At 45.8% G+C, this 142426-nt stretch overlaps 3 protein-coding genes and 2 long non-coding RNA genes across 18 annotated transcripts; 2 read left to right on the forward strand and 3 right to left on the reverse strand.

The window, feature by feature from the left end:
* Positions 1 to 201: 201 nt before the first annotated feature.
* On the reverse strand, positions 202 to 37405 carry SEC31B (SEC31 homolog B, COPII coat complex component). 12 transcript variants are annotated; one of them, XM_043597257.1, is made up of 27 exons: positions 36950 to 37380; positions 34240 to 34326; positions 33764 to 33887; positions 26532 to 26727; positions 26223 to 26318; positions 25709 to 25717; positions 25146 to 25289; positions 24686 to 24828; positions 23524 to 23623; positions 23258 to 23419; positions 22549 to 22638; positions 14978 to 15208; positions 12980 to 13054; positions 12622 to 12717; positions 12162 to 12261; positions 11455 to 11633; positions 11066 to 11192; positions 10303 to 10448; positions 9428 to 9601; positions 8764 to 8925; positions 4070 to 4238; positions 3283 to 3597; positions 2964 to 3022; positions 2519 to 2665; positions 2107 to 2226; positions 1580 to 1651; positions 202 to 1356 (listed from the first exon to the last, which is right to left on the reverse strand). In XM_043597257.1, the coding sequence occupies exons 2-27, from the start codon at positions 34316 to 34318 to the stop codon at positions 1177 to 1179; spliced, it is 3495 nt and encodes a 1164-aa protein (XP_043453192.1). In that variant the 5' UTR covers positions 34319 to 34326; positions 36950 to 37380; the 3' UTR covers positions 202 to 1176. The 12 variants fall into 12 exon arrangements, with proteins under 12 accessions (XP_043453192.1, XP_043453189.1, XP_043453198.1 ...); XM_043597254.1 differs by having other exon boundaries at positions 22549 to 22683; XM_043597263.1 differs by lacking the exons at positions 33764 to 33887; positions 36950 to 37380 and adding exons at positions 26863 to 26906; positions 27364 to 27514 and having other exon boundaries at positions 22549 to 22683.
* Positions 37406 to 40112: 2707 nt separating this feature from the next.
* NDUFB8 (NADH:ubiquinone oxidoreductase subunit B8) lies at positions 40113 to 45298 on the reverse strand. 2 transcript variants are annotated; one of them, XM_043597271.1, is made up of 5 exons: positions 45259 to 45298; positions 44783 to 44909; positions 43142 to 43241; positions 42551 to 42706; positions 40113 to 40295 (listed from the first exon to the last, which is right to left on the reverse strand). In XM_043597271.1, the coding sequence occupies exons 1-5, from the start codon at positions 45281 to 45283 to the stop codon at positions 40203 to 40205; spliced, it is 501 nt and encodes a 166-aa protein (XP_043453206.1). In that variant the 5' UTR covers positions 45284 to 45298; the 3' UTR covers positions 40113 to 40202. The 2 variants fall into 2 exon arrangements, with proteins under 2 accessions (XP_043453206.1, XP_043453205.1); XM_043597270.1 differs by having other exon boundaries at positions 45168 to 45283.
* Positions 45299 to 45371: 73 nt separating this feature from the next.
* On the forward strand, positions 45372 to 65042 carry HIF1AN (hypoxia inducible factor 1 subunit alpha inhibitor). Of its 2 annotated transcripts, XM_043597267.1 has the most exons (9): positions 45373 to 45598; positions 49938 to 50170; positions 50453 to 50703; positions 54173 to 54321; positions 56750 to 56895; positions 57724 to 57830; positions 58251 to 58314; positions 58548 to 58658; positions 59467 to 65042. In XM_043597267.1, the coding sequence occupies exons 2-9, from the start codon at positions 49994 to 49996 to the stop codon at positions 59509 to 59511; spliced, it is 1050 nt and encodes a 349-aa protein (XP_043453202.1). In that variant the 5' UTR covers positions 45373 to 45598; positions 49938 to 49993; the 3' UTR covers positions 59512 to 65042. The 2 variants fall into 2 exon arrangements, with proteins under 2 accessions (XP_043453204.1, XP_043453202.1); XM_043597269.1 differs by lacking the exons at positions 58251 to 58314; positions 58548 to 58658; positions 59467 to 65042 and adding an exon at positions 57944 to 58225 and having other exon boundaries at positions 45372 to 45598.
* A 12833-nt stretch (positions 65043 to 77875) lies between these two features.
* LOC122493143 lies at positions 77876 to 87201 on the reverse strand. The gene is made up of 2 exons (XR_006299831.1): positions 87168 to 87201; positions 77876 to 77903 (listed from the first exon to the last, which is right to left on the reverse strand). It is a non-coding gene; the product is annotated as an uncharacterized LOC122493143 (long non-coding RNA).
* Positions 87202 to 109125: 21924 nt separating this feature from the next.
* LOC122493144 lies at positions 109126 to 126672 on the forward strand. The gene is made up of 2 exons (XR_006299832.1): positions 109126 to 118879; positions 126385 to 126672. It is a non-coding gene; the product is annotated as an uncharacterized LOC122493144 (long non-coding RNA).
* Positions 126673 to 142426: the final 15754 nt, after the last annotated feature.

The raw sequence follows: 142426 nt of genomic DNA on the forward strand, positions 1-142426 counted from the left end.
CACACACGGCCACAAATGCTGCGAGGAGAAAGTCTTGCAACCTAATTCAGTGCCACCCTCCTTTCTTCAACTCTCTTGACTCCCCATCTGTCCCCAAGCCCTTCTCCTGTCTTTCTGGGGTGCGGGAAGCAAGAACAAAGAGGCTAGGAAGAGAGGTAAGGGCAAAACAGGACCCAGAGGAGACAATCATTGGGAGATGACTGAGGAAACCAAATCGAAGCGGCTTTATTGCCCATTGAGTACAACAGTGCTTCAAATGCAAAGTCCAACCATGAAGAGTGCAGCCAGAGGAGGCAGCCCTGAGACGTGTGGGGGCTGAGGAGGAGAAGGGCCTCCAGCCCTTGAGGAACAGTGCCAGAAAAGTCTTGTTAATGTGGCTCCTATTCAAGAAGTGGGCTCATAATCACACAATGGAAGGACCTTGGGCCAGGGCTCAGACAGGTCAAGTCAGGACCATTCCCTGCAGGCAGAGGTCTCTCTGCTCCTATTTCATAGCCTAAGACAGCTCCCAGCAAAAGACAATGCACCCCTTCTCCTTTCCACCTGACCTAGCCCACCCTTATGATGCTGGCAGAAGAGAAGGTCCTTGTAAAAAGCACCTAATAAGTTCCTTCTCTGGGTTCTGCTCAGCACCCATGCCTCACATTCATGATTTGTTCAGAAGGTGAACAACAGTCAACTCTACCCCAGCCTCTGGGGCTCAGAGGAAAATGGACCCGGAAATAGGAACTCAGAGGCAAGGAGAAGGTAAGGCCAGGCTCTTAACTCACAGAAGGGGAGAAAGAAAAGCCCCACAAGATGGGTACAGCAGAGGTAGACTTGGAGGTAATAATCCTGTTCACCCCCTCAGAAGCCACTTAAACAGAATATCTCTGGGGTTCTTAAAGAGGCCCTGCCCCAGGTCTTGTCAGAGTACAGAGTCAGGGAAGGTGAAGAACCAGCTATATGCTCTGTCTCTCACGCTGCGAGAGCCTTGGGTGGATTCTACAAGGCCAGGCATAAAAGGGTGAAAAGCACCCTGCTAACTTTAGAGGCAAGCCCACAGCATCATATACCTGGCAGCAAGGGAAGAGGGTAGGGAAAAACAAACAGAATCTCTTCCGAAATTCCCCCTTTTCCACAGGGAGGAGGTAAGTAACAGCAGAAGTAGCCTCCTGGCAAGAGAGGCTGCCTGGTTTACGTGTGCAGCTTATGAGCAATGGTGAGGACGGCCTTCAGGACAGGCATGAAGCTGGAGACCTCGCTGAAGCTGCTGCAGCCCACCACCTGGGCATGCACTGCAAGGCCCTGCTCAAAGCTTCCTGCGTCCACACATCGGGCAACCTCATGGAGCCCAGCCAGGACATGAGGCGAGAGCTGTGGAGGGATCGACCCTTAGGTCAGGGAGCCCAACCCAGCCCCTACCCTGGCAGGACGGAAGGGTAAGAGAGGATTAAGTTCTGGAGCCCAGTCCGGGCAAGATGTATGTATTGTGTGGGGGAACCCAGGTCGGTGAGACCTATGGGAGAGGACACTGGGCTCCCTTTGGCCATGGGTGATGGAGGGCAGGGGGCAGAGGTGCACCACGAAGCGTACTTACTGTCCCCTGGCAGAGCTTCTCATATAGACATTCTAGACGTTGGGCTGCCTCATCCAGCTTCCGTTTTGTCTTCTGCAGGGAGGGAAATGGATTCTGACTCCAGCCCCTAAGACTAACACTACACAGGACTATAAAGAATCACAGTATATTAGAGCTGGAATGGCTTAATGCTACTGCTTTCATTTCACAGGAGAGGAAATGAAGGCCCAAAGATGGTAAGTGATTTGCTCAAGTGGACACGGTTGGTGAATGAATGGCAGGTCTCCTACTCCTAGCTTTCACCTACCCTCCAGTGCCCCGGGCTGCCTTTCCAAGAATTAAGCCTCAATGCCTCTGGGCCCTGCTACCGAGAAGCTGGACTCAGGCCAGACGAGCCCCATGTCCCCGCATGGATATCAAATAAGTACAAGACACAGGGGCCCAGGGACCATGAGAAAAAAGTCACACAAGGAACTGATGAACAGCTCAGAAATCCTGGGACTAGCTAGTGGTGTGAGGAGAACATCGTGGGGAAGGCTCAGACTTACTAAATCAGTGGCAGACAGGGAGCAGCGTCGTAGAAGCTTGTCAAAGCTAATCTTCAAGGACCGATGCTCTGGGGGCAGCTCCTTCCTTTCCACCTTCTCAGGTGGCCGCTGCTGAAGCTGCTGAGGAAGGAGCAGGGAGACAGGATAGATGGGCAAGATTTCCTTTTCACAGCTGCCCTACAGACTAGTCCTCAGTGACTCAGTGTCACACTTCTCCCGCTGCAGCAGAACAGAGTCGGGGAGAAGGACACCCCCTCTTCTCTGCGGCAAGGACATTTGGTACCTGCCTGCGCCAGTTCCCCAGCGCAGAATCTGCCTCCCTCTTGAGGAAAGAGGCCCATCTTCCATGTTCCCTGCTTTTCTATACCCAAGAAGAGTTGGAAAGCAGAGGGGAACATGCTGCTCCTGTCACCTGCAGGCTGAGTTCTCCTGGTGCTCCTGGGGGAGCATGGCCCACACCAGGGACAGAAGGCTGGGAGGAAAGGACCCCTCGTGGCTCAGAGGTGAGGCTCATAACTGGAGTGGTAATCGGTGCTGGGGGCATAAATGTCTCTGGCAACTAGAGACAGAGAAAGAAAGGCATATGAGTCTAAGCTGAGAGACTTCCTAGGCCCTGGTTTGAGAGACTGACTGGACTTGTGAGTGAGCAAGGGAACAGAATAGTGAGTAGGGAACCAGGAAATAGGGAGACTGGTATCTGTACGCAAGAAGGAAAGAGGAGACAGGTGAGGGGAGAATAATGAGTGGGGAAAGAGACAGGACAGAGTGTGTGACAAAGAAGGGGACTGGGCTGAATTCAACAAGAATGTAGGTCATTGGTGAATGTATGAGGGATAAGTGGCAAGAGATGCATTGACCTTTTTCCTCTGAAGGTTTGTCCTGGGCACTGGGGCATTTTTCAAGGAATCTTGAGGTCCTGCATAGCACAAAGATAGAGGTATTTAGGGGCATGGTCAGGAACGTTGTTAATTTTTAGCCTAAAGGCCAGAAAAATTATTTCAGTTGGAGACTACCACACATCCCTCTGCAGACCAGCCGTACTCTCAGCTGACATTCTCCAACCCAATGGCCCCCAGTTTACTGGCCTGAGGAAAGACTCCTAATAAGGTGGTAGTGGCGAGGGGAGGAGAAGGAGGCAATGATCCAGAAAAGGGAAGCCGTGGAAGGAAGACTGACCTGGGGGAACAGTCGAGAGGCCAGTGGTTGGGAGGGCATTAGAGCATGGAGCACCAGGCCCTCCTGGAGGGTGTGTCACAGGGAAGCTGACAGGAGGGGCTGGGGACTGGAAGCTCATAGGGCTGAGACCTGGGAGTCTCACAGGAAGCAGAGGGAGCTGTTGAGCAGTCTCAGCCAGGGAGGCAGAGCCAGGCTGTATGGTGTCTGGGGGTGCCATGGGTGGAGGTGGACCAGGAGGAGGCCATGTTCCAGGGAATCCCGTGGGGTTAGGAACTTGTGCCTTTTGCTCTCTTAACAGTGGTGGCTCAAATAAAGCTGAAAAGGAACAGAAACAGGTCATTTGCCACCAAACTTCAATTTGGGAGAGATTCAGATCATATCAGGGAAGAATAAGGCAGCAATAAAATGAACAAACAAACCTAATAATGATAATAATAAAACATTAGTATGTGTGTATGGAGAACTGTCATTTACAAAGTACTTTTAACTATTCCTCAATTGATCCTAAACATAATTCTGTAGGGTTAAAATGACCAACATAACATCTACTATCATTTTTCAGAAGAAATAGAGTGGCTAAGTCTGTTGCCCATAGATACAAAGCCAGTAAGCAATAGTACTGGGGATTCAGACTTCAAATTCCAAGCTCCTCTCACTATGTATTAGGCATTATGCCCCCAAAATCCATGCTGGCCATGCCAACTGTCTTCCTTTGTGCTCTCCCCAGACAAACCTTTACTCACTCACTCACTCACTCACTCACTCACTCACTCACTCACTTACTCACCAGGCCTTACCCCAGGGCCCAAGGGCAAAGGCTGGGCTGCCTGGGGCCCAGGTGACCCATAGTCACTTATATTATGCATTCTGGAGCTTTGATAAGGGCTAGAATGGGAAGGTGTCAAGGGTGTCACTAGAGGTGTGAAAATCCTTGGCCTTAGAGATGGAGTTGGAACCTGTGAAGAGAAAAAGGGTCATCGCTTGGAAAGGAAAAAAAAGGTAAATAATTGAAAATAGAAAAACAATAGAGAATGTGAAACAAAAAGCTGGCTTTTAAAATGAAAATCAACAGAACTGGTAAGTCTATATAAAAAGTGACAAAGATGGGGGAGGCGCCTGGTGGCTCAGTGGGTTAAGTGTCCGACTTCGGCTCAGGTCATGATCTCACAGTCCGTGAGTTTTAGCCCCACATCAGGCTCTGTGCTGACAGCTCAGAGCTTGGAGCCTGCTTCAGATCCTGTGTCTCCCTCTCTCTCTGCCCCTCCCCTGCTCATGTTCTGTCTCTCTCTGTCTCAAAACTAAATAAAAACATTAAAAAAAAGTGACAAAGATGAAGAAATAAGACAATTTCATCAAGCTCAGGGATGACACAGGGAATAATACAACAGTCCCTACAGCTGCTAAAAAGATAATAGAGGAATACAAATAACAAAGTTACAAGTAACTTTATGTTAATAAATTTGACAACTTAGAAGAAATGAACCAATTCCTCAAGAACCACACTCAGCCAAAATTAAATATATTACTTGAATAGTCCTAAAACAATTAAAGGAATTTAATTTGTCATTGAAAAGCCCTCCCCCCAAATAAATCCTTAGGCCTAGATAATTTTACTGGAGAATTTTACCAAACATTCAAAGAATTAACACAAAGTTTATACAGTCTCTTCCAGAAAATAGAAGAAGGAACATTTCCTAACTCATTTTATGAGGTATTACCCTGAAACCAATGCCAGACAAAGACAGCACAAAATAAAACCATAGACCAATATTTCTCATGAACTTAGGCACAAAAATCCTCAGCAAAATTTGTACAAATTGAATCTAACAATGAACTATTTTATTTTATTTTATTTTATTTTATTTTATTTTATTTTATTTTATTTTAAAGAAAGTAACAGCGTGCAAGCAGGGGAGAAGGGCAGAGGGAGGGAGGGAGGGAGGGAGGGAGAGGAAGAGGAAGAGGAAGAGAGAGAGAGAGAGAGAGAGAGAGAGAGAGAGAATATCCCAAGTAGGCTCCACACTCAGCACAGAGCCCAATGCAAGGCTCAATCCCACAACCCTGGGACTATGACCCGAGCAGAAATTAATAGTTGGATGCTCAACCAACTGAGCCATCCAGGCACCCCAAACAATGAATATAAAAAACAGTAACATACCACAACCAAATGGAATTTATTCCAGATGATATAAGGCTGGTTCAGTATATTTAAATCCACCATAATCCACCATAACAACAGGCTAACAAAGGAAAATTGTTTAAAATGATAACAGGAAAATATCTGACAAAATTCAACAATCATTCATGACTCAGCACACTAGGAATAGAAGGAAACTTGCACAGACTCATAAAGAGCATCTACAAAAAAACCTACAGCTAACATCATACTTAATGGTGAAAGACTGAATATTTTCCCTTTAAGGTTGGAAAAAATCAAGGATGTTCACTCTTGCTTTTCTAAGTTTAGTACTACAATAAGGCGAGAAAAAGAAATTAAAGCATACAGAATAGAAAAAAATCTATCTCTATCTGCAGACAACATGACTGTCTACATAGAAAATCTCAAGGGATACACAAAAAACTCCTAAAACTAAGAAATGAGCTCGGGAAACTCACTTCTGAACATTGAAACGTCACAAGATACAAGATTAACACAAAAATATCAACTATATTTCTCTATACCCACAATGAACAAAGGGCAATCAAAATTAAAAATACAATTACCATTTGATTTCAAATTGCTCAAGAGAAATGAAATACTTAGGTTTTAAATGAACAAAACATGTCAGGATCTGTATGATGAAAATGATAAAATGCTGATGGAGATAGCATTAGAGAGATATACCACGTTCACAGGTGAGAAGATTCAACACAGTAAAGATACCAATTCTCCCTACCTTAATCTAGAATTCCTGTCAACATTTCAGCAAGTTTCTTTGTAGACATAGACAAGCTTATTCTAAAACTTAGGTGGAAAGGGTAAGGTCCTAGAATACCCAAAGTAATTTTGAAAAAGAGAAACAAAGTGGGAGGAATTACTCTTCCTCATGCCAAGACTTATACAGAGATAGTATTCAAGACAGAGGAGCACTGTCAGAGGGAAAGACACACAGATCAATAGAACAGAATTGAGATCTGAGAAGGAAACCCATATAAATATGCCCAGTTAATTATTTTTAAGTCTATTTATTTTAAGTCTCCCAGCGTAAGCAAGGGAGGGACAGAGAGAGGGAGAGAGAGAAAATCCCAAGTAGGCTTCACACTGCCAGCATGGAGCCCGATGTGGGGCTCAAACTCACGAACCCATGAGATCATGACCTGAACTGAAACCAAGAGTTGGACGCTTAACCAACTGAGCCCACCCAGGCACTCGCCAGTTAATTTTTGGCAAAGGAGCAAAGTCAATTCAATGGAGTAGAGACAGCCTTCTCAATAAATGATTATGGATATCCATTGGCAAAAAAAAAAAAAAAAAAAAGAAGCTTGACTATACTTCATGCCACATGCAAAAATTAATTCCAAATGGAACATGGACTTAAATGTAAAACATAAAACTAAAACTTTTAGAAAGAACACAGGAAAACTTTAGAGGACCGTGGACTGGCAAAGAGTTCTCAGACTTGACACAAAGGTCATGATCCATAGAAGGAAAACTATAAACTGGACCTTATAAAATTAAAAATTTTTGCTCTGTGAAGGACCCTGTTTAAAAAATGAAAAGACAAATTCTTACATAGTTACACACACACACACACACACACACACACACGAGTACATATAAAATCGGTGAAATCTGAATCTATGGATTGTATTAATATAAGTTTCTTAGTTTTGATATTGTGCTATAGTCATGTGTGACTAGCATGACGTGGGGTGGGGATGTGCTACATGAAACTTCCCAGTACATTTCTTTGCAACTTCCTGTGAATCTACAATTATTTCAAAATAGAAAGGAAAGTGGAAGAGGGGGAGAGACAGAGAAAGAGAGACAGAGTAGGAGAAGGAAGAGGACAGAGGGGAAAGAAGGGGGAAGGAAGAAAGAAAATTAGGGTGAGAATTGAAGGTGGGACAGGATGAATCATCAGAGCTTCTGCCTAATACCTCTATTTGCAATCTTGCTGGATTTTGTTCCCCAGCCCTTCCAGTAGGCTGCTGGTATAAGTTAACAGCACCCAAACCATCTGGGCACAGTGGCCAGGAACCTGGGAGTTAGTTCCCCAACTTCACGGACTCCTCTAAACCATCACTAATTTCTGCCAATTCTACCTATTAAATATTTTAAAGCTAACCTCACTCTCCAGCTTTAGATCATTTCATTTCCTCATCATTTCTTGCTATTGCCTCCTAGATGCCTCCTTTCTAAACTCATGGCTAGTCATTGCCCTGCATAAGACCATTCAATAGCTCCTGACTGCTATCAATTTCAGGGTCAGGTCTAAGATCTTTAGCACAGAATTCCATGCCCTTCCTGATTTATCACCTACCTGTTACTCAAACTTCACCTAACCTCACTCCTCTGCCACAAACAACTATTTTGCAGTTTCATTAAAATATTAGTAATTCCTCAAGTGGGCTTTGCTTACTCTCCCTCCAATGCTTTCATACATGCTGTTCCCACTGCTTGAAATAGCCTTCACCAGGGCACCTGGGGTGGCTCAGTAGGTTAAGCGTCTGACTCTTGATTTCATGTCAGGTCACAATCTCACCATTTGTGACATCGACCCCCAGGTCAAGCTCTGTCCTGACAGCACAGAGCCTTCTTGGGATTCTCTCTCTCCCTCTGTCTCTGTCTCTCTCCTGCTTGTATGCTCGCTCTCGCTCTCTCTCTCAAAATGAAGGGAAAAAAAACTTAAAAAAAAAGAGTTTTCACTGACCCCTTCCTTTGCCTAAATAACTTAAAAAATTCTTTTTTAATCTTTATTTATTTTTGAGAGAGAGAGAGAGACAGAGTGTGAATGGGGGAGGAACAGAGAGAGGGAGACACAGAATCCAAAGTGGGCTCTGTCAGCACAGAGCCCAACACAGGGTTGGAACTCACAAACTGTGAGATGATGACCTGAGCTGAAGTCAGATGCTTAACTGGCTGAGCCACCCAGGCGCCCCGCCTTGCCTAAATAACTTTTAATCTTCAAGATTCAGATCAAACATCATACTCATTCTGAAACATTCCCTAAACTTCCCCTGCTCCCCCCAAAAGTTGCTTTCTTCTGTGGGATCCCATGGCACCTTATCATACTGCAATTATGACATTTATGATTAGGAGCTAATTAGGGGCATGAATCATAGTTTGGCCACCTTTCTGTTCTAAGAGCCTAATAGTTGTTCAATAAGCAGTTATTAGAAAAATAACTCGATCTATGCTTTAGTTGGGAATTTTCATCATTTTTGTTCCCTAATATATTCTAACTGCCTAGAACCATGCCTGATACTTGGTAGACATTTGATAAATATTTTTGAATGAATGAACAAACCAGGTCTTACCTGGTGAGAAAACTGGAATCCCAATCTGTAAGATGATGTCTCTTTAGAGTGGGGGGTAGCCCCCACAACAACCCGGGGGAAGGGAAAAGGAGGACATTGTTGGCCCATGACACCAGACCCCTGGGCATGAAAAAGCCGATCTCTCAGCTGCTGAATTGGTGGCTATAAAAGTTATGACAATGAAGAACTGTGTTAATTAAAATTAAAACAAGCAAATGTCCTCTCTTACAAGCCTGGCCCCACGTAGCATTCAAACTTCAGTTTATTTCTACACTTCAGCCACCTTAGATAATTCAAAGGTTCCCAATCCCTGCCAAGCCTCCTTCCTTTCTGTTCCTTCTGCCTAGAATGCTGTACATCTGCTGGTAAGCTACTTCTCTTTGAAGGTCCAGCTCAACTGTTTTAACCACTGGAAAGCCTTCCTTCATTACTCTGGGCAAAACCAGCCCCTTTCCTGGAGTTCCACAGCACTTAGTATAAGCTTCTGTTGTGACACTGTAAGTTACTGACAACTGATTTCCCCCAAGGAACTGTGAGCTTCCTGAGGGACTAGGTATTATCTATCCCAGAACGTCCATGTTTTGCATAGTGCCTGGAACGTGGAAGTGCTCAGCCAGTGGTAGATGACTGAAATGGCTTGCCCTCTCTACATGGCCCCACTCACCTGAGTACAGTCCCTGGGTAGGTAGCTCATGGCAGTGGCCAGGCTGCCCTGGGCTGCCAGGAGGTTGGCATACTGAGTGACCCTGTAGGTTGTGGCAGGGCCTGAGCTCACCCCATCAGGACCCCGCAGTAGCTCCAAGCTCCTATTCAGGACCATCACCTTCTCCATCAGGTCCTATAGGAACAAAGACAAGACAGGCCTCTTCAAAGCGCATCCTGCTCTCTAAGCCTAAGCAGTTCACCCAGGGACTTCCCATTATGGGTATGAGGGTACTTGGCCATAGCCAGCTACAGATAGTAGGTGACGCTACATCTAGTTAGAGAAGGGCCATTGGTGTTAGCACTAACTTCAACTGGGCCTATCTGGGTCTTAGACTCTTGTACATCTCTGCCTCTTTGTTTGCTCTCTTTACTCTTTACTCTGCTAGTACATCATCAATTTCAGGCTCTGGTATACTACTGTTTCATCTGTGACTTTGTCTTCCTATGAATCTGTGACTCCCACCTTCTCTGGTTACCTGCAAGGTGTCTGGTATAATTTAAATCCACAGAACTTTTCAGAGCAGCTAAGAGAAGGCCCAGGCTCACAATTACTCAGATAGAGAATAAACTCATATTAACCAAACCTGAAGTGGGAAAAAATTAGGAAGGTTAATACCTAAGCAGCTATTTATTGCTCAGTCTCCCCTGACTGAGAAGGGAGGAGGGAGGTGCTGGCTCATCCCTGGGAGAAGGGCCCTTTTCTCCTCCCTAATATCCCTGATTCCAGCCTGGGGTACATAGAAGACTCGCCTCTGATGTCCCTACACATCCCTACCACTAGCCTCTCCCAAGATCCTGGTATGGAGTGACCAGTGCCCTGTAGAGAAGGAGTACCTGTAGAGCCAGGGGGGATGAAGCCTGGTGGCATTTTGCCCAACACTCCACCAGCTGCTCCACATTCCCTGAGCACACATAACAGAGTCTGGCTTCAGAGGTCAGTGCTCTGCCACCCTCCTGTTCCATGCGCATACCCAGCATGTCTGCAGAGAGATGGAATTTTTTTTTTAATTTTTTTTTTTAACGTTTATTTTTGAGACAGGGAGAGGCAGCATGAATGGGGGAGGGTCAGAGAGAGAGGGAGACATAGAATCTGTAACAGGCTCCAGGCTCTGAGTGTCAGCACACAGCCTGACACGGGGCTCGAACTCACGGACCACGAGATCATGACCTGAGCCGAAGTCAGATGCTTAACTGACTGAGCCACCCAGGCGCCCCAAGATGGAAATTTCTTTAATGGCACAGCTTCCCTGTGCTTCTCCTCATTCTCCTGTTTGGAAATGGGTGGAGGACCATGAGCTGTGGGACAAGTGACCACAGTGGCTTTGGACAATACTGAGGCCAACCTTGCTCCACAATAAAGGGCAGAACTCTTGCATCACGATGTGATGAGAAAAAGTAAAACAGAACAACTAATGATCCATACTGCAAGTAGGAAGATGCACTGTAGTCCTTGCCTCCTGGCTGAACCAGACCTTGGCCTTGACAACATGGCCTAGCCTCCCAGAGCTCAGGCTGCTCCTCTGCCTTCTCCCTCAGTGTGTCCATTAACTCCATGTTGGAGTGACACCACTCCATCCCGAAGCCTAGGGCTACCTACCACAGAGCTCAGGGAATTTCTCTGGCCCTGAGTATGTCAGTAGCAAGGCCAGTGCCTCTCTCCAGTTCTGCAGGCTACAGGTACACACCATATCCTTCCAATTCTTCCGTACAACACAGGCTAGAAGCTGTAGTGGGCAGAGAGCGAAGGAGGCCATCAGCCATCCATCTAGCACAGGCAGCAGGAGTCACACACAGGGACATGCTAAGAAAAGCCACTCGCAAGCAGGTTTCCTCTTAGACCACTGACTAGGGGTTGGGGGTGAGGTAGGGTGGTTGCAGTTGGAAGAGAGGGATCCCAGCAGATCTTCTGAACGCCAAGGTGTGGGCATCCACCTGACAAAGTCCAAGTAATCCCCTCCCCTCCCCTCCTTCACAGTGGGCAGTTACCGAGGAGATTCTGCTTTTCTTCTTGGCCCAGTAGCACTCCTGTGTTTGCTTTAGCAGATCTGCACCCCCAGCCTGGGCCAGGATGATGGCATCAGCAAAGCGCTCTTCCTTTAGACACAGCTCCACAGCAGGGCCCAGTTCTCCAAGCAGGAGAGCCTGGCTCAGGAGTCCATCAGTGTCTGCAGGCAGAGGCATCCCCTCCATGTGAGTCTGCCCTCAGACCCTAGCTTCCTGTCCCCTGCAGGGCCCACAGTGCACCCCTTCCACCTCTGTATCACTCAGCCTCCCTTGCCCCAAACAAAACTCCCAAGTTTCATTCCTCAACAATAAAATGCAGTGGGCTGTCCTAGAGTGCCAGGTCTGGTGGTAGGTAACTCTAAGGATAGGGCTCAAGAGGAAGGAGGGCTTCATGTGGCAGCATCAGAGGTACAGTGTGCGCTCACTCGGCAAGGACAGGGTACAGTCTTTTAAGCAAGGAAACAGAAGGATAGAAAGAAATATCTTGCTAAAAGGCCTTCCAGAGGAAAGGTGCAGCCATGAAAATCCAGAGAGAGCTCTAACCAGTAACAGAACTTCCCAGCTTTTGTGTGGTGGGAAGGAGGCAGGAGATAGGAGGCAGGGGACAAGAAGAAAATATTCTCAAGTCCCAGAACTCTGAGCCCACCTACTCCCACACAGAGGGTTTCTCTCCCTCAGGATCGGGGTACCTTCTGTGATGGGGATCTCCCATGGAGTCATACTCTGAGGGACCAGCTCATCAAAGAAGGTTGAGGAGGCAGAAGCTTCCTCTGTGATGTGTTTTGAGGCCTGTACAAGGAAGGACAGAGGTGGGTACTTAGGAAATGAATCCCAAAACAGACGGAGAGATGCCTTAGTGACTCTCTCTGGAAGCTCTACTATTTGGCCCTTAATGGGTAAAGCTAAAAGAATAATCAGGTAAGGTTTGGGAAGGGCTCTAATCCATGGTTAAAACATAGCTTCTCTCCCAGCGCAAAAGCTTATGCACTCTGTATCTCACTGCGGTTCTAAAAAAAATGAGGAGTCTGAAGACTTCTACAGAAGCTGAGCATTTCATGAGAGCAAAGCAAAGGGCCAGGAAGAGGCAGATGCTCTACAGGCAAGTCTCCCGTGCTACCCTAGGTCTGGCTGCCTGGGCTCCTACCACACCTGGCTGCAGAAGACCTGCTGTCTGTTACTGTGATCATCTCCCTCGGACTGAGGGCTCTCACCCAGCCCCAAGTCACTCTTCAGCCACGTGGCCACCTGCAGGGAGAGACCTATGAGCGCCCTCTTCCCGGCACAAGATCAGACATGCATTATGCTTTCTTCCCACCTCCACACCCTACTGCCTGGACTCTCTAAGATCCTGGGGCTTTTCACCTGGGGAAAAGCCGACCTCCAGGAGGTAATATTTTTGTATATGCATTAACGAAGCCCACAAAGAGGTCACTCAAGACAGTTTCCATTGACAGCATTTTCTTCTTCTCTGCCTCAAGTACATGCTTCTGATGTGTGAGCAGCTTACCTTCTTCTGAAGTTCATCTTTACTGTATCCTAATAGTTTTAGAAATTTCACTCTGGAGTCTTGTTCTAAGGTCACCTAAGGAACCACAGAATACACAAGTCTCCATTACACCAATGTGAATGACCCTCTCCTGCCTAAGCCAGCGTACCCTCTAATACAGTTCTTCGTCCTACCAGAGGTGCCCTACTAAGGCTGGCACCATCTCTCCTCTTTTTCTCCCCAGATTTGATCCCGCTGGGCTGGTGGCATGGTGTTAACAAAACCCTCTTCCATTTCTGCATGAGAATGAGACCTTCAGTTGACTTACTAGATCTGTTGGCCTGGTTACCTGATAAGAGTAAAACGTCAGCTATGTTTCTAGGCAACATTGCTTGTGACTGATAAATTGGACTGGAACTATAAACTATAAATAATATCTGTGGACACTATGCTCTAGTCTGCCCTGATTGCAAGGGCTCTTGTAACTGAATAGATGTCTTGCAGGGACTCTAGAAACTACATTTTTGGTGTGGGTACAAGAGACATTGGCTCTTGTGGGAGTTAGGCTTCTAAGGCAGAGCCACCTCCACAACTGCCTAATTTTTTATCTAATCTCCTTACACTTGAGCTGTCTTCTGGGGAGGTGAAGAGGAGAGCTCTGAACTGCTGCATGGCCTGCCACAAGGGCTCCCACAGAAGACAGCCACAACCTGCTGCCCGGCTGACAAGCTGTGGGTCCTGTCCCACAGCTCTCTGAGACTGATGCCAAGAGAACCCAGAGAGCCTTGTGCGTGTCTAAACATCCAATTGAAAACACAGTTCCTAGTGGAAGCTGCATAGACACAGTAAAAGCCAGATACTGAGGGCCAAGCCTTCCTGAAGCCCTACCCTAACCTGGGTTAGATGGCTGGGCCCCTCATTTCCCCTACACAGAACTGTGAATTCTGACTAATATCTTCCTCACAGTGTCTCAGGGCTCCCTCTTTCTCCCACGCTTGTCCTTTAGAAATGTCCAGCCACATTCGGTTTCAGGGCCATCATCACAGACAGCTCTTGGATAGCTTTTCAAGCAGACTCCCCTCTGTCCTTGGGCACTGCTGCCTCCTTTGTTTGGAAGAGTAAAGGTTCAACTACTGATGGTGCCTTCTATTCTCTTTCTCACTCCACCATTCATTCCTGGAGCTGTTGCCTGCATTCTGCTTACAACAAAAGCAGCATTTCTTACTCTTTTCTCCCCACATCTTTTTCTAGCTTCACTCTATAGATGATCTTTCTCAAATCCTGTCTCCTTCCCAGATACCTGGTGTCTACCATCACAAAGTTCTTCTGTGTCTGAAGCACAGACCCAAGCCTTGCTCAGAACCCCGGGCTGGGGTCTGTCCTGTTTTTTGTAATCTTTGCTACGGCCCCAAAGCTTTGAATAATCCTCTCACTGCCTGCCTAGTCGGTTACTTCTTTTTCTTGTTTTACCTCTCTCCTCTCATCTGCTCACTTCCTTTCATAGGTAGAGCACTCCTGGTGTCATAAGCAGCTTGAAATTTCATTAGCACTGGAACTCGATCCATGCTCCAGAGTAAATTGGGACTTGATCCCTGAGTCTCACCACAACTTGCCTTGGGTTAACGGAAATAAACTCAAAGCCTTCTCATGATGTGTTCCCCACTTCCAGCCAATCCTCTTCCCTTCCTTTTCCTTCTCTTCTTCTCTCTTCCCATCACCTTATCTGCCCTTTGGCATGGCATGAAAGCCTTCACCTTGGCCCTGGTAAAGTCTCCAGGACATCAGCAATAGTAGCAAAAAAGGCAAATGTTTTTGTACCCTTTGGCTTCCTTGGCTGCAAAGGATCGCTGAGCCACTGGCAAAAGGTGAAGATTTCGTGTCCAGAGGGTGGGTGTGGCGTTAGGAAAAAGGCTGAGAGGTCAGAGCCTTTGTAATCTAGGTCCCAGTGTGATTGTGCATCTCCTGGAATTTCCCACTTTAGGGAAACACTTTGGAGCAGCCAGCCTTTGGGCTTCCTACCTTCAGGAACTGCCAGAGCATCTTTTCACTTTGTAGTGACGTTAGTTCGATCTTGTTCTGACAATAATTCAGGAGATTTCCTGACCCCAGGGACTCCTGCAGCTCAGCTGACCGCCTCAGGAATTCAGATTCTGTGGTGACTTGACTGACGAAGACTAGGCGGAGGCAAGGCTGTGGCACCTGATGGGCAGGGGTGCTGGGGAGGCCAAAGGTAACCAGCTTTCCCCCAAACTGGTGAGGAAAAACAAGAATGGTAAAAATTAACACCAAGTCTACATCACAGAGAAGGCTATCTATTGGTCAACCCTAGGATAGAAAATCAGTAATAATGCGGGGAGCACCATTCTCCCAGTCACCTGCACTAAACACCTTGGCTTCATCACGGTCTTTATACCCACCACAGCCAAGCAACAGCAGTCTTACCTCTTGCTCAATGTCTCCCATGCAGGTCCCCTCCATCCCACTCCCAGTGCTAGCACATCTAGATGACTGGAATTGGTTGCTAGCCTCTGGGTTTTTCCTCCTCAACCCAAGCCTTAGACTACTGGCCTGTACCTACTGCTACTTAGGGGCTTGTTACGGTTTCACAAGGCCTCAGACGAGGGCTTAAGTACCTCTGCCCATAGCATACAAAATCCTCCAAGATCAGGGCCAGACACTCTAGCCTCTCTCTCCCTCCTCATTTATGTGATCGCTCCACATCCCCAAAGGGCCCAGTTTATTCCTGCTTCTGAGCCTTCACCCACCAAAACACCCCCAACTGAGAATCCTTCTCACCAAATTAGGTACCCTACATAAAGCACCTGTCACAAAGCAGAGCTCAGTGAAGTTCCTTTACTCCAGCGGTTCTCCACCTTGGCTGCATATTAAAACCACTTGAGGAGCTATCCAGAGTCATCATCAGGTTGTACTCCCAACAATAAAATCTGAATCCCAGGGGGTGGGACGAGGCATCAGTATATTTTCAAGCTCTTCAGGTTGCAGACATGGTTGACAACTACTGCTTACTCCCCAACCCTTCACTATTTTCCTAAGACCCCTGCCTTAATGGACTTTCCCGGCCAAAATTCTCCACTTGACTCTCCTACAGCACAAACCTATACTATAGATTAGTGCTACACAGAACAATTTTAACTTTTGACTTGTTAATACTTGATAGTTTTACAAAGTGCTTGTATATATGCTTATTTGAGGTTCATGTCAATGCACTAACATGTAGCTGAGCAGGTATTACTATCCCTGTTGTACAAATGAGAATACTGAAGTCTTGAGTTAAGTGACTTGCCCAAGGTTACCCAGCTAATAAGTGACCGAGCTATGATAAGAATGCAGGCCTCTCCAGAATCATGAAAGCAGCAAGGGAAAAAAAATCCCTAACCTACAAGGGAAGACAGATCAGGTTTGCAGCAGACCGATCCACAGAAACTTGGCAGGCCAGAAAGGAGTGGCAGGATATATTCAATGTGCTGAATCAGAAAAATATGCAGCCAAGAATTCTTTATCCAGCAAGGCTGTCATTCAAAATAGAAGGAGAGATAAAAAGTTTCCCAGACAAACAAAAATTAAAGGAATTTGTGACCACTAAACCAGTCCTGCAAGAAATTTTAAGGGGGACTCTGTGTGTGTGTATGTGTGTATATATATATATATATATATATATATACACTCACTCTAAACGTCAATGGACTCAATGCTCCAATCAAAAGACACAGGGTAACAGAATGGATAAGAAAAAAGATCCATCTATATGCTGTTTACAAGAGACCCACTTTAGACCTAAAGACACCTTCAGATTGAAAATAAGGGGATGGAGAACCACCTATCATGCTAATGGTCAACAAAAGAAAGCCAGAGTAGCCATACTTATATCAGACAATCTAGACTTTAAAATAAAGATTGTATCAAGAGATGCAGAAGGGCATTATATCATACTCAAGGGGTCTATCCACCGAGAAGAGCTAACAATTGTAAACATTTATGTGCCAAATGTGGCAGCTCCCAAATATATAAATCAATTAATCACAAACATAAAGAAACTCATTGATAGTAATACCATAATAGTAGGAGACTTCAACACCCCACTGACAGCAATGGACAGATCATCTAATCAAAAAATCAACAAGGAAACAATGGCTTTGAATGACACACTGGACCAGATGGACTTAACAGATACATTCAGAACATTTCATCCTAAAGCAGCAGAATATACATTCTTCTCCAGTGCACATGGAACGTTCTCCAGAACAGACTATATACTGGGACACAAATCAGCCCTAAGTAAGTACAAAAAGATCGAGATCATACCGTGTATATTTTCAGACCAAAACACTATGAAACTCGAAATCAACCACAAGAAAAAATTTGGAAAGGTAACAAATACTTGGAGACTGAAGAACATCCTACTAAAGAATGAATGGGCTAACCAAGAAGTTAAAGAGGAAATTAAAAGTATATGGAAGCCAATGAAAATGATAACACTAACAACCCCAAACCTCTGGGACTCAGCAAAGGTGGTCATAAGAGGAAAGTATATAGCAATCCAGGCCTTCTTAAAGAGGGAAGAAAGATCTCAGATATACAACCTAACATTACACCTTAAGGAGCAGGAAAAAGAACAGCAAACGAAACCCAAAACCAGCAGAAGACAGGAAATAATAAAGATTAGAGCAGAAATTAATGCTAGAAACCAAAAAAAAAGTAGAACAGATTAATGAAACCAGAAGCTGGTTCTTTGAAAGCATTAACAAAATTGATAAACCACTAGCCAGTTTGATCAAAAAGAAAAAGGAAAGGAGCCAAATAAATAAAACCAAGAATGAAAGAAAAGAGATCACAACCAACACAGCAGAAATAAAAACAATAATAAGAGAATATTATGAGCAATTATATGCCAATAAAATGGGCAATCTGGAAGAAATGGACAAATTCCTAGAAACATATACACTACCAAAAGTGAAACAAGATGAAATAGAAAATTTGAACAGACCCATAACCAGTAAGGAAATCAAATTAGTAATCAAAAATCTCCCAAAAAACAAGCATCCAGGGCCAGATGGCTTTCCAGGGGAATTCTATCAAACATTTAAGGAAGAGTTAACACCTATTCTCTTGAAGGTGTTCCAAAAAATAGAAATGGAAGGAACACTTCCAAACTCTTCCTATGAAGTCAGAATTACCTTGATTCCAAAACCAGACAGAGACCCCACTAAAAAGAACTATAGACCAATTTCCCTGATGAACATGGATGCAAAAATCCTCAAAAAGATATTAGCCAACTGGATCCAACAATACATTAAAAAAAATTATTCACCACAACCAAGTGGGATTTATACATGGGATACAGGGCTGGTTCAATATCCGCAAAACAATCAACGTGATTCATCACATCAATAAAAGAAAGGACAAGAACCATATGATCCTCTCAATAGATGCAGAGAAAGCATTTGACAAAATACAGCATCCTTTCTTGATAAAAACCCTCAAGAAAGTAGGGATAGAAGAAGCATACCTCAAGATCATAAAAGCCATATATGAATGACCCAACACTAGTATCAACCTCAATGGGGGAAAAACTTTCCCCCTAAGGTCAGAAACAAGACAGAGATGTCCACTCTTGCCACTGTTATTCAACATAGTATTGGAAGTCTTAGCCTCTGCAATCAGACAACACAAAGAAATAAAAGGCATCCAAATCGGCCAGGAGGAGGTCAAACTTTCACTCTTCGCAGATGACATGATACTCTATATGGAACACCCAAAAGATTCCACCAAAAAAACTGCTAGAATTGATTCATGAAATCAGCAAAGTTGCAGGATATAAAATCAATGCATAGAAATCGGTTGTATTCCTATACACCAAAAATGAAGCGACAGAAAGAGAAATCAAGGGATCAATCCCATTTACAGTTGCACAAAAAACCATAAAATACCTAGGAATAAATCTAAGCAAAGAGGTGAAAAATCTATACACTGAAAACTATAGAAAGCTTATGAAAGAAATTGAAGAAGACACAAAGAAATGGAAAAAGATTCCATGCTCCTGGGTAGGAAGAACAAATATTGTTGAAATGTCGATACTACCCAAAACAATCTACATATTCAATGCAATCCTTATCAAAATAACACCAGCATTCTTCACAGAGCTAGAACAAACAACCCTAAAATTTGTATGGAACCAGAAAAGACCCCGAATAGCCAAAGTGATCGTGAAAAAGAAAACAAAAGCAGGAGGCATCACAATCCCAGACTTCAAGCTATACTACAAAGCTGTAATCATCAAGACAGTACGGTACTGGCACAAGAACAGACACTCAGATCAATGGAACAGAATAGAGAACCTAGAAATGGACCCACAAACGTATGGCCAACTAATCTTTGACAAAGCAGGAAAGAATATCCAATGGAATAAAGACAGTCTCTTCAGCAAGTGGTGCTGGGAAACCTGGACAACAACATGAAGAAAAATGAACCTGGACCATTTTCTTACACCATACACAAAGATAAACTCAAAATGGATGAAAGACCTAAATGTAAGACAGGAAGCCATCAAAATCCTCGAGGGGAAAGCAGGCAAAAACCTCTTTGACCTTGGCCACAGCAACTTGTTACTTAACATGTCTCCAGAGGCAAGGGAAACAAAAGCAAAAATGAACTACTGGGACCTCATCAAAATAAAAAGCTTCTGCACAGCAAAGGAAATAATCAGCAAAACTAAAAGGCAACTGACAGAATGGGAGAAGATATTTGCAAATGACATATCAGATAAAGGGTTAGTATCCAAAATCTACAAAGAACTTATCAAACTCAACACCCAAAAAACAATCCAGTGAAGAAATGGGTGAAAGACACGAATAGACACTTCTCCAAAGAAGACATCCAAATAGCCATCCGACACATGAAAAAATGCTCCACATCATTCATCATCAGGGAAATACAAATCAAAACCACAGTGAGATACCACCTCACACCTGTCAGAATGGCTAACATTAACAACTCAGGCAATGACAGATGTTGGTGAGGATGCGGAGAAGGAGGATCTCTTTTGCATTGTTGATGGGAATGCAAGCTGGTGCAGCCACTCTGGAAAACAGTATGGAGGTTCCTCAAAAAACTAAAAACAGAACTACCCTACGACCCAGCAACTGCACTATCCAAGGGATTTATCCAAGGGATACAGGTGTGCTGTTTCGAAGGGACACATGCACCCTCATGTTTACAGCAGCACTATCAACAATAGCCAAAGTATGGAAAGAGCCCAAATGTCCACTGATGGATGAATGGATAAAGAAGATGTGGTGTGTATACACACACACACACACACACACACACACACACACACACAATGGAGTATTACTTGGCAATCAAAAAGAATGAAATCTTGCCATTTGCAACTACGTAGATGGACCTGGAGGGTATTATGCTAACTGAAATCAGTCAGTCAGAGAAAGACAAAAATCATATGACTTCACTCATATGAAGACTTTAAGAGACAAAACAGATGAACACAAGGGAAGGGAAGCAAAAATAATATAAAAACAGGGAGGGCGACAAAACAGAAGAGACTCATAAATACGGAGAACAAACTGAGGGTTACTGGAGGGGTTGTGGGAGGGGGGATGGGCTAAATGGGTAAGGGGCATTAAGGAATCTACTCCTGAAATCATTGTTGCACTATATGCTAACTAATTTGGGTGTAAATTTTAAAAAATAAAAAATAAAACAAGTTAAAAAAAAAAAAAGAATGCAGACCTCTCCAGACAGACCCAGAAATACAGAGAACAAGCCAGTGGCTGCCAAAGGGGAGGGTTAGGTGAGAGGCCAGGCAAATGGTTGAAGGGGAGTGGGAGGTACCTGTTTCTAGTTATGCAATGAATAAGTCATGGTACAGTATATGAAATACAACCAATGGTACTATAATAGCACTGTATGGTGACCCATGGTAGCTACACTTGTGAACGTAGCGGAACGTATAAATCTGCTGAATCGCTATGTTGTACTCCTGAAACTAATGTCACATTGTGTGTCAGCTATACTTCAATTAAAAAAGGCAGAGGGGTGCCTGGGTGGCTCAGGTTGTTAAGGGTCTGATTCTTGATCTCAGCTCAGGTCATGATCTCACAGTTCATGAGTTCAAGCCCCACATTAGGTTCTGAACTGATGGCACAGAGCCTGCTTGGGATTCTCTCTCTCCCCCTATCTCTGTCCCTTCCCTACTCTCTCTCTCTCTGTCTCTCTCAAAATAAATAAATAAAAACTTAAAAAAAAAAGGTTTTAAATAAGTATTGGGGCTAATTCAGAGAAAATGAAACTCCTAGGCATTGTTGGAAATATTAAATTGTGCAGCTGCTGTGGAAAATGGTATGGTGAGTCCTCAACAATTAAACACAGAATTATCTCCTGAAATCAATAAACAAAACAAACGAAGAAATGTAGGTCTTTCAACATCAGAATTCTTCACCTCCCTGCCTCTTGAGTGTGTTGGCCTTGCCTCCACAATAAAACTGGTGGCTCTGCACAGAAGAATCACTTCTTCGATACATCTGTTTTTAAATGACACCTAATATTTAAATCATTAGGTTAACCTAGTGCTTTAGGGCCCTGCCTCTCCTCAGGCCAGCAGCAAGGGAATCACCTGGGAACTTAATGGAAACCAGAATCTTGGGTCCTACCCTAGACTAAAGGAACCAGAATCTGAATTTTAGTAAGATCTCCAGGTGATCTGTATGTGTATTAAAGTTTGAGAAGCACTTGCTTTAGGGATAAAAATGAACAAAATGTGGTCCCTATCCTCCAGGAGTCCATTACTTAGTAGGGTCTCCACCCGAGTATGTAAATAACCTTAGTCCAAGTAAAGTGTATCATTATAGGAGGATAAATCCTCAAAGTGAAGTCTGACAAGGGTTTAAAGATGGACATCATGGAGGGGGTGGTATTTAAGCAAAAGAACATGAAAAGGTACGGTAGGATTCAATGGCTCAGGAGAGAAGTTGAAGGGCAGGGTACAGGCAAAAGCAGCAAAGCTGAGGAGTTATTTGTGGAACAGAAAGGAGTCATATATAACTGGAGCACATGAAACACATAAGAATAAGGGGGAATAAAAACTGGAAAGGTAAGTGCGGCCCTTTGTACATTTGGCCTTGAGTCCATAAGACAATGGGGGCCAAAGGTTTTGAGCAGAGGAGGGACAGGATGGAATCTACATTTTTTTCTTTCCTGCTTTGTATTCTAACCCTTACATGTCTGGACTCACTACCAGTCCAAACACATAAGAGTTAGAGAAAGATCAGGTGGAATCTCAAGCAGTTCTCCATAACCGAGCAGTCTAAAACGCTCAATTCCCTTTAGACAGGACCAGCACAGTACGCTAGGCGAAGGGGTAGAAAGGAAAGCTACAGTAACTCTGCCTGAGCATGAAGGTGGGACCTGATCTGAGACACAAGCAGTAGGAATGAATCTCCTACAGAACACAGCTCCGTGCTGGGCACGCAACAGGCTTCACAAACACATACACACATACAACCATGCACTACCCGCCCCCCCCCCCCACACACACACATACACACTACACTTACAGCAAATGAAACACCTGCTGGCCTTCTCATCCATTTGGGGGGTTTTTGTAGAGGAGGTATCAATGATGCTTGGGCCACTTGCTCTGGCACCTGCAATGGTGGGAGAGGCTGGCCTTTGCTGAAGGAAGAAGAGATCTGAGGGCAAAAGGACACCAACTTGAAGTGGTGCTGCATCTACAAGTTTGGGGGAAATCCGTGAAACATCCAATCTGGCCCACAAAGGCTAGACTCCCATTTTCTAGGGAACTGGTAGTGAGAGTAAAACTCCCATGCAGTAGGCTCTTGGAAAGCCTACTGTATCCAAGGTCTACAGTGGAGTGTAGACACAGAACAGATCTATAGGAGAAAGGGAGATGAGGCACTTCCAAAATAACGATTCCACCATAGAGGTCCAGTGTTCCTGAAATACCACAGAGAACATCCAAGAGCAAGCGTCAAGGTGAAGGCCTCTTTTGTATTGTGGCAGAAATTGACATCCTCCCAGGAAGATGGGCACTAGAGCAAAGGTGCAGCCCTCTTTTGTATTGTGGCAGAAATTGACATCCTCCCAGGAAGATGGGCACTAGAGCAAAGGTGCAGCCCTCCCAACCCAGGCCCCTGGCTTCCCAGTCTCCAATAGTCCCCACTTCTTCCCAGGCCATTCGTCCTTCTCTCTCCCCCAACATAGAGACAGCATTCCCTCCAGCATTCTCCACCAAGCCCTTCAAACCTTGTCAGCCTGTCTGATCTGCTGGACTTCCCGGCTCCTACCCATCACGGAGTACAAACTGATCCAGCCGTCGAAGGAGGCAGCAGAGAACACTGGAGGATCCCGAGGGCACCACTGCACATCAAAGCACCAGCTACTCTGTGTGGGTAGCTTATATACTACCTGTGAAGGAACCCAACCATTAGGGAAACCTTGACTTAGGTAAAACAATGCAGAACACACAGCTCATCTCCTCTCCCTGCATGCCCACAGAAAGGCCGGCCTACCTCACCACTCCCCAGGTTCCAGCACAAGATCTGGTTGTCCTTGGCACTACTGAGCAGCAGCTCAGGGTCAGCCTGGCTCCACGACACTGACAAGATCCCCCTAAAAAGGAAAGGAAAGAGGAACTAACATTTGTTGAATGCCCACTAGGAGTAGAGTGTCATACATATCTTGGATATATCTCATCCCTATAAAATGAGTGGCCTGATTTCATTTTACAAATGAGGAAAAGGAGGCTTTGAAAAATTAAGGAACCTTCAGCAGCCATACAGCCAGGACACGTCAAACCCCAGAGCCTGGGCACTATGCACTGTATCATTCTGCCTCTCACAGTTCCCTGCAGGATGGCCCGCTTCTCTTCCCTGACTGTAGAGTAGGGACTGTGAATCAGCATGAGTCACTCAAGCACCCATCCCTATGTGTGCTTTTTAGCCCATGTGAGGAGTGAGGATCTAACTCTTAAAAGTCCCCAAGAAGGCATAAAAGCAACATAGACCTTTAGTAAGAAAGAACAGTGTGGGGTTGTTTTCTCTGCTAGGGGCCTAAGAGTTACAGCTTCAGGGGCAGGCCTGTTTGGAGGATAAACAGGAGCCAAGGTTTTCTTACTGAAAAGTCTTAGGGGTGCCTGGGTGGCTTAGTCAGGTAAGCGTCTGACTCTCGGTTTTGGCTCAGGTCATAATCTTGTGGTTTGTGAGATCAAGCCCCATGTCAGGCTCTGTGCTGACAGTGTGGAGCTTTCTTGGGATTCTCTGTCTCCCTCTCTCTCTACCCTTCTCTCTCTCAAAATAAAGAAACTAAAAAAAAAAAAAAAAAAAAAAAAAGGAGAAGTCTTGGAGGAGATAACCTCACCACCTAAAGAGAGATTAACATTATCCTGGACTCTCCCAGGAAGACTAAACATTGGCTCCAAATATTTGTCATGACCCCATCCACACTCCAATTTCTGGAAGTTAAATGGAATCTCAGGTTCTTCTCCATAACCTTACCATCTCAAGAAACTTCTCTTTGTTGGGGCTAGAGCTAGGATTGGGAAACTGTTCACTGGGAATGGCTTTAAAGGCAGGGAGGATGTTTGGTAACTAAAGTGAGGCATTCACTGCCTCCTACCCAGGTCAGTTATGCCATACCGTCTGCCAAAAAAGTAGACAGAGTTTGAGATATTACCTGCTGTGGCTCTCCAGCACCTTCAGGGGAGAGGAGGCAAAGCGCAAATCCCACAGCTGAATCACTGGAAGATGATCATCTTCTGAGCAGAGCACCAATTGGGTGGCTATCTCTGGGTGCCAGGCCAAGCCTGAGCTGTGCATCTGTGAACAAAGCAGACCCCAAAGGGTGATGTAACCTGACTCTTCTGATTATGAACCTTTTCCGCCCAGTTGGAATAGGGCAGGTTTTGTGTCTCTTCTGTGTGATGACCATGAGTAAGTAATGAATATTAGAAGCCTCCAGATCAGCTCTGTTTAGCTTCCCTAAGCATTCACTCTCAACAGGAAATCTGATAAGAGGCTAAGTCTGCAAGTGTAGCAGCTGAAAGCAGAACCCTGGCCTGGGGAAGAACAGCTCCAAAGCCCAGGCATGAGGGAGAAGCCAGAGCCCAACCCTGCATTCTGCCTCCAGAACTCACCCTGTTGCTATGATCGCTGACTTTGATGATAGGTTCATTCTTTCTGAGATCCCACACAACTGCCTTGCCGCTGGGGTGAGCAGAAGCCAGAATGTGTTGAACCTGCCGGTTCCAAGCGAGTGCTTTGATGTCTTCTGGAGGCTGCTGTGGCAGGATGGGGGGAAGGGTGGAGGACAACTTGTCATCCCCTGGACCAAGAGACATTTGCTGTTCCACTGCTCCCAACCACCCACAGAAAGCCCAAGAGCAGACATGAGCTTCCCAAACCCAGATAGTATCAGGGAGCTGGGGGTTAAATTTTCTAGAGAGGATCCTTTGGGGGTACTGGTGTAGAAATTGAGAGAAGGGCAGGAACACTTGGATTTTACTCCTATCCCAAGTTGCTCCTGAGAGAATAAAGTCAAGATTTAAAACAGGCCTCTTATCTACGACAGAGAGAGGGGGAGAGGAGGAGGAAGAAAGGGAAACACAGACACATAAGACCCTCAGAGAAAATGAGGCAGAAAGAAAAGCCATTGCTATTTTTAGGGCACAGGGTACTATCAAATTTATACTTAACTTACCTCACGATACTGTAAGCATAAAACAGAGAAGAGCCAGGAAGCAAAAAGACAGACCCAGTTATAGACTGACAGGTAGGTACACTCAGAGACAGATATGCCCAGGACCCCAACTGCATGGAGAACTAGATACAGAGGCAAAGCTGACCCACCTCACAAAAAGGACAAGAGTGTATCTGGGTGTCCTACTCTTAGCCCCACTTCCTGAGCTTAGGGTCCTACTCTACCCTGCCTGAGCTCTACTATGATAAATCGTACTCACACTTCTTTTCTCAGTGCCTCCCACTGCCCTTCTTCATCTTCCTTCCAGAAACCCTAGGACAGTTAATGACCACAAACCACCCCACCACACGCACACCCTCCCCTCCATTGCTGCTAATGGCTGGCTGGTAAAATGTGTTCGTTTGCGGAGCTTTATTGCCCTCCAGTGGTAAAGTCCAAAACCTCCTGTACTCTGGCTGCCTCCAGGATTCAAGACTCTCCCTGGGAAAATCAGCTGCCCTAGGAGCCTCCTTACCTGTGACTTGGATCCTGGGGTCATTGGCACATTTAGGTTATTCAAATCCCAAATGAAGATTTCAGAATCACTGGCCCCTGTGGCCAGGAGGTGGCCCTGTATGAAGAACAGGTCTTTGGAGAAACACCACCCCAGGAAGAAGTGAGAGCAGGAAAGGGGGAAAGAGGCCCACATGTGGGGTTTCCAAAGCCTCTCCCCTAACAGCCTGGGAAGGGCTCAGAGTTACAGACTGGAGGCCACAAGTGAATGTTTCCATACAGAATTGTTACTCCATGGCTTGGCCATGTCTGACCAACTGAAATGCAGTACCTGGAAAGGATTAAAGTCAAGGGCTCTGACAGCCCCCGTGTGCTTCTGCCTCTGGGCAATCACAGGCTCCTTCCCTGAAGACAGGATGTGGGTCACATTGTATAGAGTAAGCATGCCATTGTTCCCTCCGCCTGCAATAACCCCGGAGGCTTCCAGAAGCCCATTGCCAAAGCTCCCCCAGATCAGCTTGTAAAACCTACAAAGAGGAGAAACTGGCATCAGCACCATCTCAGAACCATGTTAATAGGCAGAGAGCAGGCATCTCTGTCAGCCTCTGCCATTATGCAGGCATCCCCACCCCAAGACAGGCCTGCCTTTCTCCCTCACTTACCAGACACACAACAGAGGTGTCCTCACTTTGGTCCTGCCCTTTCTCTGAAAAATATTCCATCTTTGTTACACTAGAAGTGAGGAGGCCAGGCTTTTTTTTCCCCCCTAAATTAACATTATTAGGGTTATATAGGGCCAGTGATACATATTTCAAATAAATTACTTCACTTAATCCTCACAACTCAAATAACAGTAACAACTAACACTTATTAAACAGTTCCTACGTATGAAGCATTGTTTTAAGTGCTTCACATGTATTCACTGATTTAATATTCAATAACTCTATAAGGTATTATTACTAACTCCATTTTCAATTGAGGAAACTGAGACACAGAAAATATATGAATTTCTGTATATACAGTTAGTAGTTTTATCCCTATTTGACACCTAGGAAGTGGTGGAATCAAGGTATAAAGTCTGGCCCATTTATTTTAGAGTCTGATCCCTTAACCATCATAAAAGACTGTATTCTGTTTAGAGGAAGATCCAAACTCTTCTGTACCTGACTAGAAGCAGGTTCCCTACACCAACAACTGTTGTCCTCTCTTCCCTCTCAAGCTCTAAGTGAGAAGGGACCCAAGGATCACTCCACCTTGTGTCTCTCCCATGTGACTAGCCCACTGGATGTGCTCTATGGCTGTAGCCAGCCAGCCCTAGAAACACAGAAGCAAAAAGAATAAACACATCTCTTGGGAAACACTTCTGGCTTTCTGGCCTGCATCTTACACAAAAGGAAAAGATGAATCCTGGGCCCCTGCAGAGTTAGGTCCTCTACAAAGCCCCTAGGGAAGCCATGTGAAATCCCCAAAGCCTTAAAGGTAGTCTTGTCCTCCATTTCACAGCTGCTAGCCAAGGGTATTTCCACAGCCCTTCGGGGAAGCCAGATTTCACATTGAATGATGTCATAAGATCCCTAACTGGAATGAAATGTTCCCACACCCTGGGAAACATCAGCCAAGAAACTGAGTGGGGTGACCAGGCAGGAACCTGTTTGACCAGTCATTAGGCAGCACCAACCTGTTAGAAGTGAAGAGTTGAACACCATTTGAGACCAGGTTAGAGCAGAGCTGACACAAACAGTGGCTCTAAAGGTACTGTCCAAAAGGCCATGTGTTCTAACATTGCACTGATCTCAATAGGGCAGAAGAACGTGTGCCACATTGGTTCAAGAGGCTGCCATGTCACCCTGGGGCTAGAGGTCAGTGTGGGCTGAGGGCAAGTCAACAAAATAACTAAAGAAACCCATAATAAGTCTCACAGGAACCAGAGGAGAATATGGCCAGTGAAAAACTCACATGGGGGTGCTAAATGTCACAGGAACGTCAGTATGATCACAGCACCTGGCATACAGACCAAAGACAAAGGCACCTGAGACCTCAAGGGGGAGTCACCAAAGAGTTAGAGAACAAGCCTAGTTAGTTTAGAGTGACCAAAATGCAGAACACAGAGTGTGACAAAATGATTTTCTTTCTGTAAGCATGTAGAAAGTACAGTCCTATGGTTAACCATTTCACTAGTGAGAGTGAGCCTAGAGCCCAAATAGGACATGAAAGAGAATATCTAGGAGAGTGAGAACGGCTAGGACAAGTTAAGCAAGGACCAGGACATGATCATTCAACGGACTCAAGGAATGTCAATCATCTCTGCTCTTCAAATGGTCAGGGAACAGTGTGTGTGTGTGTGTGTGTGTGTGTGTGCGCGTGTGTGTGTGTGTGTACGCACACATGTGCACGCAGAAAAAGAGTGCACGGAATGCAGGCAAATGCAACAAAATATTAACTACTGATAAATCTAGGTAAAAGTATATAATTGTTCATTGTACTATTCTACAACTTTCTATGTTTGAATAGTTTAAAAGTTAAAAAACAAGATGAAGGCCTTTGGCTTGAAAATAGGATTTCCAGAGATTAGAAGAGATTTAAAGAGATGGTATAGGAAGAGTTTGCATGGGATGATGGGAACTTTCAAAACATGAGAATACAGGTGCAATTCTCTGCTGAAGAGGTTCCCATGGAGATGGTGATAAGGGGCAGTATACAGCATCAAAGAAATACAGATTCTTGGGGCACCTGGGTGGCTCAGGGGGTTGACTGTCCGACTCTTGATTTTGGCTCAGGTCATGATCTGAAGGTCATGGGATCGAGCCCTGCATCGGGCTCCGCACTGAACAGGAAGCATGCTTAAGACTGTCTCCCCCTCTGCCCCTCTCCCTCACTTGCACTCTTTCTTTCTCTCTAAAATAAAAAAAGAAAAAGAAAAAAACAGATTCTTTACTTTCCTACTTAGACCTTGCAAAGCAGAATTTCCAGAGACAGGCCCTCAGAATCTACATTTTTAAAAAAATTTTTTAACATTTACTTATTATTGACAGACAGAGAGAGACAGAGCATGAGCATAGGAGGGGCACAGAGAGGGGAGACACAGAATCTGAAGCAGGCTCCAGGCTCTGAGCTGTCTGCACAGAGCCCAACACGGGGCTCAAACTCACAAACCGCGAGATCATGACCTGAGCAGAAATCAGACGCTTAACCTACTGAGCCACCCAGGCACCCCCAGAATCTACATTTTTAACAAGAGCCCCCAGGTGATTGTAACAAGCAAACAGGGTTGAGAACCCCTGTGTTGGATACATCAGATTGATACCAGCCTAGACCAGTAGGGGAAGACACTGAAATTCATAAAGAGAACCAGCCCTACGACCAGCTCATGGCTATGCTCCTGGCGGAGAGAAAAAGACAAGGTTAAAGAGAATAAATTGAGGCCTGAGAGATCAAAAGGCCCTCCTAGCTAAGCTCAGCTGAGGCCAAGCTTTAGCTAATTTATAACTAGGAATATGTGTTGTGTAAATTCTTTCTTCCATAATTTATGTACTTCTTTGTTTGGGATTTTGCTTTTATTTGCTTAGTAAGGTTCCTTTTTTTTTTTATTTTTTTTTATTTTTTTTTTCAACGTTTTATTTTATTTTTGGGACAGAGAGAGACAGAGCATGAACGGGGGAGGGGCAGAGAGAGAGGGAGACACAGAATCGGAAACAGGCTCCAGGCTCCGAGCCATCAGCCCAGAGCCTGACGCGGGGCTCGAACTCACGGACCGCGAGATTGTGACCTGGCTGAAGTCGGACGCTTAACCGACTGCGCCACCCAGGCGCCCCAGTAAGGTTCCTTTTTAAAAATAACCACCTCAGAGGGGGTCTGGGTGACTCAGTCAGTTAGGCAACTGACTCCTGATTTTGGCTCAGGTCATGATCTCACAGTTTGTGAGTTTAAGCCCCACACTGGGCTCTGCCCTGACAGTGCAGAGCCTGCCTGGGATTCTCTCTCTGCCCCTCCTCTGATCGCTTGCTATCAAAATAAATAAAATAAACATTAAAAAAATTCCAACCTCATGTTACTGAACTAAAGTGAAAACAAGCCAAACTAGCTGAGGGAATCCAAGCTTTCTTAAAAGTCAGAGCAGTGAAGGGACACCTAGGTGGCTCAGTTAGTTAAGTGTCTGACTTCGGCTCCAGTTATGATCTCACAGTTGGTGAGTTTGAGCCCCACATCGGGCTCTGTGCTGACAGCTCAGAGCCTGGAGCCTGCTTTGGATTCTGTGTCTCCCTCTCTCTCTGCCCCCCCCTCCCCTGCTCATGCTCTGTCTTTCTCAACACACACACACACACACACACACACACATTAAAAAAAAAGGTAGAGCAGTGAGGGCAGTGCTCAAGTTGGAGAATGAAGACAGTGAAGTGAAGCAGTGGCTGTCTGAGAGAACTTCTTTTCTGAAGCCTAATATGCACCAGCTAATACGTGCCCATGTATCCCAAATTTACAGCAGAGAAAAACAGGGCCAGAGAAGTTAAACAATGTGCCCAAGAGGATATTAGATGGCAGCGTTGGGATCTGAACCCAGGCCTATCCAACAACAAAGCCCACGTTCTCTCCACTCTGTGATCTTGATGTAATCTCTAAGGAAGGCAAACCTTAGAAATGGGAAAACTAAGAAAAGTACACAAAGTGATCTTTTTCTGCTTGGTGTTGTTCCTTACACAGGCACCCAAAGAGAGGCCGCAGGGTTCCCCAAGTGGCCAGAACTACTATAAAGGTGCTGGAAGATAGATCACCTACTGTCTTCACATTACTAGAGAATAGGTCATACAGAGGTACAGAGACCACAAAAAGATCTAGACCCTCAGTGCAGACAGAGGGTGGAGTACTGCACATCGCACACTGGTCTCTGACCTCATTCAGCCACAGCAGCTAAGTCCTCTTTCATTAAGACAATTCATAAATAACGTATTATTCTCCCCAAAACCTTTATTCTTGAGTGAGATTCATCTAACAAACCAAACATCACTTGCTTCAACGCACGTGCTAATCCATATTGATTCTGATGCATCCACTGGCTTTAATCCATTCCCTCTCTTCAGTCTATTTACAGCTTGAGGTGGTCCCTTATCCACCCCCACACCAGTGTTTCAGAGGACTTCTCTTTCAGTCAGGTATTTCTAAATACATAATATTTTCTGATGCCTCATGAATTGATACAAGGGGATCTTCAGGATTCAAATGTGGTTGAGGCATGCGTCTGGTGAAAAGGGCAGGCAAAGGATGAGGGAAGATTTTGAAAAGTATGTGTTAGGTAATAATGGGGAGACCCAAGGAAGCTTTCTTTAAAAAAAAAAAAAGGAAAAAGAAAAGAGATTATGATACAAAAAAGGAAGAGAAGGAAACACTGAACATAATACCTGAATTTAGAGCTCAGTAGGTTCTTAGTCTTCTTGTACAACCTCTTCTTTATGTGTAAGTGAGGAAACCTACGACCTCCATTTGCACAAAGTCACCTATCTCTAGCCAAGGGTGCAACCCAATACAACTGTGCTTTCCACTAAACCACGCAAAAGATGGCACAGAAAAGAAAGAGGAAAGTATAAAGCAAAGAACAGGCAGCCCTCTCTCTACCTCGATCATCTTGGCCAATAGTTTGAGATGTGGATTTCTGAGTAAGTGACTGAACCCAGGCTGGAACAGAAAGAAGTGGGTGCCTTAGGCCCTTGGGTGTCTAAGATGATTTCTTCAACAACACCCTATAGATCTATGTCAAAGATAGTTCCTTAGGTCTTTGGAAATGCAACTCACTCTTTGCACACAATTATAGAGGTAGAAAAGAAAATAGAGATGACACACTATCAATAGTGTTAGCTGCACTATTTATTTTGGGTATAGCTCCCAATCTCTGCAGGATCAAACAGGGTATGAAGTGAAGTTTACAATTCCTGATTTGAGTACCAACATTTCAAAAAGGGTCCCTTCAGCCTAGTTGGCTGCAAAACAAACCGATCGTCACCTTTGAAAAGCTCTCAGGGCACTAACATTAACTGAAGAATAACTTTAACTAACTGAAATGGTGGATATGAGTGCTCAGTTTGGTAATCCAGACATTTCTAGCATCGCTCATTCATTTAACAGATAATCCTTAAGCATCAAATGCCAGGTGATGTTTTAGGAGTTAGAGATACAGCAGTGAATGAAACAGACAAAAATCTCTGCCCACAGGGATCTTAGGATTCAATTTCAAGGTTTCTTAAGCAACTATATTGTTTCTTTCTTAGGAACTATTAGCCCTAAGGAGCCACTACTGTGCTAAAGCTGTTGCTTGGCTGACTGAGGATAGGAGCTCTTACCCATTGCCCCTCTTCTTAAGTCCAGGAGCATAAATGTTATTGAATTAGCTCCCCTCTTTCAGGAGCCCTTTCTGAAATGCTTGCTTAGAGGCTAAGAATATCTCATCATTATTGGTAAACCCTCTAGTGGCTGCTCTTCAAAGGGAAAGATACGGGAAATACAAAGATATAAAAAAAACTGTAAAATAAAGGATACTGTCAGAAAGTGATATAGGGGCTCAAGAAAGGGAGAACAATAACTAACCTTTCATTATTAGGCTAACCCATGTAAAGAAAAAAGAGGGTACTTCTATCTAAATATCTTAATTTATCTCTCAGATGGACCAAAACATTCATAAGAGAATGCAAAGTTGCATTTTGACCAGTAATCTCTAAAGAGGGATGGACAAGATAATTCTCTGTAGGAAAAAGACTTATATTTTTAATCTATAAAATTATGGAAATGGCACTTTTTAATAGTAGAGTAACGCATGTATATTATTTATATTGCCTCTATAACTTGAGTATAGTGAATATTCACATTTTCCCCAGTGGTATGGAGACCACTGCTTCAGACTGTAAGCCACATCTTTACAAAACCTATAAAAGAGAAGTTGAATAATCGAAAGAAGGTAGATTTTGGAATCAGACCTATGTGTAAATCCTAGCTTCCCAGAGTTTCGGTTCCCTCCTATGCAAAATGGGAATAATGGTATTTATTGCTCAGGCTCATTTTGAGGAATGAATAAGATATACAGAGTCCCTATCATAGTGCCTGACCTGTATACATGTGCTCTGTGAATGCCGGTACTCAGGCCTGTAAGCCTGCCAGAGCCATGAAATCCAGGAGTACCCAATCAGTGCCTAACCACAATGAGGAGAGGCTCATTCATTCTCCTCCCATTGGCAGAAAAGGAGATATTGTGTAAGGTTATCTTCACAAGAGCCAAGGGAGGAAGAAGCCAACATCTCTGGGCTCAGAGAGAGATCAGGCACGTATGGGTGATCCAGGCTTGGGTGAGGAGTCTCTAACACACGACTCTGCCCGGTGCCGCTGCTGACCAAAAAAGTGAGAGTGGGTGTTTTTAAAATCCTTTGGTAAAATAAACCCAGAGTTAACTTCTCCCCAACTTGGTGAAGGTCCTTCACCTAATAGATATCCTTATGAGCCTTGAGAAGCACACCTTGCTCCCAGAATTCCTCAGTCTACATCAGGAGCTGCCCTGCACACACATCAACAATTCAGACATGGTACCTGCTGGAGGCAGAAAGGACTCCCTTGCGTTTCAAGTCCAAGGAGGGGTCCCTGAAATCAACCTCAAAGATTTCCAAGGTGCCATTTGTGCTAAAGGAGGCATCTAACTGCTGGGCAGATGTTCCTAGGCACAAGAAAAGTTAGGAAGAGGCGGCACATAAGCAAAAATACATGGATGGATTTGGGGTATAAATGGTTAGGGAGAGGCAGCGGAACAGGAGAGGACTGGGTATATCCTTTTTCAAGTGGTAACTCCAAAGAAAGCAAGAAAACAGGAGGTGCTCAAGCTTGAACCATAATTCAAGGCTGCCCCTAGGTACCCCAAACACCTAATGTCCCCTTGCTTATCCTGCAAGCGAACCCCACCTTTTCATGACTCTAAAGCTTTCTCTGAAGCTCAATAAAGAATTCTGAATATTAAGTTTCCCCTTGACCTATGTACTTCCAGTGGATCCTAGTCCACAGTATCATCATACCTGTGGCGAGATACACAGGGCACTGGCTGGCTGGGCTCCACACTTGGACAGCAGGCCGTTCAAGCTCCTTTAGCTTCATGGTCCGTCCTGTAGGTGGCAGAAAACTGACATAACCCTCAGCTTACTAAAAATAGAAATCAGCAAGCTTAAGGGCCAGATCTAGGAAGCACCTGTGGACACGAGTTCTTGTTTCTCTCTCCCCACCATGGAATGGGGGCATTTCAGGGCAATACAGGGTGACACACGCATGACCATCTGTAGATCTGCAAGGACAGTTCACTTACCCAATTACTAAAATCTAATGCTTTAACCCCAAAAAGATATTTAAACACACTGGTTGCCACAGGCCCAATGGTGATGATAACCATCAAATTGGATAACCTCTCAGTGACCTCATCCATTCCCTTGGCTTTTCATCCGTATGCTGATGACCCCTAAATTCATACCACCAACACAAATTTCTCAACTCTGAGCGCCAAGTTCTTATATGTAACTGCTCATCAAACATTTCTATTTGGGGGGCGCCTGGGTGGCGCAGTCGGTTAAGCGTCCGACTTCAGCCAGGTCACGATCTCACGGTCCGTGAGTTCGAGCCCCGCGTCAGGCTCTGGGCTGATGGCTCGGAGCCTGGAGCCTGTTTCCGATTCTGTGTGTCTCCCTCTCTCTCTGCGCCTCCCCCGTTCATGCTCTGTCTCTCCCTGTCCCCAAAATAAATAGAAACGTTGGGAAAAAAAATTAAAAAAAAATTTCTATTTGGATATAGCAAAGATAACCTAAGTCAGTCTGTCGAAAACAGAATTCTCCATTCTACCACCTCCTTCCCCTAAATCTGTTCCTTCTCCATTTTTCTTCATCTCAGTATATGGTATCACTATCCCCCCAACTGCTCAACCTAGGAACCTGAAAGTCACCCTCAATTCCTTCTTGTCCCTTATTCCCTTCGAATTCATCATTAAGGCTTCCTGATTTCACCCCCAAAATGTCTCTTAACCTGTTTACTTTTCTCTAGCTCCACCACCACCATTCTATCTGAAGACACCATCATCTCTCACCTGCATTACTGCGATAGTCTTCCAAATGGTTATCTTTATTCTACCATCACCCAATTAACTCTTTACCTAGCAGCAGAAGTGAACTTTTAAAATAAAAAAAATATATAGAATTTTGGCATTCCATGCTTCAAATCTTCCAATGACTTCTATTGCACTCAAAACAAAATTGCACTCAAACCCCTTATGACCCCGCTTAAAGGCTCATCCCTCCACTTCAACCTCGTCTCTTGCTACTTTCCCCCTCTATTCATTACGCTGCAGCCACATTTTTTTTTCCCTTTCTTTCATCTCCTGGCTTTTTATTACCTCAGAGCTTTTGTAAACTCTGTTTCCGCTACTTTAAATGTTCTCCCTTTCATTCTCTGCATGACTGGCTCCTTTTCACATCTTTCTGGGCTAAGTGTCTCACCCCGTCAGGGAGGTGAGCCACCCAACCAAAATCAGTCTCAATTTTTTTTCTCCTTGGTGACTTATTATGTGTTTATTTACATTTATATTGTTGGTCTCAACCACCAATAAGTAAACTCCAGGAGAGCTTGTACTGTGTCTGCTTTGTTCACCATGTTATAACTAACTAGTGCCAGAACAATGTCTGGCATAGAGTAAAGTGCTTGATAATACGTTTAATGAACGTAGACATCCATGTTAATTCTGTGGCTTCCAATACAATTCTAACACATATTCAAAGTGCCATCCCTACAGGCTTGCAAAGTGGCAGAAAAGTTTTTGGTTTTGTTTTGTATTGTTTTTAACGTAACACTGAACTTGAGGGAAGAAACTTGGGACCCATTGTAAACTGCTTAAGGAAACCACCGTCAGGTTAGTCGCAACCTACTAAAATAGTAGGTAGTATTCCTCAACCTCTAATGTACTTTCCAGCCTGAAGAGAGTTTAAAGCTGCCAATTCAGCCAAGATTCTCAGCCAAGACCCTCTTTAGAGGGGGCCTCTAAAGGCTTGAGGCAACACCAGGTAACTTCGGACTCGCTGCGCACCATATTATACAGTCACCACTGCCACCTGCTGGTCAAAGCCGTTGTCCCGTTTGTGGGGAAAGCCCTTGACAGAAGTAGGAGCTGCGTTCAGCCCTGCGCATTTGACGGGCAAATCTCACTTCTCATAACGGTTCTGTGCAACAGGTACTATTATTATATAGATTTCACCGGGAAGAAAACTGGCTGGGGCTGAGATATGAACCCCACTGAGCCTCCATAGCTCAGTGCTTTTAACCATGATATTAGTTCAAACTCAACTCCAGATGAGGTGTTAAATCCCCGACGGCCTAGAAACTGGGAAGATGGGCTGTTAATCTACATTCAACCAAGAGCCGAACAGACTCCCGCGGTGATGGAGGGCGCCAGCGACCCTCCGCAGCCGAGGCCCTGCGGGGGTGGTGAGCACAGCTTCCCTCCAGGCTAGGCTAAGCCGGGGTCCGGGGAGCACGGGAGAAGGTGCGAGGGCAGCGCTGAAGGGAGACAGACCCTCGTGGGGCTGCAGCACCCCGGCGGGGCCGGGAGAGCGGAGCCGGGTCCAATCCGAGGGCGAGCGCGGTGGCGCCCGAGAGGCGCGGACCGGGGTCTCCGCGGGGGACGAGGTCCCTCCGGCGCTCTCCCTACGGTGGAGCGGCGCCCCGGGCCCCAGAGAGGCGGGGAAAACCCACCTGCTTGGAGAGCCCGGGTCACGGCAGCGCGGCGCAGCCACAGCAGGTCTCCTGCGAGGGCCTGTGGGCTCAGCTGGGCGCTGCGGACGGCGGCTGCCGAGGGCCAAAAGTAGTCCTGGAGGCCGAGCACTGCCGCCCGCACGCGCCGCGAAGCGCCGGCGGAGCAGCGGAGAGGATGGAATAGGATTCTGGCCCTGCAGGCTCCCTCACCTTCGCCGATTGCGCGGTTCTGCCGCAGAGGGTCAGATCCTGCGACCGCTAAGTTCTGGCCTATTCAGTTAGAGCCAGGCTCGGGGAACAGCCCCTGAAAAGGGAAGATACTAATTCATTATTTGTTATGATGGTGAAGACCTGGTACTAACTGGTTCCAGAAGCTCTCAGTGGAATCCTAATTGAAAAGGTAAATAGCAATCAAGGCCATAAACAGCGGTGACGCACTACAGCCCACCAACAACTGATGCCGAAAAGCTGTTGGCTGAACGAATTAAGGGCTATAGGCATGCAGAGGCCTAGGTACTGCAGACCAGGGGCTTCCTGGAGTATTTCAGGGACGCAAGACGGGTGTCATACCTTGCAGCGGCAAGATAGGTGGTGTCTCAGAAAGGAGGAAGGGCCCAACTGGCTAGTAGGCACGCTGGCATTTCCCACACCATGAATGAAAGAGGCGGGAAACAGATTGGGAATACCGATTCAACTCTGCAGGTAATTGGGGGTTAGTTAAAATTATGGGTAGGGATGCAATAAGATGAATAGTGTGTGTGTGTGTGTGTGTTTAATGTTTATTATGTGATTAAGAGACAGCAAGCAGGGGAGGGGCAGAGACAGAGGGAGACACAGAATCCGAAGCAGGCTCCAGGCTCTGAGCTGCCAGCCCAGAGCCGAGGCGGGACTCAAATCCACAGACCGCGAGATCATGGCCTGAGCTGAAGTCCCCGCCTAACGGACTGAGCCACCCAGGTGCCCCTGAAAATTGTATTTTAAGACAAGCAATATGGATCCCTTTAGAGAGAGACCAGAGCTGAAGGCAGGGACTCAAATTAGAAGACTAATAGAACAGTCCAGGTACCAGGTGATGAAAGCCTGGATTAACATAGTAGCAATGATTGTAAAGGAAAACTGGACAGGCTCTTGTGAGTGATGAAGAGCTGAAGAGGGAGGTGAAAAAATCAGATGGATTTTTTATGTTGACTGAGGGAATTATGGCATTTCCAAATAAAAATATTCTACCAGCAGTTGAAGATCTTAGACCTAAGTTACTTGATTCAAAACTTTGGCTTAATGCAGAAACTCCACTGTATTTTTGCCTCCAAAGATGGTGAGTCAGTTCCATTATCTTACAATGGAGCCTCAAGTCACTGTGATACAAGTCTAGATTTCCTTTTTGTGGGGATTAGAGGGTTTTGAAGTCCAGATGTTAGACAATTTAGGGTATTGTCTGTGCCTGCCCACTCTTTGTGCGTACTAAGTATTTCTTGAACATGTTAGGCACCTCAACAGTGGATGAAACCCGAGGGCAAGTAAATAGGGTGGAAAACTGAACCTTAGACAACACCTCAAACTAGGGAATGAGGCAAAAGCGTCACTGATGGGGACACTCCGAAAAATTTTAACCAAAAGCAGGTCACAGCTGCAAGCAGGTCAGAATTAAAAAAAAAAAAAAAAAAATGGTGCACTCTTTTCTCTCAACTTAGCTCTTAATTCTTTTCACTTTGTTTTGTAACTCCCAGTCTTAGCTTCTATACTTGAAGCCAACTATTTTTGTCCTGTTCAATTTTATAGCCCCAGGGCCTATCAATGTCTGATATATATATTAGACACACAGACATTTGTTACATATATTACCAAAGGCAACAGAGGACAGAGAATGAAGACAGATAAAAAGCCAGTGGAAACCCTCAAGTAGTGGCATTTTATTATAAGTACCCATCCTCTGGTCTCATAAAAGTCTCTTTAGGGGTGCCTGGGTGGCTCCATCAGTTAAGCATCCAACTTCGGCTCAGGTCATGATCTTGAAGTTCGGGAGTTCAAACCCCGTGTTGGGCTCTGCACAGACAGCTCAGAGCCTGGCGCCTGCTTTGAATACAGTCTCCCTCTCTCTGCTCCTCCCCTGCTTCTGCTCTCTCTCAAAAATAAACATTTAAAAAAAACTATTAAAAACAAATCCCTCTTTCACTTCCTGGACAACCACTAAAGGTCTGGTAATTTGGATGGACTTGCTTTCATAGGTCATATTGAAAGTGTTGTTTTTTTTTTTTTTCCCCTATGGGACAGGTTTTCAGGCAGTGTAATTTTAAGAAAATGTCTCCAAAGGGACAAAAAGAAAATGAGTTGTTTCACTTAACAGATGCATCGAGATAGACCCTCAAAAACCAGAGCAAAAGCCATGCATAGGTTCAGAATAACTCACTGAACTACCCTCTAATTCATAAATGTAGGATTCAGAAGTTGCTTTGGAACAAGGAATACTTGTGTGTACTCTTACAACAGAAATGACATTAGAGACAGTCACAGCCTCAGGTGAGTTCAAAAACACCTATTTATCCTATAACATACTTGAAACATGTTAAAGTGTACTTTTTAGGGGCGCCTGGGTGGCTCAGTCTTGGTTTTGACTCAGGTCATGATCTCATGGCTTCGTGGGTTTGAGCCCCACATCGGGCTCTGTGCTAGCAGCACAGAGCCTGCTTGGGATTCTCTCTCTCCCTCTCTAGCTGCCCTTCCCCCACTCATGCTGTCTCCATCTCTCTCAAAATAAATAAATAGGCTTAAAAAAAAATTTTTTTAAGTGCACTTTTTCCAAAAAAAACAAAAACAAAAACAAAAACAAAACAAAAACCCTAACCGTTATAAAAAGGTTTCTTATGGAAAATATATCTTGTTCCAACTTGGGAAGTCAGGAACATATCTTCCTTTTTCTTCAACCCTGTAAATGGGCAAAGAAGCTACCCTTACCACCTACTGCACAACTGAAACCCTCAAATACCTTCACAGCCCCAGCAAAATTAACAAAGTACCATTTTCTTGTGCTTAACTCCCCCTACCCTCCCATCTTTCTAATCTCAGAGTGGGTAGGGGGTGGGAACAGATAGCAGGCAGAAAAAAAGGAAAGGAAAAGGATGAGGTCCTCACGGCAGTGGCTATTCCTGGGGAAATGAGGCACAGATACCACAGCACTTCGTTTTATTAGGGATTTCATTAAGGTTAAATCTCTAGAAATGAGGAAGTCAGGGGACACAAAGCCGATGAAGCCATCTCAGATCTCATAATGAACCACCGGCTCAGGCTCTTTGGTGGGATCGCCGCCTCTTTCCAGGTACAGATTATTATAAGGATACTGCTTTGGCCCCTGAGGAAAAAACACAGGTCAGCAAGATAGCATACATCCAGCCAATACCTGGCTACACCCCACTCTGAGTTAACAATCACACATGGTAAATGGGTATGAGGTGGCCTCTGGTCGGACCCAGCTGGGCTAGAACAGCAGGAACACTGCTCCTCTTCCCTACTCAGCCCAAGGCAGACAGAAAGCCTAGATTGTAAAAGAGGTGGTGCCTACACTGTGTGTGTGTGTGTGTGTGTGTGTGAGAGAGAGAGAGAGAGAGAGAGAGAGTAAGAGTGTGTCGGGGGGGAGAGAGGGAGAGAGAGAAAAGGAAGGAGGGAGGAAGGGAGAGCGCTTTCTAAATGAGACGATGCATCCATCCATCCCACTCTCTCCTGGGGTCGAGACAGACTCAATCTCCTTTAAGTCACTCAGCCTCTAATGGTTCCACCACTAAAGTGGCCTAGCAAATGAGGCGTGCAGGAGCAGCGGTGGGGGAAAGCACAGAGGAGACACGGCTGGGACGTGCTTTAGGGGCTGCTGGCTTTACCAACAAACAGCTGTCAGGGAACACAGCTCAAGGGGAGGAGAAAAGGGTGATGTGCTTACAGAACTGAAAAATGGAAGAGCCACACTGTGTTTCTTGCTCTCCTGAAGAGAAGTTAGTGCTCACACTAGCCCTACGTGCACTCTCCAGCCTGGAGCCCCTGGGGCTTGGTAGGAAGGCTCGTGTCAGTGCACACAGACACGCCAGCTACCATCAGGACATCGATGATCTCTGCAGAGGTAGCACCGAGCAGCCAACTGCAAACACGACAGTCTTCCTGCTTTCAGTTCCTTCCCGGACAATCTACCCTGTAGACTACTCCCAGATCAATCATCCTAAACTCCTAGCCTTCATTAGATTATGTCATTTTTCTGTTCAAAAACCCAACACAGTTCGGTGCTGACTAGAGGAAGTCCACGTCATCACTGGGTCCCCAACCCCTAGCCCAATCTGTACATGGAACATAGTAGGGTCTTAATAAATATTTGTTGAATTAATGTCTTACTATGCCACTAGTCTTACTATTAATGCCATTGATGTCTTACTATGCCACGTAGCCCAAATCCCTAGCCATGCAATAAAAGCATCCCAACCTAACTGATCAGCTCGCCTCACAATATTTTTTTTAACATGGCAATTTCCATACCTAATTTCTGAAATCATCAGAATAACCTGGGAACTTGTTAAATATTGATTTTAGAACCCCACCATGGAGCTACTGAATTAGGCTCTCCAGGAATCTGAATTTTTAGCAGCTCTCTAAGTAACCAATACAGCTGGTTATTCTAGGAATATTTTATATGCCTATTCCATTCCAGCTAACTCACTCTCCTCTTCATTCTATTTTGTCCTGCCCCAAATGTTCTCTCCAACTTCTCCCCACCATCCAAAGTCTATACATATTTTTAGTATTTAGCACCATCCTTCTTTTTAACAGCATCTCACACGTCTTAACACACACATTCACTATTTACATATATACACTAAAACTGCCAAATTCCTCTATCTCTGTTCAAATGTTGCTCACCATTTGCTTATCCAAATTAAACTCCCATAAAGCTAGACAGCATATTTTCTGTGTCCTTTACACTCTCCAAAATAAAATGGTCCATGCTTGTAGTAAATATTTAATTGCTTCCAGTACCCTAAGGGAGTTGCCCTTCACGCCTCCAGCAGAAGATAGGTTTCAGCTCTAGATTCCTTGACTCTACCTTGAAAGATCACTTGCTACAACATAATTAGTGAGTAGAGCCCCCAAATGGCAACTCTAGAAGACTAGTTGAGAGGCGCCTGGGTGGCTCAGTCAATTGAGTGTCTGACTCTTGGTTTTGGCTCAGGTCATGATCTCATGGTTTGTGAGATCGAGCCCTGCGTCCGTCGGGCAGCACAGAGCCTGCTTGGGATTCCCTCCCTCCTCTCTCTCTATCCCTCCCTCAATATAAATAAAGAAATTTATTCGTTGCTCTCTCAAAATAAACATTTATAGAAGACGAGTTGACTTCCACATTCTCATTCCTCACCTAGTCCTAAACCGTTTCTTCTCTCTTAGGCTGATCCAAGATGTGTGCAGGGAGCAGTGCTCTGACTCTGGTGCCAGGCCAATGAGTCAGGCCCTCCACAGGCCTTACCAGGAAGACAGGCTTGGTCTTGGCTGGATCCCTACTCTACAGACTTCACTCCCTCAGGAAACAGGGCTAAGCAAATGTGCCTACGGGGACACTTCTCAGATACTCACCACAGGCTGGTAGGTGGGGTAAGTCTCCCCAACCCAAAACATGAACAGCATGAAGGCCACGAAGCCGAAGAGGTGCTTACACATGAGATTCCAGGAAACAGGTGTAGGGGATGTGTCCACACGGTTCCTGATATACATGTCAAGGTCCCAGTGCATCTGAGGCAGAAAAGCAGATAAATACCACATACTGCTCTTCCTGCAAATGGCAGGCAGTCTGCAAAAGGGTGATCAGAGCCTGATATAAAGTTCAATAAAAGCATTCTATTGCCTCAGGACAATACTCTGAGAATCAAGTGTGAGCTACTCTAGCATATAGGACTAAGTGCTGGCTTAGCTCTAGGTTCTGCTGACTAAAGACAGCTCAATCATGGAAGTTCACAATTTTAAAAGTACATAGTTCTGATTATTTCCAGAAGTCCCGTTCCATGTACCACACATGGAACCTCAGATCTCAGATCACTGGACCTTGCTTCCTTGGGCAGAAAGCCTTAATGTTATTTAGACAGCAAAGTGCCATTTAGACTAAAGAAAGAATCCTCAGGAAGATTTAGGGAGAAGGAAGGAAGGTCAAATGGGATATGGATTTCTCACCGGCTCACCCCAGTTCAACCTCAGGTCTTGGTGGTCCCAGTCATACCATGGATCCCTCTCCTGCTGTGAGCGGTCAGGGAGCTTTGGGTAGTCCCCATATCTGGAGAGACAGAAAAACTTCTGGAAGGGGCTCTGAGCAGCCTCACTCAGAAAACTCAAAGTCCCCTCATGTTAGAGATAAGAACCCAAGTGACAGAAAAAATTGCTTCACCTAAGGACAGAGGAAACCACTTTCAAATCAGTATCTCAATTTATAGTCACTAAGCACAAAACTAACCACAAAAGTCCAAAGTGTAAGTAAAACTTCATGTCAAACTGTGGTTTTTATTTTACCTTTTTAAAGTTTATTTATTTGAGAGTGCACAAGGGAAGGAGAGGCAGAGAGAGAGAGAGAGAGAGAGAGAGAGAGGGAGGGAGGGAGGGAGAGAGGGAGAGAGATAGAGAGAATATCCCAAGCCAAATTCCCCCTCCTCCCCCATCCCAGTGTGGGCTTGAACCCACAAACCGTGAGATCATGATCTGAGCAGAAACCAAGAGTCAGACTCAACGACTGAGCCACCCAGACACCCCTATGTCAAACTCTGCAACATTATAACATATATGCTTGTCCCCCTCTTTCAAAAACAACAAAAAGTCATGCAATGTTATAATGTCAGAGCTGGAAGGGAATTTAGCAATCAATCACTCTGATTCCCTCATTAGACAGAAAATAAAACTGTAGTTTAGTCTGAACCCAAGGTCACCCAGCTAATTGGAATACAAACAAAAGGGGTTCAGATTAGAAAAGCTTTCTCTTCATGGCAACTGTGCTCCCAACCACCAAGTTAGCATACATCTCCATGTCTCAAACACCTCATGGGATTTCCTGCTAAGCTGGGTTTTCCCCCAACAAATCCAGTTTCAGCTTATACAGACTGCTACCAATGCTACTCTTGTCTGCAACAAAATAAGAGGCATAGGAAATGATGACAACTAGTCATGTGTCACAGAAAATGATTGGAAAACAAGAAGAAGAATAGGAGCTGCTAAAACCACTAGTGAAAGAGCGATGCTAGGAAAGAAAATGAGGGTGATGGTAATCGCTCCAGATAATTAACCATGGGGATGTTATTTAAAGGGGGGGGGGGTGGATTGGCGTAGGGGAGTTGGCTGCTTAATCCGCTTGACAGTGACTACAATTTCCACAGCCCTAATAGCAAAGGTATTTTTTACAAGAAAGATATACACACGAATATAGAGTACTCCATCTACAAATACGGCTCTCAAGACAGGAGTCCAGCTCCAGCCTGATCACGTGTCTGCATGACAGCACCTGAGCCCAGCAGATGCTCAATCTAAATGAAACCTTGCGCTCTGGATGAAGCCAAGGAAAGTTCCTGCTATTCAGGGGTCCTCAAGGGAGCTATTAAAATCCCGGCTTCCTCATTTGAGGAAACAGCCTGAGCCAAGGAGAAAATTGAAGTCCTCTAGGCTGCAGCTGCTCACCCATCACCTCCCACCTCCCTCCACCGAGAAAAGCACCCACACCACTGATTCTGAGGGATCACGAGAAGGTTCAGGGAAAATGGTCAGAGTGGAGCCACGCAACGGAGCTGGCCATCTCCCATCACTACCCGGCTGCCAGCAGACTCTGCATCTCACCCCATGCCATCATCAGGGTACGGTTGGTAGTCTTCTACTCGCATATTATACTTCTTGGCGGCGGCGGCCCGTTCTTCTGGGGTCTTGGGATAGGGCCCCGGGAGCATGTCCTTGGTAACGTGCGAAGCTGGAGAGCAGAAAGGGGCGGGTCAGAAAAGACCTGGTCCCTCCTGCCGCCCCGAAGGCTTCAAGCTGCGGAGGCTGCGGCGGCCCGGGCTTCAAAGGACCAGGTGAGACTTGACCCCTTTCTCTGTGGATATACCTCCGCCCCCTTGTCGGACACGGCCACTGCAGTATCCGCGATACCCACCACCCCCCCAACCCTCGACACACCAAACCTCAGGCATCCCCTTCCCACATTGCGGACTCGCCCGTTTTGGCGAACCTGTCCGTGCACCCAACGGCACCACGGTCCGGGCTGCCCTTTGCAGCCATCGAACTCCCAGGACCCGCGCCCTGGCCGCCGCCATCTTCACCTTCCTCCAGTTTCACTCTGCACATGCGCAAAGGCTTTGTCACGGCGGCTGAGCCGGGTCAAACGCGACGAGGGAAGCCTGCAGTGAAGGAAAGTCTTAAGGGTTCAACAAGGGCGGGGCTTAAACTGCGTTGGGAAGCCACAGGGAAGATGACCGAATGGATAGAGACAGAAAGCTAGAAGGAGAGAAAATGAATTAAGTCACTACTTTGATATTTCATATTATCGTGTCCCTTTCTCCGTCAGGGGACTCAGACGCTTACAAGGGTAATGGGGACTCAACCCGAGCATCTCCTGTGGACAGCTAACCTACCCGTCCCGCCCCCCCAGGAGTAGTACACGTAAGATGAGTCCGCCTTAATTTCTTCTCTGCTTGCCCTTTTCCTCTCCTTCACTGACACGTTCTCCTTTCATCCCCAAAAGTGATTATTCCTCAAATTCAGCCCTTGGTCTTCCTTGTTCTTGTTCTGTTCTGCAAATTGTTCGATCTTCACGTACAGGCGTGGTGCAACACACAAATCGGCCCCAAATTCGCTCCTCAGTTTTACTTCGTGTTTACACTTGAATGTCCCAGTCACCTCAATCCAACAAATGTAAAACGAATCCTAGCACCAGAAACAGCTCTTCCCAGACTGGCTAAAACCTCAGATCGGCTAGGACTTGTATTAAATAGATTTCAAGCAGGACGGACCACAGTTGCAAACACTCGCTTAACAGAAGAATGGGGGATATTATCATGTTTGCATGTGAATATGTTTTCACTCTCACATAAGTGGGATTTGCATAATTTACGCAATATAAATGTGCACATATCTCCAGCAACTTCTGGTATGATCACTGTTTTGGGGCAGAATCCATTATTATAGACATTCTCAAATATATATTACAGCAATAAAAATTATATGAACTATTTGACATATAAAATTGGGGGAGGACTACTTCATAGCAACTTGCCCTCTTGTAAATGAGCATCTCTAGTTGATGTTCAAAATAATTGTACAATTCCTGCATTCATTCAAAGCAAGCCCTGATCTAATTGGGTCCAGAAACAGAGCTGTTCTGATTTATTTACTTATTTTTATCATGATATAATTCACATAACATAAAAGTCATCCCTTTGAAGTGTACAATAGGGGCGCCTGGCTGGCTCAGTCGGTTAAGCGTCTGACTTTGGCTCAGGTCATGATCTCACGACATCCTGCGTCGGGCTCTGTGCTGACAGCTCAGAGCCTGGAGCCTGCTTTGGATTTTGTGTCTCCCTCTCTCTCTGCCCCTCCCCTGCTCACACTCTGTCTCTCAATAATAAATGAATGAATGTTAAAAAAAATTTTTTAAAGTGTAACAATAAAGTGATTTTTGGTATATTTACAAAGTTGAGCAATCATCAGCACTAATTCTAAATCATTTTCACTACCCCCAAGAGAAACCCTGTCCCTGATAGTGTATTCCCCCACCCTCTGGCAACACTAATCTGCTGTCTGTCTGGATGGATTTGCCTATTCTGTACATTTCATATAAATGGTATCATGCAATATGTAACCTTTTGTGTCTGACTTACTTCACATAGCGTAATGTTTTCAAGGTTTGTCCATGTTGTAGCATGTGTCAGTTCTCCATTCCTTTTTATGGCCAAATAACATATGGATACACAACCTTTTGTTTATACAGTGGTCAGTTGATAAACATGGGGGTTATTTTCACTTTGAGATTATTGTGAATTATGCTGCTGTGAACATTCCTGTACAAGTTTTTGTGTGGATGTATGTTTTCAATTCTCTTTGCTATATACCTAGCAGTAGAATGGCTGGATTAAAAAAAAAAAAAAAAAAAGAATTTCTGGATCATAGGATAACTCTATGTTTAGCTTTCTGCAGAACTGCAAAATTCTTTTTCAAAGAAGCTGTACCACTTTACATTCCCACTAGCAGCATGTAAGGGTTCCAATTTTTCCACATTCTCACCAACATTTGTTACTGTCTTTTTTATTATAGCCATTCTAGTGGCCAGGAATGGTATTTCATTGTGGTTTTTGATTTGCATTCCCCTGATGACTACAGATATTGAGCACCTTTTCATGTGCTTATTGGCCATAGTATATCTTTGGAGAAGTGTCTTTTCAAGTCTTTCATCCATTTCTTAATTGGGTTGACTTTTTATTGCTAAGTTGTAAGAATTCTCTACGAATTCTAGAGACAAGTCGCTTATCAGCTATATGATTTGTAAATATTTTCTCCCATTCTATGCATTGTCTTTCCACTTTCTTGATGGTGTCCTTTCAGACCTTTTTTTTTTTTTTTTTATCCTGGAAGGTGTTGGAATTTGTCAAAAGCTTTCTCTGTCTATTGAGATGATCATGTGATTTTTTTTCTTCTATTAATACGGTTAATTTTCAGATGTTGAACCAACATTGCATCCCTGGAATAAATCCTACTTGGTCATGGTATTTAATCCTTTTTGATATAATGCTGGATTTGGCTTCCTAGTGTTTTGTGGGGGATTTTTGCATCTATATTCATAAGGGATATTGGTCTATAGTTCTTTCTTCTTGTGATATCTTTGCCTCATTTAGGTATCAGGATAATACTTTCCTCATAGTTGGGGAGTGTTCCCCTATTTTTTGGAAGAGTTTGTGAAAGAGTAGTGTTAATACTTTTTAAAATGTTTGGTAGGATTTATCAATGAATCCATTTAGTCCTGGGCTTTTCTTTGTGGAATGTTTTTTATTCCTATTTTAATCTCTTTACTTGTTGTAAGTCTATTCAGATTTTCTATTTCTTCTTAAATCAGTTATGATAGTATGTGCCTTTCTATGAATTTGTCTATTTCACGTAGGTTATCTAATTTTTTGGCATACAATTGTATATAGTATTCCCTTGCACTCCTTTTAATTTTTGTGAAGTCAGTAGTAATGACCCTTCTTTCATTCTTGATTTTAGTAATTTGAATCTTCTTATTCTAATTTATTTTTAATTCCCAAGTTTACATATTCAATATACTCTTGTTAAAATACAAATATGCAGATAAAACTAGGGTCTTGGTTGGCACCCACAACTCCAAACCCTCCACAGAGGTAACCCCATTATCAGTTTGGTGTAGCATAGTTACTATGCAGCATAATTACATAGTTAAGCTAGTGTATTAGTTTTTTATTGCTGCATAACAAATTACCATAAACTTAGTAGCAGCCCTAAACAACACCAATTAATTATGTCACATTTTCTATGAGTCAGAAGTCCAGACACAGTTTAGCTGGGTCTCAGCTCAGGGTCTCACCAAGTTGAACTTAAGGTATTTGTGGGGGCTGTTGTCCTCATCTGAAGCTCTGTGTTTTTTTCCAAGCTCAGTAGTTGTTGGCAGAATTCAGTTCCTTACAGTTGCAGGACTAAGGTCCCTGCCGTCTTGCTGGCTGTCAACCAGGAGACTTTTTCAGCTTCTAGAGCCTACCTGCCATTCTCTGCCACAAGGAGTTTACTCCTTCAAATCCAACAGGAGAGAACTTCTTTGGCTTCAAATCTTTCCAGCTTCTGTCACTGCCCTCTAGACCCAGATTGGAAGAGTTAGAGTTATTGAGTCAGGCCCACCCAGGGTCAATCTCCCTTTTGATGAACTCACAGTGAACTGATTAGGAACCTTAATTACATTTTTGCTATATAACATAACCTCATTGAAGGAATGATACCCTACCATATTCATAAGATCTGCTCTTATAAAACTTATAGGGCACGTACACGATGGGATAGAAATCTTTGGATCCATCTTAGAATTTGGCCTCCCAGAATTGGCGGTAAAAACTGTCTAAATAAGCAATAGAAGTCATCGAGAAGGCCTTTTATAACCAATACAAATTGTTGGAAAATGTGAGACGCTCATGGTTGGCCATTAGTAATAATCTTGGTTCCGTGGCAGAAACATCTTTCAATGGGGCACCTGGGTGGCTCAGCTAGTTAAGCGTTCAACTCGATTTTAGCTCAGGTCATGATATCACTATTGTGAGACTGAGCCCCACGTCAGGCTCCACATTGTAAGTGCAGAACCTGCTTGGGATTCTCTCTCTACCTCTCTCTCTGCCTCTCCCCTGTTCTCTCTTTTTCTCTCTTAAAAATAAATAAATGGGCGCCTGGGTGGCTCAGTCAGTTAAGCGTCCAACTCTTGGTTTTGGCTCAGGTCATGATCTCATGGTTCATGAGTTCGAGCCCTGCATGAGGCTCTTTGCTGTCAGCACAGAGCCCGCTTCAGATCCTCTGTTCCCCTTCCTCTCTGCCCCTCCCCTGCTTGGGCTGTCTCTCAACTTGCCATATATCTTTTGTTTAGGCCTTCAGAGCAAACTTTGCCCAACATCTATCAATCTGCCTTTCCCTTCTGACTTCCTTAGGTCAAGGGTTGGCTTCTCTCTCCATCCATGACTGTAAAGTTTAAAGCCCCATTAAATTGGCCTCCTTCTCTGCTTCTTGTGTAGACTTGGGCACACTGAAGCAGAAATAATATTTTGTGGATTGAGTAACCAGGTGATCACCCCTATTCAGTAGGTCTAACCTCTGGGCCCCAAGTCTTCAGGGGCGGAGCTTAGTGTGTAGAGCTGTAGGTCACCATTAGGAGGAGCTCTCCCCAGGCCCCGGTTCCGCTTCCTTTGTGTCTCCGAACCGCTCTCTCTCGAAGTCATCTCTATGGTTTCCGTTGTAGTTTATCCGGAATAGGCGGAGCTTCCGGTTCCGGTGGGGCTGTCTGTAGCGAAGGAGATGGCGGCGACAGCAGCGGAGGCCGTGGCCTCGGGCTCTGGAGAACCCCGGGAAGAAGCTGAAGCCCCCGGCCCAGCCTGGGATGAGTCCCAACTGCGCAATTATAGCTTCCCGACCCGGCCCATCCCGCGTCTGAGTCAGAGCGACCCCCGGGCGGAGGAACTAATCGAGAATGAGGTAGGGGGCGGGGCCCCGCCCGAAGGGGGAGGGGGAAGGGACCAGGTTGAGAAGAGAGGTCAAAGGTGAATGGTGATGGATGTGGGGGACTGGCTGGGCTGTCGCCTAGGACCTAAGGGAAGGTGGAGAGGGAGGCGAGGAGACATGGGCCTTAAGGGGTTCGCGCTTGTTCACAGTAGAAATTATTTTGAAGTGGGAAAGTTTTTGGAGTCATGAGACAACAATGCACCAAATTCTTGGGATGACTTCATTTGTTCTTTTTCACTTGGTTTTTCCACTTAGGAGCCTGTGGTGCTGACAGACACAAATCTTGTGTATCCTGCTCTGAAATGGGACCTTGAATATCTGCAGGAGAACATTGGCAACGGAGACTTCTCTGTGTACAGTGCCAGCACCCACAAGTTTTTGTACTACGATGAGAAGAAGATGGCTAATTTCCAGAACTTTAAGCCCAAGTCCAACAGGGAGGAAATGAAATTTCATGAGTTTGTTGAGAAACTGCAGGATATACAGCAGCAAGGAGGGGAAGAGAGGTAAGTTCCCAGATCATGATTTCCCACTGAATCTGGGGCATCCATTTTCCTTTCTTGTAGCTGCTTGAGCATATAGAGGAGTTGGACGAGTTCTCTAGCTTGAGAGATGAGAGAATTTATTAGATTTGAATTGGAACTCTGAAGTTCTTCGTCGTCTTTACAAGTGGGAGAGTTGCCTGGAAGGGTCAGATAGGTGAACAAAGCGAGTGAAATTGTTTAGATGAAAACTACAGTGAAGTTGAATGCATATGCCCTGTTCATAGTGAGAAGTCATTACTTGACTCTTGTTTCTATTTGGGAGTGCAGTTTCAGGGTTTGCCAGATACTCTGATTTTTCAAGAAAAGCCAGAAATCAAGATTTTTACGTAAATGTTTGTGTTTTGTTGTTGTTTTTTTTTGACTTTTAAATGTGAGCAACTAATTCACATTTTTGTTTTTTGTATATGTTTTTATGTTAAATTTTTTTTATTAAGTTTATTTTTGGAGAGAGAGAAAGAGCATGTGTGCACACATGCTGGGGATGGCCAGAGAGAGAGTGAGAGAATCCCAAGCAGGCTCCGTGCTGTCAGTGCAGAGCCCAGCACGGGGCTCAAATGCAGGAACCGTGAGATCATGACCTGAGCCAAAACCAAGAGTCAGGTGCTTATAACTGACTGAGCCACCTAGGTGCCCCTAATTCAAATTATTAAAAATGCTGCAGCGGGGGGAGGGGGGTTGGGACAAGCAAAAACAACTCAATTGGATTTAGCCCTGAGATTGCCAGTTTGTATTCTGTGTCCTAAAATATTGGGCTGGCTGGGGACTGTTGAAACTGGAACGTTTTATAGATTTTCATGATTCTGGGGTGAAGGATATCAGGATCCACTAGATTAGGGAAGATCAGATTCAATGGGGGAGGGGTTGATACAGATTTTCATATTGTACTAGAGATAGCAAACACAAGACACAGAAGTGACTCTTTCTCCTCTTATTCTAATATGCGAAACGAAGACAGTCTCTGAGGTAGGTCCCAGACAGAATTCAGTTCCATGCTATAACATTTTTTCTAGGAATTGTTGTCACTGAGTATGTCATGGTGAATGATCATCTCTGTCGCCCACTTGGTATCCAGCTCTGGGTTTCTTTTTAGTCTCCTGCCTCAATTCTTTTCCTGACTCTTTGTTAGCAGCATATGGCTGAGTGAATGGATTCAAAATATCTTTTTTTTTTTTTTTTTTTTTTTTTTGGCTTCCTGATACTTTGCAGTTATCTTAATGATAGAACTTTAACCAAAAAGAGTTTCCAAGATCTCAACCATGATTGATCTGTTCTTTATGTCTTACAAAGGCTGCTGTACCTGAATCATCTTGTACATTAGTTTCTTCAGATTTAACATAGTGTGTACATGTGCGTGCATACATCCACACATACCCCAACGTTTGGAGAGAGGGCGTTTAAGTGGTGCTGGAGTGTAATTCCACTAAATGAACATTTGTACTGGAAGGAGCTTGAAATTAGACACATGTGCACACATGCTGGGGAGGGGCAGAGAGAGAGTGAGAATCCCAAGCAGGCTCCTTGCTCTCAGTGCAGAGCCCAGCGCGGGGCTCATACGGAGGAACCGTGAGATCGTGACCTGAGCCGAAACCAAGAGTCAGGTGCTTATAACCGACTGAGCCACCTAGGTGCCCCTAATTCAAATTTTTAAAATTAGACACTTTAAGTTTCTTACTTCCCTTAGGGGGAGCAGTTTGCCTAAGTATAAGCTATGAGTGTAGTCTGTACTTTATGGGTGATTCAAGGAAAATTTCTTTCTTTGTGCAAGTTCTGCCATACCAGCTGACTTTATCACCAATCAACTCCATTGTGTAATTGTACGGGTTGTTAAGGTTCTAGGAATTCTGAGATTCCTCTTTGAGCTCTTTTGACCATTTACTGTTCAGCTATAATAGGAATTGCTTGGATTCACATTTGGTGAGTGTTCTGCCTCTTTCAAAGTTACTTGGCAAAATTTCTATATGCATATATATTTTATAATCTCTGGAGAGAGTCTGAAGGTTACATTCGAGTCTTGAGGGTTCCTTGTCCCCCAAAAGATCGCTAGTGTTTACAACTTGTCAAGATTTCTAGTTAATATTGTCTTAAACACCCTGGTTCTAGGCACTGAGAAACCTTTGAGCCTTTTTTTTTTTTTTAAGTTTTTTTTAAGTTAATTTATTTATTTTGAGAGACAGAGACAAAGAGTGGCGGGGAGAGGGGCAGTGAGAGAGGAGGAGTGAGAATCCTAAGCAGCACAGAGCCCGACATGTAGCTCATGTCCTGAGCCAAAACCGAGTTGGACGCTTAATCCACTGAGCCACCCAGGCACCCAATGTGCCTTTTGAAGTAATGGTCTCAGGACTAGGATGGGGCTTTTGCATTTTGTCTTCATGTTTGCCCCTTTATTAATATTTCTTGTGGGGCTTGATCAAGTGTGTCTGGGTTTTCATATCCCTTAAGTAACTTCTGATCTTCCACAGTGTATTAGGAGCCCTGGGTCTGCAGAAAACCTGATGAGGCCTTCAGCTATAGAAGGCTACTACAGAGAGGTGGCTCAGTTAGTTAAGATAAACTAGGGTTCAAGCCAGAGTCAATGACTTGAAACAGCAAAGGTTTATTTAGCTTTATAACAACAATAGTCATGCTGCATTTCCATCCACACTTCATGTCGAGGTTCTGCTCTTACGTCTTCTTTTTTCAGTTTGGGACCCAGATTGCCCCAGCAGCTACTATCTGAAACCTTGTAGTTGTTTAGCAGAGAGAAAGGGATGTGGTGGTAGTGTATGCTCGTTCTTCAGATTACAGTATGGAAGCAACACAAGTCATTTTTGCGGACATTTAGTTGGTCAGAGTAAGTTAAATAAGCAAGCTTGGCTTCAAGAGGGGTACAGAAGAATTAACTCTCCCACGGGGAGGGAACTAGCTCTTGGTGAACAGTAATACGATTTACCATAATGGCCATCCAGGGCCAAAGAGGATGTCTCAGGCCCAGAGAGTCTGTGGAACAAGGCTGATTAATCATTCTAGACTCTGTGAGTAGGCTTTGAGGAATCTATGCAATTCTGTGTGTATGTGCATTTTTATGGAAACCTTCCTTAGATTCTTAGATTTATGCTGTGACCCACCAAGGGTTGAGAATCACTTCTTAAGGGCTCCTGGCTGGCTCAGTTGGTAGAGCACGCAACTCTTGTGAATTCAAGCCTCACATTGGGCATAGAGCTTACTTTAAAAAAAAGAATCACTTCTTTGAAATAGAAGTTTGGTGTTGAACAGAGCTCAGAGAAGGATAGGCAAGGATTCAGTTTTCAGAGAATCTGTCTTGGTTAAGATTTGCATGACTGCAGCTGTTCTGTGGGAGGTGCAGGTGTGGATTTGGATTTCCAGGTGTGGAGAAGCCATGCCAAGGGACTGTGTACGTGCACTAATGGGATCTTCTTCTCGGGGAACATAGGTTGTATCTGCAGCAAACGCTCAATGACACCGTGGGCAGGAAGATTGTCATGGACTTCTTGGGTTTTAACTGGAACTGGATTAATAAACAACAGGGAAAGCGTGGCTGGGGACAGCTGACATCCAACCTGCTGCTCATTGGCATGGAAGGTAAGAAATCTTTCAGAAAGCAGCATAGCTTAGAGTCGTACAAACCTGATTTCAAGGCCTGTCTTCACCAGTCATTTCCTTTATGACTTTGAACGAGTCACTTAACTTTCTTAAACTTCAGTCTTCTTACCTGTAAAAGGAACATGATAATATTTTATAAATAACTCTAAAGATTCAATGAGATGATGTATGTTAAGCAAGTAAGCTTGTTTCATGCACTGGAAAAAGAAAATGAGTTCTTTTCCCTTCCTCAGTTGCTTCACGAGTGTGTACATTCAGATATTAGGGATCTTCCTGAAAAGGTTGCTGTTCTCTATTTGATCTGTCTATATTCAGAAGATTTTTATCCCAGTAGAAGAGGCAAGCTTATTTTTTCAATATAAATTGAACCTTATCTTTTGAATGTTAATATATTTATGGAACTAAATTCAAACGTATAAACAGGTGTGTAATGATAAATTTCTATTCCACTCCTGTTTCCCAGCCTCTTGTGTTGCTCCCTGGAGACATCTGCATGTTATTAGTTGCTTGTGTATCCTGCTAGCTGATTTTATGCATACACAAGCAAATATGTGAATACGTTCTTTTATTTTCTTACTCATTTGAATAAAAGGAGAAGCCTTTGAACTCCAGTCAGAAGAAGGAGAGCTGCTTACTGGCTGGGGTCGTTGTCTCATTCTTATTTTTATTTCTGGCACTAGCTGAAGGCCAGGCCCATAGTAGGTATTTAGTAAATGGTGAATAATTTGTATTGAACAAGGAAGTAATTATTTGTTGTCCTTCACCACTGGGCTCTGAAGTCTCTTCTCCTCCTTTGATTGTCCTTTCTTCAGTTTTGGATTCTTTGCTGCCAGTATTAATAAAGATTTCTAGCATTGCAGCTTATGGATTGTATCCTTAACCTGCCCCTTTGAAAGCAACTCTTGACTGACCTGGCAGGAGCCAGTTGTAGTTTACTTAACTAGGAGTTTTGCTGCTGCCTTCTTGTCCTTTGGTAGAGTCCACAGAAGCGGATCCCTCAGGTAGAGATGAGAGAACAAATCTTTGACGATGCACATGAACTCTCAGCATGTCAGAGGGCGACTGTCTTGGCCCACCCAGGCTGACCTGGGGAGTGTTTTCTAACCTTCATGCTCTGCAGAGGACCCCTCAGCTCCCAAGGATTGTGCAAAGAATAAACAACAGATGAGGTCCCAGTTGCAAAAGAGTAGATGGAGCATATATACACTAAGGCAGAAGTAATTCAAGGTGGCATTTTATTTTATTTTATTTTATTATTTTTTATTTTTATTTTTTGAGAGAGAGAGAGAGAGAGAGAGAGAGCGAGCGCACAAGTGAAGGAGGAACAGAGAGAGAGGGAGACACAGAATCTGAAACAGGCTCCAGGCTCTGAGCTGTCAGCGCAGATTCCGATGTGGGGCTCAAACCCAAAAAATGTGAGATAGTGACCTGAGCTGAAGTTGGACACTCAACCAACTGAGCCACCCAGTGCCACAAGTTGGCATTTAAAATTATTAGCCTTAGGGGCGCCTGGGTGGCTCAGTCGGTTGAGCGTCTGACTTCGGCTCAGGTCATGATCTCACAGTTTGTGGGTTCGAACCCCGCAGCAGGCTCTGTGCTGACTGCTTGCTCAGAGCCTGGAGCCTGTTTCAGATTCTGTGTCTCCTCTCTGTTTCTCCTCTCCGTCCCTCCCCTGCTCACACTTTGTCTCACTCTGTTTCTCCAAAGTAAGTATAAAAAATAAAATAAAATAAAATAAAGTTATTAGCCTTGTAACAATTACACAACACTCTTCAGGAATCCGATATACTCTCCCGATTCCTTTATGAGAATTAACCGCCCCACTGTTGCTCTAAGAAGTGTTGCATCCCGTAGGTGTGTTGAAGTGGGAGCAAAGATTGAGAATCTTTGAGATCCAGAAGAGCTACTCCAGGCAAATACATACTCATACAACTTGGAATGACCGGTTAATCCCATCAAAGAAGTTATGTGTGTGTTGTTGATGCCAGTCATTTCGGTTGTTTCTAACTCTTGAATTAGAATTCGGTTGTTTGCTACTCTTGAATTCTTACCATAGTCAAGAAAGGTACTAGTATGCACAGTATATTACTTTGCCAGACTTGTGAGTATTATCTTGATGCGCTGCTGCTTCTAGTAAGGACAGAAGCATCATTTATGAAAGTTTGCTTTGCTCCAATTTATGGTGAACTCTTAGCCAGTGATGGTTTCTAAACAACTTACTACCCACTGAAAGTGCAACACCTAATTTGCTGAGAGTTGTAATTGCAGTCTCCCTGATTCTGCTTGAAATTTTGATTGGGAACCCTTAGCTGAGAGGGCAGACTGGGTTTCTCCAGCATTGGGCCTTGTGTTTCAGCCTATGCAGTAGAGCCAATGCTTTGAATAAGACCTGTCTTTCCTCCCACAGGAAATGTGACACCTGCTCACTATGATGAGCAGCAGAACTTCTTTGCCCAGATAAAAGGCTACAAGCGATGCATTTTATTCCCTCCGGATCAGTTTGAATGCCTGTACCCATATCCTGTTCATCACCCATGTGACAGACAGAGCCAGGTGAGCTTGTGTGGTCTGAGGAGGGTATAGGACTCCTTTGGGATACAAGGTTGGCATGTTTTTCCCCTTCCCCATGGATAAACTCAGGATAATTTTACAGTATAGTTCACATCATCCAGGCCCCTGTGGTGATCCCAAATGTATATAAGGATAAACAGTCCTGTTGCAATTCTGGAGGGCAAACTCCATCACTGATGCTGTGGACTCTGGTTACCCTGTTTGAATGTGTATGTCTCCACTGGGTTTAATAATTGTTTTCTGTTGTCGTGGATGCTTGTTCTTTTTGATAAGGAGAAGGGTGAATAGAATTGAGATATATCACTTACTGTCTTTCCTGCATCTAAAAGAAGTATATGGTTGATTTTATGGCCAACCAGAGAGGTCCTCTCCTTTCTTGAGAAAACTGCCTAGCCACTTAATGTAGGAGTTTTTGCTGGCTAGAACGTGTGTGTGGGAGAAAGTTTCAGAAAGTCTGGTTGAAGGATGCATCCTTAATTCCTCATATTGGCAGGCCATGAGTAGGTTTTCTGACTTGCAAACTGTGGTGATTGGCTTCTGATCTCAGGAGCACTGAGGCCCAGGATTCTTTATCACTTAATCTTTGAGCATGGCCTGTCATAACATTGTTTTTTGAGAGAGAGAGAGAGAATGTGTTTAATGTTTGTATGATATCTTCCGTCAGGTATGAATTCTAAACACATCTTTTTTCTTAAAGCCATCTTTTTTTTTTTTTTTTTTTTTGACTACCAAACTAGTACATCATAGTTAATAATAAAGATTCGGTGATTGACTGATTTTTTTTTTTTTTCTTTCTCTTGAACCTCTCAGGTGGACTTTGACAATCCTGACTACGAGAGGTTCCCCAATTTCCAGAACGTGGTTGGTTATGAAACAGTGGTTGGCCCTGGTGATGTTCTTTACATCCCAATGTACTGGTGAGGAGGGGGCTAGGACTGGGGGCTTCTTGGGAGCTTTCTTTCCCATTCCCTGGAAAACTGTATCTTGTCCCTTCTGAGTTGTGGCAGGATTGGTCTTCTTTGATCTACAGGAAGGTTGGCATATCCAGATGTGAGCGTACTGAACATGGAGGAAATGACAACCCTCCCTGTCTCTAGGACAAGATGACAATTCCTCAGGTCAAAAGAGATCCCAGAGGCTTGAGGCTGGAGAAACTGTTCTTGGCTCTTTTGTATTTGGAGACTGAACACCACTGCCTCTGGTCCCGGGTGTGTTTCACAGAATAAGTGTAACGATAACGTCCTTGTTATTTGCCCTAGCTGGAATTTACCACTTTTTTCCATTCCTCTCTCTAAAGAATATTGGTGGCAAACAGGAGCATGTTTATTTTCTTGCAGGTGGCATCACATAGAGTCATTACTAAATGGGGGGATTACCATCACTGTGAACTTCTGGTATAAGGTGAATATGGGTTTTTTCCCCCTAGATGGGATTGGGGTGAGGTAGGTGTAATAAATGATTTGGGGGCAGGGTGGGGAGGTTCGCTATCTCTGCAAGTGACTCCCAGGTCTTTGGGGAGATGAAGAGGGATGGGATTGAACTGGGCTTCTTAAAAGGGAAGAAGCTTCTAGAACGGTGGGTTACACTGAAGCCTGCTGCTAAAGGCATTTCCTGAGCTGCTGCTTCCTTTGCAGGGGGCCCCCACCCCTAAGAGAATTGAATATCCTCTCAAAGCCCATCAGAAAGTGGCCATAATGAGAAACATTGAGAAGATGCTTGGAGAGGCCTTGGGGAACCCACAAGAGGTATGTGGCTGCCCCAAGGTGGCACTCCTGTGGCCCAGTGGGCAGAGTGACCAAGAAAAGTCAGGATTGGTGTCACGTTCTCCATAGCTCCTCTGTTTCAGTGTCTGGTGTCCTTTCTCTCCATAGAGGTTATGGGTGTGTTCAGAAAATCTTTGTTTTCTGGTGAGAGCTGGGCTTGACTGGTGGATCAATTATAATCTGTTCCATGCTAGTGGTAATGTTCCCCGTGGGGCTTGTGTGCCAGCTGGGGACCCCTGAGGGGATTCTTCTGGAACGGAAAGCGAGCAGTAAAGCATCTCCTCACATTCTCCCAGCTGTGCCAAGGCTGCTCTAGGTAATGTTGAGACCTGCTTCCCACACAGGTGTGCCAGTGGCCCATTGGGTACCCAGGGGAGGTATTTGTAATGCTCTTGCCTTCTTCCTGTGGATAGCCTCAGCATGCAGAGGACCTGTGGGATTGGGAGGTGGCACCAGCCCCAATTGCAGGTGACCGTTTCAGGATACAGAGGCATTTAACCTTCTTAAATCATATTTAAGAAACATGCAGGCACTCTTGGGTGGCTCCTCTGACCTGTTAGTTTGGTGCTGCTTATAAGGTATTGTGAGAGGGAAAGTATTACAAGATGGACCCAGAGGAGGGGACCATGTCCTGGAATATTTTCCAGGAAGAGAGTAGGTTAGAGGGTTTTAAAGATTGAAAGCCTTGTCCCTGCCCTTGGCTGGACATCGAATGCCTCCAGACACACCACGTCTGGTTCCAGGGCCAGGGGACAGGCAGTTCTGACTGGCTCCTCATGTCTCTTCACAGGTGGGGCCCTTGTTGAACACAATGATCAAGGGTCGATACAACTAGCCTGCCAGGAGTCGAGGCCTCCTGCCAGGTGACTGCTAGCCCGTCCACACCGCTTCATTGATGAGGACAGGAGACTCCAGGCGCTAGTATTGCACGCTGCACTTAATGGACTGGACTCTTGCCATGGCCCTGGAGGCAGGTGTTTGGGGCAAGGCAGGGTGGTTGGCACTCCACTCCCATTTGGAGGGACTTCTTGCCCTTGCCTCTGTGCCCCAGCATCTTCCCTCTCTGCCCCCTAAGGTCCTGCATTCAGTGTGTGGAGTCCCAGCTTCTGGTTGTCATCACATCTGTGTGTGTCAGTCTGTCACCCTCAGGATGTGTGTGCGTGTGTGTGCATGCACACGCATGTATGTATCTGTTTCTTGCTTTCTCCTGGGTCAGGATGGCGCTGCTGGCTCTCAGCCCTGTCTCCTGCAACCTCAGTGCCTCAGCCTGAGAGAGAGGAGATGGTCTTGGACGCCCACCACACCTGGGCTGCAGGGCCAGAGCTCTCCTGACCATCGGGTCAGTCTGCCTCCTTCCAGTTTTCGCAGAGTCAGGCTCTAGGCTGGGTGGGAATGGCCACCGGGACTCTTCGTGGGGAAAGTGAGAGGGAGGTTTGCCTCTATGAGCCTAGGTAGGCTTCCTGTGAGAGAATTAGACAAGGTTCTGACTCGGACCTTTAAGCTCAAGCCATACATAGAAAACAGCCTTGGGATATGAGAACCAAGGATTATGTATAAGTTCCAAATTGCAGACACATACAGCTTCTCTCTTTCAGCACCAGCTCTTGGCTCCCTGTGCTGAGTACCAAGGGAGTCCTCCTGTAGTGGCTTCTCTAGGTTCTAGGGGTATAAGCCTCTGTGGATGTGTGTGTGGTGTGTGTGTGCATGCGTGTGTGTGTCCACACTGGCCTGCCTCTCTGCTTACCAGGTTTCTCCACTGCTTAACCTTGTCCAGTGGGACAGACAGTGTGAGCCCCAGGGAAGTACCGCCTGACCTAGCCTAAAGCTTTTACACTTAGTTTTAGCCATTGGACACTCTTCGGGTCTCATTGCAAACTGCCTGAGGCTGACTGGCTAGAGCGTCCAGGCCCTGTGACCCTCATTCCCCAGGCCACATCCTCTTCTGCAGTCCTTCCTGGCTGAGTAGATGAAATGGGGTCAAGCTTAGGCAGCTAACTTGCCACTGTCATCCACCTCAGGGCAAGGACAAAAATGTAGCCTTGCCTCTTAAAGCCAGCGCCTCTGCCAGACCCCACTGTAATGTTCCACAAACACTCTTGAAAGTCAGGGCAACCGATGGAGCACAGAAGTGGAATTTTTTTTTTTTTCCTGTTCATTGTTACTTGTGGGAACCCGTGTCAGGGCCGCAGCTTATAGCTGGGCACTGCACCACTTGAAGGGCCATCAGTCACATGACTCAGTGGAACTGGGGCCCCTGCAATTGGGCAGTGTGGTGGCCCTGTGTCTTCTCACCTCCAGTCCCATCTCCATGCCCCTTCTTCCTGGAAGGAAAGAGGAGCTGGAGTTGGAAAACTGATTTTATCCACCCCCCCCCCCCCTTTTTTTTTTTTTTGGCCAAAGGTTTACTTTCAGTGTCTGAGCTGTGGCTCTAAGTCCTGAAGCTCAGTTTACAGTTACAGCGCACTGATGGACTGAGAGGGTGTGTGTATGTGTGTGTGCATCTGTGTATGTATTTTGGGGAGGGGCGTCTATTTGTAGTGCCCCATTCTGGGGTTCTCTGATGCAGTGTGGGTGTGCAAACACGGTACCTTCTCAAGTGTAGTTCTTTCAAATATAGCCAATGCTGGAAAATATGATTGCAGTGATCTCCATCCCTCTATCTCTTTTGGGAAAGAGGAGCGCAGCAAAGAAAATAAGGCAGACAGATGATAAACTTGACCACAGTCAAACTTTGAAAGATTATTTTCATTCTCCTTAGCAGGTCTGCTGCATTCCTGGCTCAGCCCTCAAAGATGAGGGTGACGTACGGCAGGAGGCATGTGCCACTCAGCTGGTCCTTGCTGGGTGCTGTGCTGACACAGGTCTGACCTAAGGCTACCAAGGGGGAGGATCCTTTATAGGATTGGTCCTGATCCATGGATAATATAATAGTGACCCTGATAGTTAGACACCTGCCTAGTGCTCTTATCTTGTTCCTCACTATCCTGCAAGGTGGGTATTCTCATTTCACAGCTAAAGAGATGGGTTCAGAGCAGTTTCAGTGATTAATGGCAGTAAGGATTTAAACCTAGTGCTATTTGGCTGCAAACCCCCTGCTCCCTTTCCACCAAATTGTTGGTTCTCCTACCTTTCCTCCTCCTCTACACTACAAGCCATCCTCGGATCTCACCCCGCTGTGCAGTGCCCAAGAGGATGCATGAGATACAGCTCAGGGTAAAAGCTCTTCTGGGCTCCAGCTAAAGACCTCTTGGGAAAACTACTGGGAAGCCCTGTTCTGAGTGCAGAGTGCTGGGAGGAGCTGTGGGGAAATGGAATTCTAGACCCTAGTGCATTATTTGTGTGTCCTTGAATGGGCCCCATAATTTCTCCCAGCACACGTCTGCACCTATGAGATTGAAGATTCAGTTCTAGATAATAACTAAGAACATTGATTCATGTTCTGCTGCTTCCCTTTCCCCCAAGGAAGAGATCTAGGCTCCTTCCCTCACTTACCTAGATTAGGGCTGTTCGGGCTCAAATTCTACTTGCAGCTGAGGAAACTTACTGGCTCTGTTGCTTACTCCTGTGCTGGCCAGCAGTGTAGAGGCAGACACCAAGGGAAGGTAGGCCTTTGGGCCTGAATGGAGGTCAGCCATATTGCAGGCTCCCATTTTTATACCAGCAGGTACACAGGAAACTACTCTTTTGTGAAGTCAAATATTTGTTGGGGGGTTGGAGTTCGGGGGAGGGAGGGGGGGCTGTTCTGGGCATCAGTTGAGCAGATGCCCAGGATGCCTGGGGGAGACCAGCTTCCCGTACAAATCAGAGCTCTAAATTACAAGGTTTTTACCAACGCGAACAGTTGGGGGAAGTCGTCTGCTCTCATTTGCGTAATGGTTTCTGTCACTGGTGATTAGACACAGGATGAAGGAAAAGAAATTTGACAATTAGGAATGAGCGATCATTAATCTGAATCTGTTAGGAGACAGAGAGGGGAAGGATCCTTATCGGTGGGCCAGCCCAGTGTGGGGAGGCCCTCCCTCTGCCCCCACCAGAGACTCTTGGGCCACATACCCTTTCCTTGTTTCCACAAGCCGACTGAGCTGATATTTCTTGACAGGCTAGGTGGGCCCAGTCCCCAGCCTGAGGTGGATACAGGAATGGACACGTATAGGCACGAGCCATCAGAGAGAGAGAGATGGGTGTCAATTGCAAGTGACAGGGCAAAGGATAATGACAGAATAGTTGTGACATGCTTGCTGTTTGTGGAAAAATTTTTTAATTCAACACCCCAGATACCCTTCTTGTGACAAGTATTTGTTATATTCTAACACTACAGGGTGTGGAGAAAACCTAGTTTTTATCCTGTAGGAGCTTCTACTTAGTTGGAGGGGAAACCACATGAAACAACTAGCGGTTATGAAGCCATGAATCGTGCGCCCTGTGAGGACAAGATGAGAGATTGTTGAGAGATGAGGAAGATCAGTAGAGAGCAAACCTCTGGGCTCCCCAAGGAGTAATGTTGATTCTTCCCAGTCAGTTCAGCCGTAGTAGTTGCATGGAGGGCACTGAGGCCCCACCCAGATACGTGAACAGGTAATGAGATCACCTCCAGTGGGCTGAGTTGTAAGGTGTGGAGATTCCCAACCTGGATCTTCCCAGGTCTCTGTGGTACCTGTGTTCATTCTTCCTCTGTCTTCAAACTTCAGGGACTGTATTAATTTGCACTAGTTGGTATTTGTTCCTCAGTTTTGTGACTTGTATGTGGTGGGTTCCTTAGATTAGAAGCTCCCTCATAGATTGGGGAAAAGGGTGGTTCCTTGTCTCCTGTCAGAATGTGAACTTCACAGACAGGACTGTTTCTCTTCCTCGATAAGTTCCCTACCTCTGTGGCTTCTACCCTTCCAGATCGGATGCAGAGTTTAGTAGGGCTGCAGGGAATGGCCCTCAGTGACTAGTTTTACGCAAATAGGATGGATGCCGGGGTGCACTGAGAAGTGGCTCATGGGGTTCCAGGGGCCCTGGCCTTTCAAGCCTGTTCTTGTCCTTCCCTGGGACCTTCGGTGCTCATTCTCCAGTCCCTGCTGACTTCTCTGGTGTCCTCTCAAGCTTCCTGCATTGAAGAGATGTTCCAGTTTCCCTTTTCAGGGCTCCTCCAGTTTCTCCTACTCAGCCTCCCTCTGTCCAGTCTCCACCAAGAGCCTTTTTCCTGAACGGGCGTTGCCCTCTCTTCAAAAGCCACGTCCATGGCTGCAAGTGTTGGGATAGAGTTTCTCTAGGATCCCTCTCCCTGGGATCAGCCCTGAGCATGTTTGAGTCATCTTCTCTTCTGACCTGCAGTTAGTCTGTTTGTTCTGTGCCTACACTGCCCACGTAGCATTCCTTTGTTTGCTCTGTATAGCCTGTTTAGCTTTTCTAACTCTGGTGGCTCTTCTGCTAGTCTTCAGCCGTCTGTTTAATCCTCACAGGTCTTGGGGTCCTTAGTGGAGACTGAGCACTTTTGGTGCGTTTTTAGGGGACGAGGCCGTAGACACTAGCAACTGTGAGGCCTGAGGATCTATGGCCAGTGGTGCCTCCAAAGATGGGTGAGGGGAGGGTACCCAGAGTCTTGGATAACGGAGAATCATGAGGAGGGATTGGGTGGGAGAATCCCCAGGAGTGGGGCCAGGCCTGGCAAGCCAGGGTGGAAGAAGCAGAGTTTTGTGTTTCCATCTGAATGCATCTGTGTGCCTTACGGTCCAGCAAGCAGTTCAGGGATTGTGGTCATCTTGTGGATGTCTCCTGGTCTGTGGTGTCTTTGGCGATGCTCTGAGTCACCAAGTTTGGCTGATCTCCGCATTTCAGCGCTTGCTGGGACGGAAATAGCATGTTGAGTAATTTTGTGTCTGGAGCGAAGGTCTTAGATGAGACAAGCCACGGAAGCTGGGATAGCAGGTGAGGGACCAGTGGTCAGCTTACCCAGATTGTCTTTCCACTCCTCCAAGTGTTTAGGCACAAAAACTGATTAAAGAAGTGAAAAAAACTAGGCCTTGCCTTCTTTCCCACCCGAAGTCTGGGTTTTAGGTAGTATTTTGGGAAGGGGCATGTGTCTTTACCTTCCAATAGAAGCAACCTAGCATAGTGTTTTAAAGCATGGATTTTGGAGTCAGATGTGTTTGGTTCTGGTTCAGATTTCTAGCTTTGCCACTTATCAGCCAGGTTTGACCTTGTTGATTGACTTTACCTCTCTGAGCCTCAGTTTCCTCAATTACAATAATATGTGTGGGGGGCGAGGGGAAGTGTTGAAAATATCTACCTCAGGGTTGTTGGATTAACTGAAACGATGTTTGTAAAGCTTTAGCACGTACCTGGCAAGCACTTAATAAATGGCTGTGGTGGTGGTGGTTACGTTTATTATGTGACTTATTCAGAAACTTTATTTCAGTGATTTGTGAGCAGATTTCCAGTGATTTTTTTTTTCCTCTCTCAAGAAAACCATAGGAAAGAACAAGGAACATGCCCTGGAGACACCCACATCGAGTCGCAGGCAGACAGAAGGGCTTTGGTACCCAAACCTGTCCTAGAAGGAGGGAAACAGGGAAATGCCTGATGCCTTCTGTCTAGACAGCCAGACTTTACCACTCTCAACACCAGCCCAAGGCCAGGGTGAGAAGTCATCAGGTATGAGCTCTCCTTACGCTATGTGAGGAGTGAGGGCATCTGAAAGAGTTTCCATCACCCCTGTAGAAGCTCTTGCCAGTTTCCTACTGTGAGACACCAAGGCAGTCAAGTCTGACCTCCTTGGTTCAGTTTTATTTCATGCCCTGCACTGTATTTAAATTATATGTGTATTAAGATAGCTCTGGGGTAGAGTGGCTTTTAGAAGAGAATCCAGAAAAATATCAGACTAGAATCTTAACAGCTACCATTTGTGGAGTGCCCTGGAGCATTTCTGTTCCAGACCCGGTGCTAGTTTGTGCCTGTGTGCTCTCAGTTCAGTGGGGGCACCAACCAGGCAGTTAACATTACAGATGTGCAAAGGAGAAGCTAGGTGTTCACAGCAGGCTTCCTGCAGGAAGTAACATAGGCTAAGCCGATATCTAGAAGTTAACCAGAGGTTGGGGAGTAGCAAAAGGCATACCTTTCTTCTCTGGCTTCTCTCCCAGTTCCCAAACAAACCCTCTGCTCCTCCATGTTTAAGGGTTCTGTTAATAACACCTAGAAAGGAGCCAGGTGATGGACCCTAAAAGAAGAAACCCTTTGGTTAGCCACAGAAATCTTTGGAAATTATTTTGGTGGCTGGTCCAAGTTTGTCCTGGAGTACAGATGGATTGGACTTGCTCCCTTGTAACCTTTCCACTGTCCTCTTTCTCAGAAATCTGTCTGCATTCTGGCCTCTGGAGCCACTCTGCCACGCTACTTGGAAGAGATGCTGGATACTCAGAAGTCAGCCCGAGGTATATTCTGGCTGCCTGGAATTCTCAGCTTCTTCCACACTGACATCCTCCTGATTTCTTAGGTTTTGTCTCCCACTATGAGCCGCTCCCTTCCTCCCCACTATGAGCTGAGCCTCTCTGTAGTGCCCCCTCTGTAGCCACACACAACCTCTTGCCTCTAACCTTGGTCCCCAGCCCCATGGGTGAAGAAGACCCCTCTCTAGCTTGTGCCAAGTCATTCCTGGACTATAGGCCATTCTGTAGTCGCTTTGCATTCACCTCTTCACTTCTAGATTTCTTTGGCTCCGGGCCCTGAAAGCCTTCTCTTTGGTCCTTAAGGGCAGCTCTACTCCTTAACCCAAAATGTAAGCTATATCTGGGCTAGGTTTTTATTACCTCTCCAATATAAAGTGTATAATGCAACATAGGGTAGTGATTGAGAATGAGGGCTCTGCATACCTGACTTTGAATCCTAGATCTGTCATTCTATATGACCTTGGGCAAAATGACAGACTGCTTGTAATTCCTTTATATATATGGGGATAACTACTACGTTGTCAAGGCTGTATGAAATACGGTTTGTAAAGAAAGGCTTAGCAGAGTGACTATTTGATAGCAAGCCTCAGCCCTTCTGTCTTTCAAAGGCTTCACCTCTTCCTCATCTAGCTTTCCAACAGGTCCTGCTTCCAGTCTCAGGGTAAGTCTAGTTGTCAACTCATGAGCAGAGCAGAGATACGAACTTTCCTGCTTATGTTATGAGTCCCTGCCCCTTCTCGGTGACCTGATTCACAGGACCCTATCACACCACCATCACTGGGAAATGGTCTTCCAGAATCTCTCTTCTATAATATTAAAACAATGGCAGTGACAGTAGAAAACGTCAGAACTGCTGCCAAGGGGTAAGAGGCACTGAAGGTGTGTGCAAGCTGGAGGCATAACAGGCAGGGACTTTGAGGCAAGGAGATTGGTGCAGAGGCCACCATACTAGTTGAAAGGCAGCAGGACCATGGACTTTAAGGTTCCCTCTAAGTTTTCAAATAGCTTTTGACAGTGGTGTTTGAGCAACATCCTACCCACTTTATAGTCAGGGTGGTCCTTGATCTCACAAGGGTTTGTGTGATGTCTTAATAAGAATAGAGGCATTAGATGTGCCTCCCGGGTTTGAAATCCCTATTTGCTGCTTCCCGCTTCCATCCTTAGCTGAGTTGAGGGTTCTTGGTCTTGGCTGCTTCACCTGTGAGGGCTGGGAAATAGCACGTGGCTTGCAGTATTGTTGCACGAGTACGTGGGAATGTTGTAAAAATACCCAGTTCAGTGTGGGCACTTAGGAAGTGGTTTATTATGAAGACCCGAGTGTCTTTGAACAGTGTTCAGTTAGTATTTGGAGAGAAGGAAACTGCTGGCAGCAGGGCCTTTTGGATCCTACTGACTCAGGATACCACGCCTGAAGCAGAATCTCACAGGAGATGGCTTGGTGGAAGAGCAAATGGAGAAGATCATAAAGCTTTGGAAGAGCCTGAATGTCTGTGAGAGGAAGGGCTGGGGACAAAGGTGGTTTTGCCAGGATGGGGTCTTGGGGAACAGAAGCAGAGACCTAAGCTCTAGTTTACCACCTAATTCCCAGAAGGAGAGAGGAAATGGGACAGGAGAGTATCTGTGGAGGACACTGGCTGAGTGAAAAGAAAACAAGATTCAAGGGCAGTGAACCTACATGTAGATGTACTTTTCACAGGCTGGTTGACTTTGGGCACGTTTGTGTCTATGCTTCAGTCTTCATATTTAAAATTGGCTAATACTGCTACTACCTTGCTTACAGTATAGATGGGACAGTTTACATGAAAATGCCGTCTAAACAGAGTACTATGTGTTTGTTGTTGGGTGGTTGTTAGGGTGAGGGTCTAGGAGAACGTTTCCAGAATGGATGAGTTACAGAATTCCAACAGTTCACAGATTAGAGCCTCCCACGTTTTCAGGAGGAAGTAGTAAAGCAGCGTTTCCCACCAGTACACTGTTCTTTCATCCTGCCAATATTTGACTAGGAAGGATTTTGATTAAAGAAGAAAAAGCAGTGTGGTGAGAAAGGGCAGTTTTGGAGTTGGCATGGACTCAGTTTGAATCTTGGTTTTACCATTCCCAGCATTGAGATGGTCAGATAACGTACCATCTCTGAGTTTTGGTTTCTTAACAGGCCTCTTCATGTTGGGAATGAATGGGCTGCCTCACTGCCTAGTGCCTATCTAGTAAGTGCCCAGTAAATGTTTGTTCCCTTTCTTTCACTTCTTTTCCCCTTAGACAAGAAAGCTTCAGTTTACCCAGCATAAAAGGGTCTCAGTTATCCATACCTTAATAGGAACAAGTAATACCAGATTTCTAGGGTGAGGTCAGTTGCCCTTTAAGGCAAGAAAAAGGCAAGGGAAGAATTGTGGAGAAGGGGGCACAATCCCACAGTGTTGGGGGTGCAGTACAGGGACTGTCGTTATTGAGTTGGTACAGGGGTGGGTGAACAAAGGGTGACGTTGAGAGATGAGAATTTCAAGAAAGAAGGTGGGTGCTGGGGCGCTTGGTTGGCTCAGTCGGTTAAGTGTCTGACTTCCGCTCAGGTCATGATCTTGCAGTTTGTGAGTTCGATCCCCGCATCACGCTCTGTGCTGATAGCTGGGAGCCTGGAGCCTTCTTCGGATTCTGTGTCTCCCTCTCTTTCTGCCCCTCCCTGCTCACACTCTATCTCTCCCTCAAAATAAATATTAAAACATATTAAAAAAAAAAAAAAAAAGGTGGGTGCTGACTGCTAGAGGGAAAGCCATTCGAGCAGAGGCTGTATGGAGTGGAGGACAGAGTGAACTAAGGGTGAGAAGACCAGAGTTCTGCCAGGAGAACCTTAGGAATAGTGACTAAAAGTCAAAGTTATGAAGATGTCTTGCCTTCAACCAGCTATCATTTTAATACCTGTAAGAGTTGTGGTCCTCTCAGAAAGGAAGAATATAAAAAGAAAGCAGTTATCCTCAAGATGGAAAGACATGTTGTTGTTTTTTAAGTAATCTTTATGACCAACGTGGGGCTTGAACTCACAACCCTGAGATCAAGAGTCACATGCTCTACTGAGTGAACCAGCCAGCTGCCTCAAGATGGAAAGACTTCTAGATGTTTTTAGAGCCAAGGATATGCATTACCCCAACCAGGGTATATGGTAGCCCAGTTGGGGTTCTGGTCTTCTATGAGAAAATGCAGTTAGGTACTGAAGAGCATAGAACTCAGGGATGACTTGAGTGGCCACCTCTTTAAATAATGGAGGTCCTTTGATAGGGCTTTCCAGAGGCTACAAGTAGGACTTCCTGGGTCCCATCTTACAATTCAGTCACTGGTCCAACCAGAGTTTCTGGTTTACACCTTCAGCCATCTGAGAAGGTGACCTCAAAACTATATGGGGCAGCATCAGTTGCCTCTTTGATAGGTAGGCACACGTCTTTTAGCACTGGAGGACTTAGAATGAAGGATAGTAGTGTTTAATTAAGAACATCAAAGCCACAGCATTACTACATTTGCTTTTAAGGAATCTATACTTTTTTTTTTTTTTAAGTTTATTTATTTTGAGAAAGAGCAGGCCAGCAGGGGAGGGGCAAAGAGAGTGGGAGAGAAAGAATCACAAGCAGCCTCCGAGCATTTGGCACAGAGCCTGTCGCAGGGCTCCATCTCACAAACGCAAGATTGTGACCTGAGCCGAAATCCATAGTCAGACGCTTAATGACTGAGCTACAGAGGTGCCCCTGTGCCATTTGTATTAAAGAGTGTTGAGTAATTTATTTAGGCTTGAATCTTATGTTGAAATCTTGCTAAGTTTCTATATAGTTTTGGAACATTTTAAATGATTTAAGATTTGCTATATTTATAAACTTAATTTATTGGAGACATAATAAGTACTTGGGAAGGTTTATTTCAGTCAGATAAATGAAGTACTTGAGGAAATCAAATACATTAACCTTCCATTAAACCAAACTCCTTTGTCTTATAAGCAGAACTAAGGTTTATGTAACTCTGAAATTTGAATATACCTTTTAAAACTAATATCTTAAAACTAATATTCTCTACACAAAAGTCACCCATATGGATATCAGGAAACTCAGGGAATGTAGTATTACCACAAAGCCAAGTCTTTAGCCTCTCCAAGCAGCAGTTAATATGGCCAACATGGGTCAAATCAGAAATACAGACATGTTTTTTTAAAGTTTTTTTAATTAGCATTTAAAATCAATTTCCATCTAAAAAGCCAGATTTTGGCCTGTCTGGAAAATCAAAAGATCTGACAATAAAATTTATAGGACAATTGGCTGGAGCCGAGTAGCCACCACTCTTTTGGGGGTGTTCCTTCCAGTTTGCTATAGTCACCGTGTCTCTGGTTTGTCTGGTTTATCCCTAGTTTGTCTCATTTCTGTGACCTGTCTGGCCCCATAGATTTTTAAGCGTGTGACCCCTGAACTAGAGGTTCTGAGGTTTCCAACATCTGGTTCATAGCCTTGGGTAAGGGCTCAGGAAAAGTGCAGGCCCCAACCTCCTCTCTGTTCTTGTCTGCACTCCAGCTAGGCTGTCTTCCCACCTGGATTGGTCCCAGGACGGGATTCAGCCCCTCTAGGAAATATGTGAGAAATTTCCAGGCTCAGACTTCCCTGTTTTGCTGCTCTTTTCTATGACCAGACCAGTTCCAGGTCTTTTCTTGCCCAGATGTTTTGCCTAGGCACTTAAATCATGTCTCAGTTCTTGTGAATTTCCTGATCACCTTTATAATTTGACCACAGCCTCACTTTGGTTTGGTGAGTGAGGGTTCCTCCCCCCCCCCCGCCGCCCGGGTTCTCTGCTTTAGATTATACCTGCTCTCTCTAGCCTGAGGTATGGAAGATTACTGACAGTTCAGGAGACATGAGAGGTGAGTTTTGGATTTTCAAGAGAAAGAGGCAGAGGCCAACCATAGTTTAGGGAGGCAACTAGTAGCTTTTTAGAGGAGGGAGGCTACTGCATATTATGTGAAGGCAGAAGAGAAGACAGGAGAGAACTTAGGTGTGAGGATAGGGTCTCAGAAGGCACAGGGTGATAAGATAGGAAATGGCAATAGTTGCTTAAACTCAGGGAGATCCTGAAGCTCAGAAATATCTGCAGAGACAAGAGATACAGGAGGGAGCACCACTGGGGGCCTGTAATCTCCTAATGTTACAATTAAATAAATAGCACTATATACTTTGGAAAGAGGGCATAGCCATGATATTGGGGTCACAGCCTGGGGCAAGAGAAATTTCCACCAATGCAGCTGATAGCCTCTCACAGTATCTGTAGACATAGTAGAAACATCTGAACCAAATGGTCATGTTGCTTGGTGAAGAGCCGGACCCAGTGAGGGCTGATTAATGGATCCATGTCCTCCTAGGCCAGAGGGAAGTCTCCAGCAGCATGCTGTAGGGATCAGTCTGGGCCAGTGTCCTGTCTGACATTTTTATTGACAACTGACCAAGGCAGCAGGTTCATCAAGTTTGCAGGTGATAGAGCTGGGAGGGGCAGCTAATACTTTGCATGAGAGAGTCAGGATTCAAAATGATTTCAACAGGCTGGAACACTGGGCTGGAACCAACAAGATTAAATTTAACAGGGATAAATGTAGAGTCCTGCACTTAGGTTAAAACAAAATCAATGACATAAGTACTGGGCGGGGGGCGGGCCCAGCTTGACAGCAGTTCATGAAGAAAGACCTGGTTGGGGGGGGGGGGGTGGTTAGTTGACTGCAAACTCAATAGGAGTCAACCATGTGATGTGACTGCTAAAACCTCTAATACAGTCACGAATTGCATTAACCAAAAAGCAGCCAGATCAAGGAAGGCCATCACTCCACTGCTTTCTCAGATTGTCAGGCCACCTCTGGAATACTGGGTCCTCTTTTCTAAAGGAGGTCAGTGACAAATGAGAATATTTTGACAAGCAGCCAGCATGGCCGTGGGCCTGACTACTGCCGGAAACTTTCTAGAAACTCGGGTGCTGAGCTTCTGGGATGAAGAGCAGGGGTGTATAATCAGAACCCAAACAAAGATACAAAGTGTATCTTGAGCACTTCTCTGGAGGTTGGGAAAAAATCTGGGAGTCTGCTTTCCTCCCATCCTGTGGGTACCCACAGACACTGGCCTGTGAGTCTCATCACAGGCCTTTCTTAGTTGGAGGACTAAGGGTTACTTCGATGGGGTCTAGAATAGGGATCAGCATGGGAGTAAGTAGGAAATGGGGTAGTGAAGTGGGAAGGAAGCTGCACATTTGCATCTCCAGCACCTCCTTTCAACGTTCTCCCCCGGGATGTGCAGTCCCCATTTTGGTCACAACGTGGCGCCCTCGCTCCACATGGATCCTGAGCCAATGGCGAGAGCGGAGTGGGTGGCCTGGCTGCAGCTGCACCTGCACTTTCCGCACTCCCCACTATGGGGAGCCCACAGGGGGCACTCAGCTTAGTCGTGTTTGACTTGGGACTTCTGTGTGGCCAAGAAGACGACTGAGGTGAGGAAAAGCTTGCCCGTGGCACAAACGTGTGGGATCCAGATGTGGCTCCTATTACGGCCACATACTCCAACGTGAGCTACTCTGCACATGACCTCTTGTCTGCCCTGGCACGGAGCACAAGCTGCAGAGGGCTGCTTCTATGGCAGGAGGGTTCCTGGGACACTAAGGACTCCATCACAGTGGGATCAGGGGTGAACCCAAATCCCCCATAGTGACTGGCTGTGTTATTGTCACCAACTTACCTAAGCTTTATATGTCTTGGGTTCCTTAACTGAAGTAGAATAACAATGCCAAATTCATGGAGTTGTTAAGATTGAATGAGGCATCTAGGGCAATGATTCTGAACTGGTGTAGGGATCATCAGACAAGATTGTAAATGTGATTTCTGACCCCACCACCAGTCATTTAGTAGTTCTGGATGGAGCCCAGGAACCTGTTTTTCTAGCCAGTTCCCCAGGTGATTCTGATGTTCATGGTTCTCTGACCACATTTTGAGAAATTGACCTAGGACATGGAAGGTGACCTAGTTAATATGCATTAGTTCTTGGAGCCTGTAGGAGGGACAATGGGGATCATTGGTCTGGGCTCACAAGAGTACACAGGCTTGCTCTCCAGATAACTGTAGCCTTGATGGAGAAGGAAGATGGGTCTGGAGATGGGGATATGATATTAAAGCTCAAAATGGATGTTTGAGAACTGAGAAGATTGGGTATACTGAGGGCTATAGAGGAATTGGAGTGCTGGCACTAGGGCTGGGGGCCACTTGATGGGGTGTTGGTGTATTGGAGCACTGGGTGTAATGTGTTGAAGGGAATGGGGTTAGAGTGTACTGGGAGGGGAAGAAGCTGAGAGGTTGAGGTGGAGTACATTGACGTTTTCTTGGAGGACTGGAGATTGAGGTTTGTTCTATCATGATGGGGCCAAGAAGACATAATGATGGAGACTGCAATGCTCAGTGAAGCCCCGTGGGGGCAGCCATGCTTTGTGATTTGTGATGAGGCATTGAGCTCAGCCTTCTAACTTTTTTTTTTTTTTTTTTTTTTTTTTGGAGTAAGAGGGGAGGAGGATGCTCCTTAAGAGCCTCTGGGGGAACTTTCTTGCCCCCAGAGGGCATACGGGTGTGTGTGTGTGTGTGTGTGTGTGTGTGTGTGTGTGTGTGTGTAGGAGAAGGTTAGCTTATGCAATGAGATTTTCAAAAGTTCCTTTCTGGATTTCATGACTGACTTGAAAGGGGTCAGTCCCCAGGACACACTCATCTCCTCTGCCTACACACACAATAACATTTGACCTGTGTAATTTCTCTTGGGGCTCAACTCCCCAAAAGGGGGCACTCTTGTCAGCAGCTCGCGAGCATGTGGATGTCTGCCAACTGAAAACACCTTCCGGAAACTCTGAAGACCTTCCCAGAGGAACATTCTAGAAAGAATCCTCAAATTCAAATCCTTGAACACTGGAGCTGGAAGAGAACTTAGATACCATCTGATGCAGTCTCCCTCAGCTTGGTCCTGAGGGATAGACACCTGTTGCGGATACTCTGCTTTCTAAGCTTCTGGGGACCCCAGAAGCTGACGTGGGAGATGAGACTCACAGTGAAAAGGGAGACTCAGTAGAGTAGGGTTGTGGGTTCTGCCAGTAAACACCTAGGTCAGAGGGGGATGAACACCTACAAAAGAAGTTTCCCTAGAGCAGGGTGGCTAGGCTGCACTTTAAAATGGGTAGGATTTATTTTTAGTTATTTTTCTTCTATAATTTTATGAAAAAAAAAATGATTAGAGGGTGGGACATGTTCTGCCACAGAGGAGCAAAGCTACAGAGGCCTGGATCCATCTAAGGTTTGGGGGACAATAAAGAGGCCACTTGGTTAGAGGTTACTGATCACTGCTGGGCAGAGTGAGAAGGGCAGGAAGGTCTGGGTGCAGCAGGAGGTATGAGGCTGGAGGCCAGAGGAAAGGAACTGGATTGGGCTCATTGTAGGGACACTGAGGATCGAGTCTAAAGAATCAAATGAGAGTACCCAAGGAGATAGAAGAGGGCTACAGGGACAGGTGTGAACATGCCAAAGAAGCACTTCCCAGGGCATCAAAAATTTAACCAAGAGAGTAGAGGCAGACATGGGGTGATCACAGGCTTGAACTCTGAAGAGTTTGGAATAGGAGGTGGGGGTAAGGAAGGTCATTAGAGTCGGTGATTAAGAAGTCAGCAGAATGGTAGGGGCCAAAGTGAGTTGGTGGAGAAGAGATACGGGCAGCAAGGTAGACTATATAGGCTACCTTTGAAAAATACATGGAGGACTGGAGGCAGTCCATTATTTTGAAAAGCTACAGTGAAGCTTTGTTAGAGGTAGAGAAACAGATTTGTGGACAGAGGAGAAGCCGCCATTGGAGAGGAAGAGACTGGCATCACTAGAAAGACAACACTGGGAAGAACCAGTTATAGAAGGGAAAGGAAAGACATGGAAACAGCCTAAAAGGTCAAAGCCTCAGATGTGAAGAAAGGGGTGAGGTGAGGAACTCCACTTGGACCCAGGCTTTGATCTAAAAATAGTCATGATTGAGGTCAGCTTATTCAAGTAAAAGTGCCTGGGGTGGGGCTGGGCTGGAGGAACATAGAAGGTAATGGTGGAATCAAAGGAGTAGTCTAATGTCTAACATACTGCCCATTGGTGCCAGGACACAGTGGGGCTGGGCTGGGGTTTGTCTTGGGCAGGGTCTGAAGCTGTGCCTTTGGGAGCAGGATGGAGCAAGCCAGTCACAGTGTAACCATATTACAACCGTGTCAGGAGCCTAGAGGCCAGGACACCGTGAGGGCAGTGAGGGACCTTGCTAGAGGAACAGAGGGACAGCTGTCAGATCCTGACCTACGGGGGCTTGATGGAACAGCGGCAGCCATACAATGTGGGGGTCAAGGGCCTGGATTCAAATGTGAGGAGTTACTGTTACTCCTTTTAAGTGTCTGAGATGGATTCTGAGTGGAGAGAAAAATGTAAGGAGATGCATAAAGGGAGCATTGCTTTGTACTAAACACTGTTCTATATAAGTGAATTTAATCCTCACAAGCACCACCCCCCCCCATGAATTAGGTGCTGTTATTATTACCATTTCACAAATGAAGTTCAGAGAGGGAAAGTAGCTTGGCCAAGGTCACATAGCCGGTTGGTGGCAGAATTAGTATTTGAAAGATTTTTTCTGACTTGAGCGTCTATTTTCTGCTATGCCTTTTTATTAGCTGCTTACCAGGTAGGTGACCTTGGATAAGTTACTTGATTTCTCTCCTCACTTTCCACATAGAGAGTGCTACTTAAGGGGATGCCATTAATTGGTATTATTTTATTGTTGTCTTTGTCCCTTACTGCTTCTCAACAGAAACTGAAGACTTTGAGGAAAGTGAAGGAAGGTCCTGGGGCACAGGTCATTTAGAGAGGGTCAGGTAGTGGGGGAAAGGTAAAAGAATAGGATCCAGCCAGTGGTTCTCAACCAGGGACATTTTTTTTTTTAATTTTTTTTTTTTAACGTTTTATTTATTTTTGAGACAGAGAGAGACAGAGCATGAACGGGGGAGGGGCAGAGAGAGAGGGAGACACAGAATCGGAAGCAGGCTCCAGGCTCTGAGCCATCAGCCCAGAGCCCGACGCGGGGCTCGACTCACGGACCGTGAGATCGTGATTCAACCAGGGACATTTTTGTTACCAGAGTGGCCTGGAGGAGCTATTGGGTTTTGGCGTTTTGGTAGGCAGGACCCAGGAGTGTTAACAGTGGGCAGTCACACCCCACTTGAGAACATTCAGGAGAAACCCATCTGGGAAGGATGCTTTGAGGTTTAACTCAGAAGAGAAGCAGTGCCAGAGGTTGGAGCAGCTTGAGCAAGTGCCGGACGTTTGGAATGAACTTAGAGATATGTAGGGGCCTGGGAAGGATCAGACCCTGGTGGAAACAAGGCTCCCTAGAGGGGAAGGTGGAGAGGTCTGCAAAGGTAGGCTGGGGCCAAACCCCTTAAGGCCAGGCTAAGAGGTCTGGACACCGAGCCGGAGAGGTGGAGAGCTGTGTGGTTCTGGGTGAGGGGCAGGTTATATTTAGGAAGATACTCATGCAGCCAGGGAAGAGGTTAGGGAGAGTCTGGAGACTCGTTAGGGGATTGAGGCCAAACATTGGCAAGAAACAGCCATGAGCTGGACAGAGTTTGGGGTTGGAGTAAGTGGAAACACTAAGGAAACTCCCAGCATGGAGATGCATAAATGGAGAGTGGCTGGGGCTGGATCTGGCAGGCACTGATCTGGGAGGGAATTCTGGGAGAGGTGGGCTGGTTTGGGACCCACGTCTGGTGTTTGGGACATGGTGATTATGGTGGATTTAAGGTGATGATAGGGAGTCAGGAGGGAGATGTGAGGAGCCAGAGACACTATTCGAAGTCAGGACTCAAGTACAGATTTGGGAGTCAGTAATCCACATCTATTGAGGGCCGTTCCTGTGGGGTTGCTGGTTGAATTTGAAGTCCTACTTGCGGATACATTGGTCATGGGAGAGGATGTGAAGTGCTACAATCTTCAGATAGCCTGGCCCTCTCTGCGCATAAGGGAGGAAGAACTGCTGGGAGAGAGGCCAGGACACTAGGAGGCCAAGAGCTTCCTGGAGGCCTCACTAGTGCCAGGCTCCACAGAGAAAAGGCCCAGGGTCTGACTGCTTTCAGAGCAAGTGACTTCAAGACAGCAGCAGGGTGGAGGGCAGAGTCAGGCAATGGAGCCACTGAGGAAAGGGGGTGGTAGGTGAAGGTGGCTGGTGAGTTGGAGGTTTTGGAGTTCAAGAAGAGAGGGGCAGAACTGGGGTTCTGAAGGCAGGTTAAGAGGGTGTATTTGAGAGAGGCAGTGGTGAGGCTGATGGAGGGGAAGAAACCAGAAAGGAGGTTCCTCTATGACCTAAGGGGTTCCCAAGTAACTATCCTCAACTTAGGTACAAAGTAATGGATTTTTCCAGGCTCACTCCTCTGGCCTTTCTCTGCACACTCCCCAACCCCCAGTTTAGGCTATTTCCTCTGTTCTTCCTCAAGAAACACAGAAAAGAACAGGGAGCCCATGTCCCGTAACTATTCTGATTCATCTGGCTTTCCTACCCAGCCCTCCAGGCTCAGTGATTTCCTGCGCCTTCAGTCTTCCCTTCCCCAGGATACAGTTTGCTCCCATTAGGTGACCTGACCATAGAGTTTTTTCCTATTTGGAAAACCCCAACGCGTGTGGGCTTTTCAGGAAGCTTGTAGACCACCCTGCACTCTGCTCCCCCTTCCCCCATAATCTTCTGCTACTCCCATTCAGGCCAGACTTGCCCTTTATTGACGGTCAAGTTGATCACCTGTCCTTCTGGGAAGTGGTGCCCTGATCCCTCCCTCATCAGCTCTCTGGTGTCTGAGTCTGTCACCAGAGTTAGAAATCAGCACAAAATGTTGAAAACTCTCTTCTCTAGGATTCCTCCTCCAATTGGGCTCATTCAATTCTTATTGGTCTTTTCCTCTGTTGATTCTGCAGGTGGGGTTCCACTTAGGTAACTTTGCAGCATGTGCTCTGGTATCTTACTGTTTTGGAACCATTTTGCTTCTGTTGCATTGTGATATTCTAGAATGGAGCTAGAGATCACCTTGTACAGAAATTTTAAAGAATATATTTTTTAAAGCTTATTTGTTTATATTGACAGAGCAAATGGGGGAGAGGCAGAGAGAGAGGGAGAGAGAGAATTCCAATCAGACTTCACACTGTCAGTGCAGAGCCCAACACAGGGCTCGAACTCACGGACTGTGAGATCATGACCTGAGTTGAAACCAAGTCAGACACTCAACCGACTGAGCCACCCAGGCGCCCCTCAAAGAATATTTTAAACTTTAGATTCTTCAATTCTGAAAAAACATACACACAGCTAAAGGTAGAAGTGGCTTTTATCAGCAAACTTGCTCACCCTTGCCCCAGCCTTTGCCCACAGCAGCTTTGGATGCTCCTGAGAACCCCTAGAGTCCCACAGAACACATTTTGAAAGTCTGATGCCTTAATTTATAGGTGAAAAAACGGCCCAAAGAGATGAAGGGACTTGCCCAAGGTCACACAACAAGAACAAAAACTCAGGATTTTCTCAGATCCCTCCCAGTTCTAGCATTCTAGGACTTGTTAACTTCTAGCTGAGCTGTCTCTCTAGTGTTCTTTTATGTTCTGTGTTGATCATTCATTTACTTAGCAGATGTTTATTGAGCACCAACTGTGCACTGAGTACACAGGCCCTCTGGACTATTAGGTACCAGTCCTGGTAGTGAATGGAAGCAAAAGCAGTCACTGTCTGCCCTCATAGGGCTTTCAGTCTAGTGCCAGGGGTAGAAAAACTACATCTGTGGCAAGTACCACGAAGAAGATCAACAGTGTGAAAAGGAGGACTTGGAAGTGGTTATCAGTCCATTTGAGCTGCTTGAACAAATATACCATAGACTGGGTGGCTCATAAACAACAGAAATTTATTTCTCTCGGTTCCGGAGGCTGGGAAATCTAAGATCAAGGTACTAGCAGACTTGATGTGTAGTGAGGACGCAATTCCTGGATCGTGGGATGATCATTCTCACTGTGTCCTCACTTGGTGAAAGGAGAGAGGAGCTCTCAAGTCCCTTTTATAGGGACACTAATCCGATTCATGAGGGCTCTACCTTCATGACCTAATCACTTCTCAAAGGCCCCGCCTCCAAATACTATGACATTGGGGATTAGGTTTCAACATATGAATTTGGGGGGAACACAGACATTCAGTCTGTAGTAGCATGTGAGATTTAACCTAGTTAGAAAGTAACCTGGAAGCCAGAGCTAAAAGTAAACTGGGAGAATAGAGAACCGAAGTGTTCCAGGTGGAGGGAGCAGCATATGCAAAGCCCTGTGGCCGGAGGGAGCGAAGTTGGTGGGGGAACAAGCAAGGCTAGAGTGTAGTGTGGGAGGCGGGAATGTGGGCAGACAGGCGGCCGGCTCCGTATACCAACAAGGGCTGTTAAAGAGTGCTGGGGCTTTATTCGAGGATTAGATTGTTTCGAAAAGATGTCTCCAGTTGTAAAAGGTAACTGAATGCCCTGTCCCCAACCCTGTCTCAACTGACTTCCTTTCATTCCATCTCCTGTCTGTTTTTCTGACTTCAGTCACATGCTGCTTGGGGTGTTCTCAGCCGGTCTCGTGTCCACTTTTTGTGGCATATGCATTTCAGCTGTAAGGTGTACATGTGCATTTGGTGTGTGAGTGTGTTGCTACTGTATCATTTATTCATTCAATAAATATGAAGTTATTAAGTGCTGCTATGAGGCAGGCACTGTTCACTTGTCACTATGGGCAACCAACATGATGAGTGATAGTGTGTCTTTGTGTGTGATGTTGGTGCATTGTGTCATTACGCATGAGGGCTGTGTGTAAATGTGTTGGCCATATGCTCAAAATGACGGCCACCGTGGGTAACCATGTAAGGCTCCTCTAGGTGTCATTATGTGTGCCTATCATTTTGAGTGTTTTGTCTAACTTGATGTAATAACAGCAGGTGTGGCTGACGTTGTGGATGGTTCTGTGTGTGGCTGTGTGATGTGAATGTAAGACTGTGATGTGTCTGTGTGTCTGGGAGTGCAGCTTGGGAGACCTTGTCTCCTGCAGTAAATCTAGCGGAGAACAAGCTTCCTGAGACTGTTGGAGGCGCTCTCCACAGCCTCTGGGATGATTGGTGCAGGGAGTGGAGCCTCCCCCGCTGGCTGGAGCTGGAGGCAGAGGGGAGAGGAGGGCGCCTGGGCAGGCCTGGCTGGCCAGACAGGGCCAGATTAATAAAGCAGGACCTGGGAGAGGGCAGGCCAGGGCGGGTGGTTTTGGCAGGAGGCGGCTGAGATGAAAGTGGTCCGACTGGCGGGCAGGCAGGTGGCCTCTCCCCTGCCCTGTCAGCACTTTTTAATGTCCCCTCAGTTAGAACGTGTGGGAGGAGTGGGGTGAGGGAAGCTGGAGCTCACCTTTCCCAGGCCCTGGAGGAGGGGCTGGGGCAGCCAGGAGGTGGGGTGGGAGGAATGCGGTTCTAGGTGTAGCTGAGAGCAAGAGTCCCATGCCTCCTCTGTCCCCTCAGTGTGCCTGACCTCCAACTATCCAGGGAGGCAGGACTAGGAAGCAAATAGAGAAGCAGAAAACAGAGAGGGAATGAAAGGGGTGACTGAGACTGTGCGCCCGCACGTAGGTGACCGTACTGTCAGAGTAAGCATGCGAACCTGCCTAAACAGATGAGAGGAAGGCTGAGGTCATGAGAGTATGTGAGCAGGACTCTGTGTGTGTGTGTGTGTGTGTGTGTGTGTGTGTGTGTGTGTGTGTGTATGTGTTCAGCACTCTGCTTATGGGAATTGAAATCTTAAAACAGGAGGCTTGCTTCCTGGTGTGGCCTGTTGCTGGTGTGTGGCTTTGGATAGGTCATTTATCCTCCCTGAGCTTCGTCCCTTCATCTCTGAAGTAGGGATGAGGGTACCTGTTCCACAGGATGATTGTTGGGCTTAAATGGACTGAAATAAATGGTCAACTGTAAATCTCTTTATAAACGTGTGGTATCATTGTTAATAATTGCATGTGGGGCGTGTTGGGTGACTGTGTGTGATGGTGTGGGTGTGTCTAGGGGCCTGGATGTCTGTGTGTATCAGTTATAGTGGGTGTCTGGGTGAGAGTAGTAAGCGTGAACTCTGTTTATGATGAGTTTGTTGCAAGAGTGAATACACAGGTGTTAGATGCATGTTTGGTCCTTATAAGCAAAATATGTGGAAGTATCTGTGTGGATCCAAGAGTGGTCAGTGTCTTTGTGTGACCATGAATGCATGTGTTTGTCTGTGGGCGTCTGTATCGTTGTGTGTGTCTGATTTTGTGTCTCGAGGTGTATCTGAGTTGCTCTGGCACCTGAGATAGATGTTTGTGTCTTGGAGAGTGTGCTGGCTATGTGGGGGGGATATGTGGGGTGGGTTTAGTGGGTCTGTGCACCCTGTGTGCGTCTCTGAGTGTGTGTCCCAATGTGAATGTGGTTGAATGTGCCTTTGTCTTGGTCGTGTGAGTGTGATGGCGGTATGTGGTGCCTTGGTGTGTGTGTGTGTGTGCGTGCATGCGAGTGTGTGTTTGGTGAGCGGCTCTGCTGCCTTAAGCACCTTTCGAATACATTGGCCACAGCTCATTGAATCCTTTAACAATCTGACTCTGCTCTTCCTTCCCCGTTTTTTCTAATTCAGTTCCTCTTATTACAAAAATAAAAAATAAAGCGCTGCCCCTTTCCAGTGGCTGGCCCCGCGGAGCCCCCGCCTCGGGACCAGCCTCGTTTCACTCCATTTCGGAGAAAACGGGAAGTCGGTAATTTTAAAAAATATTTTCTACTTTATTTGGGATTTAATGTTCTTACAGAATCCTGCTGCCTCCCTCTGTCCCCCCTCCCCATCCACCCCCAGCCCCACATGCAAGAGGCGTAATGGCCCGTTCAGCATATTAGGGGAGCCAAGTGCGCGCCTGTGTGTGTATGTATGTGAGTGTGTACACACATACACACTTGGATAAAAACACACAGAGACCCACAGCAGACACACATAGGAATACACAGCAGTTCAAATGTATACTCACACATGAACTTGAACACCCTAGTACACAAACATCACACAAAGACAGAGACCCATCCCCGGACACTGTCACACTCTAAAGGGAAACACAAAAGCAGGAGCACTGTCAGGGTGACCCTCTGGATACAGAGAGCCAGACAGACTGAAAGAGGGGGAAGGACAGAGACGTATTTCCAGTGAGAGACTGGAAGCAACTTTTATGCCACAGAGGAGCATGAGTAGAGCAGTTCAGAGAACGAGAGGGGTTTGGTCGTCTCTGGGCCAGGCATCGCCCCTTTGTGCACGGGGACACCATACGGTCAAGAAGTGATGACTCAAGGTCATGCCGGGAGTCCAGACTAGGTGAGGGATTGGAAATAAGAACCTGTGCCACTTTCCTGTGCCCTGCTATTGGGGTCCCAAGGCGGTAAACTCTGTAAGTGTGTGTACGTGTGTGCCTTTGAAAGAAAGATGTGCTTTTCAACAGTACCAATTTAAGTGCCATACATGTATTAGGCTCAACAAATGTTTGCAGAGGCTGACAGAGCCAGAATGTGGCTGTGTATGTCTGTAAATGTAGACTTGAGAACTATGTGTACACACACATGGGAGCATCTATTGTGGTATATAAGCCTATGTAAGTGAGGCTGTGTGGACATGTCGATGCATAGACTGTAAGCCCAGTAGGGGCAGGAACTATGTATCCCCCTTGTATGCCCATCACCTTAGAAAGGGCTCGGCATGTAGTAAGTACCCAGTATATATTCATTCAAGAATGATGAATGAACAGAATCACTCTGGGGAGCTCAGATAGCTTAGGGAGGGCCTGACTACCAGTGGTAGACGTCATGAACAATCCAGCCTCTGGGAAGGACCTGGGAAGAGGGGATATTGTGCACCATGGGGTGGTAGGGTGAAAAACTCTGGTCCTGAGGTGTGTGCTTTGTTCAGAATGATGATTTCAAGAGTTTCAGACCATTCCATGGTGAAAAAAGGAAACGAGCTATCCGTTTGTTAAATATGGGACAGGTGAGGGATAGAACGGCAATATTGGGCAGAAACTCAAGATGGATGGATGAACAGAGACAGATAGACATACTGACTGAACACACAAACTGATTAATAGATTTATTTATAGACAGACCAAAAGACAAATAGAGACACGGATAAATAGATGTACAGGTAGGCACACAGACTGACGTGAATAGTCTGGCAGGCAGACGATCTCTAGGAGTGACTGACAGACCAACAGACAGGCAGACCAATCGATAGACAGATAGATGGACAGCTGATTGCACAGAGAAGATGGATGTATAGCTCAGAATACAGAATGGGCCTGTAGCCATGCTCCATATCCCATCTTCCTTCCTTGCTAATAGAACCCATGCTTTTGTTTGGTGTTTAGAGACCAAGTGCTTTGCAGGGGAGGGGTTGAACCCCTCCCTTGTCCCAGAGGTGAATCTCAGTCCAGGAAAATCATGGTAATTCCTTTCAACTTGCTAGGGATTGATTTAGGAATGACATGTCATAATTCTGAAACACTAAAATGTGGGAAGAGGTCTCTTAAGGAGACTTTGGAGAAATTTTATCTCACTTATAAAAGGGTCCAGGGAAGAGAAATGCCCTCTTTTCTCCTATTGGATCTTGGAATTCACTGTATTAAAATGCAACGTGCTGAGCAGCTGCAGCCTTTTTTAAAACCTTGAGGTTCCTCCAGAATCAAAAGCTGACATGACAAGGATGGCAGAGATGTGAAAAGAATCTGGGTGTTCAATGATACCACTGAGTTACATTAATTTAGGAACCTCCCTGCGCCCAAACTTCTTGTTATGCGAGGTAATATGTTTCTTATCATTTAAGCCGCTTTTGGTAGGGCCATCTGTTACTTGCAGCCAAATGCATCTTAATTGCTACACAAATCAACTGACAAATGAGACAAATACTGGAGAATTGAAGAGATACCTAAGTGGAGAGACTAACCAATAGAAAGACATACAGCTAGATGACCAAGAGACCAACAGTTAGACAATAAACAGATTCTTCAAACTGACACAGAGATAGGCAAGATGGTTTGTAGGTGGGTATGAAGTAAATAGACAAATGGACAGAGGTGAATTAGACAAATGAAATATGGACTGGAGCATGGTGGGATAAATGGGAGGACTGGCAGAGACATATGTAGACACACAGACCACAGACACCTCCAGAAAGTCTTCCCTGACCCACTCTGATTGGGTGTTCCCATGGCCATGTGTATAGAATACCATACCAGCCCTCACCCACTGTATGGTGAAATTGGTTTCCTTATCACTCTTCATGGTAAGTTGCAGGTCACAAGTTCCTTGAGGATAGGAATCACATCTTAGCCACCTTTAATATCCCCAGACTAGCACAGAGCTAAGCATACAGTAAGTGCTCAATAGCAATTTATTTATCAAATGAATGACTGAATGAACAGCTGTAGATGGGGGGGGGGGCGGTGGATGGAAGGAAGGGAGGAGAGGGAGGGAGGGAGAAAGGAAGAAAAAAAAGAAGGGATAACTAGTCCGTCAGGGGACCAGGGGAGTGGTAGAGATGACTTCACACAGATGCAGGCAGTTGGTGGCCCTTGGGGTATTCCTCCTGACTGTTAGAGCCTCCCTCCTCATTGTTGCCCTTCATCTCCTGCTGCCTAGTTATTCTTTCGGAAGCATTACTCTGAGCAAATGCCCATTGTTGAAGATGACTCAGCATGGCATTCAGAGTTCTCCACTATAGGCCCCAATTTACCCCTTCCAACTCCACTCCCACCCCTACAGGTCTTTCAAGACGGGTCACCTTCCTTGACAGGCCTGCAGTTTCCTGCTTCTCTACAAACCACATTCCACTTTTTTTTTTTAAGTTCATTTATTTATTTATTTTGAGAGAAGAGGGGAGGGGCAGAGAGAGAGGGGCTCTGTCAGCACAGAGCCCGATGTAGTGACATTATGACCCGAGCCTAAGTCAGACGCTTAACCGATTGGGCTACCCAGGTGTCCCCGCATTCCACTACTTTTAAAGCTGTACTTAGATGTTATCTGTTCCAGGAAACCTTCCCTGGTTTCCCCTTCCCAACTCAGACCCACATGCACCAAATATAAATATGCCCTTGTTTATGTACACACTGACCTCCAACTACAAATGTTGACACAAACACCAAGAAGTTCCACTGTCATATCTTGTGCTTTCTACCTGGGCTCTGGTCAGAGCCCAGGCTCCTCCAGGCTTATGAACAGGTCATCCCCAAGACCTTTCATATTCTCAGTTCCACTCTGTCCAAGCAGGCCCTGGTATATCCTTTGGGTTACCTGTTTCCTCACCCTTCCTCATTACTTTGCCCAGACAGTGATTCTTTCTTCCTCCCCCTTGCTGTCCTACCTCCCTACTTCTTCCTTAACATCAACAAGCTTCCTTGAGGACTTACTGTGTGCTGAGTATGCTCCTCCCACGCCCAGGGCACAGATCTGGAGCCAGGCTACCTGGGTTCTAATTCTGGCTCCACCTCTTCCTAGCTGTATGATCTCAGGCAAATTACTTATCTTCTCTGTCTCATTTCCTCATCTGCAAAATGAGGTTAATAATGGTACCCACCTCACAGAATTGTTGAAAGAATTGAGTTGGTATAGTAGGGTGCTTAGAATAGTGCCTAGCATATAGTCAGTACTATAGATGTAATAGTTATTATTCTATTATGCTTTGGCTCTGAGGATTCCAGATTATCAAGTATAGAGGAAGAGAACTGTTGGGTACTGAGTGGCCCCTGTGTGCAGAGGGTCTTATATGTGGCATCTCAATTAAAAAACAAAACAAAACAAAAATCCTTTTTAGAAGGGGTCATTACTGCATCTGTTCCATGGACAGGAAAATGAAGCTTTAGGTAGCTGATGTGACTTGCCCAAGGTCTCACCACCAACACAGAGAAGATTCAGGAGTTGAATTCAGATTTACTTGACTCCAAAGCTGTGCCTTTTCCAAAACACCATGCTGTTTCTTTGCTTTGAGGATCAGACTAGGAATTGAAGTTTGTACTCAAGGATGTGAGGTCTGAGAATGCTGGTGCTGTGAGGGTCTACATTATCTTGGCTGGGAGCAATTTAAGTACAAGTAATCCATTTTCATAGTGGTCATAGTATATGACAGAGTACTATACCCTTGTTGCCGTATATCCCTGCTTTGTGCCTTCTGAAATCAATGCTCGGGCTTCACAGTATGGTTTGGGGGTTTCTGGGGGGCAGTGGTCAGGGGAGTGCTGGAGGACAGCAGGAGTCACCAAATTAATGGCCCACCTGGGGCCAGGAAATGAATTATCTGGTTAAGAAGCCATGACCAGGTGGATCAATGGAGACAGAGGGTTTGTCACTTACTGCCCCGCATTCAAAGAGCTGCACCACTGGGGCTGAGGTTCATGGGGACTGCTGCCTTTCTCCTGTAGTGCCCCAGCCTCAGATCACTGAATCCTCAGGGAGCTCAGAGCCTAGTTGAGTCATAAGCACTAAAAGCTTCTCCAAGAAGCAGATTCTGAAATCAAGATTAATGTGCAAGGTGCTGTCAGGAAGCTCTAGGGATCAAAACCCGTGGGAGAAGAGGAAGGAATCAGGACTAGACAGAGCCGACCTTTTGTGGCACTCAAACTGGAATGGCCCTTCAACTTTTTCCAAACTTGAGGCCAGAGGGCTCAGCTCTTATGCCCCCACATTGATAGTCAGAGGGTGGGTAGCCCTAAGAAGCAGTCATGACCTTGGGCTAGGCAGCTGTCTTCAGCTGAGGCCATTCTCCAGCAGGAGCTAATGGGACTGTCTGATAGCACTCCCAGCAACTAGGGTAAGTTCCTCATTGAAGGGGATCTGGATGGTGCATGACACTGTCCGTCATGGGTGCCTACCCAACTGGGAAGGGTGAGGCACTCAAGAAAGCCTTCCTGTATGAGACAATACACGAGCCTTTAGGAGAATAAGTAGAGGGAAAAAACTAGGAAGGGGGTGTGTAGGGAAAAGGGGAGTTTCTGGTATATAGAATAGTACTGCTAAAACCTAAAGGCAATGCTGATGTAGAAGTAGGCAGAGCTCAGATCTGAAGGTCTGCATTGCTATGCTAAAGAATTTGAGTTTTTGTATTAAGAGGATGGGGAACCCTTAAGGATTTTAGGGCAATGTGTGATTCTAATTAAGATTTGTTTGCATTTTAGAATAATCTTGGCACTGTCCTTTACTAGCTGTGTTACTAACAAGTGACTTAACTTCTCTGTGCCTCAAGTCCCTTGTCTGTAAGATGGGGATAATAATTGTGCCTGCTGGTCAGAGTTGTAAGGATGATGTGAGACGGTGGGGGTGAGGCTGGCATGTGGCAAGCCTCAGGGAAGATGAACTACAGGCCAGCCTGGGCTGGGTGGAGACCAGTGGAAGCTGCATTGTGACAGCTTCTGCAGGTATTCAAGAAACCTATGGTGAGGGCATAGCTAAGACAGATGCAGCAGAGGTGGGGAAGAAGAGGCCAGTTTAAAAGTTTTTAAGAGGCGGGGCGCTTGGGTAGCTCAGTTGATTGAACATCAGACTCTTGATTTTGGCTCCGGTTATGATCCCAGGATCGTGGGATCAAGCCCCGTATGGGCTCTGCACTGAGTGTGGAGCCTGCTTGCGATTCATTCATTCATTCATTCTCTCTCTCTCTCTCTCTCTCTCTCTCTCTCTCTCTCTCACTGTCTCTTGCTCCCTCTCCCTCTCCCCCCTGTCTGCTCCTCTCCCCTGCTTGCATTCTCTCTCTTTCTAAAAAACAAAATTAAATTAAAAAATATAAATATATAAAAGCTTTTAAGAGGCCAAATTCACAGGATTTAGTGATGGTGTGGATGAAAGAGGTGATGAAAAAGATGGCATTCACAGTGACTCCCAGGCTTCTGGTTTGGGTGACTATTTCTGGGAGCACACAAATGGATTTGGTGTGGGGGAGGTGTTGAAATTAAGATTCTTGAGGAATCCAGCTGGAGGTGCTAGTCAGTTATTCAGAACTGAGCTCTGAGAAAGGCTGGATGGGAAAAAATGTGTGGGGATCGTTTGGGTAAAGGTCAGTGGACCCATGGGCCTGGATTAAGCCACCTAGTGAGTAAATAAAGGGAAGAGTTGGCTGCAGGTGGAACTGACGAGTGAGATGGAAGATAAAAGAGATCCCAGAGAAACAGGGTGGGGCGAGGACAAGGAGATGCTGCTGTCATGAAAGCCCAGGAGGAAGGAGACCCAAAAGGGCCTCAGCCAACACAGCTCAGTGTCACAGAGACAGCAACAAAGATAAAAGTGGCAGAGTCTATTGAAGAGGACAAGAGGTTTCTGGTTGTTGAACTTGAGGACAGCATTTCATCAAAGTGGTGGGTGGAAGGCAAGTTGTGATGGCTTGAAGCATAAAGATGAAGCTGAGGGTTGTACAACTCTGAATGGACAAACATGTAGATAGAGAGATTGCCAGGGGTCAGGGCCGAGCCAGGCCAAATGCAATCTTTCCAGACCTTTGCTTGTGCCCCTTCTCTCATGTTTCTCATCACAGACTGTCTGTAGGTATCGTAGTTCTCCCTATCCCTGCCTGCCTCCCCTACCAGATTGTAAGCTCCTTCGTGGTGGGATCCTCATCCATGTTTGGGTCCTTCCCGGAACCAGAGATGGTGCCAATTGGATCTGCAGGTGACCAGCAAGTGCTTATGAATAAATGATCTGAGATGAGACCATGCAAGTTTCCTGGTTTGCAGACTGGTCAGTTAGCAAGGAAGTAGCGAAACTATGTTCTGGAAGAAGATATGTGGTGGGAGAAGGGATGGCTGAGAACTATGGGGTGTGAATCAAGGCACTTAGGGAAAAATAAATACAACTGACTTTTTAAAATTTAAGTGAACTCTACTCCCAGTGTGGGGCTTGAACTCATCACTCCAAGATCAAGAGTCACATGCACTACTGACTGAGTCAGCCAGGTGTCCCTAAATACAACTGACCTTTGAGCAGAAGTTCTTAACCATTTTTGATCCTGGACCCCATAGAGATGCCAACGTAAATAATGAACACTTGCTCCAGGAAAAACACATGTCAGGAACTCCTATCCAGTCTGCACATGATTTCGGCAGTTTCACAGGCTCCTGAGGCCCATCTACACACCTAGCCAGTGGTCTGTGGGTTACAAGTCAAGAATGTGCTTCCAGAATGGGATATTTACCAGCCCTGTGACCTGGAGTACATCATGTACCCACTCTGTACCTCAGTTTCTTTATCTGTAAGGTGAGGATTTATGAGGTGAAGGTGAAAAGTGTAAAGAAACACACAACTTTGTAAGTCAAAATACCACAAATATTCTACCTTCTTAGTGGGTAGAATTATCCCATTTTGAAAATAGGAAAATGGAAATTCAGTTCAAGAAATTTGACCAAATGTACAAACGAGTAGGCAAAGGAGCTAGATTCTATCCAGGTTTGTCCAGGTCCAAATCCTGGGCTCTCTCCCGTAGACAGTGCTGCCGACCAGGTATAACATCATCAATGTCTCTGCCCAGTCCTGGCACGGTTAACACACTAACATGCATGAAAAGGATTTGGAAACTGGACACCATTTATGGAAATGCCACATTAGTATCAGCATTGTTGATCACCTCATATCTTAAAATGTCTTCCTTGGCATCTGTTATGTTCCTCCCCCGAACCTCAGATCCCTTTTTCCTTGCTTCTGTCACCTGCTCCTCTTTTTTCCTCTGTCTCCTGGGGGTAGGTATTCTCTAGTCTCACCTCTTGCTTTCTGTTTCTTTCCTCTCTAAACCCCCTCATGTTATAACTTCAGCTCTGACCTCTAAGCAGGTCACTCTGAAATCTGTACTCCAGTCCAAAGCCTTATTTCAACCACCTGCTGGGAGTTTGTCACCTAAATCAATGGTCTCAGATTTTGTTGTGCATCGGAATCACCTGGAGTATTTGTTTAAAAATGGGTTGCTGGGGGGCGCCTGGGTGGCGCAGTCGGTTAAGCGTCCGACTTCAGCCAGGTCACGATCTCGCGGTCTGTGAGTTTGAGCCCCGCGTCAGGCTCTGGGCTGATGGCTCAGAGCCTGGAGCCTGTTTCCGATTCTGTGTCTCCCTCTCTCTCTGCCCCTCCCCCGTTCATGCTCTGTCTCTCTCTGTCCCAAAAATAAATAAACGTTGAAAACAAAATTAAAAAAATAAAAATAAAAATGGGTTGCTGGGCCCCACTTGCATAGTTTCAGATTCAGTAGGCTTGGGGTGGAGCCAAAGAATATTTTTTACAGCATTATACAAGGTATAATTGACATATAATAAACTGCACATATTTAAAGTGAATAATTTGATAAGTTTTGACATGAATACAATCATGAAACCACCGCAGTCAAGATAATGAACATATCCTACCCCCCAAAGTCTCCTTGTTTCTTTTATAATCCCTCTTTCCCTCCCCTCAACCTCCTCTCCCACCCCCAGGTAAACTTTAACTTGTTTGTGTCACTACAGATTAGTTTGCATTTCCTAGAATTTTATGTAAATGGAATCACAAAAATGTACTCTATTGTTTCTGGCTTGTTTCACTTAGCATAATTATTTTGAGATTCATCCATGTTGTTGCATGTATCAATAGCTCGTTCCTTTTTATTACTGAGTAGTAGTCCATCATATAAATATACAATAGTTTGTTTCTCCATTCACTAGTTAATGGACATTTGAGTTTCCAGTTTGGGGCTATTACAAATAAAGGTACCAAGAACATTTGCATAAAAATCTTTGTGCTCTTATTTCTCTTGCAAGTAGAATGGCTAGGTCATATGGTAAATGTATATTTAACTTTTTAAGGAACTGCCAGATTGTTTTTCAGATTGGTTGTACTATTATACACAGCCACCAGCAGTGTATGAGAATTCCAACTGCTCTATATCTTTGCCAGTATCTGGTATGATCAGTCTCCCCCCAGCCTTTTTAATCTTAGCCATTCCAGGGGCGTCTGGGTGGCTCAGTCCATTAAGCATCCAACTTCAGCTCAGGTCATGATCTCCCGGTTCGTGAGTTCAAGCCCCACGTTGTGCTCGGTGCTGACAGCTCAGAGCCTGGAGCCTGCTTCAGATTCTGTCTCTGTCTCTCTCTGCCCCTCCCCCCCCCTCAAAAATAAATAAACATTTAAAAAAATCTTATTAAAAAAAATCTTAGCCATTCCAGTGTGTATGTGGGTATGTCGGGGGTATGTAATGTAGTGGTAGTGGTATGTAGTGGTTTTAATTTGTATTTCCTTAATGACATGATGTTGAGCAGCTTTTCAGGGTGCTTATTTGCTATCCAAATATCTTCTCGGGTTTAGTGTTTGTTCAAATCTTTTGCTTATTTTAAAGATGAGATGGTTGTCTTTTTACTATTGAGCTGTAAGTGTTCTTTATTTATTCCAGGACAGATGTGCTTTGTTGGATATTTGCTTTGCAAATAATTTCTCCCAGTATATGACTTACTTTTTCATTTGTTAAACAATATCTTTTGAAGAGCAAACATTTTTAACTTGATGAAGTCAAATTTGTTATTTTACTTATTTATTTATTTACTTACTTACTTACTTAAAGTAATCTCTACACTCAACGTGGGACTTGAATTTATGACCCTGAGATCAAGAGTCGCATACTCTTCAGACTCAGCCAGCCAGGCGCCCCTTGATTTTTTTTTTTTAATACTTTGCACTTTTACGGTCATATTTAGAAATCTTTGCCAAATGCAAGGTCTCTAAGATTTTCTCTGTGTTTTCTTATAGAAGTTTTATGGTTTTAGCTCTCGTATTAGGTCTATGATCCTTTTCAAGTTAATTTTTGTATATGGTGTGAGGTAAGAATTGAGGTTCTTTTTTTTTTCTTCTTGCATATGGATATTCAATTATTCCAGCATCATTTCTTGGAAAGATTCTCCTTTCCCCATTGAATTGCCATGGTACTTTTTTCAAAAATCAATTGATCATTTATGCATGGGTTTATTTCTGGACTCTGTATTCTGCTCCACTGAACTATTGTCTATATTTATACCAGCACCATGCTATATTGCTGCATCTTTATAAGTCTTAAAATCAGGTAGTGTAAGCCTTTCAACTTTGTTCTTTTTCAAAATTGTTTTGGCTATTCTATTGTATTTCCATATGCATTTTAGAATTCATTTGTCAGTGTCTAAAAATAAATAACCTGCTGGGATTTTGAGATTGCATTTAATCTATAGATCAATTTGGGGAGTATTGACATCTTAACAATATTGCATTTTCCAATGCACGGGCATAATATTTCTTTGTTTACTTGGGTTTTCTTTAATTTCTCTCAGCAGTGTTATTTAGTTTTCAGAGTATGAGTCTTGCATATCTTTGGTCAAATTAATCTCAACAAGTGTTTAATATTTTTTGATTTTGTTGTAAATGGCATGTTTTAAAATGTTATTTCCTATAGTTTATTGCTAGTATATAAAAATACCGTATGTGTTACTGTACTAACAGATAGTTAGGCCCCAACTCTACAGTTTCTGATTCTGTAGGTCTGGCATATGGTCCCAGAATTTGCATTTCTAATAAGTTCCCAGGTGATGCCTATGCTGTTTGGGGCACACATTTTGAGAACCACTGGCATAAGTGTTCTGCCTAAATCTCTTGTTTCAAACTAAAATCATCACCTGGACCCAAATAAACTCTTCCTCAGATTTTCCTCTTTCCAAAAATGGCCCCATCATCCAATTCCATGTCTATTGGTCAAGTGACTGAGTTTCCCATTGCAAAATCAATCCACAGAATCACATCCAATCAGCTGCCACTCTAATAATATACTCCTGAAATAGGTCTCCCCTCTGTCCCCTTCACTTTCCATCTCATATCTTCATCCCTTTCCTGCTTGACCAGTGAAATCACCTACTTACTAATCTCTCTGCCTTTAGTTTCTTTCTACTACAATATAGTCTTCACAGTTCCAGGCTAATCTTTCTAGTCAGCAGCTTGGATTGTGCCAGTCTCCTGTTAAACAATCCCCCACGGGGCTCTCACTGCCAGATTAATTACATCTAAACTCTTTACTCTGATGTAAGGGTTTAGTAAGAGACTTCCAGTTGTCTACTTAGTATACTTTCATCTTTAGTAATAGAACTTATATCTTATCCAGGGGAGCAATCTGCCCAGAGGTTTCCGTTTATTTTTCTCAGCAGATAAATGGTATGTTTTTCTCTCACAGATAAATGGCCATGTGACTAAGTTCAGGCCAATAAGATATTAATACAAGTTGTTGGGTGCCACTTCCTGAAGGTTCCATAAAGGTTCCATAAAGAAGGCAGATAGCTGGGTAGATTGCCTCTCTTCCCTTCCTTTCTCTCCATGTCTGGAATGCTGGAGCTCCAGCAGCAATCTTGGACCATGACACAACTTGAAAGATGGAAGCACTTGCTAAGGATATAAGGAGCCTGGGTCTCTGACGACAGTAGAGCTGCCAAACCAACCCCAGATCACCAAACTCTGAAGTTATTTTACTTAGAGAAAAATAAACCTTTATGTGTTTAAGCTAATGTAATTTGGGTGCTTGCAGTCAACCCTAACCCTGACTGATACACCCAATATTCAAAGCTCTCCAAATAATTAGCCACCTCTGACTCTATCCACCGCCCCCCCCACACAAATACATTATGTTCTAGCCAAACCATACTATTTTCTGTTTTCTAAGGACAAACTTGTACCTTCTTTTCTCTCTTCCTATGCTCATCTCATGCACTTCCTCCATGTTTACCTATTGAAGTCAAGTTCAGAAGCACTCTTCTTATGAATCCCTCCCTGTTGTTCTATCCAAATATGATTTCTCTGTCTTCCGTGCTCTCAGAGTATTCCGATCATATCTTTCTTGGCACATAGAGTCTGCCCCAAATTATCATTACTTAGATGCCTATCCTGCTGGATTGTAAGTTCCTTCATGTTGCCAACCACAGGGTTATTGTTCAACAAAGATTTGCTGAAGGAATTCATGAATAAATAAGGGAATGAATGAGTGAAAACAAATAGTAAACATCTGCTCCCCCCTCATCATGTGCAACATCCATCTCAACACTTTCAAAGAGACCACATTAAGTTAAAAAGATTCCTACAGTTGATAAGAAGAGAGAGGCAGTGGGCACAGAGTAAGCCAAAAAACCTGCTCTGTCTGGAAAGGACTAAGGCTAAGGACTAGGCTATAATAACAAATTATTATACCTAGCCCAGCCTGCCTTGTAACAACAACAAGAGCAGCAGCAACAACAGCAACAACTAATATTTACTAAGCATTTGCTATGTGATGACATCCTGCAAAATGATATACATGCACTATTTTATTTAATCCATCAACAGCCTATGATATTGGTGCTAATATTTCTCCTGTTTTTGTTTTCTTTTTTCTTTCTTTCTTTTTTTTTTTTTTTTAAGTAGGCTCTGTGCCTAGCACGGAGCCTAATGTGGGGCTTGAACTCATAACACTGAGACTAAGACCTGAGTTGATATCAAGAGTTGGACGCTCAACTGACTGAGCCCCTCAGGCACCCCTTTCCCCTGTTTTACAAGTGAAAAGACAGTATCAGAGAGGTTAACTCACTTACCCAGGGTCACAGAGCTTGGATGTAGCAGAGCTGGAATTGGGACTCAGTCCTGATTCTAAGCCATGCTGTTAACAATGAGCCAGACTATATGAGACGTGGCTGTCTGTCTCACCAAATGGTGAGGTCTTGGCATACAGGAGCTATAATCTATATATTATGCTCCCCCTGAAGTGCCTACACAGTACCTGGGTCCTGAAGACCCAGCAAGTGGGTTGGTTTCAAAATCATCAAAGAAGCTCTATCCTAGAAAGATAGCATAGAATAGGTGGAATAACATACTTTCCTTTATTCTTTCCAATAAGCACAACTAAAATTCTTGGATGTTATACATAAAGCAAACATAAGAGTCTGAAAGGTGGAGAGAAGAAGGCAGATCAGCTAGGGACCTTGGAATCCAAGGAACAACATATTAAGTTCTCTGAGTTTTCTTTTTGTCCCACCTGATCTATCTTAGACGTGGAGCTGAGGAAGCTGGCAACCCAGAAACACCAATAAGCACACACATACCAAAAAAATCCTAATGAAAGTTGCTCTCTCTAGTCAAACAAGAAGGAAAAGGGCAACTAAGTGAGACAGCTTTTAGACAATAACTGATCTACTTCAGCCAAATTCCACAGAAAAAAATCTGTGGCCCCACTCTCACCCATGCCAGCAAAGATGAGTGCTGAGCCTAGACTTCTAAGTAGGCTGTAATGAGGCATTCCAACCACTGGCAGGATGGTGTCAGAGAAGGCCAAGTAGAGAGTGTGAACACTTGTACTTGCCAGAGGTAACAAGCTCCCCACCCCACCCCACCCCACCCCACGTGTCAGTGGAGATCACATGAGAATCCTGGACTTCAACTGCCACCCAGCAGTTATGAGGTGACCCTCCTTTACTTTGGAGTGGTGTTGGAGGAGGCCTAGTACAGTTTAAGGACTTTCATTCCTTCCATGGTGTCAATGAAAGCTATGTGGATAGCAGTAACAAAGCACTCCTAACCCCTCTCAGCCAGGGAGGTATCAGAGAAGGCCTAGTGGAGAGGTGGAGATTTTACCTCCACCCAGCAGTAATAAGGAGAAAGGCCAAGTGGGGAACCTGGATTTCTACCCAACCTTGCACTAACAATGAAATGTTCTCCCTTTGCCTCTGCTAGAGGAGTGCCAGTGGAAGCCAGCTAAACAGAGGTTTAAATAAAATCAAGAGTCTTATAATACCCCAAATTCCCAGTTTCAATAAAAAAATCACTTATCATACCAAGAACAAGGAAGATCTCAAACTGAATGAAAAAAAAAAGAAATAGATGCCAACACTGAGTTGTCACAAATGTTAGAATTATCAGAACAAGATTTTAAAACAACATCACAAAAAATGCTTTAATGAACAATTATGAACACACTTGACACAAATGAAAAAACAAAAAGTCTTAGCAAAGATATAGAAAGTCTTAGCAGAAATAGAAAGTTTTAGCAAAGAAATAGAAATATAAAGAACCAAAAGAAATTTTAGAATTCTAAAATATCATAACAGAACTAAAGACCTCAATGAATGGGCTTGAAAGCAGAATAGAGAAAAAACAGAGGAAGATAAAACAGTAGAAGTTACCCAATCTGAACAACAAAGAGAAAAAAAAATACCAAAAATAAACTGTAGGACTATAACAAAAGATCTAACATTTTTGTCATTGGAGTCTCAGAAGGAGAGTAGACAGTAGGACTGAACAAGCATTCAAAGATGGCAGAAACTCTCCAGAATTTGGCAAAAGATGTAAACATACAGATTCAAGTAGTTGAGTGAATTCCAAACAGGATAAACCTAAAAAAGCTCACACCAAGACACATTATAGTCAAAATTCTAAACACTGAAAACAAAGAAAACTCTTGAAAGTAATGAGAGAAATGACACCTTACCTGGAGGAGAACCCAATTCAAATGCAGTGGGTTTTTCATCAGAAACCATGAAGACAAGAAAGAAGTGGCACAACTTTTTCAAGTGCTAAAAGAACTCTGAATCCAGAGTATCCAGTGGAAATATCCTTCAGAAATGAAAGGAAAAGCAAGACATCAGCAGATAAAGGAAAACTAAGAGAATGTGTTACTAGCAGACTTACCCTAAAAGAATGACTAAAGAAAATTCTCTAAACACAAAGGAATTGATAAAAGAAGAAACCTTGAAACACCAGAAAGGAATAAAAAACATGTTAAGCAAAAATATGCATAAACACAGTAGATTTTCCTTCTCTTCTTGAGTTTTGTAACTTACGTTTGACTGTTGAAACAAAAATTACATATGCATAGAACGCAAATGTTTTACATGATTATATTATAAATGGGCGAAGATAAAGGGATGTAAAATGAGATAAAAGTTCTACACTTCACTGAAACTAGTAAAATGATGACACTTGTAGACTGTGATAGTTTTGCATATTTAATGTAATACCTAAAGATGCCATTTAAAAAAAGAGTTACACTCAAAAACACTATAGAGAAATAAAAACAGAATTCCTTTCTTTTTAAAGCTCTACATTTAGTGTGGGACTTGAACTCATGACCCCAAGATCAAAAGTCTAAAAGCAGAATCCAAAGGGTGCATGGGTGGCTCAGTCAGTTGGGCATCTGACTTCGGCTCAGGTCATGATCTCATAGTTTGTAGGTTCAAGACCCATGTCAGGCTCTGAGCTCTCAGACCCTGCTTTGGATTCTGTGTTTCCCTCTATCTCTGCCCCTTCCCTCACTTGTGTTTCTCTATCTCTCAAAAATAAATAAATAAACATTAAAACAAATTTAAAGCAGAATTCTAAAAAGTGTTCCAGTAACCACAAAAAGGCAGGGAAAAGAAAATGGAAATGAAAAACAGAACAAATAGAAAACAAAAAATAAGAGATAAGACTCTAATAGATCAATAATTACATTAACTATAAATGGTATAAATATACAAATTAGAAGACACATTGGCAGAATGATTAAAAATCATGACCTAAATACATATGTGTGTATATGTATTTGTATATACATATGTATATATGTATATGTGTGTGTGTGTGTGTGTATATACACACACACACACACACAAATATATATAGAGAAAGAGAGAGCAAGTGAGAATGTGTGGAGGGGTGGAGAAAGCAAAAGATGGAAAGAGATATATCATGAAAACATTAAAACAGAAGAATTCCATATGTGTATCAGTCCATATGCCATATTAGTAGCAGATAAAGCAGACTTCAGAGTAAATAAAATTACTAGAAACAGAGAGGGATATGATATAATGATTAAAAGATCAACTCATGAAGAAGATATACAGTTCTACTTGTGTAGCACTGTAGCACCAAGCAACAGAACTGCAAAATATGTAAATCAAAACCTGATAGAACTGAAAGGAGAAACAGACAAATACACAATTATAATTGAAGATTTCAACACCCTTCTCAATAACTGATAGGATAACTAGATAGAACTAAATACCACCATCAACCAACAGGATCTGATTGACATGTACATAACACTCCAACAACAGCAGAATGCATATTATTTTCAAGTGTACATGGGACATACACCAAGATAGACCATGTCCTGAGCCATAAGACAAACCTCAACAAATTTAAAAGAACTGAAATAATACATGGTACATTCATTGACTACAATTTTTTAAAAGAATTTGTAACATAAAAATAACAATAAACTCTTCAGGCACTCGGAAGCAAAACAACACACTTGTAAATAACCCATGAGTCAAAGGGAGTCTCAAGGGAAATTTTTAAAAATAAATTGAACTGAATGAAAATACAACATATCAAAATTTGTGGGCCACAGTTAAAGCAGTGCTGACAGGAAAATGTATCCACTAAAGTCCTTCATCAGAAAATAGGAAAAGTCTTGACATTACAAACTCCTACATCAGGTATTTAGAAAAAGAAAAGCAAAATAAACACAAAGCATGCAGAAGAAGAAAATAATAAAGAGAAAAGAAGAAATCAATAATTTTTAAACAAAAATAGAGAAAATCCATGAAACAAAGATTTGGTTCTTTGAAAGTATCAATACAATTGATAAGCCTTTAGCAAGACCAACAAAGGAAAAAGAGAGAAGATACAAATTACCAATTTCAGGAGTGAAACAGGCAATATCACTACAGGCCCTGCAAACATCAACTGGATAAGTGAATAGTATGAACAACCTTAAACACACTGAAAAACACAAACTACCACAACTCACACAATATGAAATTGGTCATTTTAATAATTTTCTAACAAGGAAGTGGAATTAATCATTTTTAAATTCCTATAAAGGATATATCCAGGCCCAGACAGTTTTACTAGAGAATTCTACCAAATATTTAAAGAAAAAAGAGCAGAGCTACACATTCTCTTCCAGCAAATGGGAAAGGAAGTAACACTTCCCAATTAATTTTATGAAGCTAATATTACTTGGATATCACTAGACAAAGACAGTACCAAAAAGAGAAAACTACACACCAATATTCCTCATGAATATAGATGCAAAAATCCTTAAGAAAATACTAGCAAACTAAATCCAGCAATATGTGAAAAGAATTATACACTATGACCAACTGGTGTTTATTCTAGTCATGAAAGTCTGGTTCAATTAATTAAAAACTAATCAATGCATTCTACTCTATGCACAGGCTAAAGGACAATTACATGAACATATTGGTTGATGCAGAAAAAATATTTGACAAAATTCAACACCCATTCATGATAAAAACTCTGAAAAATAGGGGGAGAGAGGGAGGGGAACCAAAAAAAAAAACAACTCTGAAAAATAGGAATAGAGGGGAACTTTCTCAATTTGATAAAGAGCATTCTTAAAAATCCTAGAGGTAAAATTACAGTAAGTGGTGAAAGACTGAATGTTTTACCCTAAGACCAGGAACAAGACAAAGATGTTCACTCTCGCCACCAATTCAGTGTAGTGCGTGAAGTTCTAGCTACGGCAATAAGGCAAGAAAAGGAAATAAGAGCTATACATATCAGAAAGGAAGACATTGCTGTCTACTTAGGAAATCCCAAGAAATGTTAAAAAAAAAAAAAAAAAAGCAAACGACCTCACAAAAAAACAAAAAACAATAACCTTTTAGAACTAATGCATGAGTTTACCAAAGTTGAAGAATACAAGATAAATTCTACAAAAATCAACTGTATTTCTATATACTAGCAATGCATATATGGACACTGAAATTAAAAATAAAAATTTATTCATTTACTTATTTATGTACTTAGAGCGGGGAAGAGGGGCAAAGGGAGAGAGAGAATCTTTTTTTATTTAAAATAAAAAAATTTTAATGTTTTTTTATTTATTTTTGAGAGAAAGATCACAAGCAGGGAGGGCCACAGAGAGAGACACACACAGAAACTGAAACAGGCTCCAGCTCTGAGCTGTCAACACAGCCTGATGTGGAGCTCAAACTGCGAGATCATGACCTGAGCCAAAGTTAGACACTTAACTGACTGAGCCACCTAGGTGCTGAGAGAGAGAGGGCGGGGGGAGAGGGAGAGTGAGAGAGAGAACCTTCAGCAGGTCCCACGCTCAGCATGGAGCCCGATGGGAGCTTGATTCCATGATCCTAGGATCATGACCTAAGCCAAAATCAAGAGTCAGATGCTCAACTGACTGAGCCACGCAGGTGCCCCTAAAATACCATTTATAATTGCTCAAAAATAAAATGAAATACTCAGGTATAAATCTAACAAAATGTGGGCAGGAATGGTATCCTGAAACTACAAAGTGCTGATGAAAGAAATTTAAAAATATTTTTTAATGAAGATACAAACCATATTCACCAGTTGGAAGACTAAAGATGTCAGTTCTCAAATTGATATATAGGTTTAACACAATTCTTATGAAAATCCCGGCAAGATGGTGGTTTTTTGTTTTGGTTTTGGTAAGTATAGGCAAGATTATTCTAAAGTTGTATGAAAAGGCAGAGGAGCTAAAATAGCTAAAACATTTTGAAAAAGAAGAATAAAGTGGGAGGAGTGCATCTGTGGAATTTCAAGTTTTATTATGTAGCTACAATAACCAAAACTATTAAGTTTGTCAACTTCCACATATGAGTGAAAACATATGATATCTGTCTTTCTCTGACTGACTTATCTTACTTAGCATAATACCCTCCAGTTCCATCCATCTTGTTGCAAATGGCAATATTTCATTCCTTCTCATTGCCAAGTAGTAGTCCATTGTATATATGAACCACATCTTCTTTATCCACTCATCAGTAGATGGACATTTTGGCTTTTTCCATAATTTGGCTATTTGACAGTGTTGCTATAAACATTGGGGTACATGTGCCCCTATAAATCAGCATCCTGTATCCTTTGGATAAATTCCTAGTAGTGCTATTGCTGGGTTGTAGGGTAATTCTATTTTTAATTTTTTGAGGAACCTCCACACTTAACAGAAGACCACGGAGGAAGGGAAAGGGAAAAATAGTTTCAAACAGAGAGGGAGGCAAACCATAAGAGACTCTTAAATACAGAGAACAAACTGAGGGTTACTGGGGAGGTTGGGATAGGGGGTAGGGGAAAATGTGTGGTGGGCATTGAGGAGAGCACTTGGGATGAGCACTAGGTGTTGTATGTAAGCGATGAATCATGGGAATCTACTCCTTAAGCCAAGAGCACACGGTGTGTTAGCTAACTTGACAATAAATTATATTAAAAGAATAACCAAAACTATATGGTATTGATAGAGGTATGGACACATAGATCAATGGAACAGAATAAAGAATCCAGAAGTAGACCACACAAATATGCCCAACTTATGGTGCAAAAACAATTCAATGGAGGAAAGATATTCTTTCTAAAAAATGTTTATTTTGAGAGAGAGAAAGAGTTGGGGGGGGGTGCGCAGAGAGAGAGAGGGAGAGAGAGAATCCTAAGCAGGCCCCAGGCTCAGTGCAGAGCCTGACATGGGACTAGATCTCATAACCATGAGATCATGACCTGAGCTGAAATCAAGAGTCAGATGTTTAACCGACTCAGGCACACTGGAAAGATAGTCTTTTCAACAAATGATGGTAGAGCAAGTGGGTATCCATACGTTAAAAAAGAAAAACAAAAACAAAAAAAGAACCTTGAACTAAGTCTCACACCTTATACAAAGATTAATTCAAAATGAATTATAGACTCAAGTGTAAAATATAAAATTATAAAACATTTAGAAAAGAACATAGGAGGAAATTGTCAGGATCTAGGACTAAGCAAAGAGTTCTTAGACTTGACACCAAAAGTATGATCCATACAAGGAAAAATTGATAAATTGGACTCTATAAAAATTTAAGACTTTAGCTCTGTGAAAGACTCTGTTAAGAAGATGAAAAGACAAACTACAAACTGGGGTAAGATATTTGCAAACCACATACCCAACAAATTATTAGTTTATAGAACATGTAAGGAACTCTTAAAACTCAACAGTAAAAACAAACAAACAAGCAATTCAATTAGACAATGGGGCTAAAAATATGAAGAGAGACATTTCACTGAAGAAGATATACATATGGCAAATAATCACATGAAAATATATTCAAAGTAATGCAAAACCAGGGGCACTTGGGTGGCTCAGTTGGTGAAGTGTCCAACTCTTGATCTCAGCTCAGGTCTTGATCTCACAATCATGAGTTCAAGGCCTGCATTAGGCTCTGTGTTGGGCTCCACGCTGGGCATGATGCCTACTTGAAAAAAAAAAAAGTAATGCAAAAACAAAACCAAAATGAGAGATCATTATATATGTCTCAAAATGGCTTTTAAAAAAAAGCAATACCAAATGCTGGCAAAGTGCAGAGAAATGATACATAGCTGGTGGAAATGTAAAATGGTATAGTCACTCTAGAAAATAGTTTGGCAGCTACTTAAAAAAACTAAATATACACTTTTCATATGACCTGCCGCAATTGTACATGTAGGCATATATCCCAGAGAAATGATAACTTATATCCACACAATACCTGTACACCATTGTTCATAGCAGCTCTTTGCACAATAACCCCAAACTGGAAACAAACCCAGATGCCCTTCAATGGGAGAATGCTCTTCAATGGGGAAATAATTGTGGTACATTCACACTATAGAATAATACTTAGCAATAAAAAGGAGTGAGCTACTGATATACACGACAACCTGGATAACTCTCCAGAGAATTATGTTGAGTTAAAAAAAAAAAAGCCAATCCCCAAATCCCCATATATACTCTATGATTCCATTTATATATTCTTGAAATAATGAAATCATTTAATTGGAGAAAAGATTGGTGGTTGCCAGGGGTTAAGGAAGGAGCGAGGGGCTGGAGGGAAATGGGTATGGCCATAAAAGGGCAACATGAAAGATCCCTGTGGTGATAGAAATGTCTTTATATCATTCCCTATATCAATGTCAATATCCTGGTTGTGATACTGTGCTATAGTTTTGTAAGATATTATCATTGGTCAGAACTGGGTAAAGAGTATTCTATTATTTCCTACAATTGCATGTGAATTATCTTAAAATAAAAACGTTACTTTTTAAAAAGAGTTTTGTACAAGCTCTTTATAGACCTCACCCTGGGAGATGGAGCATAGCTGAAAATATATACAGAACACAGAAGGTCTTAATAAATGCACGTATGACAAATCCCTAAGATCCTTGGGGTTCTTATTGTCAGGAAGGGTAGCCATGTCCCCTCTAACATTCTTTGTGATTCTGTCGATACTGGGACCTGAATAAGGGAGCCATCAGGCAAAGCTGGAGGGCAAGTCCCAGCTTTTTATGTTGCAGAAAGATTTGAAAAGAGTTGAGGGACAGATGTGAGGAAGGACAGAGCAAGCTCAAGAGCCACCTCCTCCAGGTAGCCTCTGCACTGTTGTCCAAGTTAGGTATCCCCTCCCTCTGCTCCATTAACCTTCATTATAATCTACTGTGACCAACAACTTACTTTTCTGTCTTCCTTCTCTATACTGTATATTTCTTGAGGGCTGAGATCACCTCTCAACTTGCCTCTCCATACCCTAAATGTTTTGTTTTTAGATTAAAACAAATAAAAGACTATCTACTCTAATTTTTAGCTGTAGGGCCAAGACCTTCTTTTGTGTGGGGGTGTACTGATTGGCATTTCACCAGCATCTCTCTTGCATGAGCACCCAGAATGCACTGATTGCCTTTTTCAGTTTTGATTTCTTTAACATGGGTTGGAAACCGGAAAGTATTTGAGAAGCTATCTGAATGCAGAATGCTAGATTTTTTAATGATTTTCCCCTTCTTTTTCAGTTGTCTCACTAATACATAATTTGATAAAATTTTTAAGCAACTTGCTGTTACAGAATCTTTCTAAACAGCAACATTAGTTTAGTACTCATATTTTATTGGTTTATGTAACATTTAGTTAAATTATATAATAAGAATAATATGCACAGCTGGCATAAACAGGCTGAGTTAAAAACAAATGACTCTTGGTAAGCATGCAATTCAACCAAATGGGGGAGCGCAAGTGCACTGCATCCTAGCCATGAAGGTTTGATGAGCCATGAGTATAAGTCAGTATGTTTTACAAAAGAATTGATGGTGTCACTTAAGCCAGTGAGCCAGGTAAGTACAGGTTGTTTAAAGTTCTATTTTAATAGTATCAGTAATAATAACTAACACTTACTGAGTGCGTAATAAGTGCCAGGCATCGCACTAAATGCTTCTATACATATCTCAATTAATCATTACCTGAAGAAAGTATTATCACCCCCATTTTATAGATAAGGAAACTGAAGCTCAATGAAGTTCTTCCAAGTTCTCATAGCAATTAGGTAGTAGAGCTGAGTTTCTGTCCAATTCCAAAATCTATGCCTTTATACACTGTACTATGTTATTTCTAGTATTTGTCTTGTGGATGAACAAAGGAATGCAGGCAAGTATGCAGGGGACAGGGAAAGGCTGAGAGTTGGGAGACATTTTCCTACAGTTGAGAAAGTGTCCCTTGAAAAGGAAATGAGAGAGGTTCCAAAGGAGAGGGTTGGATGTTCTTAGAGGGGTTGGTAGTGGGGAGGAGGCCCACAGAGAGTGATGGAGGAAACCTAGACCTGGTACTGGAACATGTAGGTCCTGTTTCCTGTATCTGTTCCAGACTTCTGAACACCATTAACATTGACCTCCCTTTAATTCAATCCTGGCTCCTTTTCTTTCAGTTGAATCTGGCTGGAATCTTTAAACTTAATTATAAAATGAAAGGAAAACAACAAAGCTACACTCTCAGTGCCTGAACTCATGACCCCAAACATACTAGCAGCTGAACCACAGACCAGCTTGGCTGCCAAGGCTCATGGGCCAAACACCTCCCCATTTCAATTCCTTACCCCAGTCCTGAGTGGAGCATGATGGACTCAGGCAGCACCATGGCTGGAGCTGGGGGGCCTCAGGTCTTCCCCAAACCTCCTTCTTAGCCACCCTCTCTGATCATCTGTCCTCTGACCAGCTGTACACCTCTGTGCCTCAGAGCTGCCTAACTGCAGGGGTCCTGGTCTCCTGGTAAGGAAAACAGTCAGGGTCTGGCTCCTCCTATGTTGGATTTCAGTCCCTCCTCCCTCCTTGCTCCTATCCATCCCCAATTCTCCTACTTCCTGGGTGACTCTTATCCTTAGAAGAAGAGGCCCTGCTCCCATTCTCGGCCCCATTGGCCCCTGCCCTGTTAAATCCTGTTACCTGAATCATACCTACTGGCTGAGATTTATGCTACTTTTCTTCCTCACTCAGGTTCCCAGCTGATATCTGGGTCTGGTCACTCCTGTACCTCGTACCTTAGAGAAGGCACTATGCTCCCTGGTGCTTCACTGTCTCCTGCTGGGTCCCTTCCATAACCTGGAGCAGATTCTTCACCTCCAGCAACTTGTTCTCTCTGCTTGGAATGCTCTTCTATCCTTTCTTATGTGGCTACTTTTAAAATTATCCTCTGGATCATAGCTTAGATGTCATCTCCTCCAAGAAGCTCCTCCAATCCCACATCTGCTTTGGGAGCCTTCTCTCTGTGTTGGGTGCCTTTTTAGCTCTTAAACACCATACTGGAATTGACTGTTTACTTGTATGTCTTCCACCCTGGGCTCTGAGCCCTGAGAACCTATATCTTGTTCACTGGTGTGTACTAGCACCTAACAGTATTTGTCATGTGGTAGGTGCCCAATGAATGTTGTTTAGTTAGCTTATTAATCAATCAATGATTAAATGCCTTCTGGTTTGAAAGCCTGACCTACTACCAATCAACTTTCATCTGCTGTATGATGATAGTTTTGTCTCCCTGGTCATGTGTGGGGCAGAACTACTCTAGTAAATGAGGTCACCTGGTCACCCACCTCCTCAGTGGACCCATCTAGGTTCCCAGAAACCTTCTGGCCTCCTATCTATAGATTTTCCAATATCAAAAATACTATATATGGACAATGTATTCTTAGTCAAGGTAGACTAAGTTTGTGGCTGTAACAACTCCCATCCAGTGGTTTAAGGCAAGGAAGGTTTATTTCTCCTTCATACCATGTGTGGATCATGGTTGGGCTGGGGGCTCTGCTTTGCACTGGCATCTCTCAAGGACCCAAGCATGGATCTAAGAAGTCTTATAGTTAGGAAAAAAAAAGTTAAAATCCTTTTAACCTGTTTAACCTGTTTCTCAAATTATTTGACCCTAAAATCCTTTCTGTTGTATAACACCTATTTCTATCCTATGGACAACCCCATGTTCAGAAATGCCAGTCTAAAGGAGTTGAAGCATAACAGATTTCTGTGGACATCTAATCAGTGATAAAATGAGTAAAGCAGTCTCTGCTCGCATTTATTGATATTTAAAATGTGTTCAAATATCTGTGGAGGCTTTACTTTGTGCCAAGTGTAGTGCTCTTCCAGGTGCTGGGGATACAGGACTTGTGAAATGTATATGGTCTTTGCTCGCATCAAGCTTCCCTTCCAATGGGAAAGAGACATATTCAATCACTAATGGCCACCCTCACTATGCACGTAAAGTAAATGTGTTCCAAAGTGCTGTGGAAGAAAGGCACAGGGTATGCAATGAGAGTGTGTAATAGAATGACCTTGCCTAGTCATGTAAGGCTGCCCCAAGGAAATTTATCTGCCATTTAACAGGATGAACAGTTAGTTAGGCAAAGTGGGGGTGGGGAGTAGAGGTTGTGGGTAGAGGTGAGAAATATATCAGGCAGAGAAAATAGCACGTTCAAAGGCCCTGAGATAGGAACAGAGAAGTCAGTAAATTTGGAACACTTGAGAAAGGGGGGGAAACAAAGGGCTATATTGTACAGGCCTCGCTGGTCAAGTAGGCATTTTGGGTTTTATTCTAAGAGCAATGGGAGCCAATGATAGGGCTCCCAATCCAACAGGGAAAATGCAGACACATTCAGCTAATTAATTATATGGCTTTTTATTTTTTTTAACTTTTTTTTTTTTTGAGACAGAGAGAGACAGAGCATGAATGGGGGAGGGGCAGAGAGAGAGGGAGACACAGAATCGGAAGCAGGCTCCAGGCTCTGAGCCATCAGCCCAGAGCCCGACGCGGGGCTCGAACTCCCGGACCGCGAGATCGTGACCTGGCTGAAGTCGGACGCTTAACCGACTGCGCCACCCAGGCGCCCCAATTATATGGCTTTTTAGAGTATTTCGTTGGCATAGGATATTATGCTTTACAAAATGCTTTCATGTCATTATTTTATGTCTTCCTTGTAGCAGCCTCCTGATGGAGATAGTCCATGTATTAGCGTGGATGGAATCTGAGGCTCAGAGATGTAAGCAACCTGTCCAGGGAGCTAGCCAGGGAGAAGGCATCCACATCCTGGTCATTTTACTTCTTAGGCCAGTCATGCAGAGAAAGCACTGGCTCTGCATGAGTTGGCCTTAGAATCTATGTCCTTGTTGGCAGAGAGGCCTTTTACTGAAGGGCTGTAGAGTGGGAATAGTGGTCAAGAGCCTGCCAAACTGAAGTTCAAATTCCACTGCAGCAACCATTTACTAGCTAGGTGACCTCTAGCAAGTTACTTAACCTCTCTGACCCTAAAGTTATTTGGGTAACCTCATAGAGTTACTATAAAGATTAAATGAGATCATTCAAAAGGTGTAAATGTCTGACACTTAGTAGGAGCTCAGTGGATATCAGTTTGATTTTTTAGAGATGACTCTTTCTTTTATTTTGGAACCTTGGGATATACTGAATGTGGAAGCTAAATGAGGCTAAAATCCCTTCATACCAGGGTTCATTGTAAATGAAATGGGTTGAATCCTTGTGTGATTTTCAGACATTCAGGATGGTACAGCGGAGGAAGAAGTGCTGGGGCCTTTCTCAATAATAATGCTGATGCTCAAAGTAAAGACTTTACAGCTGGCACTTCTACTTTCTATACTGTGTAGGGGACTTCCGCAGATGATAATTCCCCTGGGAGCTAAGTGCAGGGGAGTAATTGCCTAGGTGTTCTCCCAGGTGGCTATTTTTATGGTGGCCTTGAGAGCCACATTCAAGCAGCTGTCTAGGGGTAAAGACCCTGGAGAAACAGCACTTAAGAGTCTCAAAGTCCTGCTAAACATCAGCTGAAAGGCCTTCCCAGAGAGTTGATATTAGGCTGAAGTACAGAGTCCTGGAGCACAGGGAATATCTGTGATTCACTGGGTATCCTTGACCATTTGTGAGGCTTCTAATTCAGGGCAGTATAGAAACTTGTGAGATCTGCCCTCCTCCCTAGGGTATGATGTTGTACTCTAAGTACTTTATATGGAGAAGATAGGCCTTGAGTTTTCCTAAGGCTTATCTTCTTGCAATTAATCTTTGCTCTTGAAGGTGGGCCTGCCAAAAGTGGGTAGTAGGTTGAGTAGGGTCTCAGAGAAAGGTCTAAATCAGTGACCTTCAAACATGTCTACCCTGAATCACGGGCTGAAATATATTTTGCATGATGACCCAGCATATACACATACACACATCCTTCTGAAACAAAATTTCAGTAAGCAGTACCTATACTTACATATGTGATGTACCTTGGTATTTTATTTTCTATTTTATTTCATTAAATTGATTTCATGACCCAATAATGGATTGCAACCTGCATTTTGAGCAACATAGGTCTTATAGATGATGACTTATCCTTGAAGGTGATTGAAGAATATGTTATCCACGAATAACAAAATTCAGATGAACAATGGCAAAAGCTGAACAGACTGGCTGTATACTTTAAATGCTCATAGCAGGGGTGCCTTGGTGCTTCAGTCAGTTAAGCCTCCAACTCTTGGTTTTGGCTTTGGTCATGATTTCATGGTCATTAGATTGAGCCCCACATAGGGCTCCATGCTCACAGCACAGAGCCTGCTTTGGATTCTCTCTCCTCCCTCTCTCTCTGCTCCTCCCCTGCTTGCACTCTCTCTCTCTCAAAATAAATAAACATTAAAAAATAATTTCTAGAAATAAAATATTGAAATAAAAACAACTCAATGGAGTGGTTAAGCAGTTGATAACACTGCTGAAGAAGGAATTAGTAAATTGGAAAGCGAATTGGAAAGTACCCAAAATGCCTCTCACAGAGTTACGGTCATGGAAAATATGAAGAAGTTAAGACATGAGAAATAAAATGAGAAGGTACAATAGAGATATTAGAAATTCCAGAAGAAGAGAACAGAGAGAAAAGAGAGAGAAGAAATATAAAGATTCAATGGTGGCAAATTGGTATTGAATGCAAAAAAAAAAAAAAAAGTTTTCAGTAAGAAGGAACACAACTGGTTTCCCAAGCAGAATAAATAAAAAGAGATTTACACCTAAAACCATTAGTGACTCTGCAGAACATTTAAGAGAAAAATCTTACAAGCTAGCAGCATAATGACAATCAGGCAACAGGCTTCTCATTAGGAGCAATGGAAACCAGAAGATAAATAATTATAGCCTCAAAATTCTGAAGGAAAATAACTGTCAACTTAGAACCCAGGGGCGCCTGGGTGGCTTAGTCAGTTAAGCATCTGACTCTTAACTTTGGCTCAGGTCATGATCTCACGGTTCATGGGTTCAGTCCCCTCGTAGGGCTCTGCATAGACAGTGTAGAGCCTGCTTGCACTCTCTCTGTCTCTGTCTCTGTCTCTGTGTCTGTCTCTGTCTCTCTCTCTCTCTCTCAATAAATAAACTTTAAAAAATTATTTAAAAAAATTTTTTAAAAAGAAAATTCACCATCTTATAACTACTATAGGTATAATTAATTGATTCGAGCAAGATAATCAATGGATGCTAAAATCCCTGGGTCAAAAATATTTAGAGGACAGGATATTCACAGTCTCAAATCCTGCCCCTACCCACATCATAATGTATTACTCAGAGAGGGCAAAGGACACCTTTACAATGGAGAATCTTGAATGATGCTACCTTAAAAATGATCAAACGTATCATCACAAATAATGAGAGAAACTGATATCATATGCCTGTTGATATGATGCACTGAGAAGGAAACATCACCTACATGGTATTCCTGCCCAAAATGTTTAGCCTGAATTTAACCATGAGGAAACCATTAGATAAATCCAAATTGAGGGACAATCTGCTGCCTGGACTTTTCAAAACTCATAAAAGACAAAAAACAAAAACAAAAACAAAAACCTTGGAGAACTATTCCAGAATAAAGGAGATTAAAAAGACAAATACAATGAAAGATCTTACATTGGGATGAGGGAGGGGCAGTTATAAAGAACATTACTGGGAGAATAGAAGGGTTTTGAATATGAACTCATCTATCAGGCAAATGTTAAATTTCCTGAAAGTGATCATTACACTGTGCAGTACAGACGAATGTCCTTGTTCTTAAAAGATATCTGAAGTATTTAGGGATGAAGTGTCATTTATGTCAGCAACTAACACACAAGTGTTTTAGAACAAGAAAGGGAGAGTTAAACCAAATGTAGAAATAGTTACAAATTGTTCATCTGTATCAGAGTGTATGAGCATTCATTGCAACAGTGAACTTTGCTGTACAGTTTTAAATTTGTCAAAATAAAAAGCTGGAAGAATAGAAGCAGTTTCAAAACAAATACAACAACACCTAATGAAAGAATGGATCTAGTCAATGATAGTAAATGGCTGTTAAAACCATTAAGTGAAAAGCTGATGGAGGGAAAAAAGCTGAACGTGAACTTTATAATGGATAGATCCAGCTGACAGCAACTGAGCCCACTGATTAATCTTGATATTTAAAAAGAAAAACGATGAGGAATTATGTGGTCCTGACGTGATGCAGTAGGAAGTTCACACCAACTGTAAAATATTCTAGCCAAAAAATCAAATCTGAAGCCAAGCAACTCTGGAATCTACCATTTTAAAGGGACAGAGAAACATGTTAAATGATACCACAGGGGTGCTATCAGCAAAATCCAGAATGAAGGAAATTCCATAGGACAAATGGCCCACAGTTTCTTCAATAAATAAGTTGCAAGAAGAGGAAAGAAAGTATAGCCTAGGAGTGCCTGCATGGCTCAGATGGTTGAGTATCAAGCTCTTGATCTCTGCTTAGGTCATGATCTCACCCGTGACAGGCTCTGTGCTGATAGTGCAGAGGCTGCTTGGGATTCTGTCCTCTCTCTCTGCCCCTCCCCCACCTCTTTCAAAAACAAAATAAACATTAATAAATTTTTTAAAAGAAATTTTCAAAAATTTAAAAAGAAAGTGTAGCGTATAGAACTGAATAGATATTTGATGAGAGTAAGGAATTATAGTTAATTTTTATTTAAGTGAGATAATGCTATTGAGGTAATGCTAAAAGTGTCCTTAACTTTTAGAAATGCATGTTAAATCATCGACAGGTGAGGTGATTTGATGTCTGTGTCCAAATAGTCCTGGCAGATAGAAGAAATAAGATTGGCCCTATGTTGATAATTATTGAAACTAGTTGATAGGTAGAAAGATCTTTTAAGGGACGTCTGGGTGGCTCAACTGGGTGAGCATCTCACTCTTGATTTTGCCTCAGGTCATGATCTCATGGTTCCTGAGTTTGAACTCCATCAGGCTCTGCGCTGATAGCAGAGGGATTCTCTCTCTCTCTCTCTCTCTCTCTCTCTCTCTCTCTCTCTCTCTCTTTCTGTCTCTCTCTCTCTCTGCCCCTCCCCCGCCCGTGCACCATGCTTTCTCTCTAAATAAATGAATAAACATTTAAATCTATCTATCTACCTATCTATCTATGTATCTATGTATCTTTATATTTGAAACCCTTCAGAATAAACTTTTAACAAATAAGTAAACCCAAGCCACTCCAATATTTTCCCAGTATATTCTCCCAAAGAAGGCTCTTCAGTGTTAGAATGGTTGTTCCCTCACAAGTAGTACACAGGTTGAGACCAGAGAAAGAATTCCAAGTGGAGGGTAAAACCCCAGGCCATCATGGGGGGCCAAACCCTCTTTCAAATGCAGTGCTATTTACTTAGGGGGTGAGGGGCTCTGTCTTGTGTGTCTTAAACCAGACTGTTCCCTGTTGGGTGGAAGCAACATATTACACCTGGACAGCTCCCTGCCTCAACCTAGGTTAAGAAACGAGATTTGTAAAGACTAGTAGGTTGGATCCAAGGCAGAGGGAGGAAGTAAAATTAGATGTCTCTTTTTGTGAGGCTTGGATGAGGTTGAGGTCTGAGGTCAGAGGTCAAGGATGGGGCTGGAGGGATGGGCGTGTCACTAAGGTGAGTGTGCTGTGCCAAGACCTAAGAGGCTTTGGGAGCTGACCTTCCTGGCCTTCATGCCTTTCTCCTTGGTGCCAGTTCTCTGGGATGGAGACAGAGCTCCTACCCATCTCCCCCTCAACCCCCCTGCCCATCTCCCTCCCACACCATTCTCCTCTCTTCTCTGTCCAGTTCTCTGATCCATTTCCATTCTCTCCTTCCTCAAGCCCCTTCCTCATCTCCATTTGCCATTCCCTGTCCTCCGCCCTGCCAGACACCCCAGTTCAGGGTCCAGGAGAAGGACAGCTTTTATGTGGCTTGTAAAATTCTATTATATCTGTATTCAAAACCTAGCAGCTGAGAAACACTGGTAATAAGCGTGTTATTAAGCGTGTAAATACACTTCCACTCCAAGGCCTCTAAGGGGCAAGGGCTGGATTCTCAGGCTGGGCATCTCCCCTGCTTGTAAGTCCCTCCCCACCTGGCCTCCACCCCAGACTTGGACCTTGTGCCAGGGCCCAGGTCTCCTCCAGTCTCCAACCACCACTGTCCTGCAAAACCCAGACTCTTGGAGAAAGGGGGCGGGGGAAGGGGCCGAAGAAAAAAAACATTAGGAAAAAAACTCCCACCCAGAGAGCATTCTTTCTGCAGCACTCAGGAAAAAGGATGTCTCACAGGGGACGGGAAGGCGAAATTTTTTCACATCCAAATGGATTGCAATTTCCCTCCATTTAGCACCTGAAGGTAATTAGCTCGAAGAGACTGCCGAGTGCGAAACACGTTCACGGAACATTAACTCTCACACATTCTCCAGTTGCAGGGAATTAATAGGAAAGATTAAAGTTTAAAGAGAGCAAAATGCCATTACCTCGCCAGCCACCTCTCTCCGCGGCAGTCTCCAGCCCCCGAAAACCTTCGGCCAGTGCTTGGGCCGGGGCTCGGGTCTCAGCCTCCAGCCTGGCTGGCTGGGGCATCTGGGTGTGCCTCACCAAGAAGGCTAGCATGTGCTGATGTGCACGCACGTGTGCAAAACAGGGCAGCTCTGCAAGGCCAGTGCAGCCCCCCTCCCATCCCCGAGAAGTTTGGGGTGGACAGGGCAGGTGTGTTCTCATAGGCTGACTCCTGGCATTGGTGTGTATGGTGGCCCTGGGCGGGGGCGGATGGGGGAGATACTAGGAAGGGTTATTAGCTTGGGCGTGCCCTGTGATTTCGGTGCAGAGGGCGAGATCTGGCAGCTTGGCCGGCAATAGAGAAATGGGGGGTGTCAGTCCCACCTTGGGTGTGTAGAGAGGCACTGGGTAAAGTGATGGAGAGAGTTGCTTCCACTCTTGTGCGGCAGGCAGGAGCCACAAACATACGTGTGCATGCATACGCAGGCTCCCACGACCACACACAGACGGCCTTTGTCACTCTGCTTTTTTCAAAGTTTATGTAGGCTTCAAATTGGAAAGGTTTCTGTGTTGCTTCAGTATTTTAGGAAAAGATGAAAGACAGAGAGAGGGAGACAGAGAGAGAGTGGGGGAGAGAGAGAGTGAGGGAGAGAGAGAGGGGCAGAGGCAGGCAGGAGAGAGAGAGCGCGAGATGAAATTGAGACATGGAAGAATTTATTGCCCAGAAAATTCCATTCTGCTATCTGATTCAAAAAGTCCAGTCCCCCCAGCTTCGGAAAATCTATTTTCCACATTTTAATACCCTGCAGAACAGTCCTCATAACTCATCCGAGTGTGTTAAGCACAGTTTTATTAGATCTGAAACAAATTTTGGTGGGGAGATACTATAGGTCATTAACCATGGAGTAATTTTATCCTTGTTTCCCTAATGATGCCATAATGGCGAGCGAATTTCTTAACTAAAGACCAAAGAACATTTTGAAGGTCAGTTTCATCTGTGAGCTCCTTCAAGCGCTTCTCAGAGAAGATTGGAAAACTCGCCGATTTTTTGAAGAGTCATTAATAATGTGAAAGCTGAAAGCACCCTCCATTTGCGTTCCTGCTTTTTACCTTTTAATTTTATATCGTCCCCGCTCAGAGCCCCGCTCCCACTCCCTCACCCTCCTCTGGACCTCCCGCCTGCCTACCCACCCCACGCAGGGAACAAGGCTGCCCCATACCAGGTACCAGGCTAGCTGTGAGGGGCAGACAGGGGCTGCAGGAGGGGAGGCAGAAGAGCTAGAGAGGCCAGAGCCCCAAAGAGATGGGGGCCTTTGCTAAATTCCCAGAATGTGGTGTACTGTGTGAGGGTATTGTTATAGGCATGGTACACGTGTGCGTGTGTGCATGTGTGCAAATGTGCAGTGCAGGGGACTGGGGTCTCTGGATTGCATGCTGGTTGTGCACACACATGCTAGGGACCAATGGGGACTTAGTAGTCTCTATAGGTGGGTGCCCTCTGTTGGACGCAGGTGGGGAAAGAGAACTGGAAACCAGCACTGGGTTCAGTGGCTTGGGCAGTGGGTCAGCTGGGGGACTTGAGGTATCTCCCAACAGAGATGGACAACACGTGCAAGGCATGAAACAATTGATAGCGCATTGTGAGCCCTGATTATAATGTGTGCACATGAGCGTATATGTCCTGGGGGTGGTGAGGTCATCAAGGCAAGAGCCCCAAGGGCCCTCTCTACTGGCAAATATTTAGACACTTGAAACAGTGACCATTGTCTGCCCATCCCTCACTCCTTGGACCACTCAATCCTTGCTCCCCAGGCCTGGAGCCCTTCATTTGCCCACTTTACTCCCTCCTAATCTCCAGTCTCTGGCTCCTTGGACCCCCCCCCCCCCGCCTCCCAGTTCCACCCCTTCCCCTGAACACTCCTCCCCCCAGCTCCTCACCTATCTGATGGCTATCATTGCAGGGTGCCCAGCCAGGAGCCGGGGTGGGACAGCATCTCTGTGTGTGTGCAGGTTTGGGGAGGAGGGGGCGGTGTGGTGACACTCCATGCTCCCAGATGTGGTGGCAGCGATAATTCCAATTTTATGCCTTTGTTATGGCTTTAATCACTTTCTTTATGCGTTTTGTTCCAGCGATCAGGGAGAGACACCTGATAGGCAAAGAGGATACCAGGGGAACCATTTTTATTTGGAATGTGGTGAGAAGTCTAATTAGAATCTGAATTCTGCTGAGCCTTGAAATGGCCAGCACTTTATCCTGATCGCCTTAGATATTGTTTCGAGTCAATCATCTGTCATGGTGCGGCAGGAGAGCCTCTCCCTTCACACCGCACCCCTCCCGCCACGGGGCCAGCCCAGGCACACTGGGGGAGGGGAGGCTCAGGCTTCGGCCCTCGTAGGGATCTGTGCCTCCTTCTGGGGAGGGGGGGGGCTGTTTGGTATAGCCAACCCTCCATTGGTGAGGGCTGTCTTTGCTGGGTGCTGAGTTTCAGTTCATGGGGGTGGAGAGAGGGGCTGCAGGAAGAGGGGCCTGAGAGGCCTGTATTAGAATTAGGAAATACTGAGGTGAGGCCAAGCTAGTCTGGGGCACCTCCTAAATGCTCTCAGTACACTGACCACCCCACCTCCTATCAATGGCTCACAGCGACTCTCCTCTCTTTACTGTCCCCTGGACATATTGTATCTCTGCCACCTGCTCACTGTCCCTCAAACTCACTGCTCCCATTGCCAACCCCTCCCTGACCAACACTTGCCACACGTTCAGCTCCTGGTCTCCGACTTTCTTCCCTCCAGTCCTGCCGCTGGACCACCAATCCGGCTTGTTCTGCCATCTGTCGAGTCCCTGGACTGGTTCCACCTCCTCCAGAAAGCCTTCCCTGACTACCTGAACCCACACAGGTGAGCTCCTCGAGAGGTGAACAATTACAACACAGGCCCCCATCTGGCGATGGCCGCGCTGACTGCCGACACTCCTCCCACAAGACCCCGCTCCATTTATCTTTCTCCTGCCTTCAGATGATTTCCAGTTGTCCTCTCTCTTTTTCTAAACTGTTTTGGTGTGTGTGTGTGTGTGTGTGTGTGTGTGTGTGTGTGTCCTAAATCTGCTCAAACCCTTTTTGAGCATAGCAAAATGTAAAGTAGAAATAAATATTACTCTGAATGATAATTTCACCTCCCCAATCACATCTTGTGCTCCCAAAGTCTGACCATTTCTTCCCTGTATCCTGCCTTTTCCACTAACTATAAGCACACAGGACCAGGCACAGAGTGGGGAGCTGTGCATTGCCTCCAGAAGTCAGAGATTCACGGAAGCTTTCTGCTTCCTGCTTCCCCTCATACATAACCCCCAATACATACCTACTATGTGACAGATGTAGGCATAGTTGGGGGACTATTAGTAGCCAAGGAAGTGCCATTTCTGGCAGGAAAGAGGAGCATGTGCTCTATGAATAATGTTTCCATGGGAGATGGCCAATGTGGGTCCTTTTTAGATGGTTGGGGCACTCAGTGGCCCTCTAGCCACTTAGTGTGCCCCATAAAGCAGAATGTCCTCATTGATGTCAGTATCACTGGGCCTCCTGGATGGTCACTGCCCTCTCGAAATTATCTATGTAGCCAGGGTACCTTATGTATGGTCCAAGGGGCAGTGTGACCAGATGCTGCCATAGAAAAATACAGACTCAGAGGGTCCCCAGAATACCCTTCTCAATCTGCTCACTTCCCCATCCCTATCTGGACCCAAGCTTGAATGCAGTCCTGACTCATTTTATTGGAGGATGGTCTCTTTCCCTCCTTGAACCTCAGTTCTTCCTGGTCCCTGAGCTGTGGGCAAGGAATGGGGATGGCACTAACCATAGTCCAGCAAATCATGGGGCTTGTTGGGAGACGGTTCTCTGGAATGCATTGCCAGGACTCTATTCCTTTCTCCTTCCCAGCAGCCCCTATCCGGAGGCATGGCTGTACTGACACCACACTGATGGATGGAGAGTGAAGAGATACAGGGAGATGGAGAAGGAATCCATAGCCAAGGGTCCTCATTTATAGGGGAAGGCAGGACAGTGGCCGGAGGGACTTAGGAGCAAGCTTCCTAGTGGGAAATTGCAAGCTGCCATTAGCGTTTAGGTACAAGTTAATATATCTGAGGGAGTGTGTGGTGTGTGTGTGTGTGTGTGAGCGCGCACGCACACGCACACACACACACACACACACACACACGCATGTGATGGAGGGTCAGTAGGTGAGGGGTTAAGGTCCCTGTAGGGAAGAAGCAGAACGCTGGCACACTTGGTCTGCCCATAGAGAAGGGTGGGAGTTCAAGGGTGGCTCATGCTCCAACTACTGTTTCTCCATCTATACAAATAGTGGGGAGATGAAGCTCCTGGCCCAGGGAGCACATGTGTCGGGTGAGGGTGGCGGGCGGGAGGACAGAGATGCCAAAGCTACTAAAGGCCTAGTCTCTTCCCATCTCAGACACCCTCAAGGCACTGTCCTCTTTCTACATCCAGAGCTCGGCTGCAGTGGGGGGAGATGAAAAGGAGGAGAAACTGTTGGATAAAAAGAAATTCAAAAAAAAAAAAGTAAGTGAAATATTCAAACTGGAAAGTGATATTATAGAAACTGCAGCCCACGGCTCAGTGCATTCAAATTTATTCAAACTCGGCGCCTGACAGTGATGGATGCAGCAGCTTTTCCCACAATATGGAGAAGGCGCGGGGGCATTTAGGACTGCGGGTCCCCTCCGGGAGGGTGGGGGCCCACACCACCTCCCATGCTTTGCTCCTCCTAAATGGGAATGAGGTTCTGGGTCCTGTCCCCTCTACTTCCTAAACCCCACGGTTCCGGGGATGCTGGGGGACCTGGGCATCGCTGGCCCAGGTGCTGGGGTATGGCCCAAGATAGAGGTAGCCAGCTGTGGAACAGAGTGCGCTCTAGTGCCAAGGAAGAGGGTGGTCAACCCTTTCCAGGGGATGACCCGACGAGGGTGTTACCTACATCAAAAAGAAGAGCGTGGCTATGTGGTTTGTAGCCAAGTAAACAGCATGAACCTTAGAAACCCCTGAGTATGCTGAGATCTAAGGGTCTCAGGAATCCCAAGTCAGGGGGCATTCGGTCCCAGTGGCTCCCACTTTCCTGCCCATTGACTCCCACCTTTGCTCCATCCAGGAGAGGGACAGGAGGGCCTCTGGTGAAACCTCAAATCTGGGGGCTTGGTGTGAGCAGTGGGCAGGTGATAGACTACCCTGCATGCTGTGCCCCGGAGTAGCCCTTGCTCCCAGGAGCACCCTCCAGCCTCACTTCTCCCCCGACAAGGTTGCTCCCGGCCTCCCGTCCAACCTCTTGACCACCAGGCCCCACTTCTGATTCTCAGGCCCCATCCCCTGGGAAGCCTTGGAATACCAGTCACTCGAGGAGAACTACCCATCTCCTGGCTGCCTTGTCCACTGCACTCTCCCCCCGAGTCTCTAACCCTCCTTCTCTGTCTCTTTCTTCCCCTACAGTCTCTCCCAAATGTAGCCACAATGCAAAGCTCTCCACTGTTCTCTCCAGTCTCTCAGGAGATCTCAGTCACTTGGGAACTTGCAGCTGTCACCCCCGAGCAGGTAATGGGAGCACTGATCTCTAACCCCCAAGCTTCTCTTGAGATCCGAGCCCACAACCCAGGCAGCGCAAGGCTCATACTCAAAAAGCAGCCTGCATGCCTCTCCTAAAGCCAGCAACAGCATGTGACTCCCACTTTGTTTGTAGCCCTGTTGCCCACCCACTTACCCTCACAGAAGCCTTGGAGCCCCTAGTCCTCTGCCGTCCTCATCTCTACTTTCAATTAGGGTACAAATTCAGAGATGCTTCCTTATTTCTTTGGTACCCATCTTTGCCTCGCCATCACCACCGTCTCCAGGAAGGCCCTTATCACAGCTCTCCCAAGCCTCTTCACTTCAACCAACAAACCCTGTTGAGTGCAAGCCATGCACCAAGTCTCCAAGTGTGGCTTCTTTCTCCCAGCGGGGCTCTCTGCCTCTGAGTTCCATGTCTCCAATTGTTCTACACACTGCTGCCAGATTCATTTTCCTAAAGCACAGCTCTGATCGTGCCACTCTCCTGCTCAAAAACCTTCAATGGTTCCCCACTGCATACTAAATAAAGTACAAACTCCTGACTCCTATATTCATGGCTCCTTGTGACCTGGCCCCTTCCTCCCCCTCTCTCCAAGACTTCCCATTACTCTCCTTCATGCTCATACTTGCCAGCCAAATTGGACTCTGAGTGGTTCCCTTGCACACTCCCCACCCAGCAACTTCCCACCTCTGTGGGCTGGTCCATTCTCCTCTTCTGCCTGCGATGCTGTCCTTCTGGGATGGTATCACTGCCCAACACCCAGCTTATCTCTGCCCATCAATATCCTAATTTTCTGCAAGACCTGATTCAAGTAAAGCCATCTTCTGAATACTCCCTATAAATTGCTTAGCAAGGTGCCTGCTGGTTTTGTTGTTGTTGTTGTTGTTCACCACCACCAGCAGCAGTGGTTTCTCTTCCCTGTGAAATTTCTAGTCCTCTACAGCTTTCTTGGCTCTTATTTTCCCAATAGTCATTACTAGAATGTTTGCCCTACAGCTGTCCTGGACTATAAACCTCTTGAGAGCCCGGCCTAAGTAACGTTCATTTGAATCGTCCTCAGCCCCTGGCCCAGGAGGCTCAGTAAACGTCTGTTGAATAAATAAATGAATGAGTGAATGAATGATGGAATGAATGAACCAATACAGAAAGACTGGCTTGGACATGACTGTGTGACACAGACTTGGCTCTTCTGAGCCTCCATTTCTGGGCAGTGACCACCTAAAATTTCCCTGTCATTACTCCTGGCCCTTCTGACATGTGTCCAGGTGAGCTGGGACATGCGTGTGCAGGTTATATGACAGGTGTGTCACCGCTCTAAAGAGAGAGAGGAGTGTGGCAGAGTTCAGCCTTCCCAACTCATCAATCAAAGGGCACTTACTGACAGCTCTTGAGAGCTGGCTCCAGGCTCTGCTGGGGTTGGGGGCTGGACGGGTGGGGGATGAGGCCTGCCCTCTGGAGGTTCACAGTCTAGTTGCTCCTTCACTCCTCCTGGGACTTTCAGGCCACAGGAAGTCAAAGGGCTCCACCAGGGACTGCGGACAGGGATGTCATGCTGATGGGTGGGGTGAGCCCTTTCCTCCAAGCTGCCCTGAAATGCTACTTAATCCAGAAGTGGCTCTTTTACCCTCCTGGTGTAGATCTTAGTGCCCCATCCCAACTGGAGCTCCCCTGGGAGGTCTGTTGCCGTCTGCAGAATTCTCCACCACAGAGGCCAGAACCGCACAGCTTGAAGCTGCTGAATGGATGGGTGGATGGGTGCTGTGAATAGTTGACAAAATAAATGAGTAAATGAGCAACTAGCTAAACACACGGATGAACAAAGTGCTGGGCAGATTGGCAAAAATCACAGTCGGCATTCACTGAGCATCTACTATGTACCAGGCACGGTGCTAAATCCTTCAGCTGCATTGACTCATTTCATCTTCCCTTCAGCCCTTGGGGTAGGAGCTATCAGGACCCTGCAAGGGAGAGGCAACTGCTGCTCAGGGGAGTGAAATAAAGTGTGAGAGGCCCTAGCTCTGCAGGGAGGAACCTTGGTCCCCTGCCCCAAACTCTTCCCGGCAGGGGGCGTGGGGGGGGGTGTCATCTGCTCCCTCCCCAGACCACAGACCACAGGCCCTCGGCGAAGGGTCGGGGAAGTGAAGCTCCTGGGGAGGAGGCTCACAGGTGGTGGTGGGTATTGTGGGGTCCCCGTCCCGCGCGCACTGGGGTTGGGGCGGGGTGGGGGGAGCTCTGGGCCCCACGTTTTCTCTCCGTCCCCCTGGGAGATTAGGCGCAGTTCAGAAGAGGCACAACCGAGGAGCCTCTGTTTCCCAAAAGGCGGCTTCCCAGCCCCCCTTCACCCACCTCCATTGCAAGAGGGAGCGCCCTCTCCCGAGGGGTCCCCGGCGCTGGGGGGCGCCCCCTCCCGCCGGCCCCCCGCCCTGGCGGCCGGTCCCTCCCCTCGCGGCCTGATACAAACAAGCGCGCTAAACTCCGGGAGATTTACAGCGGGCGGCTGGGCGGCGCGGGCCCCCGGCCGCCGGTGAGATATCTCCAAACAGCGCACTAACCACTTTCCATTTTATACCTCACCAGCTTTATAGCATCTTAAGGATTTCTGTGCACGGCTGGCTTCCCGCCCAGGGAAAAAACCCAGCCTTGTAAATAAATACTAAATATATATGAACAGAGACGACAGCGAGGGCCGCGGAGGAGGGGGAGGGGCGGGGGTGCCGCAGGGTGGGGGTGCGGGTGGCGGCTCAGGGCCTGGCGACCGACGGGGAGGAGGGGGACAGGACATATTGGGGTGTCCGAGACAAAGGCGACAGGGAAAAAGCACTTGACAGGCAAAGTGAGGGAAACTGAGACAGCGCCAGAGAGGGAGGCAGAGAGAAATGGAAAGATGGAGGCTGGCTGGAAGTGCTCCGGGGTGTGTGTGTGTGTGTGTGTGTGTGTGTATACCGAGGACTCCCTTAAAGCCTAGGGAGAAAGAGAAGGCTCTTCCAACCCTGCCTCTCTCCTTCCCACAATTTCTGAGGGGTTGGGGCTCAGGGATGGTATTACCATCCGTGTGTGTGTGTGTGTGTGTGTGTGTGTGAGAGAGAGAGAGAGAGAGAGGTGTGTGTGTGTGTGTGTGTGTGTGTGTGTGTGACAGGAGTATGTCACGATGTGCTCCAAGGAAAGAGTTTATGTTTGTGTGTGTGAACCCATGTATGTGCAGATGTGTGTTTGGGGTGTTTGGTGTGGGTAGGACTGTGCCCAGTGGGCACTGGGCTTTTGGGGGGGAAGAATGCCTGTGGTGTAGTCAGGGTGCGAAGCAGGTTTAGGACATATTGGGGGTGGCGATGAGGCAGGCGAGTTCGGAGAATGCGTGCAGCTTTGACGTTGAGTTGAGGGCTGAGCAAGCATATGTGATCAAATGTGTTTGGGTGTCTTGAGGTGTGTGGGGATCTGGGGGGAGATGAGTCGTGAGCTCAAGTAAGCCAGGGTGGACCTTCAAAGGAGCATGTGTTGGGTCTGGAAGCAAGTACCCACTTGTGTGTTGGGGTCTGTCAGGGGTGAGATATGACATGCTACCAGGTGGTTGCATCACCTCTTCCTCATCCTCCCTCTCTGAGTCTTTCTAGGGGCTCTGGGACTCTCTGCCATGGCCACCAAAGAGAGGGTCCCCAGTGCTGACTGAAGCCCCATACTACCCCAGCCCCCAGCTCTGAGGTCTCTGGACAGGAGCCAGATTTGAACCGGGGAGCAGGAGGGAACATCCTCTCCCCTCTCAGGGGACCCAGCGATCCCTTTTTGTTCCCCCCCTTGTCTTCGATATTAAGTATTCAAACCTCATTTACATCCTTATTTTTCAATTTGCTGCCACAGTAGTTTAATTTATTCGATATAATTTCTTTTTCTGAGGGGACATTAATCATTGCCCTGTGCTTTTGGGCGCCTGTGGGATCTCTGCGTGTGTATGTGTGTGCGCATACGCATCTGTTGGGGGGGGGGGGCTCTGTGGGCGAGTGTGCATCTGCGTTCGTGTGTATCTGTGCCTGCTCACACTTGTGTCTGTGTGTGAGTGAGGTGCAAGTTTGTCGTGTGGGTGTGAGAGAGAGTGTGGGTCTTTGTGAGAGGGTTTTGAGTGTGAGAGGGTCGGGGTGGGGAGGAGGTGTGGGAGGGTGGTGTGAGTGTGCTACATTGATCGGGTCCTCTTCCTCCTGGTCCTTCGTAGGATGTCAGCAAGAAGGGGAAGTGGGGCACACTTGAGGTGGGGTCCTCCCAGTACCCCCCGTCAGCTTTCCCTTCTTGAGAGTGTGCCCTGGACAGTTGTAGCTGGAAATGTTCTAGAATCCCTGGTCTCTGAAGAAAGAGAACTGAAAGAGGTGGAAACACACAGAGATAGGGAGAGACAGACAGATGAGAGAAAGGCCGGCCACGGCAAGGGAAGAAAGAAAGAGGGGGAAAGAAACATGGAGAATGATGGAGAGAGACGCAGGAGAGAGGGAGAAGTGAGCAAGCCGGCAGCGTCTCAGCCCATAAAGTCCCTGGAATGGGAGGAAGGGGCGCGAGACTCCCGCCTCAGCTCAGGCCCAGTCATGGCTCAGTGCAGTGATGGGGGGCGGGGGGGGGGGGGGGTGGGTGGGGGTGGGAGGACTGGTTGCTCCCAGGAGCTGAGATGAGTGGAGTGGCTTGGGGGAGGCTTGTTTGGAGAGAAGAGGCAAGAGGAAGGGGTAAGGGAGAGGGGGGGAAGAGAGAAAACCCCTCTTGGTGATATAACTCAGGGGAATGAAGCCAAGGAAAAATTCCAGTGTTGTTGAAGGGATAAAAGGGAGGAAGCTCCCAGATGCTAGCTCCCCTCTCTACCCTCAGTATATCTGGGCAAATCCATGGCTTCCTAAGACCCTCTTTTGGTCCCTAGCCCCTGAACCCCTCAGTTTTCCTTCTCTGGCATGTTTCTGGAACTGCCAGGAGCTAATGGTAAGGTCACCATGACATCTCACTTAATCTTTGTAACAACCTGAGGTAAGAGTCGGTCTCCCCACTTCAGAGAGGAGGAGAGGAGAGGTCAGAGCTTATCCAAAGTCCAGAAGAGGTCCAGAGCCAGGATTTATGGCATATCTGCCTGAGGGCCCATGCTGAGATTTCCCCCTCCCTCAGCTGCCTCCTAGGGTCGTGTCCACCCCAAACCTTCCTTTCTCAGCACTATACAGGTATGACACACACACAAAACAATATCTGGGACCCAAGGGTAAAGGAGGTGGCCTTTTGGGGGCAGGAGTCAGGAGGCTGGGGGTGACCTACTATAGCCTTAGCCCAGCTACCCCCAGCTGTGAGGACATTGAGGCCCAGGACCTGAGTGCCCCCAGGGCTCATATGGACCCTGTCTTTCCTCTCATCCAAGGGTCAAAGTCCCCTTAAAGATCCCTTCCAGGGGGCGTCTGGGTGGCTCAGTTGGCTGACTTCGGCTCAGGTCATGATCTCACAGTTCGTGAGTTCAAGCGCCGCATCGGGCTCTGTGCTGACAGCTTGGAACCTGGAGCCTGCTTTGGATTCTGTGTCTCCCTCTTTCTCTGCCCCTCCCCCCACTTCTCAAAAAATAAACATTTTAAAAAAATAAAAGAAAGAAAGAAAAGACCCCTTCCAGAAGGTGGAGGCCAAAACCCACTTAGGCTTGGACTGGCTGACTGCTTGGGGCCTGGTTTCTCCACCCAGGACCAGTTTCAAACAGCTATGACCTGCCCATTTTAGCCTTACCCAGATAGTGGCCCAAGGCTCAGGGTTTAGGGAGAGAAGCTTCTTTCTCTGAAATTATAAAAGTGAAATTTTGAAAAATGGTCTGAAATTGGACTTCTTGAGGTCTATAGATTTAAATAGTCTAATACCAAATCCCTATGATCTGAATGTCCCCAACAACCAAGCATTTGAGTGCATAGGTGGGACCTAGGGCTGATGATGAGCATCTAGGTGGGAAATCCGAGATGGAAGAGTCTGCATCATTCCAGCCTCAGATCTTCAGCCCCACCCCCACCTTCCTTGTGCTGTCTCCCAACCCAGAGAAGCCGTTCTTTGATCCTTACCCTCCAGGAGTTGGTCTCAGGCCTCACACCCAGGCCCCAAGCACAGACATGTCACACGGAAACCATCACCCACTAGGGTCAGTGATAACTGGGTGTCGGCGAGAGAGGGGGTCCCTGGGCATGTGGGGAGGGGGCAAGGGGACAGGCCTGGGGCCGAGGAGAAGGTAGCGCGTTCATTTGAATAATGGGCAAAATCAAATTAATTCTACATTAAATAGTTGTGAATAAAGGGTTGAAGTCAGCAGTTTCAAACTTGTTTTCCTTAATTACTTTCCGTGTTTAATGTCATTAAGAAGATTAAAAATTCATTAACAAGAGTACTAAAGTGGCAAATCAGGAAAGTGATCACTCCAGGTTAGAAACTCCGCTGAGGCCGCACAGTGAGCCTTCTGCAGGGGGCATGGGTGGGGGTGGGGGCCGAGAGGGTTGGGGACAGACAGGCACTCACACACTTACATACTGATACACAACAGCTCCATAAACACACGTCCATAATATCGGTGGGCATCCACACATGGATACACGCACACTCAGACATTTTCACTCATCGATACCCAGGACTTCTGTGATTGTGGGGAGACAGTGTTTTGGGGTCTGTAGCTAATCGGGTCACAACTCCATAAATCCCTCTCCTAAGAAGGGAATTAAAGATCAAACTTTCCTGACAGACAGTGCAAGGTCATAAGAATCAGTGTCAGCTCAGTGGTGTCCGAGTTCACTTTCCTGTCTCCTGGTCTTGTCTGTCTGTCCCTGTCTCCCCTCCCTTCGCCATCCCTCCCTCACTAAAGGGCTCTCTCAGGGCAAACCTGATCAGTTTCCTGGGAGGAGCTGCTGACTTTGAAGCTTAATTATGCTGGAAAAGGATCCCCTTTGTCTCCTTAGCTTGTTGGGGAGGGGGGAAGAGTCATGTTACCTCTGGGAGAAGAAACAAGGAGACAAAGGGTAACATGGGTGGGGAAAGGAGAAGGCAGAAACAGCTGGGGAAGTGGCACCCAAGTGTCCTGGTCTTCAGAGTGGATCCTCACTCAGTCACCCATCGCTAACCTCACCCTTTCACCCTGCCTTTTCGCCCATCATGTTGGCTAACCCCCTTCCTCCCCAGTGCCATACTTTACCCCCTTCATCATGAAAGGACCCTCCTTGAGTCAGGACAATGTTCCCTGTGGCTATCACAATCTCTGTGACTGCATTTCTGTTTTTTTCTCTAGGCCCCAAACTCGGGACCAAGTCCCTGAGGGGGTCTAGGCTGCCTTGGGTGCACCTGTGCCTTTGTGGCTATGTTATGTGTCTGATGGCTGTGTTGGTAATTGTGTGTGTGAGTGTGTGTGGGTCTGGTTACATGCGGAGAACCATAGTCTCAGCTGGAGAACTCCGTATGAATCATAAACAAGTACACCTGGACAGCCTTGCGATTCTAATGGAATGAATTCCCTCTGATTTTATAGGTGGGAGAGCCAAACTCTGGGAAGATGAAGTTCTCCTCAAGAGAAATGAAAACCTGGGCCTACACAAAAACTTGTACAACAATGGTTGGAGCAGTATTTTCCATAATGGCCCAAAAGTGGAAAGAACCCAAATGTCCATCAACTGGTGAATACGTAAATAAAATGTAGTATATCCATACAATGGGATATTATTTGGTCATGAAAAGTAATGAAGTACTGATTCATGTTACAACATGGGTGAATATTGAAGACTCTATGTTAAGTAAAAGAAGCCAATCACCAAAAAAACCCAAACACCATGCATTCTTTTAGTTCCTTTACACAACGCGTCCAGAGTCGGCAAATATACAGAAAAAGAAAATAGATTAAGAGTTGCTTAGATCTGGGGGTGGGGAGTATTGGGGGAAGAGGAGAGACTGCCAATGGGTATGGGGTTGGGGGGAGATGGTTCAAATGTCCTAAAATGTCTCACAGTGAGGGGTGCTGGTTTGATTAAGCGTCTCACTTCGGCTCGGGTCACAATCTCGTGGTTTTGTGGGTTTCAGCCCCACGTTGGGCTCTGCTGCTTCAGATCCTGTCTCCCTCTCTCTTTGCCCCTCCACTCTCTCTCTCTCTCTCTCTGTCTCTGTCTCAAAAATAAAAAAACATTTTCCAAAAAATTTTAAATGGCTTACGGTGATGGTTGCACGACCCTGTAGATCTACTAAAAACCATTGACTTGAACACTTTAGATAGATGAATTGCATGATATGAGAATTATATCTTGATAAAGCTGTTATTTTTAAAAAGTAACATGACTTGCTTAGGGTCTCCCAGCAACTGGGAGGTGACACTCGTACTAGAATGTGGTCTCTTGACCCTAAGCTCGGTGCTCTTTCCACGAGCCCTACAGTGTCTCAAAAATCTTGCCATGGAGACTCGAAGGCCAAATCCTATATGTGCAGGGGTGTCCACATCACATCTCGGCTTTTCTGTGGGGTTGTCAAATTTCTGTCTCTGAGAGTGCGACTTGTTATGTGTGTGCACATAAAGATTTGTGGTCTCACAACTGTGTGGGCCTCACCAAGCATGGCTCTGCACATCTGCGTGTAGGCCCGTGGGTCTCTCGATTGTGAGCGTTGTCTGTGCCCATGAACTTCTGCTCGCTGGCGCACCGTGTCTCTGGGTGTTTGCATTTGCAGGTATATATCAGGTTGTTCCCAAGTCTCTGAATGTCAGCGCATGCGTCTGGGCCCACGAAGCCAGGGGACTTCATGGGAGTCTGTGTTCATGTGTTCTTGCATGGCAGTGTTTCTACCTGTGTAATGTGTCTCAGTGGGTGCCCATGGATTTCTTAATGCGTCAGCCTACGAGTCTGGGCTCATATGCCTTCACCTCTGGGGCTCTGCCTGTGATATGTGTTAATGTGTCAGTGCATCTGTACACATGTCCATCCACATGTTGGTATGCTGGCATCCACACAGGTCCATCTGTGGGCGTTTGCACCTATGTGGCAGGGGCCCATGGGCCTGTCCATCTGAGTCTGTGTGTCTGAACCCCTCCCGCAGGCACCAGTCCCAGAAGGCGCCTGCCTCCCCACCCCCGCCTCTGACAGCCGTGGAGAGAGCTACACAGTAAATTCATGGCCGCCCGGCTGGGAAACAGGCGGCTGCAATGGAAAGGAAGCATGGATTTGCATATTGAATTAAAATTAAGAGCTAATTATGCAAATAAATTATGACATTTGGCAGGAGAATTTGCTTCAAGATCATTTATTACGTTCTTTTTATAACAGTGTGAGCATTTAACGGTCAAAGACAATATTTTAAGGGAAAATTAACGCAAGATTATTAACCTAAAAACAATTCCACATTAATGAGATGGTGAGCTGGTCCCCCCCACACACCTGGGCAGGTCTAACGCCTAGACTGGGAAGGCCTTTTTCTCCTCCTCTCCTTCCTTCTCCCAGTCCGCAGGGGTGCAGGTGGCAGGGGGCTGGGAAAGGGTGAGTGTGCCTGGGTTTGTATTTCTCAATGGGGAGGTCTTGCTGAGCTGAAACTCCCACCTAAGATCGGAGCTCTGGGCTGCATTTAGGAGGCCACACAGAGGATGAGTTAAGCCCCACCCCCAAACATGCCTAGTCGTGAAAAACATGATCTTGGCCTTGGGAAGCCCCCATTCTAAGGAGAAAGACAGAGCCCCACCGTAGAAATGGCTCTGTAAATACCAGTTGGATGGGACCTGGAAAGTAGGGATTAAACAGTGTGGTTGTGCCCCACCTTATCCAGCCCCCTCTCCCTCCTCCCAGATTCCCTGGTGTCCTCCAGTCACTCGGTGCTCCAGAGCTCTGAGCTCTACATCCCTCCAGGTCCCATTGTCTCGATTTTCCCTACAACCTTAATCTGTCAGCCTCGCTTTCATTTTTGCGAAGTGGCAAGGAGAGCGGGGCTCTAATCTGGGTTTCCCTGGGATGCCCTAACACATCCTACATCAGTGGGGAGTAAGCCCCAAAAGAAGTGGTGGGTGATGTCATACATGGGCCCCAATTTTCTCTTTGCCAGTGTGTGTTTGTGTGTGTACATGTGCGTGTATGGCATCTACTCTACTGACCCCTGTGCAAGCTCTGTGGTGCGCAGACTCTTAGGGCAGACCTTTGCAGTGTGGTTCCGTGGAAGGGAGCCCAAGATCTTCCCATGGGCTTCCCTGCTAGGTGAAAGCCTTTGGTTTCCGGAAGGCCCCTGTTCCGATGCAAACAAGCTCCACGGGAGACAACATGGTATCACCTGCCATCACATGATGCCAGTATTTGGTTCTTCCTAGAATGGCCACAGGAAGGGACAGCCATTCCTCATGCTTGGCTATACCTCCAGGCCCAGCATTTCCTTTGGGTTGTGCCAAACAACTTTGAGACAGGGGCCGGGTATCGCTGGGGCAGAGCAGGGTGGTGGAAAAGACTGTGGCTTTGGACTAAGAAGACCTGAGGTCATCTCCTCTGCCATTTACTGGCAAGTCCCCTCTCCCGCCCCCATGCTGGGTGTCCACCCTTCTCCACCCTGTTGTGGACTTGGGAGGCTGGCCTGCAATCTGCATCTGCAGGCTCCCTTGGGTTTGACCAAAAGGGGGCGCCAGCGAGAGATGAGAGGGAGTTGGAGTTTACTCCTTGAATCCCTTCTGTGCTGGCTGCTGCTGCCTCTCCCTGCGGCCCTCCCTCCTGGTTCTGGTCACCCGGGTTGGTCATGGCTTCCCGCTGTTACCGGCCCTGTGACCCTGCATCACTACTTCCACTTTTTCTAATCCTCGCCCCTACTTTTGTAAATAGTTGTTTTATTAAACTCTCCTCAGATGAACCAACAGAGTATACTTCTTATGTTTCCCGTTGAAACTCTGGTTGGGACATTCCCAGAGCCCCTCAACCTCCTCATCTGTAAAACAGGAATGGTAAGATACAGCTGACAAATGACTAGTACACATCCAGGGAGATCATGTGTACCAAGGGGCTTTGTGATTTTTAGATCCCAGATCCGAACGCATGTTTCCAGGTAGAAAACTAGACCAAGAGTTAGGCGGATGTCAAAACCACCTCTGCTGTGAAGATCTTGTGTGCCTTTGGATGACTCATTTTGCCTCTCGGGGTCCGATTTCTCACTGACAACATGCGAGGCCTGAACTCCTAACTTTAAGGGGCAGTTGTAGAAAGTGGTGATTCTATGTTCGTTTTGCTGTTGAGAAAAAAGAGGTCGGGTGACATGCCCAAGGTCACACAGCAGGTTCGTGGCCATCTGCCTGAGAATCTATCTGGGGTGTAGGAGCCTGGGTGGGGTCCATTGTTGGACCTTGGAGTCCTGATGGAGCAGACAGGCCTGGCCGGAGGAGCCCAGGGCTGGGGGCCTGTCCCCACGTCTGACTGGCTCACTCTGCCTCCGAAGGCAGGGTGGACCATCCCCTGGAGAGAAAGGGTGGGATTATTAATAACGGCGCTAATAAGAGAGAGAAAACAAAGCCAGCAGGGCCTGAGCATTTTTTAAATAAAGAAATTTCCCTCATCTCGTGGTTAATTTAAAAGGTTTATTTCTTGAAATGAACCCTCTTCATCAAACCCCCGATCCTTGAAGATCGGAGGCGACTGCGAGTGCCGGTAATGAATTGATTTGTAACGTGAGCGACACGGCGCCCTCCCGCCCGTGCCCACTGCGGGCCTTTAATCTGCGGTGTTTAAGGGGAAATGAGCTTCTCCATCTTTTGGCCTGAAACCCAGCACCAGGCACCGGAGCCAGCAGGCAAGGCCCAGGCACAGTAGATGCCCCCAACCGGACGGGTCCGGGTAGCAGGCCACCAGCTCCCGGCCCCTAGCACCTCTTTCCCTTCCTCTTAGGAGGGAATCAGAAGAGCCCCTCAAACCGATACAAACCAAACCACACGGACCCACAATCAGCTGAGCAGATGTACCGCCATACCCACACGCATGGTTTCACTGAGCCATCATCAGACCACGGCTGCGCTTAACTGCACAATCCTCAACGTCACATAAATGGTCTTCCTTCAGGTAGAAGAAGCAGAAATAGAGTTACACAGACCCCCTCTACTTATTATCATAAGCATCCGTAGAACTGCCTCCAGGCCCGGACATCCAGCCACACGGGAGCACATACTCTGGACAGAAGACCTGCATTTCTACAGGCACGACAATGAATTTGGGAATATTTGGCAATGCAGAGGTAGTGGCATGGCGTGGTAGGGACTCCATGGGCTTTGAGCCATAGAGCAGGATTTGAATCGAAGTCCCATTAATTCCAATCCGCTAGACCTTTCTCAATCTTGATCTCCTCATCTGTGGAACTAGAGCAACATCTCCCTCATGGGGTTCTTGTGAGGGTGACATTATGTATCGCATGTAAAATTGTTAATATACAATTTTATTATTACGTAAATTGGTAGCTTCATGGGGGCACCTGGCTGGCTCAGTTGGAAGAGCACGAAACTCTTGATCTTGGGGTTGTGAGTTTGAGCCCCATGTTGGATGTCGTGATTACTTTAATACATTTTTGTTTTAAAACTTCAAAAACATTTAAATCGTGGGGCGCTTGTGTGGCTCAGTTGGTTAAGCGTCCAACTCTTGATTTTGGCTCAGGTCATGACCTCACAATTTGGTCTGTGAGATCGAGCCTTGCATCAGGCTCTGTGCTGACTACACAGAGACTGCTTAGGATTCTCTCTCTCCGCCCCCCCCCTCTCTCTGCCCCTCCTCTGCTCACATGTACATGTGCATGCACACACACCCTCTCCCTCAAAATAAATAAATAAATAAATAAATAAATAAATAAATAAAATTAAGACAATTTTTTGAATTGTTAGCTTCATGAAGACAATAACATTTGCGAGTGAAGTAATATATGTCGAGTATTTAGAACTTTGGCATAGGGTAGGTGCTTGGTAAATGCTAGCTAATAGCATACTCGTCACCCTCTACTGGATCCTCAACACCTACTACAGTGCTTGGTATACATTTTAAAGTAGAGTTATGTTAAATTATCCCTCACACATCGTTGATATTAATGGAAAGGTAAGTATGAGAAAGAGAGAGGTGCAGTAACATGATCACTTAGTGAGTGAATTGAACCCTCTCAGCCAGCCTTTGAGATTATTCTAATATGTACCCATTTGCAAATGATGAAGCTGGGCCCCGAGAAGGTAAGTGGATTGCCCAAGGTCACATAGCTGGTAAATGGAGAAGAAGGGATTTGAACCCAGGTAGCCAGACTCCAGAGTCTGCTTGCGTTATGAGTGATGTTGAAAACAAAAAATTTCAGGAACAGCCTTGCTCTTTAGGGGGACCCATGTGTGCTTGGGGCAGAACCGGGTACGCCTGGAGACTGCCTCCTTGGAAGTCACCTTGAAGCTCCCACCAATCCCCTCCAAGCTGTAGGCCAGAGGCTTGGAGTCATCTCTGGTGGCGGGTCTGCGGCAGGTAAATGAGTGATGCTGGCTCTGGGTGGCTCTCAGACCTGTCGCCCGGCTAGAGTTTTTCTGTGCTTTCAGCTTCGCCACCTCCTCTGCCTCTAACTGATCTCTGGTGCCAGTCTTGACTGCTCAATTTTGAAGTATGTGTGAAGTGGGTGAACCCAAACCCAAAATGGCCCTGGGCACATGCACGTGGCCAAATACTGCCTTCTACCTTCCACCTTCCTGCTTTGGCCACTGCCACATTTCCCACCACCACTTGGAGGCCAGGAGAACCACCACAGCTCTTCTCCTTGTCCTCATGGTCCCCTTCTTGCCCAGGGAGTGAGACAGCTGAGACAGTGGTTTGGTCACAGGCTGCATTCAGGTTGGAGGAGCCACAAATCTTCCACATGGCCTCAAGGCCAGTCTTTATGTGGGTCTGACTCTCCTGGGCTTCTGAAGGGCTCCTCTCTTCCTCCACGTTCCACGGCCCCTTCCCAATCTCAGTCCTGGAGACAGTGAAGGCTCACGGGCCTTCCTGAATGGCCCTCCAGGCATCAGTTCGACCAGAGTCTCAAGGTAGCCCCAAGAAGTGAAACACCACGTGCCCAACCCAGGAAGACTCTGGGGGCCTCTGCCCATGCCCATGCTCCTCTATACATCCACGTCTCTCCTCATTCTGCACTATGGCACTGAGTGGGCACAGGGCGGGGGCGAGGGGTACGTGCTCCCCTCCTATGACTTCCTAGAAGAAAATCATTTTTTGTAACCGTTGGAATCCTGATTGAGCTGTCAAAAGTACATGAAACCAGCCACATGAATGGTAAACTATCCATCAGTCACAGGCCTATTTGTTCTGAGACAGTATAAACATCACACATTTTTCTTCAAAATAGAAAATAATACTTACCCCATCACATCCAGGTAATGTGGTCCCCACCCCACCAAGAAAACTTATTGGTCACACTGGTCTATTCCCTTCTCGTCTCCCAAATCTTTCTATTCTTTTGTCCACCAATCCCACTTTCCTGGAAGCATTACCTCAGTTCTGCCTTTCAGCTTTCTCTCTGTTTAAAACCAGATTTAGCACCCCCTCCCCCAAGTTAGTAAATGTTAAGGAGAAACAGGAAGCAAATCACCCTTGAAGAGACAACCTAGTTTGGACCCAACACAGATTCTGGTCCCTTGAATGAGCACTGACACAGACAGATGTACGGTCAGTCCCTATTTGCCTTCGGAGAGTGTGATGAGGGCCCCTCTGGGCCCGCCTAATGCCTGCCCACTGGCCTGGGGTGATGGCGATGAGAAAAGGGGTTCACCCACCCTTTTAGGTAAGACCTCTCCCCCTGCAAACCTCGGCAGGGCTTTGTCCCTTAGAGGGACTCTAGAGTCAAGGGAACATATGACAGGAACCTGGGTATTTTTTGAGCCAGCTGAAAGAGACCACAGCTCTCTCTCTTACCTCTCCTCTAGGCCTCCATACATTGGTTTCCAGAAAATTCCATCCTGGGCAATGACCCCAGGTGGCAATAACAGATAAGTAGGGATGGATGGATGGATGGATGGATGGATTGGCAGCAGAAGAGGCAGACAAATGATGGACAGAAAGACAGACACGTACATGCAAACACACCCTGACATACACATCCCCACACCAATCATAGAGACACATTCAGTGCAGCATAGGAGTTAAGAGTAAAGGCTCTGAAGGCGTCCATTTAAATCTACCTGCCCCGCTTGTCTTGAGGCGTGTGACCTTGGATAAGTTAGTTGACCTCACTCAGCATGCCTCAACAGAAGATGGGAGTAATAGTAGGGTCTACCATGTGGGGTGGTAGGAACTCGGTGATAGCTTTGGTCAGCACAGTGCCCAGCAGAGAGGAGTAAATGCGCAATAACTCATCACTGTCACTCTTATCATCACGTTGCACACACTTGGCGCACACACGTAACCACTCATGGGAAGCAGAACCTCTTGCAAACTCAGATAACACACACGCAGGCAAAGGCGCACACACTGACAGAAATATAGGCTGACATGCAGAGGTGGCACAGAGTGGGGGTGAGCAGTGCACTCAGGAGCCACAGTTCGAACCCAAGCTCGGCTGTTTGCTGGCTGCGTGATTTGGAGCAAGTTACTCAACCTCGGTTTTCACATCTATAAGCTGAGAATCATCATCCTAATAATAAGTTCCTCCTTGATAGGATTATGGTGACGGACAAATGAGTTAATATTTATAAAGCACTTAAAACACTGTGTGACACATAGTAAACACTGCGGGTTTGATAAACACAATAAATCTCACAACCTCGCAAGCTAATACCTGTCTAGCTCCTAGAGTTTACAAAGCGCTTTCACAGGCATAATAATCTTATTAGATCCACCCAATAAATTCGCAGTCAGGATTATTATCATCCTTATTTACAGAGGAGGAAACTGAGGCTACAAGAGGTTTGTACAAAGCCCGGCAGCCTGCGAACGGGCAGGTGGTGGGTAATCCAAGTCTCTCGGCTTTAAGTTCCGTGATCTTTGTACTAAGCAACACGCCGTGAGTGTGTATGTGAGTGTGTTTACCGAAGAGGCTTTCTCTGCCTTTGTATCGGGCTTCTCAACCCTCTTCACCCTTCCCATCTCCCCCCGTAAGAGTCCCATGCCTAGGGAATGATTCAAGTCAGCTGTTCTCCTGTACCTACAGCATCAGCATCATCCGGGAGCTTGCTGGCCATGCAAATTCTCAGACCCCCTTCGACAACTGAATCACATGGGGGGGGGAGGTAAGGAGGTGAGGAGGGCTGGGGGAAGCTTCTGGAAGAAAAGAACCTCAACCTGGGCCTCAAATGATGGATAGAGGAGAAAACTCTGAAAAGGTCTGGACGAACACCATCTGGGGAGAGAAGGGGTGGAGTGTGGCTTGTTGGAGTGAGGGTTTCGGGTGGAGGGTGCTGGGGCTGAGGCTGAAGCCATTGGATGTGTGTCTTTTGGTCTCTCCTAGACGCTACACCCAGTTATGTGATCTGTCTTGAATACCTAGAAAGAGGCTTTGTAAGAATTTATCCGCTACAGACAAACCCCAGTGACCCTTCTCCCACAGAGTCAGAGCATTGCTGAAGTATTCCCTCCCCTTACCTCACTCCCTAGATTTGCCCCCAGTGTGACAGCTCCAGACCTGAATGGCTGCGGGGGCTCCCAGCCTCACTCCCATTGGGCCAGGAATCATAAAGTGAGGGGGTGTTTTGCAAGGGAGATGGGGGGTGGGCAGCTGTGGCCTTCTCCCCGCTTCTCTTCCGGGGCCCGAGCCAGGGCCGCCAGCAGAGTCACCAGCACATTAGGAGGCCTGGCGCTCCTTCCACGACCCCCATGTGCGCACTCGAGGCTGAGACTCTGCGCTGGGAAGAGTCCAGGGTGAGCTGGCCAGGGGCTCCAAGGCTGGAGAAGAACAAGCCAAACCCAGCCCCCCTCCCAGCCCCCTGTGTCCTGCCCGGGGCTGCCACTAGGAGGCTAATGAAAAGGGAAGAGGCAGGCCAGGGCTTGGGCCAGCAGGCGACAGCAAGGGGACAATGTGAGGCAGGAGGGGGGCGGCCCTCAGGCAGGGACAGACAAAGTCCCCATATGGGAAGCAGACGGAGCCGCCCCGCCCCCCTCGGTCCTGGGGCCTCGGCAGCGGCAGGCAGCCTCTCAGCTAAATGTCGGGGCCTGGGTAGTTTGTGCCCGAGGAAGATGAGCCCACGGGGCTGCGGCAGGAAAAGGAGAAGGAGGGAAACTCTCCGTTCAGCAAGAGCCCCACGGAGGACTCTGCAGGAGGACGGGGAGCCAGGAGCGCACAGCACTCACGGCAACCACGTTCCCGCTTTCCTAAATACTTGTGAAGTAAACCGTTAATCCGGGCCCAAAGTGAAAGAGTAAACAATACAGAAGTGTGCGGAGTAAAAGGTGAAACTCCCCTGTAGCCTGCAACCCCGCCGACTTCCTTCTTCAGAAGCAATTATTTGGAATACGTGCCTTCAGGCAAAGGCCACTTTCTGGTGTAAATCCGGGTGAGTCTGTGGCCGGTCACATTCTCGGCAAGCGGGGCCCCCCCTTGGAGCAGAGCCCCGTGGAGGGCGGCAGGGACAAGATGATGCGCACACAGGCCTGCCTGCCCGCGATCCCCGGCTGTAAATCATCTGGAGAGGTTCTGCTGCTGCCCAACTTTACCGTCTCTCGAGAATTTTAAAAATCTTCTGTCTTTTTTTTTTTTTTTTTTTAATTTTTTTTTTTCAACGTTTATTTATTTTTGGGACAGAGAGAGACAGAGCATGAACGGGGGAGGGGCAGAGAGAGAAGGAGACACAGAATCAGAAACAGGCTCCAGGCTCTGAGCCATCAGCCCAGAGCCCGACGCGGGGCTCAAACTCACGGAGCGTGAGATCGTGACCTGGCTGAAGTCGGACGCTTAACCGACTGCGCCACCCAGGCGCCCCAAAAATCTTCTGTCTTTATGAACGCCAAGCTCCCTCCTTCGTTTTGTGTCTCCCTGTCTTTAAGTTTTCATTCAGCTTGTTTGTTTTTTGCTCACGAATTAATTATTTGTGCTCGTGATCAGGAGGTAGGAATGAAATGTTTAGAATTCCACACTCAGCTGAGGGCTGAAGCGTTTTCAGAATGGGGCCCCAGCCAGGCTGCCCCTTCATCTCCCAGATGTGAAAATCTGAAAATTGAACGAAGGTTCTGTTCCTTTCTGGGACACCCTGTCTGGGACTCGGAATTACACTAGTCTCTTCCCTGGAGGAGGGAACTAGCAATGATTGTGCTCTTACTCTGTGTCAGACCCTTCATGTGCTGTGCCAGTCAGGACCTGCTGGGCTGCAGGTGATAGAAACCCAGTTTGAACCAGTGTAGGCGAAGAGGCGAATGTACGGGAAGTGATGTGGACACCCCAGGTAATAAAAGCAAGGTTCAAATAATCAAAGAGCCGGAAGGGCGGAGTTGGTACAGAACCTCAGGAACCCTCAGAAGGGGACCTGGATGGACACCAGGATGCTCTGTGTCTGAACTCTCACCTGCAGCTCCCACCACAAGGGGAGGATCAACTCTCCTCTCTTCCAGGGCGAAGGATCCCAAAGAGGGACCTGATTGGTCCCCACAGGTCACGTGTATAGTCTAGGACCAGGTGACGCTGGCCGGGGATAGGATAGGGTCAGAAGACCCTGAGACTACACGTTGGTTTCCAGAAGAAGAGAACCACCATGTTCAGTGGAGCTTGGCCATTGGTACTGGAAGTCTACTACAGTAGGTGGGTTCTTCTCATCTTCACAAGTCTGTGAGGTAAGAATTGTTATCATCCCATTTTTCAGGTGAGTAAATTGAGACTTGGGACACAGACTGGTTAGCCTAGAACCCAGATCCAAAGCCAAGTCTGTCTGACTCCAAAAACCCATGCCCTTGATAGGTATAATGCTGATTTTCTTGAAGAAAGGAAATGGCACACAGCACATCAATGTGAAATATATTTCTGGCAGGCCAGCTGTATGCCAGGCAGTGTGCTAAGCTGTGTGGGGCGGTCAGAGATGGGCCAGATGGCATTACGTCCCAATAAGATCACATTCACATGTACAAGGGGTTAGGATTTATTTGGACACATTTTTTTTCTTGGAGGGGAGGGACAGAGATCAACCCATAACAGACACAGTCAGAGCTGTGCTTTGGATAGGCTGCTTTTATAGAGGTGACCAGCACAAACTACATCCTAGACAGGTGGCGAGGAGACTGCTCGGGAAACAGGAAATAAGGCGATCTGATTTGGGCCCGTGACAATGGGGGATGAAGATTTTCTAGGACCTGACATTGCTGGGGTGGGGAGGGATGAGGAAGTGGAGAGAAAAGGCTCTACCAGTGGAAGGATGAAGGCATGAGCCGGGGGCAGGGGGTGGGTGGTCCAGTAAACTCTAAACTCTTGGAGGGCAGGAACCGTGTCCTCCACTTCGTGTCCTCAGTGCCTGGCACAGAGCCTGGGCATACTCAGTGCTTGCCGAATGCTTGTGAAAGAAATGGATGTGTTCAGTTTTGCACGTGGTGAATTCGACATACCAGTTGACGCAGGCAGGTGGAAATTCAAGCTGGTCATTCGGTAGGTGGAATTTGGGGGTTAGAAGTTGGGCGTCTATTTCCAGACCGATTATGGGTCAAGTTGCAATTGAGTCTATGAAAATGCAGAGAGGGGAGAGAAGGGGTGGGAGGGCTGAATCCGTGGGGCCCTGTCGCACTTAGGGGATGGGAGAAGGCAGAGGAGCTGGTAGGAGGCCAGCAAAGGAAGTTCAGGGATGGAGGAGGGGCAGTGGGAAGGTGCAATGTCATGGAAATCAAGAAAGGAGACTGTTTCAAGGAGGAGGGGTGGAACTTCTGCCAAACGCGCAGAGGTCGCAGAGAAGAAATACTGAGAGGAGCCTGTGGATTTGCTAATTAAGAGACTAGCAGCAGTGTCCCCACCTGGTTAGGGCAGGAGGTGAGGGGAGCCTACTCGGGGGCAAAGAACCTGAGAAGGGAAGGAGTCGGTGCACGTGTGTACGTGTGTGTGTGTGTGTGTGTGTGTGCGTGTGTGCATATGCTCTTGCACTCCTCACAGCTGTGTGGACCTGGTCGGGCTCCAAGAGACAGAATAAAAACAAAAACGGGGCGCCTGGCTGGCTCAGGAGGCGGAGCAGGCAACTTTTTAGCTCAGAGTTGTGAGTTCGAGCCCCATGTTGGGTGTAGAGATTACTTAAAAATAAAATCTTTAAACACACAAAGAACAGCAACAATAACAACAACAAAGCCAAAAAGCTGGGGGATAGGTTGGCACGTCAGGGTTCACAAGTGGGGAGATGATACGGGGTAGAAGAGAGATGGCCCCGGAAAAGGGAGAGTAATCCTTCTTGCCAGGAGAATCCTCTGTGAGGGTTGAGGACAAGGACGGCCCAGGCAGGTGAGAAAACAACGCCCAGCCCAGCCCAGCCCAGCCCTCAGATCCCTGAGGCGGCTTGTTGGTTGAGGTTTCTGTGGAACCTGCCCTTCGGTGGGGGGTGGGGACTGGGGCCTTGTCCTCAGTCCCTTAGTCCATATGGAGTCCTACTACTCTCGGTCTCATTTATCACAGTATCGCTAAGGCCTGAATTCATGTCTGGCACATACACAGGCGCTCAGTAAATACTTGTGGCTGGGAATAACAAGGACCACGAACAAAGATCAGTGAAGCACCTACTGTGTGCCAGGCACTCTGCATGGCATTTACCTCATTTGATACTCATAGTACCTCACAGGTAGGTACTGTTATTATCCATTTCCACTAGGAAATGGTAGGAGCAGGATTTGAACCCAAATCTGTGTGACCCCGGGACTCTCACTCTTGACCATGATGATTATCACACTGCAGGAACGTTATGAGTCTGTGATGGAGGTAACCTGTGTCTGTGTTCTGTGCTATTCGGCGTGTACTTGTGGTGTCCACAGGTGCATGCATTGGTAGGTCCTTGTGCATGCATGTGTCCCTGTGTGAAGGGGGTGCCTGTATTCAGTTGTGTGTTCTCGTGGTTTTGTGAGTACATCCCACCCCCAGGTTTGAGCTTCCAGTTTGTTTCTGCTTGAGGCAGTAATGGTTGGATTTAGCTCTCGCGTGTGTTCAGAGCTCAGTCCTGGGCCCGGTTCCCCCTTCAGAAGGCCCACGGGGGGTCTCTGCCCCCACGGTTCTGCCCATAATTCTCCTTTCTTGTTTAAAGGGGCCAGTGGGTTTAATGATTAGTTACTGCCTTGTCGATATTCTCACCCAGGGAGAGGATGAATGTTGAGGCTGCCCCCGCCCCTCACACACACACACACACACACACACACACACATTCTGTGGCAGATTAAGGATGAGGGAAGGGACCCTTCAGCAAGGAGATCTGGGGGAGGACAGCTCCAGAGAAGCTCTGCAGGGATCTTGGAAGGACCTTTCCTTATGATTCTCTTTCTCATGACTGGAAAGTAGGTATGGTGTAGGTATGTTCCCGTGTCTTTGGGAGTTTCCACCTTCCTGTGCTTTGGTGACTGGTCATCGATGTAGCCAAACGTGTAACAGTGCATAAGCCTATGTGGTTCCTGGTGTCCCTCCATGTTCATATGTGGCTGTATATGCCCATGACTATGTGCATGCCCACACCGGTACCCACAGGCAGTACATCTGTGTCGTGTGGGTGTGGGTGTGGATGTGCACACACGGATGTGTGTGTGTGGATGGGAGCACCTGCATCCTGCCATGTGTACTTCTGTCTCTGCCCTTCAGTTGTCAGAGGAGGCCCTCTTCCCATCCTGTTCTGGGTCCTCAACCCCAGTCCCACTGAGATCGGAAGCTACCCCATACCCATGTAGTGACTGGCCCTATGACATAAATGTCTCTGGGGGCAAATTCCACACTTCGTAGCTTCTGATCCCTAACCACCCTAACCATTAAGCCCGCAACTTTGACCCTCTACCCTGTGACTTTCAGCTTCTGCCCCCCAATCTAACTTCACTGGATCCTGCACTGGAAGAAAGGGGAAGAAGAGAGGGACTCAGAGGCCAGTTCCCTGTCAGGACGCAGAACCTGGGGAGGGGAGCCTGGGGGCCTGGGGCAGCTGAGGAGAGGGATAGGGAGGAGGAGGCAGGGCGGGGCTGAGCCCAGCAGGAAAGAAACGTTAGGACTCATGTCCATCCTGCAATCCCCCTGCCCCGCCACACACACACTCACACACACACTCACACACACTCACCCTGTTGGAAGGTGACATTTGCTATTAACCTTATATTGGGCCATTTTGTAAATCAATGTCACTTACATTTAATAACAAGTGTAATCAAAGGAATTATGCAAATTTAATTTGATGCTTCTTGAATTATGCAAATCCTCGGTGCACATAATGTTCTCTGACATGTGCCCGTTGGAGAGAGAGAGAGAGAAGAGAGAAGAGAGAGAGAGCATGCAAGGGAGAAAGTGGGGAGGAGCTAAGAGAGGGAGGAGGATGGGGGTGGGCTGAGATTGGGACTGGGGGAGAGGAAGGCAGCTGTGGCCCAGGTGCTCTCCGTCATGGATGGAAAGGGGTGGACAGGTCAAAAACCTCCACCTTCCCCCTGAGATCCCCTCTCCAGCTCTAGTATTCCCTCTCCCCTATCCACACACAGCACGACCTTGCTGACCATTTGTCCTCAATGTCTCCTTCTGTGAAATGGGAGTGACCAAAAAGTGCTGGCCACTCATCGGACCAAGGCTCCTGATACAGCTTGATCCTCTCAGAGGTCAATGTCTCAAGCCCCAGCCCCCATGGCAAGGTGACCTGTTGTGGCACTAGGCAATATGATTGCCTTTTTTGTTCTTAATGGTCTTGAGGTCCTGGCGGAAAGAACTGCACCATCTACCACATGATAATAAAAACCCGCCGATCTACTCCCAGGCACGTATCATGACAACCTTAACATGGCGACAATACACTTGTGTTGACACATGCATTTGTATCCAAGATAACACAGCCACAAACACCCCATGCAAACAGTATGTGTAAACATACAAGACAATCAAGCTTGGACCCAGTTACTCCCAGAAACCCACGTAAAGGCTACGAAGATACACAAACAGTCAGGTGAGCCCTTTAATACCTGGGCATTTAAAATGTCACCCGGACACACCTGGGCCCAAGAGACATTGATTCCTAGTGGTATACCTACCCCAACACATGCTGATGCTCGTGGCCAACACATACTAATCCTGACATGTGAACGTACGAGGCACATTCCCTGATGATGGCACACCTTCACCGACTCCTAAAGCAAACCAAGTGGTCCAGGAAGCTCCTAGCTGCAACAGTGTCCCTCTTTACTGTGAGGCTCTGTCTGATGTTTATGTGGCCCTGCCTTCAATGTTGTCTGGAACAGGGCGAAGATCATGACACTAGCAGAAGTGATTCTGCAGTGAGATGGGCCAAAGTGTGAGGGAAAGACCACCCAAGCCACGAAACTGTTCCCCAAACTCTGAATGCTGGTTCAAGCTGCAAAGGGACACCTCAGGAGGCTCCATCAAGGTCCTAGGTGTGGACCAGCTCCCCCCAGACCCTCACCTATTCCACAGCCCCCACTCACCACTAAGGTCATCACAGACTG

The sequence above is a fragment of the Prionailurus bengalensis genome, chromosome D2 (assembly GCF_016509475.1).
Source record: "Prionailurus bengalensis isolate Pbe53 chromosome D2, Fcat_Pben_1.1_paternal_pri, whole genome shotgun sequence".
Taxonomy (NCBI): Eukaryota; Metazoa; Chordata; class Mammalia; order Carnivora; family Felidae; genus Prionailurus; species Prionailurus bengalensis.

Coding starts and splice junctions, on each gene's coding strand:
- HIF1AN (XM_043597267.1), top strand. CDS start 49,994: ATGGCGGCGACAGCAGCGGAGGCCGTGGCCTCGGGCTCTGGAGAACCC. Junction 50,171..50,452: donor AGGAACTAATCGAGAATGAG/GTAGGGGGCGGG, acceptor TTTTCCACTTAG/GAGCCTGTGGTGCTGACAGA. Junction 56,896..57,723: donor CATGTGACAGACAGAGCCAG/GTGAGCTTGTGT, acceptor TGAACCTCTCAG/GTGGACTTTGACAATCCTGA.
- SEC31B (XM_043597254.1), bottom strand. CDS start 34,318: ATGAAGCTAAAGGAGCTTGAACGGCCTGCTGTCCAAGTGTGGAGCCCA. Junction 3,023..3,282: donor CCTCTCGACTGTTCCCCCAG/GTCAGTCTTCCT, acceptor TGTGCTATGCAG/GACCTCAAGATTCCTTGAAA. Junction 2,227..2,518: donor CAGGAGAACTCAGCCTGCAG/GTGACAGGAGCA, acceptor CTCCTTCCTCAG/CAGCTTCAGCAGCGGCCACC.
- NDUFB8 (XM_043597270.1), bottom strand. CDS start 45,252: ATGGCGGCGGCCAGGGCGCGGGTCCTGGGAGTTCGATGGCTGCAAAGG. Junction 44,910..45,167: donor GCCGTTGGGTGCACGGACAG/GTTCGCCAAAAC, acceptor TCTGCTCTCCAG/CTTCGCACGTTACCAAGGAC. Junction 43,242..44,782: donor TACCCTGATGATGGCATGGG/GTGAGATGCAGA, acceptor CTGTCTCTCCAG/ATATGGGGACTACCCAAAGC.